The sequence below is a fragment of the Tachysurus vachellii genome, chromosome 18 (genome assembly GCF_030014155.1).
Source record: "Tachysurus vachellii isolate PV-2020 chromosome 18, HZAU_Pvac_v1, whole genome shotgun sequence".
In the NCBI taxonomy this organism is placed as follows: Eukaryota; Metazoa; Chordata; class Actinopteri; order Siluriformes; family Bagridae; genus Tachysurus; species Tachysurus vachellii.
This window is the reverse complement of record NC_083477.1, coordinates 10,591,653-10,697,883: the sequence shown is the minus strand read 5'-3', so window position 1 is coordinate 10,697,883 and position 106,231 is coordinate 10,591,653. Positions and strand designations below refer to the sequence as shown.

Sequence of the window (106,231 nt, the reverse complement as noted above, 5' to 3'; positions counted from 1 at the left end):
TTCTGCATTTCATTAACGGACAGCCGCTAACATTTATCCGTTTATTTACATCTGATGTTGTGAAACATTCATGACACATCGGTTCCCTTTATCATTTACGTTATAACAGCTATGAACTGTTGCCTCAACAGCTTTCTATTCCTTTTCTCAACATTAATAATAAAAACCTCCTCTGTCCTCAAGACTGTCAAACCTCAAAAAATCTCCAGTGTCAGTTTTTCATCTTAAACAATGTTTATCTTAAACATTTCCTTTCAGAAAATATCACTGTATCGATGAATAATAAATAATAATCGGTTTATTGTTAAGCTTAAATTATATGGAGTGTCCTCCTTAAAATTCCCTGTCAGTTCTATAAAAACAGTAATATACTAGAACGAGTCCTGGTTCACAGCTGGCTCTACTATCAGAGCTGCTGACCAATCAGATTTGAGACTTCGACAGTATAATTAACACTAGTTTAGCTTTTGATTCAGTGAATCGTGCTGTACATTACACATCATTTGATGTATACATCTGCACTTTGTACTTTAAAATAGAAATGAATTTCTCATGTTTCAAAAGACCACTCATTGCTTGGTGTGGTTCAAAGTATGCAGTGGAGATTGTAGTGGACAGGAAGTGTACAATTAGAATACATCTGCATGCTGTTAGTGCTACAGAACACTCTGAATGGCTCACCTCCTCTGCTGGATCTCCTGGTACTCAGTGCGTTTCTGAAGCCTCCAGGCCTCACGCTCCTCTGAGCTGGAGTCGTAGCTGTAGTAGTGCAGCAGGAAAGGCCACACCTCCCCGCGGATGGACGGGTCAAGTCCCCCGAAAAAGATCGCCTGTAAGAACAAAGACTTCTTGTGGTAATGTCATAGAGCCGTAAGGTACATGAGGAGTATATGATTTCAACTGTATGTAATATGTGTACAATCCAGAAATCACAAGATCATTAATCACTTTGTTATGAGATTTTATTTTCAAAGGGAACTCTAATCACTAGACTGCTGATGTCGAACGACATTTAACATGGTTAGGAAAAAGTAAATAAATATGTACTATATGAAAAGCTCTCAGCCTTAACTGATTTCTTAAAATGATGTAGGAATGGGAATTTTCACTAATGTAGCATTGTCCAATTCCCACACTAGTTGACAGTTCCACTTTCATACGATAGTATGAGACACTGCATTGTATTCAAACTACTGCTCTTACTGCAACACAGTAGTGTAACAGCGAAAGAGAAAGAGAGAGAGAGAGACAGAGAGAGAGAGAGAGACAGAGAGCGAGAGGAAGAAAGAGAGAGAGAGAGAGAGAGACAGAAAGAGAGAGACCAGAGAGAGACAGAGACAGCAAGAGAGAGAGAGAGAAAGACCAGAGAGAGACAGAGACAGCAAGAGAGAGAGAGAGAGAGAGAAAGACCAGAGAGAGACAGAGACAGCGAGAGAGCTATAACTATTGTTACAACTATTTCTGATTTCATTAAACTGTTCAGGAAAACATGTTCATTTATCATCACCCTTCCAATTACACTAAAGAAAAGAGCAATCTGCTATTCCTGCTTTATCAGGTTTCCTGCTGTTTTACTATATCATTGTCAGGCAATCTTATGACTAATAAAAAAAATACATCTGTTGATCAGACAGTCAACTTAGAATGAATCATATATGCGTGACTCATAACGTCCTTAACATTACAAAGTTATACAAAGTAAGCCATATAACCACTCACATATTCCTTAACCAGCGATGACTGGATCACAGGGTAAAAATATTACTACGAGGTGCCAACGAAGCGTACAGGAATAGTCACTGTTAAAGTGACTGGTTAAGTATAAGAGGAAAGAAGATTTAGTTAAAATATGTTCAAACTGTGCAAAATCTCAATAGAGTTAACCTTAACATGTAATCATATCAATGCTGCACTATGGATTGTTTATTCATTAAAACTTTCATGGGTGAAATCTCAGATTATATTTTTGTAACGTGACTAATTTGACCAACCTAAAACGGTTACAGACACGTTTCCTGTTCTGATAAATATGATGTAAAAATGTAATATTGTAGTTTTGCTATACACGTTATCATCAATCAGTAACATTGCAACACTTGCAATTTCAAAATTTGAATTTTAGCACAACTCAATTCTAACAAATCTAACTATAAAGCCATATATTCAGTTCTTCTTTGCAAAAAACATTCCAATTTAATAAGAATTTCCTGGCAAACGGAAAAAATTAAATACTTTAAGCAACCCTCTATCAAGAAAAGGCTCTAAATAGTTTAAGGAGTGTATGTGATTCTGTGTGAGGAGAAAATAAAAGCCAAAGCTTGTACTTCTCCAGAAGCTCAATAATATTTCCATGACATTTACTGACATGCTCATATTTCAGGTCTGCCCTAATCATCATATAAACGCCTAGATACTTATAGCAAAAGTGTCCATTCATATCGGCATTCTAGCAGGAGCCACACCTGATTTACCCGTTTTATCAGCTGATCTTGGGTTTCGGAGAAATCAGGTTTGGCTTCTGCTTGGTTGGAATGCACGTACACCGTTGGTAAGAGAAGATTGGAAACCTGTGGGGTGAAAACCTTCACCTGAAATGAACCCACGTCTCTAAATCAGAAATTCTAACAACAGTCAGTCAATCTTACCTTCCTGAGCTTGTACTCCTCCTCCACTTGACCGTTGTGGTTCAGGTGCCGCAGCCAGGAGCTGACGTCCAGTCTCCGGTAGAGACGCTCCTCCGGGTGAGTCTCCGTGGAGGGAAGAGTGGGTCTGCGAATGGAGAACTGCATGCATGACTTCTCATCCGCCACCTGAGCACATGATTGAGAAGAACAGAGGTTGGAGAGGGTTCGCTGGAAGGCTTTCAATCCAGATTGGAGTACATGTGTTCTCTTGCATCTTTCCTCACCTGGTCCTTGAGCTGTGTCTCCCTGCAGCATTTCCACTGCTGAAAGACTTCGGCCAGTTTGTCCAGACCAGCATGGTGGAAGTGCAGGATCTTGTATTGACTCTCTCTGCTGGCTATGACTAACTGACCGCTTGTGCAGGCCTCATCACTGCATCAGAGACATCAAAACATATATAACAGATAACCTAACACCGCAAAGATTATGATAAATAATTATATCAGACATTATTGTAAAGCAACCTTTTAATTGAACTGTTTTGAACAAATGCACCACGCATAAATGATTAACTGCATTTTGCACAGTCGCCACACTAAAAACGTGTGTTTGGACTACAACCAGTGCAAGACTGATTTACATGTATATCTTAGAAACCCAGTCAGGAAACGGCATCCTACCCTCCATCCTATTCTGTGATGGTTGCCATGGCAATACTCTGACACTTAAAGGAATTATCACACCAGATGTTGACTGAGGTGACAGAAGGTGTCACCAAAGAGTGTCTCTTATCACACTTTCTAAAAAGTAAAATATTTTGCTGTCATAATTGTTAATCCACAGGGACTCACATAAAAAAAAAAATCCTACACTCTGTGACAATGTGACAACTTTGGATTACACTGTGTACTAAATTCCCCAGAAGTATTAAGCAAACCTGGAGGAGGAATATAATGTGATTTAATGCGTCATGTCTTCACATGTAGCGAGTAAGGATTCTGACAGAGCAGAGGACCTTAAACTGCTATCAGATAAAATACTCCTGTGGCTTTAAACTATTATCACATATGTAGCCTTTTAGCACAAATGATAAATCTTGACTTCTGTACTGCTTATCCTAAGCAGGGTGCCTGGAGATTATTGGGCACAAGGCAGGATACACCCTGGAAGGTATGCCAACCGACCACAGGGTACTCAATCTCACACACACACTCATTCCCACACTACAGATAATGTAATGAACATGCAAACTCCATACACAGTGTGGAGGCAGAAATCTAACACCTAACCCCAGCAGTGTGTGTCAAAAGTGCCACAGTGCAGGAAACATTTACTCAAATAACTTGAAATGAAAATATAAGAGCAGGCCAGTCTTTAGTTTTGAGTCTTAAGTCTGTAGTGTCCAGGTTTAATAAGAGAATGTAAATATAACCGTGGTTTCATGCAAATCATTTACCAGTCCATAAAACTTTCAAAACCAAAACACAGTGAAAGGTGTTGAAATTATTGCTGGTTATTGTCTGATATTGCTTGCATGTAACCTATACTACACAAAGATAGAATTTAATTTAAAAAATATGAAGTATGCATTTAAATATAGATATTAATAATGTAAGATTAAACCCATAAATTGTACACAGCAATTAACTCTTTCAGATCCTGCATTCTTGTAATGGGTCACACGATTCACAGCTATTTCTTCATTACATTTCATAAATGAATTTTAACTGATGTTTTAGCAGAAAGATATGAGAAAATAAATATAAAAGTTCTAATCAACTGTTAAGAAATAAATAAAAAGTACACTGCTGTAGACAAAAAAAACAAAAAACAAACAAAAACCCAATATACTTTTTTTTAAAATAGTTTTTCCCCAGGGGTTTAAGTATAGGGCATCGTATGGAGACACTGCATTAGTGTCTCACCTGAAAAAAAGCCGCAGGGACCGCATGTGTCCCAGGTCCACCCGGAAAACTCCACACAGTTGTTCTACAGCCAGGACCTTTTGCTGCTCCTCCCATCTCAGGCCCTGAGACTGACTGCTCTCTGAAAGGGCATGGCTGTCCAAACTGGAGGTGGAGCTTGCAGAGTGAGTCATGGACTCATCACACATCTCCCTGAAAATAAGACCATAATTATATTCTACCCAACACAGTACATATATCTGCCAATATTAACAGTTAGCTGTTGAAAAACACGGCAGATATCTGCGGTTTCTGTTGCTATGTACTGTACAAGCATGATGCAGGATATCCTTAAACAATTACCTATAACTTTGTTTAAGAAACAAACAAAAATTTACCTCATAAAACATTAACTACTAACAGAAATCTACAATAAGCACTGTCAGGAAAGCAGTATGAGGAAATTGTTTCTATTTTTTATTATAATTAATTTTTCTCCAAAACTATTTTTTATATTTTTACACATTTTTAGATGTGTAATTTTTTTTCTGTCACTCCTCTTACTGCTGTCTTGAACATTACATTAAAATCATATAACGTAATTACATTAAAATCAACAAAACCACTCAAAACAGACCAAGAAAAATAAAAATTAAATAAAAAATAACAACAATAATAATAATATTAAAGAGACAAACTAATAATACCAAAATGTGTATATGTGTACAAGATAAGGTTATAAAGTTAGCATGACAGGCAAGCTAGCATGGTCTTAAACATCTTACCTTACAGAAAGTACATAAATGCCAAGCATACCAAACAAAGTCAACCAACAAATCAAACTAATTCTATCTACCTCTTACCAAATATTTAGAAGATTAACTAAGAAACTGTTTCAAACTAAAGATGAGGTATATATGCTAAACCTTAAATAGCAAATTAAGCTAGCTGGCAACTTTGCTAGTTCCCCTCGACCACTGCCCACTTGAATCTCCTCAGAAAATAGAAAAACAGTTTTCACCTGTCAGATGTGAGTTACTGTTATGTTTTATACTGAGTTTCTTACATCCCAACGTTATAGTTTGCTGTTATTTTTGGAGAACTAGAGAAAAACGAGAAAGAATTGACCAAGACGGCAGCAACAATTGCAAAGATTTGTGTGGCTAGTGTCCAGCTTAGATGCTAATCATCTGTAAGAGTAACAAACATTATAATGTATATTGTAAATACAGCCATAAATAATTATTAACGAAATGTCAATTCATAGCTGCATATTGTAATGGAGGAATGCTGAATCTATTCTACAGCTGGGTTCACCATCTCAAAGTCTTTTGTTTGTGTGGGTGTGTTTGTATATGTGAGGACGCATAGTTTTTTGAAGGAGACAGAGAATGAGAAGAATGTAAGGAAGTTACTGTGTTGGCAGCAGCTGAACGGAGACAAAAATCTGCCCGTCTGCCAGCTAATTCTCCCCCCATCTCCGTCTCTTTCGCCATCTCTTTCCTGAAGTCTGCTCATTTTTCCCAGAGCCGTAACCTGAGCCCTGAGACCTCTCGATCTCTCTAACTGAGCATGCCTAACAGGCCAAATGCACCTCCAGACACGTCCCTGACACAGTACCGAACTGACAGGCCTGTGTTTAATGGCGGCACAGTATTTGAGAGGACATTTAGAACGCAAACCAAAACAAGATCGCACACAAAGCCATATGGTGCACTGAGGCCTGGTTAAAACTGTGTAACATAAAACCTGTCACTGTACTTTCCTTTTGAACTGCCCTAGCATGATGCCGCTAACATTATACATGGTTACAGAAATGACAATAGGACACAGTCTGACAGTTATAACAAATGTTAGTAAATGGAAAAACAGTATGTTCCCAGACACACAAGGATCCACATTTCTTATTAGATTAAGATTCATTCTTGACGATCAAACTTCCATACAGAGTAAATGTTAAAAACGAAATGTACCAAAAAAGAAAGTTTAGATATAATTTTGTCCAAATATAATTCTGGTTATTAGAACAATCTGGTTATTTTTTCCTATTGCTTTTGCTGTAGTTTCTGAATAAATCATCAGTTACACTATACTGTATGAGCCTTGAGACAAATAACTGAATAAAAGGCTTTGACTTAAAGAAGTTAAGCATAATCATTAAAATGACAACTCTAGAAAAACCATCCATCATTACATTATGGTTCCACAAATCAAAATCAAATTCAAGTCATGCCCAGAAGTTCTCAGTCAGTAACACACTCAGCTTTAACCACATTTTAGTGCTAATGCAGTTAGAGATTTGAGCATAAATTCATCCACAGCTAACTAAAAATCAATCTTATATCTCTTCCTCTTTGTCTCTAAATGTCTTCAGAGATGACAGGAGGTAGGCTGTCCAGGAGTTTTAGCTCCCTGCTGATGTGAAGTCCCTCTCTCAGGAACGGGTTCTAACAATGTACACAGTCTCAAATCTCAAGATCATCAGCCACATGAGATTAGCTTATGATGGGTACCAGCTAGTCAACACATTTAAATAAACAACGCACATAGAAAAACATGCTCTTAATTGGGAACGGTCACCTAACAGCAGACATATTTAACCTCTGTGATCTCTCTTTTTCTCTCACACACACACGCACACAGTATCTCTCTCTCTCTCTCTCTTCTGGATGCACTCAGACACAGGGTAAATGATTCCAAGTGACATGCTTCCAGTTTCCGTCCCCTCCCTTAATGCCGTCAATTAAATATGGAGTTTCAGAGAGTGGAGACTTCAATGCATCTGGACATTCCTCATATTTTTTTAATCCTCAGAGCTGACACTGAGCCCAGTGATACAAACACAAGAACATCGAGTCAAATCAAAGGACAATGAGATAGGATTCAACTGTACAATCTGAGAGAGAGAGAGAGAGAGAGAGAGAGAGAGAGAGAGAGAGAGAGAGAGAGAGAGAGAGAGAGAGAGAGAGAGAGAGAGAGGAGAAAAACAAATTGCAAAAAGACAGAAGAGAGAAGTGAATGAGAAATGGAGACAAGGGAACAAAAGTGAAAAAGAAGAGCAAAGAGAGACAGAGGTGAAAAAGAAAATTCAAGAGGAGAAAAAGAGAAAAGTGGGAAGAAAATAAAGAGACGAGAGAAAACAAAGGAGAAATAGACAGAGGGGCACAGAAAAGACAAAGAAAAAAGAGAAAGTAAGAAGAGCGAGAGGACAGACAGGGTAAGATACACAAATAAAAAAAAACATCTTGAAAACAAGAAGATTTGTGGTGTCTGTAGTGGTGTTGAAGAATGTGAAATAAATCCAATAAAGGAATAAAAATAGAAATATATCTAAAAAACTATGAAGGATTCTCAGACAAACCGAGAAATCACTGGTGCTCCACTTATGCCAGACAAACCCTGCCCCGTGATCAAATACCTGCTCTTAACCTGTCTGTACCTTCAGACACTTCAGATTCAAAAGGGTGCAGCAACTGCATCACAAGTGGCCACTTGCAGCATGAGGGGAAGAGCGTACAACAGGGAGCAGACTTTACCAAGGCAATAACCTTGTCCTTGTAGATGAAGTGCTTTTCTTTGCAATGTTTCACAGCAGAGCTGAACTCGTATTGCTTTAAAGCTGCATTTGAATGCTAATCGCAGAAAAAGACAGAATTTGAATGCATTAGAATATTAACAAGCGTGTAATTTTCTACTGCACAAAAGACAGAACAAACATTAGCATCGGAATCTCATACAACACAGAAGATGAAATAAATCACAGACATGTACCGTCGTGGACATTTTGAAAAATAAGCTATGCTAAAAAAATAACGTTTCATATTTGTTTTAGTCATTTTATATACCTGTAATAATGTTTTGTTAACATCTAACTTTAAATCCGAGATCTTTTACATGCAAGAGTGATTTTTTTTTTTTCAACCGATTTGCAGCAGTACAATGCATAAACCTATGCAGATGCGTCCAGCAGTTATGTACAATATTGACTATCAACCATCAAAATGAGAGAAAAAAATATAAGATAAGTGATCTTGATTGTTGTATGATTGTTGGTATCAATGTGGCAGATGTGAGTATTTCTATAACTGCTGATCTCCTGGGATTTTTACACACAATAGTCTCTAGAGTTTACTCATAAAAGGTGCGATAAAGAAAATAAAATCCAGTGAGAGGCAGCTCTGCAGACAGAAATGCCTTGTTGATGTGAGAGGTTAATAGAGACTAATGGCCAGACTGGATTGAGCTGAGAGAAAGGATACAGTAACTCAGATAACTCTGTACAAGTGTGGTGAGCAGAAAAGCATCTAGAATGCACCACATGTTAAACTTCGAGGCAGATGAGCTACAACAGCAGAAGACCACATCCGGTTCCACTTCTTTCACCCAAGAACAGAAAGCTGAGGATGCAATGAGAGCAGACTCACCAAAACTGAACAACTGAAGGCTGAAAAACGTAGCCTGCTCTGATAAATATCGATTACTCTTGGTAGAGTCAGAATTTGGTGCCAACATCATGAATCCGGTCATGACCAGAGGTTTTGGCAAATTTATAGGTAAATGATCTTTGAGCAACTTCATTATCATTCTTGATTTCTGACATGGTGCTCCATCATGCTAGATAACATTCTTTATTCATGGTAGTGTTTTAGGGCAGAAATGTGAACAATCCCACTCCATTGGTTGAAAAGCATCCCCACGCATGGATGGTCTCAGGTTGCTTCACTGTTGGCATGACTGGACTCATGGTAGCGTTCACGTTTTCTTCTCCAGACAATCTATTTTCCAGATGTCCCAAACAGTTGGATGGGAGCTTCGTCAGAGAAAATAACTCTGCACCAGTCTTCTCCTGTCCAATCCTTGTATTTTCTGCAGAATTTTAGTCTATCCTTGATGTTTTTCTGGGAAAGAAGTGGCACTTCTCTTCTTCTCACCGTGCATGCCGGAGCGCTCAAACCCACCTGCTGCCATTCCCGAGCAAGCTCTGAATTGGTGGTGACCAAAAATACACAAAGTTTCCAGCGATACACGATGTTGTAGACAGAAGTACTTTATCAGCAGAGCAAACAAAAACCTTCTAAAGCTATATGACCTGAAATCTTTATTATTTTTAAAATGGTCGATTATTTCTCTTTTTGAAAATGTGTATATTATTACTTCTGAAACACATCAAGGTCGGTAATTCCTTAAGACTATGTACTGCTTGATCAACAACTTGACAGCACATGGAAACCTTAGTGAATTAGCTTGTTTGTCAGTTAGCATGATCAAGTAAAAAGTATTAGGCACCATAAAATTTGATAGTGCATATGGAATACGTCATTTTTTTTTACAGTGTAATCTAATAAAGTACTTGAACATTGTTTATGATAAAGGGGGGAATTTCCAAAAAGGGAAGTGTCAAAGAGAAGCCAACAAGACGGGTGTGTTAACACCAGCACATTTGTAGTCAGCAGCTTGATAAAGGAAGAGAAGCCAGTCTGACTGTCTCAGTGGCAGTCTGACTGACAGTGCCATCTTCTCCCATGTGGCTCCCTCACGTGGCCACTCAGAAACATTACAACACATGCACAGGGGTGTAAACCAATGAGGCAGTAAATCCATTTTTGTCCATCGCTCTTAAAAACGAAAATGGCAAAAAAAAAAAAAAAACAATTTTTTATTTTACTTGCGCAATTAATCAATATATACATTTACTAAAATGGTTGTCAAATCTTTTACAGACAGGAACAGAAATATTTAATCCGATGATTTATATATTGCTTTAGTTTTGCAAATATGTACAATAATATTCATCTTTACTGAAGCCAGAGAGATTTATTTTAGGTTTAATTGAGGTTTTCATTAAAATCATTCAATTCAAGTGAGCAATGAAACTACATTAGCTATAAGAACTTTATAAATATAATAAAATAAAACTATGAAACAGAAAATCTCAATAAATTGAAATATTCGATTATCGGTGGGTTGGAATTTCCATCACTGAATTTTCACACTGTCCTAAAGAATCTTTCAGTCCATTATTACCCAACTGCTGTTGTCTCAAAAGCCTTTAACATTTTCCTACACAGACATCCTTCTACATAATAGTAATATCTAGAATTTTTGCTCCTTGTACAAAAGGTTCTTTAATTTGAAGTCACTTTCAAAAGCACCTTTATATTTTAGTTTAAGGCAATCCTTAAAAGATCTACAGCTCTTTACAGAAAGCTTACAAATAGAAATTCTTAAGAAAGCAAGAACAATTAATCTCTGAAAAAACTCTTGGGAAACCCTTTTCTCTGAAAGTTAACATAAACCTATAAATTACCACCACGGCTTTAGATACAACAAAAAATCCAATCATATAAATTGAATTCTGAACTCAATTTACTGAACCGTTTCTAACAATAATAGTTCTTAAAACCTAAAAAACCCAAACCGGAAAAAGACAGGCGTTATAATTATGCCTAATAAATCAGACGACCAACTTTACAGGGTTTGAGTATCAGATTAAGCCGAGTCATGGACTCTGAATAGAGGTCTGTTCTGGATCTGCATTACAACGTGAAAAAGTTTTCAGTAGTCTTATGAAATCAATGTAAAACTGGCCCAGGTATATTTAACAGATTGTTCGATGCAACAACAGAGAGCAGCAAAGTCAATTAACAGCTGAAGTTTTCAACACATCAGTTTAACTATTTGCCAGCAGAGTCGAGGAAAATCTGACTCCAGATCAGCCGCCTCAACCTACAAGCGGGGTTTCCACTTGCAAACAAAAGACCACTTCTGGATTATAAAGGGGTTTTTAAAGGGAAATCCCATGCTCACAGCCCCATGCCCTGCCTACAGCAAAAGTGCTTGTGTTCAAAGCCACTCGACACTTTTATGTGGCAGCAGGAGTGACCTTAGGAAATCTCGGGCCTGACATTAATCACTTCAAAAGTTTCCTGTGACAGCCATGATGGGTTTTAACTTGCCAGCAGGCATGATGGTTATCTTTGTCTGCTTTTCGAGAAGGCAAATCTGAAAGTGCTTTAACTGACCTTGAAATGACCCTAAAACTCAAAAGGTCAACTTGAGTCTATATAAGCATTGACCGGTCAGACCCCACATCAGCCATCAGGATTACACAAAGAGCAAGAGAAAGCCGCTAAAGCCGCACATTATTAGAACGACTGACTAGGTACTGACGGATGACTTTAGTCATAGTTTCATCTAATAGCCGAATAGGAGTTTAAATCTTGTCCTCTTTGCCTTGTTCTCGTTACTTAGGAGGCGTGGATTATGGGCTTGGGCGATACGACAGCTTTTTCCAGCACAGAACTCACCTGTTTTGAACCACTAGTCTGTGCTATAGCGTGATAGATTTTTATTTGTTTTTTAAAGTTAAGCAATTTTAACCACTAAGCAAGTTCAAACAGCTTGAGTATAGTCAGAATTACCATTTCTGGGTTTTTTTTAACAAACCACATCTTATTAAAGATTATTAAACCTAGTCCCAGACTTAAACACTTAAAAAAGTGTTCTATTCTATTGTTCTTCTATAAAGCTTAAAATGGTAAATTACCTAGAAATAGGTTTAAAAATGCATTCAAGATATTACCATCTGCTAAAATTTCCTTTCCCAAAATATGAAAGCAGCAATGTGTGATGCTCAAAACATGGCAGCTGTTTGACCTGCAGATCTTTTCCCCTGAGGCACAGATCACACATTGCTTACACCGTTCAGATCCAGGTTTTAACAGTGATTTCAGATCCATTTTTGAAAGGAAAACTTTTCGATCTTTTTATGGTAGATGAGACTCTTCTCATTCAAGTACATAACAGTGTAAGAGTCTGGTCTAGTGTGACAGAAAGTAATGGTCCAGGAGCATCAGCAAGATGACCCCTGACTATCATCATACATCATTATAAAGCGCACGCACACACGCACGCACGCGCACACAAACACACACAAATAAACAAGCATATATACATTAATGCATAATAATAAAGTCTAAATGTGCCACATTGAGATATTTAAATTTAAGTATTTTTTATAGTCACGCTGAAGTGGTTCGGCAATCATACTGAAATGTTTTAAATGAACACTGACTGTGTTTACTCACAGAGAATTATAGGTGCAATGACTTCAAATTGTATCATTTGCACATTGTTTATGAAAAAAAGACGAAACCCTTTAGCTTATGCTAATTAAATGCAAATCCACTGCTTTTGTTAATAACCACCCGAGGGCAAAACAATAAATAGAGCCTGATCAGTATGCTTGACTGACCTCAAGAACCAGTTTCAGTTTACTGCAGCCCAAACTAGTGCAATTAAAGCATTAAATCAATTGTATAACAGTGTTGTTATGTAATATGCATCGGCAAGGGTGTAAGAGCTCAAGCCAAGCACTAGAAATGCTTTTCACTTTATAGACAACAAAAAGCTATTATATATCTCAGTGCTTATAACCCTTGAGGAATACATGTCACAATAATGGTGCATGCTCTATACACTTATCAGCACAGGAGCTGAGACAGGAGGTCAAGCGCACCATGTACAGTATGTGTGAGGGTGAGAGCATGACTGAGGGGTAATATACGAGCAACCTGCTGAGTAACATGAACCCTGCTAAGCCGCCATGAATTATGGATAAGTGCTGTGCGGCTTCTGTTACTACGTGCACTACTGACCTGACCTGCTTCAGAACACAGCTGGAAAAAGCAACAATTTTACCTCCAATGTTTGTTATTTCTCCTAAAATGTAAACTTTCAATACGTCAAAAATATATACTGTATAATATATATATATATATATATACACATATATACATACACACACACACACACACACACAATATATATATATATAGTGAAGGTTTTAAGTAGAATTACAGTTCATGTTGTATATTCTTATCATAAAATTCACCTCAGGTACAGAACGTAAGATTTTCTGCTCTTATCGGAAGCCTTAAACCTGACAAGCTGGTAAAGGGATCGTAACTTAACATCTGTCCTGTAGTGCTGCTTTTCTCTTTCATCAGCTCCAAATTTAAAAAAAAATATATATTTTCAAATTTATAAGATTAAGGTCAAGAGTACACAAGAAAAAATAAAGATAAATGAAATATGTACAATAAAAGGTACTTGAGAATAAAGCTATTACACATTATATGATATTAACGTGATATTAAAATTTTTCTTATTACTTTTAGACCAGGACACTCATTTTAGTTGGCCCTTGTGAGTCAGGGGAAAGAAAGTGAACACTTGGACATCCTAAAGATACAGGAGATTACTGCAGATGATAGAAACTGTGAGGATGGTTTTAAACTGATATTAAATACTTTAATTTAGTACAACTCTTTTACTACTGCAATAGGAGATCCTGATAGTGTCACTTAATATCAGAGAGCTTAGGGTTTGTGGCTTTTTTTTTTTTTTTTTACAATTTGTAACACTACGCCGTGAAGTACTGAAATCCTGCAATGGCCACAAGGTCCCCCTGCTCAAGAAAGCACATGTAAAGGCCCGTCTGAAGTTTGCCAATGAACATCTGAATGATTCAGAGGAGAACTGGGTGAAAGCGCTGTGGTCAGATGAGACCAAAATCTGAGCTCTTTGGCATGAACTCATCACGCAGTGTTTGGAGGAGGAGGAATGCTGCCTATGACCCCAAGAACACCATTTTGCTTTGGGGGTGTTTTTCTGCTAAAGGGACAGGACAACTTCAGCGCATCAAGAGAACCTCCTTCCCTCAGCCAGGGCATTGAAAATGGGTCGGCATTTAACACTGTTCTTTTATAACAAAATTAGAGGCTCTAGAAGAAGCACATTAAGGTCCTGGAGTGGCCTAAGCAGTCCCCTTAATCCCACAGAAAACCTGTGGTGGGACGTACGTCACAAGAGAGAGAGACAGAGACAGCGAGAGCGAGAGAGAGAGAGAGAGAGAGAGAGAGAGAGAGAGAGAGAGAGAGAGAGAGAGAGAGACAGCGAGAGAGAGAGAGGACCAGAGAGAGACAGAAAGAGAGAGAGAGAGACAGCGAGAGAGAGAGAGAGGACCAGAGAGAGACAGAAAGAGAGAGAGAGAGACAGCGAGAGAGAGAGAGGACCAGAGAGAGACAGAAAGAGAGAGAGAGAGACAGCGAGAGAGAGAGAGGACCAGAGAGAGACAGAAAGAGAGAGAGAGACAGTGAGAGAGAGAGACCAGAGAGAGACAGAAAGAGAGAGAGAGAGAGAGAGAGAGAGAGAGAGAGAGAGAGACCAGAGAGAGACAGAAAGAGAGAGAGAGAGAGAGAGAGAGAGAGAGAGAGAGAGAGAGAGAGACAGCGAGAGAGAGACAGCGAGAGAGAGACAGCGAGAGAGAGACAGCGAGAGAGAGAGAGAGACAGCGAGAGAGAGAGAGAGCAGAGAGAGACAGAAAGAGAGAGACCAGAGACAGTGGGAGAGAGAGAGAGAAAGAGAGAGAGAAAGAGAGAGAGAGAGAGAGAAAAAACTTTGTTAACTTTGTAATCTCTTGATTTCATGAGAGTTCCAGCAGCTGGTGAATGGTACTGGTAGCACTGACCCCAAATAAATGTACAAATGCTTTACACACGATTCAAATTTCCACTCAAAGAATAAGAAACAATTGACCTTTTCTCTCACAAAAGCTTCTGTTTTGGGGCACACAGCTGATATTCCTTCATGATTCATAAACACAAGCAAAACCAAAGCGCTTTCAATGTAAACCAAAGAGATGTAGATCCTGTATATTGCACAGCTAGTACATGTTAAAACTGTTGTAAAGTAACTTGGCAGTAAGCAGGACGGTGTGGTATTTAATATACAAGCATCTGCATGGCTTCCAGTGAAAACCATCTCCAGTTACCTGCTCTCACTGTCCAGAAAGACAGAGCTGGTGCTCTCGGCCAACGCCTCGCTAACAGGAGACAGGCAGAATGGTGACGAGAAGGTATCCGAGTCAGAGCCCAGCGTACTGTCGCGGCTCACCTCGTCGGCCGACAGCTCGCAAGAGCCTTCATCGCCTTCTTCCTGCTGCTGCAGACCTGATTCGGGAGCCTCCTCCTCTTCCTCATCTTCTTCATGTGCAGGCTGAGGGCGTGGCTGGGTTAGGCGGGCACGGCGGCGGCGGTGGTTGCGCCGCACAGGTGAGCTCTCAGGCGTGATGTAGCGCAAGGCCTCTTCATCCTGCCTCTGAATACGTGAGTTGGGCACCCAGGTGAGGATGAGAGTAGAGCCCAGAGTCTCGTCCTTCTCCAGGTGAACACACAGATAACCTGCACAAGTACAACAGAACTACACTGTACTGTAATCTGACGTGATTATCACTACACACCCTACAGTAACTCCTCCACCGAAATCCTCACCAACAGAGACACAGACACACACACCGACAGACACACACACCGACAGACACCGACAGACACACACACCGACAGACACCGACACACACAGACACACACACACCGACAGACACACACCGACAGACACCGACAGACACACACACACCGACAGACACCGACACACACAGACACACACAGACAGACAGACAGACAGACAGACACACACCGACAGACAGACAGACACACACCGACAGACAGACAGACACACAGACAGACAGACAGACACACACCGGCAGACACCGACAGACAGACAGACACACACCGGCAGACACCGACAGACAGACAGACACACACAGACCCCGACAGACACACATAGACCTCGACAGACACACATAGACCTCGACAGACACACAACCCAACAGACACACACACACCCCGACGGGCGGAGATAGACACACACAGAGAGACACACCGACAGAGACCCAGAGACACACACGCAGAGACAGACACATACACAGAGACCGACACACAAACAGAGACCGAGACCGACACACAAACAGAGACCGAGACTGACACACACAAACAGACACACACACAGACAGAGACACACACACGCACACAGAGACAGACACGCACACGCACACAGAGACAGACACGCACACAGAGACAGACACGCACACAGAGACAGACACGCACACAGAGACAGACACGCACACAGAGACAGACACGCACACAGAGACAGACACACACACAGAGACAGACACACACACACACAGAGACAGACACACACACACACACACACACAGAGACAGACACACACACACACAGAGACAGACAGACACACACACACACACAGAGACACACACACACAGAGACAGACACACACACACACACACAGAGACAGACACACACACACACAGAGACAGACACACACACACACAGAGACAGACACACACACACACACACACACAGAGACAGACACACACACACACACAGAGACAGACACACACACACACAGAGACAGACACACACACACACAGAGACAGACACACACACACACACACACACAGAGACAGACACACACACACACAGAGACAGACACACACACACAGAGACAGACACACACACACACAGAGACAGACACACACACACACACACAGAGACAGACACACACAGAGACAGACACACACACACACACACAGAGACAGACACACACACACACACACAGAGACAGACACACACAAACAGAGACCGAGACTGACACACACAAACAGACACACACACAGACAGAGACACACACACGCACACAGAGACAGACACGCACACGCACACAGAGACAGACACGCACACAGAGACAGACACGCACACAGAGACAGACACGCACACAGAGACAGACACGCACACAGAGACAGACACGCACACAGAGACAGACACGCACACAGAGACAGACACGCACACAGAGACAGACACGCACACAGAGACAGACACGCACACAGAGACAGACACGCACACAGAGACAGACACGCACACAGAGACAGACACACACACGCACACAGAGACAGACACACACACGCACACAGAGACAGACACACACACGCACACAGAGACAGACACACACACGCACACAGAGACAGACACACACACGCACACAGAGACACAGACACACACACGCACACAGAGACACAGACACACACACGCACACAGAGACACAGACACACACACGCACACAGAGACACAGACACACACGCACACAGAGACACAGACACACACACGCACACAGAGACACAGACACACGCACAGAGACACAGACACACGCACACAGAGACACAGACACACGCACACAGAGACACAGACACACACAGAGAGACACACACACAGAGAGACACACACGCAGACACACACACAGAGACACACACAGAGACACACACACAGAGACACACACACAGAGACACACACACAGAGACACACACACAGACACACACACACACAGAGACACACACACACAGAGACACACACACACAGAGACACACACACACAGAGACACACACACACAGAGACACACACACACAGAGACACACACAGAGACACACACACACAGAGACACACACACACAGAGACACACACACACAGAGACACACACACACAGAGACACACACACACACAGACAGACAGACAGACACACACACAGACAGACAGACACACACACAGACAGACACACACACAGACAGACAGACAGACACACACAGACAGACAGACAGACACACACAGACATACACACACACAGACATACACAGACAGACACACACCGACAGACACCAACAGACAGACAGACACACACACAGACAGACAGACAGACACACACAGACAGACACACACAGACAGACAGACACACACACAGACATACACAGACAGACAGACACACACAGACATAGACCCCGACAGACACACAACCCGACAGACACACACACACACACACACACACACCGATGGACGGAGACAGACACACACACAAACAAATACAGAGACACACACAGACACGCAGACACACACAGACACGCAGACACACACAGACACGCAGACACACACAGACACGCAGACACACACAGACACACACAGACAGACACACACGCACATGCGCACAGACGCCCTCCCGCACACAGACGCCCTCCCGCACGCTCACAGACGCCCGCACGCGCACGCTCACAGACGCCCTCACGCGCACGCTCACAGACGCCCGCACGCGCACGCTCACAGACGCCCGCACATGCACACTGACGCATTCACACACACGCACACTATAGATCTTTTGCATGCATTGTCAAGCGCAGTACCTGGGTGATGCTCAGGCAGACCAGGCACAGCCTCAGCTGGGTGCACACACACGTTGTTCTTGGAGAAGATGATCTCCCCATCCTGCACAGACCGTGAACCTGCCGAACCCGCATTGAAGGTCAAGAGGTCAGAGGCTTTGGATGAAGCGCGTCGCAGGAGCCGACCGAATGACATCTCCAGTGCCTGGCTACTGCTCCCATCCTCTGTAACACAGAAGCAGAAAGGTTACAGCGTCTTTTTAGAAAAACTGGACATTTAAAAAAAAAAAAAAAAAAGTCTTTCAAGCAAATTGTTTCAGAAGCTGCAGTAAATGAAATGGTTTCTGTCACTACCTGGATTTTATTACACAGTGATGTTCAAAAGTCTGAGAGCAATAGAGAAAATACTTCCAGTTTTCATTTATTTCTAATCACATAAACGTTATCCTTATTACCGAAAACAGTGAAAGCTTGAGTGAAAAGTAGAACCTCTGTTTGTATTTCAGTTTATTGTCATATCAGCTTCAACAGATATTCCATGGCAAATACACAAATTAATCAAACAATTCTGTATAACATGACAACTTTCTAAAAGTTTTTTTAAATTTACATGTGATAAAAACTGGAAATGTTGTTTATGTTTTATATTTTCCTAGTTGCATCTTACAATACGTGTCTGTCAAAAAACTAGCTGGAAAAATTTCCATAAAGAAAAACACAAACGGTAGTTAGAAGTCAGAGCCAAGTCTACATCCTGGACTAACAGCAGCTTATCTGAAATTCATATGGTGTCACACCCTGAACAAATACACCAAAGAGTGTATACACACACGCTCACACTCACACACACTCGCTCATACACACAGGTAAGATGATGTAGCCAATCAAATCTTGCAGTCAAATATCAACCTGCTTCCAAATTTCTATCCAAAAGGCAACACAGGGATTAAAAACACATTCGCTGCTTTCTTTTTTTTTTCCCCGTTACAACAAGAGCAGACTGCTATTAGCTGCACATGTGATAAACTTCTCCTTATCAGATATATATTGTAAGTGTCCCTAATTTGGCCACGATCAGTCTAAACATATGATGTTTTTAAACTCTTAAGTAATGCTTTCTTTCTCTCGGCTTTGTTTACTTTTCATGATTAACTCAGCTGCATGTTTCCTGCAGTGAGAAAATGAGATAAGCTCCTCTATACAAAAGAAGAAATATTGAGATGTTGAGAAACGTTGAGAAATCTCTTCACACAGTTAGAACAACTTCTCATTTACTCTTCGGCTTAGGGGAAAAAAGGTTAAATCTAAATCACCTGGTTATTGCTGTTAAAGGTTCTAAATAAAACTCAAACGCAGATTTTCCTTTCATAAAAGGCTCCTAATAGAACTTTTTAGAATGTTGAAAAAAATAACGTCTGAAAAATGATTTGATTTTCAGATTAGTTTGGAAATTATTTTTTTCTGGAAACTCCAAAATGCTTAAAGATTCTTTGGGTTGATCCTCTATAAGAAATGGTTCCAGTAAGGGCTGAGAAGACTGATTGGAACTGCAAATGATAAAAAAAAAAATCTCATTTTTTTCCCCCAGAGTGTATGTGCATGGCATTTCTAAACACAAAAAAATTATTCTAATTTTTTTATAGACATTTCCACATCAGTGCATTGTCATACTATTGCTCGCCTTATTCTACCGAGAACAATTTCTCCATAAAAGGGAAGAGAACCACTGCATTTAAAAAAAAAACATGAATGAGTAGACAGTAATAGAAATGCATTTAAACTTCTATTTCAAAACTGATTTGATGGATAAATATACACCTAACTAACCTTGTGACACCTAAATAACTGTGACACCAACTGCGAAACTTAACTGTTTTATTTTACATCCTGTGGGTTAGGACAATATGACAAATATTACATTAAAAAAAATAATAATAATAAAAAAAAAAACTAACACTTTATAATAAATATCAATTTGTAAATCTTTTTTTTTTTTAATAATAATAATAATAAATATTATAAAAAAGATATCCCATAAAAGTTTAGCTTAACATAATTTATCACAATACTGATGTTGTCATTTCACCAAGCCCTAATATAAATTGTCAAAATTACAAATTATGGGACTGCTTACTGTGAAGTACTCATGCGATGCAGCTTTGAAGGTATCTCAGTATATTGCAGTTATATTATCCCAGTAGAATGCAAAAGCTATTCAAAAACACGTACTACCTAGGCAGCCTACAGCAGACTGGAACACAGCAGGATTGACTGGATTCCAAAATGTGCACTAAAACAACAATTTTGAGCCTGACGAACACTTCCATTATATAACCGATAATTATCAGCACATGACAGCTGACATGTGACATCTGAAGCGTGTCTGCTGTTCCAGACGTGTGACTGACTCCGCATGACAAACGGTCTACTGACCTTTAATCTCAGAGAACAACTTTAATCAGAGGGTCATAACGCTGCATGTGTGTGTGCATGTGTGTGTGTGTTTGTTTGTTTTGGGGGATATTTGTAGTGAGAGTAGCAATAATGCTGCAGCCTTAAAATGTGACATATCTCTCAGGTCACAAGTCACGGAGTAAAGGGCAATTTCCAGCAATCAGACGAGGAAAAAGTGATGCAGTCAGCAGACAGAGCTGCGGTGTCTCAGAGAAAAACCAGAAGTTAGAGTCAGCTGTCTTAAAAAAATGTGAAAAATCCATTAGTTATAAAGTGCAGCCCTACTTCATTCTTTATAGGAAGTCGTGGGGGAAATTTTTTAATTGTAGTTTTTTAATCACTTAAAAGAATAAAACAATAATAAATAATGTTACAGACATATTTAACCATGGTGACTTATAAAGAATAGTCAGTGCAGGCTAAACTACAGACCTCTCAGGATTTTTTCTCCACACAAATAGCACTGCTTTGGCATTATTGAAATCATTTCTACTGCAAAATGCTTGTCCTGTTTGTCATCCTTGGAATATATTTTAATATCTAAGGTATTATTTAGACAGGATAAGACAAACAGATTTGCCCATCAAGGATGTAGAAGACAATAGAACTGCAAAAAAAATGGAAGAATCCTTGTGCAAGTACAAAATAGGTCAGAGTCACATAATACATTAAAACCAAAAAATTTAAATTTAAAAAAAGTATAAAAGTTTTGAAGCACATGGCAATGCTGAAGTCATGCATTACTTTCATCTTCTCTGGGACACTGGCACATTTCCCTCTCTCTCTCTTTCTCTCTGTCCCCCTCTCTCCCTTTCACTCTGTCGCTCTCCCTTTCTCTCTCTCTCTCCCTCTCTTTCTCCCTGTCCCTCTCTCACACACACACACACACACACACACACACACACACACACACACTCTCTCTCTCTCTCTCTCACACACACATGCACACCCTCTCTCTCACACACACACACATACTCTCTCTCTCTCTCTCTCTCTCTCTCACACACATATACACTATCTCTCTCTCTGTCACACACACACACACACACACACTCTCTCTCTCACACACACACACACACCCTCTCTATCTCACACACACATGCACACCCTCTCTCTCACACACACACATACTCTCTCTCTCTCACACACACACATACACTCTCTCTCTCACACACACACATACACTATCTCTCTCTCTCTCTCTCTCTCTCTCTCTCTCTGTCACACACACACACACCCCATATAGTTCCTTCTTATCAGACACTTAGATAGCTTTAATCCTACACACAGGTGAAGTGTATGGATATGGCATGACAAAGCTTTGCACAGAGTTTAGTGTATGTCCTGCAGGGCTATTTGAGTAAATTAGAGGTGAAAAACATATCTTGCTAATCTCAACAGATAAATATTTAATCTCCCCGAGTTCTGGGGTAATAAGTGGTGCAGTTATTAGTTTTACTCCATCTGCTGTAAAGGATGGAGGTCGTTAGGCCTGATTAGTAGATGATGCTCGGTATATTTTGGAATGATATTTTTTATATCGTGCAATTATGCAATGATTCTGTCTCATGTCAGAGTGCAAAAAAGCATCACATATGTCAGAAAAGCGCAGCATCATTAAGCTCAGATTTACTCCTAATAAAACAGGACACATCATCACACCGTATGGGACGCTGTCTGGTTGCCTTCAACGGCCAAAAATACAAACAATCAGTATCCAAACCTCACCTTCAGTCCGTAAGGAAATGTAGTGATTCACGGCTCGCCCATAGCTCTCCTAGTCTTCTTCAGTAAAATGTCATTCACAGGACTGAGTTAAACGTCCTACACACACCGTGTGTTTATTCACAGGACTTCAGCTGGCACATCGCTGCCTGCTGTCAGGGTTGCCAAAATTATCTGCTATTTCTTATCCATAAACTGGTCAAAACCCGCTCAGTTCAGTACACGAACCAGTTCAAAGTAAATATCTTACAGAAATTTATCCACCAGTGAGAAGCGAACGTTATCATTCCAACGTGCACAAATAGCCAAACCCGTAGAATAAGATCAAATCTGGCAACCACGTTATACTACGCTGAAGGCCAAACCCTTAAAATTCCTCCGCTTCCGGAAAGACAATCTGCTTCCTCTGAAAACTGCAGGGCTTTATTTAATAGCCTTAAACAACCGCGGCTTACTTGCTAGAATAAAAAAATAAAAAATAAAAGTACAGGTTAAAACAAATAAAAATTCAAATGAAAACGTATTGTAATATATTTTTTAAATAATTTCCGGCCGTGACGTCACAGTTTGCAGGTGTGTTTGATTGGTTGACTCCATGTGGACTGAACGCGTCACTCATCATCAGCACCAGGATGCAGCAGCTTCATCTTCATCTCTAAGCTCTCTAGATGTGTGCCATGTGGTGCATGGTGTTAATATCTCTAAATACTAATCATGCTATTGTTTAAGACAGAATAGAATATATTCTCCTTATAATTCATGAAACAGTGATCATGGTCATGATTCTTGGATCAGGGATAAACCTTTTGCAAGTACACTGTAAATAGACAGTATCTCTATTAGCCAGTATTTCTATTCCCTTCCTTTGCTGTTCTCAATGGGGTTTCTGTAATCAAATATTCACATTTATCTGATGTGTACAAGTGATTGTCCCAAATCAGTGCCCTTTAATTTCTTTACAGCAAGTGGTTTATGATTTTGGTCATGATATAATGGATCATATATAATAGGACACCTAACAACTAGGGAGGGTGAAGTCTCACATGCTCCCTTCAAGTCATATGATGCCAGCCAAATGCGTCTGTGTGACCTTCTGTGACGCTCTGTGTGACCATTTTTTGCATAGATATGTGCTCATAAACACTTTTGATTAGTAAGTGATTGATATATGAGAGAGAGAGAGAGAGAGAGAGAGAGAGAGAGAGAGAGAGAGAGAGAGAGTAATGTCAACCCTCTGACCCTGAACCACTGACAATTTTGACTTAGCTGAGTTCAGTATCCATCCATTTATTCATTCTTTCATTCTCAGTGATCACTTTATTGGGGAAAATTAGGCACAAGGCAGGAAAACATCCTGGATGGGATTCCAGTCTAACACAAGACACACACACACACACACACACACACACACACACACACACACACAGGAGAAGTCAGTAGAACCAGTCACCCACAATTCACTATGCAAATACTCTTGCAAATATCCAACTATGCATATAATAGAGTTATGACCATGTGACCAGATATTCATCCAGTGAGATGGAGAGGATGAGCTGAAGCAGAGATAAAACCAGCAGTATGCCAGTGACTCTGATTTGCTGACATCAAATATAGGAATAAAAAAAAAAATAATAATCTTAAAATCAAGTTTGAGAATCTCAGTGTGCTTTATTAGATCTGGTTTGTCTTGTGCAAGCTCACAGATACAATATAATTTAAACATGTCCGTTTATCAAATACTGTTGTGAGTCATTTGAACAGCACTACAGTTTTTCATGCTTTGGATGATTTGGAGCGTGCAAGCTGTTTAGCTCAGCAAATCACCAAATGACCAAATATTTTCAGCTTTTCAGGAAAGAACGAGAGAAATACAATGAATGTTGTAAAGTTGGATTCTGTTATATAGTTATATTTTTGAGCAGCCACTCACTCATGAGTACTCTACCACTGATGTTTCACTTTGTACACCTGCTTATTTATGTGTTTGTCTTAGCCAATCATTTGGCAATTGTACGGTACAAAATCATGCAGATGCCGATCTAGAACTCTCTACACAATCTTCGGCCACGGCTCGCAACCTTGGGGCTCTATTCTGTCCTGGCAACGAGGTGGTGGAATGAACTTCTAGATGTAGATCTTCAAACGACGGGTGAAGACCTACCTCTTCCTGAAATGCTTAAACTAGCACTTATTTTCCCTGTGTGTAGTCTATAACTTGTATTCACTGATTTAGACTTCCAAGCACTTTTGTACGTCACTCTGCATAAGCGCGTCTGCCAAATGCCAGAAATGTAAATGTAGAACTTCAAGTTAATGTTTGCATCAAACATCAGAATGGGAAAGAAAGTGAATGAATGTTTGGAACAGAAAGGATGGTTTGAGTATTTCAAAATGTTTCCTTAGATTTTAATCCACAGAACTGAGTTTATAGAGAGACCGAGAGGAGACTGGCTACATTGGGTTAAGGTGAAAGGCTGAGGCTTGAGGCTACTGCAACTTAAATAAGCATGCTTTAAAACCACAGTGACCTGAAAAGCATAATGTACATCAAGCCTTGAAGAGGTTGGGCTACAACAGCAGACTGGGTTCACACATTTCACTGAAAAGTGGGCACAGTATAACTCAAACACAGGACAGCTGAAGATTGGAAAAGACCAGGTGATGTTTCTCAGCCCTTGACTTTAGGTTCATTTGTAACCATTTGTACCCAGTTTAGTGAATGGTAGGAAAAGGACTGATAAACTTCCTGGCTTATGTGATAAAAAATTATACAATAAACAATAAGATATTGGTGCCTGAGATGGGCCAATATTTTTTTTCTCCTGCAAGTCAAAGAAGTCCTCAAACATGATGATCAATGATTCAAATGATCCATTCGGGATAATGAGCCACCGTATTGAGCCACAGTGAGTCCGTATTACAGCTTGACTTAAAATCCTAACAAAGTATTTTGTAGACAAATAGAATACACACTGTAGAAATATATGTAAACTTTATTTAGAATGCAAAACCACTACAGATCCAGTGCAGTTTTATGTGACGTGGCATTTTGCATCATTTAAAAAAATCTTACAGACACATTGACAGTTATTTCCTTATCCAGCTTAGAGAAGAGCAGGAATTTCCTTAAATCCACTGCACCATGAACTTCTCTGATATCAGCATGGCCAGATTCGACACTGTAAGGACCTACACACATATAAAATCCAGCATTAATATAGATGTGTATGTTTACCAGTGCACATTTGTAAACGACCACCAATAATCTTAAATGTTCTGATTTAGAAAATCAAGGAAAACACCTTGTATATTTAAAACAGACGTGCAAAAAAAACTTCAAATGACTGAATTAATATATACACAATAACGCCAAGATCTTAACAGATTTTAGACTTTTTCTGCACTGTCCATTACATTAATAATGTTGCTGTACTGTAGTAGCATTATAAATTACTCCACTGGAGCGTTCATGTAGATGCTTTACCTTGGTGTCTGTGGCATAAGAGAAATCCTTCACTTGCTTCCCATTAGCCCACACTCCTGTAGGAGGTGTTGAAACTCCAAACACACGCACTTCTCCCACAACTAAACCATCCAGAGCTCCATTCACTTTTAATGGCTCACCCACCAGCCGTGACTAGAGTGCAATTAAAGTCATAAAACCATAAAGTTTAGTGCTTCTTTCAACAACAACATGAATAACCACATGTATTTGTCATTAAGTAACAAAACGTTACGTTCCAGCAAACATAGTGACACAAGAACAAACCACATGCGGTTCACTTTCCATTCATTTGCTTGTTATCTGCTGCTCTAATTACTCTGATTGAACTTCCTTGCTGTTCAAACTAGTAACAAATCTTCAGTTTCTTTGCTTATATTCACTACACTTAAGCTTAAAAAAAAAGTATCCGAATTATTAAAATAATGACTTATGTTAATGCGTTAAACTTTACAGCCTTAATGTTTTGAAATGTTTTTGTAAGAACTTTGTAGAGGCTTTAATTCATCTCTAGCTGACTTGGTTAATATTTTTTGAACAGTTACTTCCTGGAAAACCACAACCGACTTCTGTTAATAATGTACAGGGTTTGTATGTTGTTATACAAGAGATTTTGTTCAAACATATTCTTTAGTTTTTCTTTAAAAAGAATATTTATGATACATTTTACAACAAGCAGCATGCACATTTGTTGTGTTTTCAAAAAGACTATTATTATATGGTGTCTTTTCCAGCCATGTTGGATTAAATGTACGTTTCCCAGGCGTTACTTCGTCTTCACTGCAACAAGAGTATACACAGGATGAGTTCCAGGAGCCGTCTTTGTCGATATGAGTGAGCGAATAGTCAAAAGAAGGGGAAAGGTATTTATCAGCAGATTTTTTTAAACGGTACAAGATTTAAAAAAAGCCTATTTTTCTAGGTTTTCCAGTGATTTAATCTAAAAAAAAAAGAATCTAATAATTCACACACTTCGAGCACCTTTGTACAACCCTGAATGCATCACTTTAATTTTTAAACACAGCCATACCTGTCCTGCCGTGAAGATAACATAAGAGTAATCTCCACGCTCAAATGTGCCTAGGCTTTCCCCATCATCCCAGAATAGCTCCCCTTCAGCCCTGCCCTGTGAGCAGAGCGCCACCGTCAGGACGAAGGGGTTACTGCGTGAGGCTGAGGTCGTCAATGCAGGCACCTGAGTAAATAACGATCACATATGAAGAAAATATATGTGATGCTAACAGAGCTCATGTTTAAACATGTTTTGTTGCACATGTATGGCGTGAAGTACCTGTTGTGGAATAATATGTCCTCCTCTGATGTGGATGTTGATGGTATCTAGTGGAGCTGGAAGGAGCAGGTACTGGCCCTTGCTGTTATAAGCCTGTCCCTGTAGTATAGCACAGGATGAGATGAGGACATGAGTGCTTTTACTACAGATTAGAGATGTGATATATATGCAAAAATGTATAAGCAGGCATAGTAGATTAGATTAGGGTTTACATTGTTTAAACTGTACCACATCGCAGGGGGGAGATAAGCTGCCAAATCTACAACTCCTGGTTCCAGGACTGGACTGACGAGCAGAGAGCTCCCCCACAGGAACTGTCTATCTATCGTCACACTGTTTGGATCAGATGGGAATCTGGGAAGAAGCAGAAGGTTTGTTGTCAGTAAAACTAACATGCTAGCAAATAAGTCATCTTGGGTAAATGAAAGTGCTGATTTGACTCCAAGTTGTTTATGTAGGAACTGAGCTCCATACTCCATAAAGAGGGGTCTTGCTACAGTGCTGGCTGAGGTGTGAGCATGGTGGAAGAGTGTGTACAGGAAGGGCAGAAGAGAGTATCTCAGCATCATCGCATTCCTCATGGCAGCTTGGGCCTCCTGTCCAAATACGTAAGGCTCCTGGGGCTGGGATACACACAAAACAAAACAATACAACTTTTCACACCGTATCAATCCTGGGTTATCGTCATTTTAAACCCCGCTTTTAATCCTGGGTAGAGAAACAGTTCACACTTGTAATTTATTACAGGGCTTAGCACTGCTTTTTACACAGGGTTATAAAATCCTGCTTCAAAGCATGGTTAGAATGAAATAGTGTGGTTTTAGGAGTTTACACTTAGATGCTTAGCAAAAGAAATTAAACAGCCTATATCTTAGAGCACATGAAAACCAGGATGTATCAACACTGGTAGACAGCGTCAGGTGGAAAAGCACTGAACATCACAGAAGTGTGCGCCCTAGAGACGAGGAAATACCCCATAAAATTAAAGGCCAAAAAAGATTAGAAAGCTGTAACACCTGCTCAGACGCAGAAAGGCAGACCTGTTTTTTTTCTCTCTCACTTATGGGAAAACAAGGAAATGCTGTTATTTAAATCAGGTTCAATATGCAACACGGAACATTATCCCAGGATTTAGGAATGTGTGGTGTGAAACGTCAGATTAATTATTAACCCCTGTGTAAAGTTTGAGCAGTGTGAAATGTGAAACTAGCGACTCAGGGTATATTATTTGTAATTAAAGTGTGAAAAGAACCAATGAATATACACGTACATGGTTTCTAATGAAATGAAAGGGTTTACGAATTCCATTAGTGGAGTCTTATAGCACAGCGTTTAAATATCGTTATACAACTATATCACATACACACAGGAAACTACTCAGGCAAAGACAGCTACAGGATTGCAGGGAGAGTGGTGTTTATCGCAGGGGACTCAGGACACATGACGGGTGCCAACCCAGTCACAAACATACTCACTTGCTCACTAGGAAAAAATTAGAGATGGCACTCAGCCTACAGCGCATGTCTTTGAACTGGGGTGGAAACCGGAGTACCACAGAGACAACATACAATCTCCACACACAAGACGGAGTCGGGGATCAAACCCCAACCCTGTAGGTGTGAGTCAAACCCTGCTTGGCTTCACTGAGTCAGACGTCACACAGCATGAGTTACAGTTTCCACATGTATAATACAACACAGTATATAATATGGATGGGATACTGTTACAAGGTGCTAACCTAAAAAGGTCAAAGTGGGATAATTTGTGTGGTGGTGTATGTTTTGGATCTCACAGCATTAGGTCTGTCATTGTGGTTCCTCATGAATGGATAGAAGGCACCCAGCTGAGTCCAGCGCACACACAGCTCCTCATTAGTGTCGCCTTCAAATCCACACACGTCTGCCCCGACCAGAGGAACTCCATATAGTCCAAACAGCAGCACAGCTACAACACACACACACACACACACATAATGACACAGACATGGTGAGGGATTCTGCAACTCAGATTAAAGGGGTTTTTAATGGGGAACATGTAAAAACATTCATCATTCTGGAATGACTGATAATTACTTACAGAGCAAAAGGAAGGCAAAAAACGGTACACTAGGGATTTTTTAAATATATATTTTAAATGTTTTATTTCTTAAACATGAATTGAGGACTAAAATGCTTTTATAGTAAAATTATCTCTGACTGGATGATGCAAAAAAAGTTGGTTATTTTCCTACATCAGTATTTCTCAATGTGTATTATTCCTTTTATACCACAAAATCTTCACAACAGTAATTTTTTAAATGTAATTTGGTGTCTTTATTATAACGTTAATAAAAAATAAAGTTTATGAACTTGTTACTAAGAACCAAAAACAAAGTCTTTCACCCTGAAGACTGTTATAAAGCTCTGACACTGAAAACTCCAAAAAAAACAAAGTCTCCCTGTAAAAGATTTCTCTATATGAGTAACTGTGTGCTATAGAAAATGAATCAATGCTACTCTGACCAATCAGAATCAAGCATTCGAATGCTATGTGGTATATGTAAATGTATTACTCAGCACTTTTGTTTAGCTGACACTGCTAGCTAACATGTATAGGCATTGTACGCATTATAAAAATGTCTTCTGATAATACATGATAGAGATGAGTGCAAAAGTTTGACTACGGGGAAATAAATACAACCCAATTTTACAATTTTATTCTTAAAATAAAATCTTTCATAGAAACTAATAATGAAATACGGTTGAGCCAAAAGTCCAAACCCTGCACTTAACAGTATTTCTGCCATATTACTGTATCTAGCAGTACAAAGCTTTTCATTGTGTCTCACCAGGGACAGAGTATCGCAGCTGCTCCCAGTCACTACGCACATCTCCTGTCCAGTGACCTGAGAAACGGCCCAGTCCAGGGAAAGAGGAGCGGGACAGTACGAACGGCCGAGAGGCTCTCACTTTCAGTAATGCACTGGAAAAAAAAAACAAGACAATCGATCAATAAACACACTTGAGTTAAAAATTCAAATTTATTTGCTTGACAAATGTGAAAAAAAAAACAAAAACAACAAAAACACAGACTTATATACCCTCAATTAGGGCCACCAGGAATTAGCTTTTTTTTTTTTACTGTTGCTGCAATAAATGTTTGATTTTATACTGGCTTTTTTTTGTGTTTTTTTTTTTTTTTTTACTTGCGATGCAAAAGATACATATAATTATTTTCTCTATTCATGTTTAAATCAAAGCTGGCTTTGGCTGAATGTGCATCGCAACCATGCAAGCTCCTCCACATATCACAGAGATTTTGCATAAATTTCTGTGATTGCAAAATCTCATATTACTGGAGGAACTGATTGTTGGTCATTTTTCACATCATTAAGCCGAGTAACACCATGTCTGACCTGTAGGTGGCAATAGCCTCAGTGAGTCCGTACAGATTGTGCAGGTTGTAATGAGAAGACAGCGCTTGTTGACCCGTCATACACACTGTGCCTGAGTTTAACTGACCTCCTAGAACATCTGTGAAGCACATATATGATCTTCTATACAAGTCATACACTGTTATCATTGAAATAAAGACTCAAAAAAAAAGTTGACCTGGAGTATAAGGTGGATTATCTAGGTCCGTGTCTGGGCATCCGAGCACCGAGCCGTGAACGAAGTTAGCAGGTTCATTCATATCCTGTTGATGTATTGAGACAGGAAGACAGATTACAAGCAACATGGACAGCTACCACATTATAGTGTAGCCTTTTTAACCCTTTTAGTCAAACCATATACACAAATAACTGCACAAAGAGAAAAGCAGACTATGCGTTATGAAATTGCGAATTCAGACTCACTATCCAAAGGCCATCAAATGACACATTGGCATAGAAGTCTCTGATGCACTCTTCCCACCAGGACACTGTATCGGGATTAGTAAAGTCTGGGAATGCTGTTGGACCAGGCCATACCTGACAAACACACACACACACACAAAATACACATAAATATACATAAATGCGTGTTAAGCCTCAAATATCACATACATTCTGGTGCAGTAAATCAGTAAGACTTTAAATGTAAATGTTTTTACAAATTCCAGCTAACTGTAAGCATTATTAAAATGTTCAGTAAGTATTCAACATATTTTAAAGAGATTAGTCTGCAATGTTAATGTTCCTGCAACGTGTAAGGAATAAAACACCACAGGATGTGCTGTATCGTAATATAATACGATTGACAATTAGGGAACGAGATGTTTTCACTGTTTATAGTTACTGTTTTAGATTTCATTTTATTTTTGTGTATTTAATATTGCAGAACATTTATTCATGATATAAGAGCTACTGTATACAATAAAAAAATGTCCTTCACTGTAGAAGGCATATGTATAACAAACTGTTACCATAGAAACCAGTACATTTAAATAAGCAAATTAATATGCATCAGTGATCTGAAAATTAACACCTTCTGACCGATATGAGGAAAAATATTAAGATTTCATTTAAGAAAGAAAGATGCTACGATATTGGTTTGCATCTCAAGACTATACAAAAACTAACATCATGGAAACATTAACAATGTTGTGACAATGTTGGTGTTAAATCTACAGGCATATATATGAAAATTCCAAACATTCCGAAAACCTATTATAAAAAAAAAAAAAAAACGTGTATTTTTTTGGTGTTTTTTTAAATAGGAGATTACAATAAAACAATTCTGGGATTATTCAAATTTCTCTTCTCTTTGGGTTTTATGTGATAAGCACCCACCTTTCCAATGAGCGTCTGTCCTGTCAGGTTTTTGATGAAAACACCCCGCTGCTCTCCATCATCAAATGGTTTGTATGAACCTGGAGGACCTGTACTACTGATGCCTGGATCCTAAAACAAAACCACACACTGCTGTTGTGTGTGTGTACATACATATATGTGTGTATATATATATATATATATATATATATATATATATATATATATATATATATATATATATATATATATATAGCGCCAGCCGTGCTGATATTTAGTATAATCACATGACTGTTCTAATTAATACAGAGTAAGTGACATTTCAGAAACGTCCTGTTTATTTTAGTCGGAACAGATCCTGAAAAAGCTACACTTCATCGAGCTGATTAGGAAGCTTGTGTTGGTTAGTACGTTCCTGCTAAAAGGTGCTTCCGGGCAAAAATGGGTATCCCTTCTTCCTTTTCATCATCAACTGACAAACTTTTGTACCTTATGCCAAAAGTTCTACTCCTAAAAAGCATTGTTTGCTGTGTCCACTGATAATATCGATAACCCAACTGAAGTGTTTTAGACCTGTGGAATTTTACATCAGAGTGATAAATACAGTGAAACATTCCAGTGTGGTTACAGGACATACAGACATTCTTGAAATGTGGCCAATCAACTGTATGTATAAAAAAATATACATTTAAAAACGTGTTAACCCTTGTTAAAAATGCACCTTACCTTGTAGCAAACCACCTTATAAAGACATATCTAATTTAATGTAATAGAAATCCCATTCAGATGCAACAATCCCACTTACCAAAATGAGCACATACTTCAGTCCCTGCTCATGGAACTCTTGCACCATCTCAGGCAAGTCTCCAAACCTCCGAGGGTCAAAGGTGAAGACTCGCTTCTTGTCGGCATAATCTAGATCATTCCACTGCACGTCCTAATGACACACATGTTTAAACTGTTATTCCATATACCAGCACTGTAACAATTCCTGAAACATTTGGAAATAGTAAGTTTTCCCTTAATAACCTTTTAACTCTTTTTACCCGAGGCCAAAAATAGAATTGCTGCCTGTTTTGGTGTGCACATGTCCAGCATTAAAGGTCTTTGAAATGTCACACTGCTCAGTGGAAGGTAATGACTCATGAAAGTAGAAACTCTGGGCTTTAATAATTTCCTGTTTTTCATAGGTATTTCTGTTTTTACCTATATTACCAACATTTTCATTAAAAGAAAAAAAAATCTTTTATCAAACCCGTTTCTGCTTGTTTAGAAGCATCTAAAAATTCTGTGTAAGGTTATTCGGATCAGTGTTAAAAATATCTCACACTGAAAGCCAATAGCGTTCCGACAAGATTTTATATCAGACTTGCAACGATGAAATAATTAATTTACTTAAACTGATTGAAAGTGTTCGATAAGTCTATAGGTTACATACGAGAGGAAACTGGGCTTGCTGCATCCGCTGCACTACAGCTCTAGTCATCTTGGTGGAGGTGTAGCCCCATCGGCAGAGGTGGAACCCCAGAGACCAATAAGGTGGCATCATGGGATAACCTTGGGATGAGATTATAAGAAAGTCATAAACCTTAGCTAGGATTCTGTGTTAAAAAGCAGTTCAAATGAAAGTTAAACGCTTCACACCAATAACCTCATGGTACTGCTGGACTACACTCTGTGGATCAGGGCCTACAAAGATGTAAATATCCAGAATTCCTCCAATAGTCACCCAGGTCAGGGCTGGCATGGGCTGCAGTGCTACTTCTACACAGACACATAGGAGAATAAATATAACTCATGGAATACATTACAGGGAAAAGAAAGTATTTAAACTTAATGGGGCCATTGCTTACCCATGGCATTGCTGTTAAGAAGGAAAATACCATGAGCCTGACCATCACCCTCCTGAACTAAGCAGAATGGATGGGAGCCATAAAGGTTGGCATCACTCTGCAAATAGACAAATATTGGATAAATATTGGAAGAACACTTTTAAATCAGAGCCATAATGGTAAAATACCTACATGTGGTGCCATATCTCTGTTCCACAGAGTGACAGAAGTCCAGTTGAGATCCAGCATCAGGTGTGTGTAGTGCTCCCCAAATCCAGAGATGAAAGTAGATGCCAGAGATGTGGAGAGCTGCAGGTACTGGTCTGCAAACAGGAGCGGTGCTACAGCAGTGTTCAGTCTAACGTGCACATATCACACAATAAGACCTGAACATTGTACACGTGGAACTTAATGTCAGAATCAGTGTTATTTATATCAGTACATGAGGTAGTCCTATTGTTTATTCATTTGTACTGAATGAAACAATAAAATTTGTATAAAGAATATCTAGCACACTCACAGAACTCGACCATTGGACCTGCGACGAACCACAAAGCTGAATGGGTCCGGATCAAATTCCACATCATAGAGGAAGTCTTGTGGGGATGTATGTCTACTAGATGACATTGCAACAAAGGGAACTTCATATCGAGTTGATGAGGGATCCTTCAGCTGTTATTTGAAAAATAATTTAGCATTTTAATAATGCACCTGTTCTACATTTCAGAGTACAGCTTTCAGGAACATGGAGTGGCCAGTGATGCACTCCAAGGTTGCAACCTCATAGCTCAAGTGTGTCTGGTTTGATTCTGAACTTGGGTTAACCTCTGTGTGGTGTTTTGACCTTCCTCCCTCTGGATTTCTCCCATGTTCTCGGGTTTCCTCCAAACTCCCAAAAAAACATACCAGGAGGTTTACCAGCTACTCGAAATGTGTGTGGGCATGGTGCCCTATGATAGACTACAAACCAACTTATTCCCAGTGTTGCTAGGATAGGCTCTACTAAGACCCTAATAAGAATCAATCAGGAAATAGATGTACAATATTTACTGTTAATTATTCATTCTTCTTTAGTAAATCTTTTATCCTGATCTGAGAGCAAATACAAGACCCTTGAAGCGTAATGCACCAATACTACTAACTGTATTACCTACAGTGCTGCTTTTCTTTTTACTCCACATTTACCGCTCATGTCTATTTGCTAATTATGTATGTACAGTTTATTTTGTGCTCTGTAAATAAGAAGATAAATAATTGGTTGTTTATGCATTGGCCAATCAATCTCAGCTACTTACAGTAAGGTGTAAGCGGCCTGCTTCCTCCTTCATCACTTCGAGCTGCAGAGTGGAGATGTCTTGAGGCAGGTAAGATGGTATGACTCGAGTAAGGGTGGCTGATTGACCTCTAGGTGTGGGAGAAAGCGGTCCCATTCTGTAGCCAGGATATGATGCAGGGTAGAAGCACCATGGTGGCCCACTATACTCAGAATGTAATAGGGGGAAATAGCAGCAGCCTCGTTCCTCACACTCTGCCCTAGTAACGGTTCTATCACGAGCACAATCAAAGCGCATTTCCACAAGAAGTTTGCAGTCTCTTTCAGCAGCAGTGGAGTGGTTTGGTAAGTCACTTGCATTTATATTATTTGAAATGTTCCTGATGTCGCTCTTGAAGAGATCTCTGGTCTTTGGCACTTTTGGTGGTATTAACTCTGGCGATGATAAAACTCTTACAGTTGATGCTTGGTGTAGATACAACTGGCTAATCAACATGCATGACACTGCCAGAGTTAAAAGAATATAAGTTGAATGTGAAAGCTCAAATGGATTCATGGTCATTCCAAGAGGTTCTTCAGGCTTCCTAGACTTTTGTGATCTTCCAGGAATCTAACATGAAGACAGTGAAGAAAGAGATTCTGTTAGAAAGAGAATTTAAGCTTTTTGAGTCTGATCTGCAGTATAGGCATGTATAGCATGTATATAGGCATGTATAGCATGTATATAGACATGTATAGCATATATATAGGCATGTATAGCATGTATATAGGCATGTATAGCATGTATATAGGCATGTATAGCATGTATATAGGCATGTATAGCATGGATATAGGCATGTATAGCATGTATATAGGCATGTATAGCATGTATATAGGCATGTATAGCATGTATATAGGCATGTATAGCATGTATATAGGCATGTATAGCATGTATATAGGCATGTATAGCATGGATATAGGCATGTATAGCATGTATATAGGCATGTATAACACGTATATAGGCATGTATAACACGTGTATAGACATGTATAACACGTGTATAGGCATGTATAACATGTATATAGGCATGTATAACGTGTATAGGCATGTATAACATGTGTATAGGCATGTATAACATGTGTATAGGCATGTATAACATGTATATAGGCATGTATAACATGTATATAGGCATGTATAGCATGTATATAGGCATGTATAACACGTATATAGGCATGTATAACACGTATATAGGCATGTATAACATGTATATAGGCATGTATAACACGTGTATAGGCATGTATAACATGTATATAGGCATGTATAACGTGTATAGGCATGTATAACATGTGTATAGGCATGTATAACATGTGTATAGGCATGTATAACATGTATATAGGCATGTATAACATGTATATAGGCATGTATAACATGTATATAGGCATGTATAACACGTATATAAGCATGTATAACTCAGAAGCCCCTCTGAGCCGCAGAGCGAAAACAGATGATTCTCGTTACTCATCTCTTCCCTAACGTTGAAAACGGAACTCAGAAATACCGGAATAGGGTCACATACACATTCAAATATTAATAATACAAACAGGACAGAGCGTGCAAAGCACACAGCACTGCTTTACAACGGGAAACTTATCCTAAATCCACGCACTTACCAAAGTGCGCATGAGAGAAATTAAGAGAAAAAGCGTGAAGCGCAACAGTTACTTTGACTTAACGACTTGAACATGGTGGCAAATCCCAGCAGAAGTGCATCAAGAGTTGCCAGATACGTAATAAATAAATCAACAGGTCGATGTTATTAAGAAATAACCCAGCACCCGATCGTCTGAATTTTATATACTGCTTTAAACACTATTCAATATTGTGAAATGTCTATAAGATTGCTATGTTATAGCTGCCATAAACGGTTTTTCTTTTACCAACTTATTTTACAAAGCCCTGACGTTAAATAAAAATTCCTCACATATTGCTTCTTTATATAAATGATAATACATATTCATTTTCTAAATTACAAGATATGTTTTGTGCTATTTTCATATATTATATATAGGGGCTTTGTATATATATATATATATATACACACACACACACACACACACTACAGCTTTTTATTTGTAAAACTTCAACTACTCGAAGACTTTAATCAAAACCCAATTCGGCGGGATAAACTTCAGATCTGGCAACACGGTCCAGGACCCACCCGTGGCGTTTTATAGCCTACCCGTTTGCGATCGAATCCAATTCACGAACTGTGATTGGTTTTAAATTTAGCTTACGCGCTCCCCGTAATGCTTCTCAATGTGATGTGTTAGCCAATCAGAGCGTATAAGGCGGGATTTGTCTGAATACGGGTTGGAAAATTAAACAACGCAACCATTAGAAGGTTAGAAGCGCTTCCGGCTTAGGGGCTTTGTGAGCGCGGCTTCATTCGCTCTCACACTGTTGCATGCGTCTGTTTCAGCTCAACAGGCCTCCGCACACGGTGTCTGTAAGTAAATGTAAATAACCCTACGTGAAAACAATAGACGCGTTTAATTCAACAGTCGATAAAGACGTAACAAATCAGCGGGCCGAAGCGTCGTCGTGTAAAGCCGAAATCCGTCCAGCGCTTTGTAACCGAAGACGGTTAGCACTGAAGCTAACAGCGCCGTAGGATTTACCGCGTCTCGTCTGGACTTGATTCTGTAACCCCACAGTGTTTGTTTGTGAAAATTAAATATCTATTCGACGCTTTCGGTTGTCCGAGTGAACCTAGCGACACGTTTTAAAGGCACTTGTGCAACATTCTGCCTTTAGTAAGTTGGCCTAGTGTTCCTAGCGCAGCCGAGCTCCTTCCACATGGTGCACTGCGAGGCCGCTGTGCGAGCTAACAAGCTAACCTGAGGTGCTACGCTACCAGGGTAACGGCTGCACTTATACACAGCGGTTAATATCGTGTAATAACGAGCTGAGTGTGTAATTAACGTGAAGTAATCAATCAACAGAAATGTGCAACACCGTTTAATCGGCCGGTCCTCAAGAAACTCTGTCTGACCTCAGAGGACCTGCTGGTTCTTCTTAGTTTCTAACTAGCTGCTCTTTAGGAGTTTAGTATTAAAGATTACTTGAAAAAGCATTATTTATGTCAATGATCAATAATCGGCCGTTAATTGGTCCGCTAACACTAGCTTTGGTGTTGAGTTCGGACATGAAACGATGCTAATGCTAACAACCGGCATTAGCTACATATACGGCACGCTGTTATTCAGGGATTAAAGTCATCCTGGGGCGTTGAGTTTATCCCCAAATCCTCCAGCGGTGAATAAATAAAGAGCATCCGGCTGTACACTGACCACATCAGCCGCTAAGAGCTGTGTGTTTATTCAGCCTCCATTACCGGCCGTCTCTAGGCCTTTATCCTGATTAACTTCGGTCATGTTAGCAACTTGTTAGCATACACAGTGAGATCACTGTTAATTTGTTTAGGTTCGCGGTGTAATTAATGTTATTTTTATTGCCGACGCCTGTGTGGATTGCATCTGCGACTTTAAGTCACAGGTCTTGTACATTTTATTTTTCTCTACTCTAAACATCACTTTATCAACTCAGGACCGACTGGTTGTTAGCTGATTAGTTGAATTATCAAGCAGTGGCTAAGTGGTTAAAGATGTAAACCACTGATCCGAAGGTTACTGGTTCGAATCGCAGCACAAGCTGCTTCTCCTGGGTGACTGAGCCAGACAAATCCTCACCTCTTCTGTCACTCGGGTGAACATATCATGTAAATGAACTGGGTGTGTTGTGAGCAGGGAATACACTGAACTCCTTTGGTTTACAGAATGCTCGACGGTTGAGAAACTGTGGTAAATTGTGTGTGTGTGTGTAGGATGGAGTGGCAGCCAGATGAACAAGGACTCCAGCAGGTCCTTCAGCTCCTGAAAGACTCTCAGTCCCCAAACACGGCCACACAGAGAGCTGTGCAGCAAGTATCCTACTCATTGGATTGTCTTTTCTTGTCTGAAGCTTGACCTTATTGAATGCTTGGGTGCATTTTTTTTTTTTCCACAAACTATGCAAATGACGTCCAGAGATTGAATAAATAAGCAGTCCAGGACGAGCAGGTGTCATGTCTGGGATGTTAACTTTAAATTGTGGTTGTCTGACAGGCATTTAGGTTCAATAACTAGAGGTAAGGAGCAAATCCTACTACCAGGTGAGTTTTACAAAATAAAAAGGTTTATAGGAGTATATGTTTAAATGCACCTTGATACTGTAACTGTATCACAAGCTACTCTTTTTCAAGCCTGTTACCTGCTGGCACAACATAGTTAAATGTACTGGGAGAAAATTAAGTCTCTACTGTACATAGACTTAGACTATCCATGTTAATGGATGAATAGAGGACACTCATGCTTTTACTTATTATAGAGATCATAGGTGGGATGTTCTTCATTGTGTGTATATAAGCCCCAGGTGAAAATGTCTTAATCATCCTCTCAGGGAGCGTGTATGGTGTGGTAATGGGCAGAAGACCTCCTCTTAACATAAACTGGATCTTTCCAGCGAGCGTTAGCAGGAACAAGATGCTTTTGCAATACAAGACAGTATTGGAGCAGGATTGTTGTTTTTTTCTAGTTTGCACCTGTCTCAAGGATTGCAGACATCCGTTGAAAATCATTCACTGTGCTAATATAAGATAATATAGCCAACAACCTTTCATGCCAAAGTCTTGATTTTGCAAGCTTTTCAGATGTGGTTTGGTGAGAGTTGGGTGATTCATAATTTTTTTAAATAAAAAGGTTTAAGGGAATTGCATCTTGACTACAACTTTTACACATTTAAACTGATTTAGTCCTGATATTTAATTGCACAGTAAAACCAGATGTGAATTTTGTGCTTATTTTGTCTTGGTGTGACACTTGTGTCTCTAAATTTTAACATCCTCCTCATATCTTATGCGTTTCTTTCATCCTGGCTGCAGACAGGGTCCGAGTTTACACCCTAATTCGGCATTTTAGTGTCATGGCTGTTTTAAAATGTAACACTTTTTTTAATAATGGCCTTTTGGGATCGGTTGTGCTGGTACAGCTGGTGCATTGGTGGAAGGGCAGATTTTACTGTGCTTGGTGAATTTCTTTAACCATGTCCTCAGAAACTAGAGCAGCTGAACCAGTTTCCAGATTTCAACAACTATCTCATCTTCGTCTTGACTCGACTAAAATCTGAGGGTAAGTTTTGATCTAATATTATTTGCGGTTCAACTCTCCACCTTCTGTTTTCAGCTTGTTTCTTGCTTCACCACTTTTTTTTACCCCTTCTTTTTAATTCCTCTCCTATTAAACATTAACCTGGTTACCCTTTTGTTCGTCTTGCATCTTCCCTCTTCCTAGTTGGAGCCACTTTATGGTTAACCTGTGTTTCTTACCCCTCACAGATGAGCCGACACGGTCACTCAGCGGTCTGATTCTGAAGAACAACGTAAAGGCCCACTACCAGAACTTTCCACCAGCAGTGGCAGACTTCATCAAGCAGGAATGTCTGAGCAACATTGGGGACCCTTCTCCCCTCATTCGCGCTACAATCGGTATGTCTTCTGTGGGAAAAAAAAAATGCAGTTCTGTATGTTGTTCTATATACTGGAGTCTCTAATTCTCAGTCCTACTAAAGTAACCTCTCCATGTCTGAACCAGTATATACCAAATAGGGTCTTGATATAGATTTGGTATTGAATTGCTTCCCAACTGCTAAAGGGATACACAATCTGCTACTTAATATTTTATGTGGCCAAAAGGTGTCTGATATTTGCTGAATAACCCATGCTCATAAAATGGTGCGATGCTGATAAAGGAATCTAATGGTGTCACCCACGCAGGTATCCTGATCACAACCATCGCCTCTAAAGGGGAGCTGCAGACGTGGCCCGAGCTGCTGCCTCAGCTCTGCAGCCTGCTCAACTCAGAAGATTACAACACATGCGAGGTTTTTGCTTGTCTTCTCATTTACAATACGTTAGATTTCACATTCAAGTGTTGTGGTATTTTTTTTTTCCCGTGTAGTATTCAGAAGATAGTGAGGGGAGATTTGAGAAGCTGTGGTGGCCATGTGCCCCTGACTGAGATTTAGCTTGTGTTAGGTGTCATTTTAATTGTGGCTTTTGTAATACCTGAGAAGGAGACACTTCATATATTTAATACCTCCGTCTCAGGCTGCCGGCAGCTAACCAGAGCAAGCAGGTGGGCAGGAACAATCAATTGGTGGCACATTACAATCCATGAAAATGGAGAAGGGTGGGAGCTAAATCCCATCGGTTAAATAAAGCAAGTCTGGATGAGTATTCCTTTGAAATAAAGTCACAATAGCTTGTTTCTGGTATTAAGAAATGGATTGCACTAAAGTGTTTACAATGTTTTTCTTTACCAAGTATTAAACAAAGAGTAAACCGTATAACAACAAATGTTAACTATAGTTGGTGTCACTGGTGATCAGTATTTAATTTCTGAAACATTTTATTATAAAACATGCTTTAACATGGGGTTACCTCTGTGTTCTCTTTCCTTTATGCTCAGGGATCATTTGGTGCCCTGCAGAAGATATGTGAAGACTCCTCTGAGCTGCTGGACAGTGATGCATTGAACCGGCCTCTAAACATCATGATCCCTAAATTCCTGCAGTTCTTCAAGCACTGTAGCCCTAAGATTAGGTATGTCAGGAGATGAACCACAACTTTTTTACCATGCATCTTGCTTGAGCTGCGGAGTGCCTATTACACAGATAAAGCTTTTGTAACGGATCGTTTTCTGTATCTTCAGATCTCATGCTATTGCTTGTGTGAACCAGTTTATCATTGGTCGAGCTCAAGCTCTGATGGACAATATCGACCCCTTTATCGAGGTAACTCATGATTTAGTATGTTTGCTATAAATGGTCGTTTGTCCCGCTGCCATTTTTAACATCTGACTTGTCTTTCTGTGGTTTGATAGAGTCTATTTGCGCTGGCTGCAGATGAAGACTCTGAGGTCAGAAAGAATGTTTGTCGAGCACTGGTCATGCTGCTTGAGGTCCGAATTGACCGCCTTATCCCACACATGCACAGTATTGTTCAGGTACGCCATCTCTTCTCAAAGCAGCTTTAAAATATATTTTGTTTGTTTATTTAATTGTAAGTATTAATATTTATTGATGTATATATTTTTTGCATTTTCAGTACATGCTACAGCGCACACAGGACCCGGATGAGAACGTGGCTCTGGAGGCTTGTGAGTTTTGGCTCACGCTAGCTGAACAACCCATCTGCAAAGAAGTTCTGTCTGGACATCTGGTTCAGTGAGTCATCAGTTAAATACATTATAAGCTCTAAATATGTTTTTAGAAATTAGCCAGCCTGGCTTTCAAGGAGCTTGTAAGACTAATTTCTTTCAGGTTATGCCTTTTTTTCCCCTCTTGGGGTCATGTAGCCTCTTTGTGGCTAAATGCTGCTGACACTGCATGTATAGTTTGGCTGTAATGTGCACTTCTTGACCTCTCGGTCACTAAACCTGACTAAAATTGACCCAGTAGAAATGACCCAGCTTGGCCCACATTTTGGTGGGAAAAAGTATTTACAAAGCATATTTATAAAAATGCATTTATTGACTTTGATCCATTATGATAGTCACAGGCAACAGTGTCAAGTAAAACTCCTCGAGATAATGTAGAAAACCTGTAGACGAACCACGGTCAGAAAGGAATCTCTGCTTTTTTTTTTTTTTTTTTTTATTGGCACCAGATTGTGTGATTGAGTCACCCGAACTTTTCCACAAATGTATGTTATGAAATGAAGAACGAATGAAATTTAATTTCAGCAGCTGTTAGCACAATACATCCATATGTCTTAAATCTGCTTCTCTTTAGACTGATTCCTATACTGGTAAATGGAATGAAGTACTCTGAAATCGACATAATCCTGCTGAAGGTGAGCACACGTTTGCTTTTATCCGCTTTTGTCTGGTGCGTGGTGTTGGGAATGACGACATCTACAATCTTGAGACTCGTCTATGATGTTTCATGTATTCATACTGTCTGACCCAAAGGTCTTATGTCTGCCGTTCACTGTGTTTGATGTACATACTGTACTTGTGGGAATGGAAGCGTTTCTGTAATGTTAAGCAGACTGTAGAGTATTACTGCTCATGTGAGCTTGCTGTGTGGGTGGAAGGTGTGATTTCTCTTAACTCATTTGTCATGCATCACAAGCAGTTGTGTGAAAAAATGGTCATGCTGTTCAAATTAGAACTTGGTTTTCTGTTACACATTGGAATAAATCATTTCAACCCATAGGCCCATTATATTCCCATGGCGATGTTTTGTCTCAGACTAATCAGAGCGTACTAAGATTAAAAACTGCACAGCCATTGTGTTTATTTGAGGAGATTCATCTACTGTTTATTTGACTGTAGGGTGACGTGGAGGAGGATGAGGCTATTCCGGACAGCGAACAAGACATTAAACCACGTTTCCACAAATCTCGAACAGTCACCCTACAGCACGAGGGAGGTGAGGGAGAGGAGGGGGAGGACATTGATGAAGACGATGATGACGACGATGACACGCTCTCTGACTGGAATCTACGTAAGTGCTTATGTCTGGTTATGTTTTGTTATTCCCTCTGCCCACCTTTTTTTTGTGGAAGATTAGAGTGTATCTAATCAAGTTATAGATGGTTACATACTGGTAGTAAGTGTGTAGTAACAAAAAGCAGCATTATGATTAAATATGTACGAGATGGCGAGGGCCTTGCTGGTTTCATTGGAGGTGATGACACTTTTTAAACCTTGACTGTCTGTGATGTTCAAGTATTCATACTGTCTGATCCACTGCTGCCAGAGATGCCAATCAATCCATAATAAATGCCTAAAGCTAAAATAAATTGTAAGGCATAACGATGACTGAATCTGGAATATCTCCCAATCATATACCAGCTTGATAATGTTTCTTATAGAAAGCTTTCTTTTGAAGAAATGCATAATGTTAACATGCATTTTAAATCTGTTTGGACTTCTTTAAAGAGCATCTTCCTTCCATTTTTAGGTAAATGCTCAGCTGCAGCACTGGACGTGTTGGCGAATGTGTTCCGGGATGAGTTGCTACCCCACCTGCTCCCTCTGCTGAAGGACTTGCTGTTTCATCCCGATTGGGTGATCAAGGAGTCTGGCATCCTGGTTCTGGGTGCCATTGCTGAGGGTATTTGAATCTTTCTTTCTTTCTCTCTTTCTCTCTTTTTCTTTCTTTCACTATGTGACCTTTCTAGCTGATCCTCAAACGTTAGCACATTTGTATGTTTGTGACTGAAGAAGTAAAACTGCTCACTCTCTTGTTCCTGTGTTCCTTCTCTTCTTCGTATAGGGTGTGTGCAGGGAATGGTTCCCTACCTGCCAGAGTTGATTCCTCACTTAATTCAGTGTCTCTGTGATAAGAAAGCTCTGGTGCGCTCCATCGCCTGCTGGACGCTGAGTCGCTACGCTCACTGGGTGGTGAGCCAGCCGCCTGACTCCTACCTCAAACCACTCATGACTGAGCTACTCAAACGCATTCTTGATGGCAATAAGAGGGTGCAGGAGGCTGCCTGCAGGTATGTGTGTGTAAAATGGCAACAATAACATTGTCAGCAAAGGTTTTATTTATGATTGAGCATCTGATGAAGGGCTTCTAGGATTGATAGGAAAGGTTATATCATGTACAGTGACATGTGGTCATGACTAAATGTTTAATCTATAACAGTCATAGAAACCATTTCTTTTTCTATGCTTATATACACATACGTAAGTTTTGATTCTTAGTTATTGAAAAATATCACTTTAGTATTACCTGACCAATCTCAAACAACTAGTGCTGTCTGAAAATCATTTGACCATCGACTGACCTAACTTCAAGTAGTGAGTCAAACGTACAGCTTTGTTGCAAGTATGCATTCACAGAGCAACCAGTTTTGGCTTAGTTACTTGTAGAATTAAATTTCTTAAGCACTATTTCTATATTGTATGTGCTTTTGAAATTCTTTCTGATTTTCTTTGTGTGCTTCCCAGTGGTTTACCTGGATGAATGTCAAATGTTCTGTTTATATGTAAACCTATAACTCAACAATGACCCTCTACCAGAAAGGTCAATCAGGAGCCTGCGACAAAGCTAGATTACAGAAGCCCAACTTCACACCCGTGGTTTCTTTTCTTGCAGTGCGTTTGCGACTCTGGAGGAGGAGGCATGCACAGAGCTTGTTCCCTATCTTGGCTTTATTCTGGACACACTGGTCTTTGCTTTTGGAAAATACCAGCACAAGAACCTGCTCATTCTCTATGATGCCATTGGGACACTGGCTGACTCTGTGGGCCATCATCTCAATCAGCCTGTGAGTTTTCCGTACTGAAATAAGGACTGATTTAAAAAAAAAAAAAAAAAAAAAATGCTTTGTATGTATATATCTAAATTAATAATAAGTTGAAATCCCCTTTTGCTTAGTCTTGCTATATTTACTCATTCTCACAGGAATATATCCAGAAGCTGATGCCTCCTCTCATCCAGAAATGGAATGAGCTGAAAGACGAGGACAAGGATCTGTTCCCTTTGCTGGAGGTGAGGAAGTAATGAAGTCATTATAGGATTAATTAAATGCTGTGTTAAATACAGTTTCCTGTATTGCCTAGTGGGTGTATTTTTGTTGATTTATCTCTCTTATTCTCTAGTGTCTATCATCAGTGGCCACAGCTCTGCAGAGTGGCTTCCTGCCCTACTGTGAACCAGTGTATCAGCGCTGTGTCACTCTGGTGCAGAAAACCCTCGCTCAGGCAATGGTGAATGCATATACATGGCAAAAACTCACACATGCATGCTGCCTGATTAGTGTTTGTTTACAATCACTCTGTATGGTGCAGTTATATTACTATCATGCAGGAGCAGCACAGTGCATTAAATCATGCAGTCCCTCTGCACACAGAATGGATTTATTTATTTATTTATTTTATTCTGTGTAAACACTGAAGACTGCTCCCAGGAGTTCGGTACTCTTCAGCCCATCTGGCACCAACAACCAGGAACAAGTCATAGAGATTACACATTTCCCCATTCTGATTATTGATTTAAACATTAACTATTATACCATCCAAGTACCTTTTGGGATAATTGTTTCAACATGCTACTATTTGGGATGCACTAATTCGGGTGTAGGACATTATTTTATGCGTAAACTCCTACCAGTCATCAAAGAACTAAAACAAATGTCTGTAGCAAATGTTTAATGATGAATCAGTTATTCTTTTTTTTTTTGGCATTCGGTTACTGCAATTAGCTTCTGTAAGGAGAATAAATAAAACTGTCTTTTCTGGGTATTTTCCCTGATCTTTCTCTTGTCCTTTATAGATGTATAACCAGCACCCAGAGCAGTATGAGGCTCCTGATAAGGACTTCATGATTGTGGCTCTGGATCTCCTGAGTGGCTTGGCCGAGGGCCTTGGAGGTCATGTTGAGAGACTGGTGGCTCGCAGCAACATTATGACTCTCCTCTTCCAGTGCATGCAGGTACAACAGAGAGGCAAAACCTTGTGCATGACTAAATAAATATATATACATGTATGTTTGGAAGGCTAAAATGTTTTCTGTGTAGGACACTATGCCAGAGGTAAGGCAGAGCTCATTTGCTCTTTTGGGAGATCTGACCAAGGCCTGCTTCCTTCATGTCAAACCCTGCATTTGTGAGTCCTGCTTTGGCATTTGTTCTCCTAATGTTATAAAGCATTGTAGCAGTGTTCATGCCAGATTCCTGTGCAGTGTGTAAGGGGTGTTGATAATGGAGTATGATCTATTTGTGTGTGTTCTGCAGCCGAGTTCATGCCTATTTTGGGGCTAAACCTGAACCCAGAGTTCATTTCTGTGTGTAATAATGCCACCTGGGCCATCGGTGAGATCTCCATACAGATGGGTGAGTTTCGATGTCTGGGAAAAGAAAACTCCCTCCATCCACTGCATGTCTGTAATATGTGTGGTTACAATCAAACAAAATTTTAAGTTCCCTTGGACAAGAATACAGATCTCGTCTACCTAAAGCTTGGTTATATCCACTGTAAATTTAAACCTGTTAAGTCTTGATAAAATGGGTATTGGAGAAAGCTGCATTCCTTCTACATTGAAATTCCTATTTAAAGCAATTTTAGATGCTTGTGCTTTCTTTAGGTTTATATCCACAAATGCAACGCAGCTAGTGAAAATGAGTTTCTGTATTAATCTTTCTGTATTTTTCTAATTATTTTCTCCACACCTTTGACTAAATCTCCTGAAGGCTCACACAAAAAAGTACGATTTTTGATTCTTTTCTACAGAATAGTTAGTTGTTGTCTATGGTAATCACACACATTACATATGTATTAGGTGGAGAGTAAGTTGAAAAAGTACAAATGTACACTAACCTGCCTCTTCAATAGGAACACCAGTAGCCTTGTGTTCAATTAATTATCCAGTCAATTCTAATCCTACACTTTCCTCCATTCTGATGCAACTCTATTTGATGCTCCTGACCTGTGTCTGTATGTTTCCATGCATTGCAAATCTGGCACATGATTGGTATGAACGACTTAAAATAGGTGTGCATGTGTTCCTATTAATGTGGCCAGTGAGTGTATTTCATATGAACGATAAAATTACCATTAGTTTGAGAAAGATGCTAAGACAGCTTGTTTGTGTGTACTCTTAGTCCTGTTTACTCTTGTTTTAGTCGTACTGCTGGGCATCTTTGTGTATGTGTGCATTCGTTTTTGCATGCTAGGCTGCAGGCAGGCTAGTGACAGTGTTTGGTGTCTCTACAGGCTCAGGTGACAGGAAGCAGGGAGGTGATTGTACAGGTGAGATAGGAAGGAAGCTGATCGTTTTATGTGAAAACGGACTGCTTTACTTTATCTGAAATAGTTTACCCCAGTGCTTAGTGATATTCAGTACTGGTTGGTTGCTCTTTTATTTCCCCTGTATGTTGTGTCTCAGAGCTGTTTTCTCTTGTGGTCTCAGGTGCAGAGATGGAGCCATATGTGGGGCTGGTGCTTAACAACCTGGTAGAGATTATAAATAGACCCAATACTCCCAAGACTCTTCTGGAAAACACGGGTATGACTGTTACAGTGGGAGTTTGATGATTAACTGCAAAACAGACACTGAAGAAAATCAGAGCTGTGGAATTTCACACTTGAATAACACTTTGCTTTCTGTCTTGAAACAGCCATTACGATTGGTCGACTGGGATACGTTTGCCCTCAGGAGGTGGCACCCATGCTGCCTCAGTTCATACGTCCTTGGTGAGACTTTTGAATAAATGTCCACCCACAAAATACATCAACCCTCACTCGTGATTATTATAGTGCAGTTTTTCCCCACTTGAATTCTTAAGTATTTTTCTGTAATTCAGGTGCCAGTCACTCAGAAACATCAGGGACAATGAAGAGAAAGATTCAGCTTTCAGAGGCATCTGTTTAATGATTGGGGTAAATCCTGGAGGTGTGGTACAGGTAATTAAACTGCTCATTTTCAATTCAGTTTAAGAAAAGAGAAATGTTTGGCTCTTGCTTGGATATTTCCTCTGTTTGTGAATCCTAAATGCTCCACATGCCTCAGCAGAACAGCCTGTTATTGTAACGCTTGCTCTGTCTGTGTGCCATAGACCATGTGGAAAAATTCAGTAACTTGAATGACAATCAATTTGTTAATCACAAATGAATAAATGATTTTTTTATCTAATGAATGTTAACCCGGTTTTTTATTTATTTATTTTTCTTCATACAGGACTTCATTTTCTTCTGTGATGCTGTGGCATCTTGGGTGAACCCCAAAGACGACCTGCGAGACATGTTCTACAAGGTAACCATTTAAAAAAAAAAAAAAAAAAAAAAAAAAAAAGTTTTATATATTTCTCTGCTTAGTAAAGCTAAGGAGTCACTGCATGTAAAATGTGACCTGTTGCAGATCTTGCATGGCTTTAAAGACCAGGTTGGCGAGGAGAACTGGCAGCAGTTCTGTGAGCAGTTCCCCCCACAGCTGAAGGAGCGGCTATCGGCCTGCTATGGCGTTTAGATGCCCCTCTTCACTGACACAGGACACGCCTGTTAGGTACCAGCTCTTTGTTGATCTTCACCTCAGCCATTTTTATATGTAGCTAAATAGCATTGTTCAATAATGCATAGCCCTAGTTTTAGAAAGAGATGGTGTTTAGGTGCCTAGCTATTGACTCATTTTCAGACATCTGTACCTGACACCGTTTGCGCTATTCAGTGGGTCGGGTTGAGTTTGAAATTTCTTTTGGACATTTGGACCAAAAGCAGGCATTCAGATAGATTTGAAATAAACAATAGCGGTGTATCTGTTTTTGGATTTGAGTAGTTCATGCAGTGATCATCGTAAATATCATGGATTAAGTGTGTATGTTTGGAGTTGACACTTTTTATACAGGTTTTATTTAAAATGATAGACTTACTGCTTAAGAGATCCTGAATATAAATTGCTGATGGAGCTTTATATTTCTCTCATCATGCTTTATTGGAAAATCCTGAGCCAGAAGTTGTAACCTTTACAATGCCAACACTTTTCTCCTTTCTCCAGGTTGATTCTCCGGGAGGGTCACTGGGGGAACTCATCCATGTGTGTGTATTGCCCTGCTGCTGGAGGGGGGAGGCTGGCACGACGATCATCCCTGCACCCTGTGTCTGTGTGAGGGAGGGTGGGAAGGGTGGGAGGGGGTTAGGGGAAGCCAACCTCTGCATCAAACGCTGCGGTTTAGCGTCCCGCGCTCTGAGTAGGAATTTTAAATAAAAATGGAAGCAAAAAGGGATCTAGGCTGGGATAGAGGGAGGGAGGGAACTCGTAGGCAGGGCTTGCCACCTGATAACTCCACTGCTCTCTTCTGCTGCAAGAGAGCACTATCGGGAGGGGGGAGGCTGGGTGGCACCAATGTACCCACCAAAAGTACAGTCTAGTCTAAGCCCTGGCACCTCGACTAGACGCCTATAGCACACAAGCGCATTCAGTAGACCGGCACACTTGTTAGACAAGCTTAAGGCAACCTGTTGCCCGGGTGGTATTTCTGTAATGCATTCATAAGAAAACTACAATACCCTAAAATGTATTGGTTGACCACATCAATACTAAAATGACTTTTAACCACAGGGATTGTTGGCTAGAGGTAAGGCACGAGATATTTATACCAATAGGGAGATAAGTACTAGCACCTTTTTAAAATACGTGATTATTACCAGTAAGTACAGTGCATATTGTCTCGCTTTCAGGCTGTTTTGCATATTTTCAAGCTGTTGTCATTGTAACCACTTTGCAGCTGGCAGTTAAGGTCCATTATTCTCCCCGGCAGAGTGTTTCGTGTTGACTCTTATTCTGCTGTAACCAGAACAACCTTCAGGAACTGTAACTCTAGTGCTCACTGTTTTTTCCTTTCTTATGCTTGCTTAGATAAGGGAATGATAAAGGTTTGCATGACTCTGGACCCTTGGAGAAATCAGTGCAATGTGCAGGTGTCAAGTTATTTTTATTTTTTTTTTTTGTTTTCTTTTTTTCTTTTTTTTTTTAATTTCTTTTTAACTCAGAGAATCTCACTGTACAGTGTTAGCAGGTGTAGCTTTATTGTGAATCTTCTGTTAGGTCAGTGCGGATCGATGTTCCATTTCCTTCTTCAGCAGTAGTTTGTGAGCCGCGTTCACATCTAGATTTACTCCACTAAGAAACCATACTGCAGCCTGACCTTCCTGTAAATTAAGAGAATGCGCTGCTAATGCTTTTAAAAGCATATGTTATGAATTAAATGTTAAGGTGTCCGAACCCATTAAGGAGTTTTAATGCACTTTCTCTTATATGGAATTTCACACAGCAATCCAGCTGGCTGCATTAATGTCCGACCTGGTTAAAGGCGGGCTCCACGTAATGACACATTCACAGTGCGATAAAGATTAAATGGTGGCACACAAGCAAGCGCGTAAAGCGTTTAACTGGTAGTCGACTGTACTGACAGCTTTTATGTAACCACATTAGACTGGTTAGAACATTTGATAAAGCCATGTGTAGGCATGTCAATGGCGTAGATGATATAAATGCCTAGTCTAATTAAGTGGCAAATTTCTTCCAAGCTTAAAAGACTAATTTGTTCATTTCACTATGTGCACTGTGATTCAACTTGTAGTTTAACGTAAAAGCAAACGAGTGTCTCAAACTTTTAATGAAGGAAAGTTTTTTGTGTAGCTATGGCTAGGCACTTAATGCCGAATTAAAATTTTCTTGTACATCTTGATAAGACAAACACAGGTTATGAGATGCATTGAAGAATTGCACTGTTTCCCAGACAAAGCCCATAAACACTTGCAGTTTGTTCAGTGTGTTTGCCATATTAAGCTGACTTGACCTGAGGCCTTATAGGATGCACACTTGACTCATCTCTGCACAATCCTACATATTTGGCATTAATACCAAAAACGTACAAAAAGCAGAGGCTGTTTATATAGCCATAAAAGCAATAGCCATGTCTCTGCTACATTGCAGACGCTCGTGTGTCTTTGAGGTCCTCCAGGTTTGTGTTGTCTTAATTAAACTCGATGTAAAGTAAGTTTAGCATGCATGAAATGAAGACTCAGTGTGGTGCTTGTATAACGTCTTTTCTTCTGGATTTAAGTTCCTGTGATGAAATCATTTGACCACCACTGAGCCAGTAATGTGTGATTTGAAGTACCGTTTCAAATTTATTTGCTTCTTCAATAATAGCATTGACAATCTACTGAGCATCCACTGTCTACTCTTTTGCAAGCTGCTCCTTCCTCAGGAAGTAAGGAAATGATGAGTCAAATTTTGTTTGATAGGAATTCAGAGGAGGGGGATAACACCAAGTAATCAAGAATTTTCTGCACGTTGTTTTCTATCTATAAACCGATCTATTGTTAAGTAATTAATGTTGAAGTAATTTGAAGTTCATCCTAATGTGTGCAGGCCAGCCAAACCAATTCTAATCAGACAAAAATATCTGCTGTGATCTCCGTTACAACAAATACATTTTCTTAAACAATGCACAGCAAATTTCTTCTGCAATATGATTTTGTCCACATGTGCTTTTTTATTTTATTTATTTTTTTTGTTTTTTTGTTTATTTTATTTTGATTATATTTTGTGTTTTATAAGCACAAAGATTTATTTGGACTTTAAAAGTTTTTTTAATTATTTTCTTTTGTTTAAAGAATTTTGTTTGTTGTTTATCAACCAGTTCTAATGAGCATTATTTTTTTTATCAACAGTTTCCAACAAGCAATTAATATGGAAGGAGGGGAATGCATTTGAGCCTGTACTGTGTACTTAGGGAAAAAAAATCTGCTGACTGTAGTGGTTTTGTTTTTGTTTTTTTTCCTCTTCCACACCGTGGTGCAAACTCGTTTATCTCTCATCACCTTTCTGTTTTAATTCTGTGAAACCTGGAAATAAATTCTTTTCTACCAATGGGGTAACAAGTGTACTGTCTCATTTCAGTTGGTACAACAAATGTTTAACATGTGCATGTTGAAATTAGACTGTTGTGATGTCTGACTTGGAAATTTAGGTTTAGGATGTTTGAAATGTTTCACTATGAGAACATAATCCATTTGATGAAAGTGCATATGGACTTTTTCTGAAACCTAAAAAAAAAGTGCATTAAAGTCCTACAAAATTTAACACAACCCCTTTTTTTTATTATTTATTTATATTTTTTTTTAATTCTGCCACATTACATCTGTAATTTTTAACGTTCATATCCTATTTGTCTTGAGATCATTTATAATCAATAAATGATCATTAAAGTACTTAATTATGACCCAATTTGGGGGCAGCAGTGATTTGTGTGCTATTTGTTGAATTCATGTCCAATTTTGTTGTTTTTTCTTTAGAAAATTCTATAATGTACTTGCTTGGTGTTTTATTAGGAACACCTGCTCAACTGCAGTAAACTAAATCAGCCAATCATTTGGCAGTAATTCAGTCCATAATATAATGCAGATACAGGTCAAGCACTTCAGTCTTTGTTCACACCAACCATCAGAATAGGGTAAACCGGTCTTCTCTGTGATTTGAACTGTTGCATGTTTGTTGGTGCCAATGTGCTGGTTGAGTATTTAACTGCAGATCAAAAGGGAATTTCACACACACACACAACAGTGTCTAGTGTAGAATAATGCAGAAAAAAATAAAACAAAACCACACTTCAGTTGCACTCCTCTAAGCTAAGTAGAGAGAGTCCATCATGGACACACTCAGCAAAACCGAACAGAATATCAAGGAGAACAAAAGTTTTGTTTTGATGAACAGAGCTGTTTCACACGTGGCTTCAAAAAATTTCATATGTGTTGCTGTCTAATTCCTGTGAAGACTATCGCATGTGCAGTGTTGTATAAAGTATTAGAAAGCAATACTTGAGTAAAAGTACAAGTATCGTACTAGAAAAAGACTTGGTAGAAGTGAAAGTTACCTTTTAGAATATTACTCAAGTAAAAGTCTTAAAGTATCTGATATATACTGTACTTAAGTATCAAAAGCAATTTTACGATATTTAATGTACTTAAGTATTTGAAGTAAAAGTAAAAAGTAAAATTTCAGTGATTTTCGGTAGGCATAAGAGCAGGGGCAGTTCTAGGATTTCATCTTTAGGGGTTTTAGCCTTCAATGAGAATTTACAACAAGAGTTTTATATTATATATTATATGACTACATAGTAATCCAAAAGTTATGGTATTATTTAAAATGACAAAAGTGGACACCAAAATTTTATGCATGATGTAATGATGCCAGTGTTGAATCAGATCAGTTCATGTATGTGTGCATTCTCTACAAACAGTGTGTCCAATCCAGTGTGAATGCCAGTGTCAATCCAGTGTGTCATTAATATAAAAATATTCACAAGACAAATACCAAATCAATAAATGTTATTTTTATTTAGTATTGAATGGATTGTTTGCATTAATATTTTTTGTGCTATCAACTCTGGTAATAAGAATAGTGAAATTTCACTGCTTTTGGTTGCCGTATTTGCGGCTTTCAGCCGATTAACGTTATAGATAAACGCCTCCAGCTCTGACTGCGCGTGCACGCTGCGCGTGCCTGTGCTTCTCCGTAGAGCGTGCGGAGCGTAATGCAATCTAGGAGCAGTGATTCGCCAAAACCTCCCTTATTACAGTCGCACACATTTCTTCTGATTTTATTTTGTAGTAAAGAGTAACGATGATGCTTAGTGGAAATATAGCGGAGTAAAAGTATACATTTTATCTAGGAAATGTAGTGGAAGTAAAAGTGAAAGTTGACATAAATTTAAATAGTGAAGTAAAGTACAGATACGTGAAATTTCTACTTAAGTACAGTAACGCAGTATTTTTACTCCGTTACATTACAACACTGCGCATGTGATGCACGTGTTTAAGCGCGCTCTAGTAACACGTGGATGGGGGCGTGGTTTCCCTGGAATAGACCACGCCCATCAGGATAACTGACATGGCACTCAAACCATGAGAGCAAAATGTCCTACAGATACAGAGATACAGAGCCACTATTTTTTATTTATTTATTTTTCCATTTAATTTGCGACCCGTCTGTATTGGAAATTCTACTGTATTTTTTTTATGTTGTAACATAATTACATTTATTATCATAGCGTGTTAACTCACTCGGCCTGTGTTTAGATTGTTTGCGCATGCGCAGTCACGGACAGCCTGAACGCTCTAAGCTTCTACTTAAACGTCTCCTGAGAGCTGCGTGAAACATGGCCGACTCTATACAGCTCTTTTTATTACGTCTTCGTCTATCATGGGGTTGTAAGGTTGTTAATTGATAGTGTGGACCCATCTCACGAAGGCTACTCAATATATTTTAGATATATTATTGTACCTTGTTAGCTACAATGCTAACCCATGACTAGCCAGTTGCTTTTAACCGAATTGTACACACAGCAGTCAGGAAGCACCGGGTAAGTGTTTGTGTTAAATTAAAGTTAAATGCTAATTGTATATAATATATAATATATAATGCTAGTATATCAAATCAAACGAATTGGAAGTTAACTAGACGGTCTTCAACAGGACGGTTAAAACGGTTTAATTTGTTTCGAAAGTGTTTTTGTTTAACGTACAGCTTAATTTACTTGATCGGTGTGGACAATGTTTACAAATTTGCTAGTTTACTAACTAATATTAATCTTCCTGCAGGAATCCTGTGTGAAGTGTTTTGTACTGTTTGACAACATGGCTGGTGGTATTACAGAGACTGGAGAGCTGTACTCCCCTTTTGTGAGTGTTTAAAATGGTGAAAAAGTGATATTGTTCATTTAAAAAAAGGTTTTCTGTTGATTGATTGTGTTGCCTGTAGTGCGTCATTAAGGCAAAACATGGAAATGGTGAAAATAATAATAAAAATAATAATAATACATTTATCACTTCTTTTTGGTCTAATCGAGGAAATAAATAATGCACTTTTATACAAATAATTTTATAATGTTTATTATATCTAACAATACATCAGTAATCAACATTTTTATGGATTTCCTCTGTATTAATCCTTTCATTAGGGATAGTAAAGAAAATAAAGATTTTCAGGGAAATATCAAATGTAAAAATTCTAGCATCTGGTCAGCAATAAAAATGAACACAGGAGAAAATGTCTAGCAGGTTGTAATTATGGGTGTTCTTGTCACTCAATTATATATTTACGCTTCACTTGCATCCTGACGGTCAATGAGGCACTGAAATAAGTAAGAGCAACAATTTGAAGTTTAGGTAATCTCAAAGTATCTGAGAAGCATTTGTTTATTTTATTTTTTATTTTCCTTAAATTAAACTGGGTGGCACTGGGCGCATCCAAAATTGAATACTTGCGCACTATTCTACACCATTATGTAAATAGTGTTTAAATAGTGTATTCGTGCTGGAAAGTCTGACAAGAAGTAAAGCATGGAATATAAAGCTTTTATAAAGCTTTATAAAAAATAAAGCATGGAATGTTGGACACTTCATGCACACAACACTCACAGAAAATCTGAAAAATCTCTGACAGCGGTGTTCACTGGAAATGATGCCACAGTACATTTTTCATTCTGTGTCTTATTTCTGTTTTGAACCCAAGAAGTCTGCATCAGCACTAAATGATCAGTTTGCTTGACCAGTTTTTATCTGAAGCCAATGTCATTTAACAAAACATCGTATGTAAATGGTCTTTTAAGTTAACTTCAAATTTTGAAGAGGAAGCTGTCATTTGTCACATTTGCTTTAAAGTGAAGAATTTTTATTTGCATGGGGTCAGAGCACAAGGTCAGACATGATATAGAGACCCATGATATGGGAACAGAAAGGCTTTTCTGAAGCCAGGGAACACTAAATGTTTCCTGAAGTCATTTGTTTAGACTTACTTCATCACACTTTTAAAGCCTGAGTTCAGTTGGATCTCGTGCCTGTCTGAGCAAAAGTATCAGGTGAAGCATGTGATTTCAACCACTTACTCAAGTTAGTTATTCATCAACTAGGAAAGCAGAAGTGCTAAGGGTTGCATGTTGTTGCACAAATGACAAAACAGTAGCTGCATACGTTGCAAAAAAAAAAAGAGGCTTTGCTATAGTAAAGGGACTGACATCAGCAGGATCTTAATGGTGGATTTGCCCTGTGCAAGAAATAATGGCGTAGATATCTTTAATCCTTTAATCCTTATTTCTAATGGTTACCGCATTGTGTGTGTGTGTGTATAAAAAACACAGATGTTTGTAAGATGTAGCTCACAGCATGTACACCACTTTGTCATTGAAAGACATTCATTTTAATCTGTTTTATATTTACTTACTTTCAGTTTGATACAGCAAAAAATGAAGCCTTGTCAGGAAATGGCTCATTACGGAGACTATTAAGACTCTACATTCTTTGTCAGCAAATTTGATACAGTAAAATACTATGGCATATGTCATAGAGGCTGTGTTTTGATCACTTTTATCGGGATGAACTGCATTTCAAGTCTTATGTCTGTGTGTATTTGCAGGTTGGCTTGGTGTACATGTTCAACATTATTGTGGGTACTGGTGCTCTGACTATGCCCAAAGCCTTTGCCACTGCTGGATGGGTTGTAAGCCTGGCGCTCATCTCCTTTTTGGCTTTCATGAGGTAGGTGGTGTAAGTGTATATAATTAGAGCACTAATATAGATGTTTTTGAACAGGGTTGCTATATTCTGACAGTTTATAATATTCAGTGGATAAATGCAAAATCTCGCATTGTGTAACTTTTATTAAGTCTCAGTTTGGAAACAAGTTTTGCTTTTGTTGTTGTTGTTTGTTTTTTGTCATCAGCAAAACTGCACTTAAGTATTTATGTCACTGGGAATCCAGTCTCAGACTTTGCTCTTTTCTTCCTGCCTGTTCTCAGTTACATGACCACTACATTTGTGATTGAGACCATGGCTGCAGCCAACGCTCAGCTACGCTGGAAGAGGAGAGAGCAGGAAGAGGTGTGTAAGAGATGCCTGATGCAGCAAATACAGCCTGGACCTTTTTCTGTCAGTCATAAACGCACTGATCTCATTCCTGTTTAGTCAGACACTGTTCCCAGTTTCTTTTTATGGTCTCTGCAGGTCTCTCTTGATGTGAAATGCTCTGGGCATGAATGCCGAAGTCAGTATACAATAATAGAGCTTGTGGAAACCTTCGTTGTTCCTTTGCCTTTAATTCTCTGTTAAAGCTGGTTTAACTCAGGTTCTGAGCATCTGCGAGTAAAGCGATGGCTCTTCTGTTCCACTTTTAACATTAGCTTGGTCCTCCTTGTCATGTGTGCTTAATCACCCCTTTATTTAATACTTATATTTAAGGTATAATTTGTTTGTGACTCTCCTAGAGAATTTGAGGTTGAGGAGTGGAAGACACTGAAAAAAAACAGTAGATTTGCCTACAACACATTGTCAGGTCTGTACATTTGTTGAGGACAGCCTTGAGGATATCCCAGTTACAGCGTTGTTAGCTCCCTAGATTATGTGGGTCTAATTCAGTCGAATACGTCATTTATACATCTCTACATATATGTCCTCTACAGATGTTACTACAGTTACTTAGCAGACAGCATAAGCAAAAAAAAAACTTATTTTTTGTATAGTTGAGGCTTCTTTGCTTCCTAAAAGGCTCCTAGTTTTGTTCTGTTTGTACACAGAAGTTGTAAGAACAACCCTTTTTATTTAAAAAAAAAATTAGATTGTATACAACAGTTTCTTAAGTGCAGGGGACAAATGAAAAGAGAACCAGTTATTCGGCAAAGGCATTTTTCTGCCCGTTTGTTTAGAAGAAAGATATATATATATAAGATGTTATCCCAGCTGGACTGATGTACTACACAGTAAGGTGTTTTGTTCTTGTCTCTTTTCTCACCAGATCCATAGCAGTGACTCTGGCTCTGACTATTCTGATGATGAGGTCACCTGCAGGGGGCGGTCAGATCCGGTGGAGACTCGACCCATTCTCTCAGTTCGTGAGTATTTGGCTTATTTGTAACCGTCCGTTCGTGGGATGTTTAGCTTCATTGGCATTGAATGTTATTTTTGTTTGTTTTAACATCGAGAGCGTGTAGGGACAGTGGATCACTTTGAAATTGTGGAGAGAGTTGAGATGGGACAAATGGCCTCCATGTTTTTCAATAAAGGTAAGAAGTTTTTATGCTTCACTACATTTTGCCTCTTGAGATAAAGGTAGCGAATAATGCTTGATATTTATCAGTGTTGTGTTGTTTAAAGTATCATGTATGAAGCAGAGGCTTTGATTTTTGATATGTATGTTCTGTTTATAACAAAAGCCTTGAGTTTTGTTGTTATGGGTTTGAGGTGTTAACAGAGAAGTCTTAAGAGTTTCTATTGTTCCAAAACTACAGATAATTTCCTCTTCAACACAATCGGATAGTAATATAAAAATTTTCAGCTTATTCATTTACGACCAAGTCACCAAAAAGGATAATAACCCATAAGTTATTATTGTAAGAAAATATTTATAATTAGTCACTTGGGGTATTTTTTTTTAATTCTGATAATCAAACTCAAAGTCCTGCTTCACCACATGCTGTAATACATTTTATTTTATGTTGGTTCGTTTAGCACATGCTTGTATGCACAGAATTAGGCTGAGCAGAAGATGATAAGATCCTTGTTTATTACCCCACCCCACAGTGGTAGTTTGGCTGTATTGGGATTTGTACTTAGATCGTTCTGATCAGTAGACCAGACCAGAGCCTTAAACATCAGCCCAACAGCTCAAAATGTGAGGGGATGTATTTGAGTTTCAGCTGTACTTCAGTGTTTCTAGAGTTCATGCTGTCTAACGGTAGGATCTATAGATAGATGATGTGTCTTACTTCAAATGTGGTGACACTTTTGTTTGTCAGTAAAATCCTTCCTTTGCTTTTCTTTCTGTATGCAGATCACCAGTGCTGTAATGTAAACAGTAATCTTTTTCTTAATGCAGCTCGACATACACCGGATTAGGGGAAAATAAATAACCATCTAGGTCTGCAGATTAAGCGATGCTGTGATTAGATCACACACACACACACACACACACACACACACACACACACACTTTAGCAGCTTTTGATTGCAAACAGGTTATTACTTATTAAAAAGCTGATCATAGCCGTCATTTTGTGGCAGGCTCAACTGAACATGAGCAGGAATGCAAGAGCTCTCTCCCTTTCTCTCTCCCTCTTTCACTCTCTTTCCCTCTGTCTCTCTCTTCCCTCTCTCTCTTTCCCCCTCTCTCTCTTTCTCCCTCTCTCTCTTTCTCCCTCTCTCTCTTTCTCTCTCTCTTTCTCTCTCTCTTTCCCCCTCTCTCTCTTTCCCCCTCTCTCTCTTTCCCCCTCTCTCTCTTTCCCCCTCTCTCTCTTTCCCCCTCTCTCTCTTTCCCCCTCCCTCACTCTTTCTCTTTCCCTCTCTCCCTCTCTTTCTCTCTTTCCCTCTCTCACTTGCTTCCCCCCCTCACTTCCTTCCGCTCTCTTTCTCTCTCTCTCTCTCCCTTTCCCTCTCTCTCTCCCTTTCCCTCTCTCTCTCCCTTTCCCTCTCTCTCATTCTTTCCCTCTCTCTCATTCTTTCCCTCTCTCTCATTCTTTCCCCCTCTCTCACTCTCTTTCCCCCTCTCTCACTCTCTTTCCCTCTCTCTCTCACATTTTCTTCCTCTCTCTTTCTCTTTCCCCCTTTCCCTCTCTCTCTCTTTCCCTCTCTCACTTGCTTCCCCCCCCTCACTTCCTTCCGCTCTCTTTCCCTCTCTCACTCTCTTTCCCTCTCTCTCACTCTCTCACTCTCTTTCCCTCTCTCTCTCTCTCTCTCTCTCTCTCACACACTTTCTTCCTCTCTCTTTCTCTTCCCCCTTTCCCTCTCTTTCTCTCTTTCCCTCTCTCACTTACTTCCCCTCCCCCCCTCTCTCACTTCCTTTCCCTCCCCCCCTCTCTCACTTCCTTTCGCTCTCTTTCCCTCTCTCACTTTCTCACTTAATTCCTCTCTCTCTCTCTCTCTCTCTCTCTGTCTCTCTTTTGCTGTCTGTCTTTCACTGTCTCTATTTTGCTCTCTCTTTCTTTGAATCATGGTGGCAATCAAATGTTTAATTAAAAATCAGTAGCTTAAGAGATTTTCATTGTTAAAAAGGTAAAAGCACAAGCTTTTAAACACAGCACAATAATATACACTCAGTAAAAATGAACGCAGCTGAAACGAATTGCTAGGTACATATCTATTTCATTCTAGGGGCTTAATATGTTTGTGAGGTTGTAATAAAAGGTTAAGGTTTATTTTATGTTTTTAGTCTGTTTCAGTATTTCATGTCTTAAGATGAATGATGTCTGAGACTTAAATAAAGCAGTAGAGAGTAAGTCCCATTTAAATACAAACATGTCTGGTTTAATGTGCTTATATCTAAAAGAATTTCTAATAATTCGAGATTAACAAGATGTTACTTTTCAGTCGTTTCTTACACTTTTGCTTTAAAAAACATTTAAATGGGGGGAAAAAGTCCAAAATCTAGTTGTTACAGCTCTTCACCTGTACAAGTCCTATTTAATACTGTTGTGATCAGCATGTTAAGATGTGGAGTAACTTGTCAAGCAATTAGTTTGAGTGTAAAACCTTTCATTTAAATCGCAGTAGGTACTGAAGGTCATTTGGAAGGTGTCTGTTTTCTCAGTACTATTACATTTAGGAGGAAGAACTCAGCTGCTAATGGGATGTAATTAAAGAGGGTTCAATTGCCTTGGGTTGTAATTCCATTGTAATGCCATTTGTGCAGAGTTGAATGTTTTATCTACACACTGCAGTGGTGTGGGAAAGATGCAGGTAGAGACTAAAAGCCAGGATAATGGAAATCTTAATTAGAGGCAGAATGACATTCACCTTGAGGTCCAGATTGATGCAGTCTATTTGCAGGCGTATTCTTGTTGCAGACTCCGGACTCTGGCTTCCTTTCTCTTTATTATGATAGTCCTGTTAGCCAAAAGCTGACTCGACACTTTTGCAAAACTATGTAATATCTCACCAGCATTGCTTTTGGCATCTTTGCAAAAAAGTGTCCAATATTTTTCTGTGCCCTTCCATCCAGGCCTTTCTGTATTCTCTTTATAGTAAATGTTATCCACCAGGTGGTGCAGTTGTTTCAGGCTTGAATACCCTGAGACAGAGAGACACACATTTGCACTTGCCCTTTCAGCAGGAGGGCTGAGGTTTCTCAGAGCGCCAGCCTCGTGCTCTGCCACTTGTCTGCATTATTTTATTAAAGCCTGAAGTGTTGAAATGGCTCCCTGCGCTCTAACCTTTCCCCACGCCGGATAGAGTGAACTGACCGCTTCATCCTCACCCAGGTGCCCAAGCATGACGGTATCGATCGGCCAAGGAGATAAAACCTTTCCCAGCAGAGCCGTGCTCAACTTCTTTAACCATAAATGACCTGGAAGTTCGTACCGCCTGCTGCAAAAACAAGATCAGAAAGGATGATTGAGGAAGATGGCACAGACTGTGTATTGTCTTCCATATGCTTTATGCAGTAGCTCCAGAACTCATGCCAGCACTCATTCGTCTCCCTAAAGATGCGTCCGAGACAGTCTCCATTATAGGTGCATCAAGATCTATCCCCTAGCTAGAGACTGTGGGTAAAATAAAACGGGCACTTTTACTGCACCATCGAGTGCAATTGTGCCAGATCCTTTATTTCAGAATGTAGTTTTTCACCTCATAGAAAAGTTGTGTGCTGTATGCATCATGTGGCGTGTGCAGCTTTATTGTGAGAGGAAAAGTACTTAGAGTCTCAGTGAATTAATGGACCTTTTATTTAAGCAAAGACTAAGACTGCTGGAGAGTGTTGGAGCCCCTGGTGATAAGGGCTCGAGTTGAGGCGCACAATCAGGTGGTCACTTGATCCTGAACGGCCTCAGACTGTAGGAGTTAATGATGTGACGCTATAGGCCCAAAGACTTGGGCTTCTCCCTGACTCTGATTCAACTGAGAAAATGACCTCAACACAGATATAAAGTTCACGCCTTATTTCTTTCTCTTTTCACTTAGGTTTCCTTATGTTTATTACTCTCAGGTTATGCTTCTGCTTCTGTTGCTCAATATGTATATGAAGAGCAAAAAAAAAAAAAAAGCCCTGTCCGGATGACATTAATTTTAGAGCAATGTCCATAATAAAATATTTTAAGTACTTACATGCATAATAAATATCATTCATTCAGTGCATTCAAATACAGTAGCTGTAATATGGTGTGGGGAACCTGGAGGTTTGTGTCACATGAAAATTCTGACAAATCACACTGTAGCACCATTAATTGATGGCATTATCCCATTTTGCCAGATAAACAAACAGGACTGTGAAGCTATGAATTTTAGTGATGTCTTTTATTCAGCCTGCATCTGAGAGAGAGAAAGCAGAGATATAGGATCTTTTTTTTTCTGTGCTTCTTTGCTGTGTGTATATAATTTTATAGTTGACAACGACTGAAGGTTTTAAAGTCTTTTTGGAAGCCTCTCTTTCTTCCTCTAAGAAAGATAAAGACCAGATTACCATCCGCCTTTCTTTTAGATGCTACGTTTTACTTTGAAAAAATCCTGTATGCCAGAATTGGCTCTCTGTTAATGGAAACTGTAAAAAAATTAACTGGATTTGATGAAATGCTCACAGAATGGATACTGTGAATTATAGCACTTCAAAATGTACTGATTTATCTATCTATTTCTTTCTTTTTTTTTTTTTAAATCAGTGATATCGAAGTTATTTGAAGACTTATTTTTCAGACAATCTCACTTTAGCACGTTGCATGTGCTATAAAGTAGATTGTTGTTGTTGTTTATTATTATTATTATTATTATAAATCATTTCTTGGTCCAATCATGTGATTGTGGTGTGTGTGTGTGTGTGCGGTACAAAGATGCAGATCTTGGGGAAGACTTGCTCGTTGATTGACACGTCTGTCTGGGGCTGGTAGTTTTAGAACGAAGATGATTTTATTAGAGATGATCACTTGATGGCAGTTGAATGTGTTTGAATGGATTTATTTTTCTTTTCTATTGCATTGTCATCATATGGAAATCTGAAATGAATAGCTGAATTTTTCTGCCTCGTGATTGGACTTTAAAAGTAGAAACTACATGACGCTGTAATTATAATAAAGACCTCTGCATGGCTTCAGTGTCCTTTCACACAGAAAGCTCATGTACATTTACAGTGTTGTACAGTGACGAATAAACAAATCTCTCCAATATAAGCATAGCGTACGCCTTGTAAACATTTCGAGTTCAAACCCCAAGCGCAGTTTCTTTAAACAAAGTCTTTCACTTATTGACTCCTTTTTAGTGTCTCAACTTTAAACTTAATGCAGGGCGACACTGAGAGAGCTGTAAAAGCTAACGAGCTTAATTGCCTTTAAACAACCGTTCACACTTTTTTCTTTCTTCCTTACATTAAGAGAGAAAACCCCCCAAAATTTTAGTACTAGTTTAGATATTTTCACATAGTGCACACTGGTTAGTGCACCTTCAACAGGTATGTAATGACTATGGATTACAGAATGGCGCGTGATTTGGCTCGTTAGAATAAATTTACACTCATCTTAAATGATTGGTGGGAAACAGGTGGCAGCGTTGCCCTTTTTTTCCTCCAGGCAAACGCTGCATCTATCAAACCTGTAAAAAGGCTACAATGTTAGCGGTTCCATTTAGCGTTAATGGACTGTAAGCTCTAATTTGCCTGACAGTAATGAATGAGCCAACGAGGCCAGCAGTGCTGCTGGAGATCCTCTTGAGCTCGAGAACTTGATGGATGTCGATAGAGAGTTTGTCTCCGTCTCAACAGCTTTCTGTGTTTTGGTTTGATGTGCACACTGAAGGAGGGAGTGAAGAGCAAAGGAGAGTTTATCACAAAGTCATTACTTTCTTAATTAGCATGATTAATATTCCTAATGCTGAGGCAAGAATGCACTATGGTGATGAAATTTCATGAGCGGGTTCATCATTTCTTGAATATATCGTATGTTTTGGCACCAGGTGCCTGTTGTGTCTCGGAATAAATTTCCCCAAGTCGGATAAGAAGGTCAGAGAGGGATGATGTATGCTGGCGCTGTATAAAGGTTATGGCTCGTTCAGGTTAGTGAGTGCTTACTGTCAGAGATGATGTTGGGTACAGATATCTAGGTACAGTCTTTTGTAAATTAAAAAACAATCTGCAGCTGAATTATATATCTACATAATGTTAAAATAACGTGCGCACACGTGGTGATCGTACCTCCGTCCATTTTTTGAAACACTTGTTCTACACAGGATCACAGAAAACCTGGTGCCTATCAAAGGTCAGGGTGTCAGGTCATTGCATAGTTCACACACTACAGACAATTTAGAGACGCTAGTTATCCGTGCCACATGTGTCTTTTAGACTGGGAGGGAAAGGCACTTAGTAGGGCAATAAAATTCTTGATGCTAACAAAAATGGAATATTTGCACCTCCAGACAATCACTTTCCACAAGGGGACTGATAGCAAGGAGAAAAAAAGAAAAAAAAGCAACCTGCCTTGCTGAGAATGTTGTCAACTTGTAGATTAACATTATTTGTGTTTGTTGTTACTCTACAGTTGGCGTCAATATGTTCTACATCTGCCTCATTGTGTACCTCTATGGAGACTTGGCCATCTATGCTGCCGCTGTGCCCGTGTCCTTGATGGAAGTGGCCTGGTGAGTCCAGCCATTTTCTTCCTCTCTCTGGGCTCATATGACTACCTCCTGTGGCTCTTCACATTTGACCTTTTTATTGTTTCTCTTCCAGTCTTCTTTTTCCTGCACAAAAACCAATAGCCTAAGATCCTATAAATAAAATTCTCTAACACATCTAGCCGTAGGTGGCACATCTCTGTCTTATTAAGATGTCACCATTACCCTTAGGTGAGCCTGACCTTCACCTTCATTGAGAAGAAAGGAATATAAAGGTGGTGGACTGCTGACAAGAGGGAGGGTAAACTGCGAGCAACAATGATTATTAGCAGATGAAATATGATGGTGAAATTTAGGGATGCGCTGGTTGTTGCCAATACTGATACTATACTGATATAGTATGAGCATGCAGAGCACAAGTGTGTTAGTTAAAACTGAGTATAAGGTGCCCTGAATTACAATATAGACCCTGAGCAACGAAGCGCATGTGGCTCAGTGCTCGCAGATCTGAAGTGCTCTGCTAATAAGCATGCAACAGTTTGCGCTTCAGTAATTCGTACACATTTTTAATGCGCATGCTTACTGATACTGCACTGCATGTTCAGGTTAATTGTCCTCACAGTCTTTGTTTAATATACTAAACCCCATAAAATGTATTAGAAGTATTGCATACTGTAGTAGTTCTTCTTAACGACTAGTTCTAGTCATAAAATACATCCAGGTTCATCCATGCAGGCAAGTAACACTAGGCTTACTCCACAAAATCCTAGGGCCACCAAGCTGTCTCTCCTGGGCCCCTGAGCCAGGCCCTTAACCTTCAATTTCTCAGCTGTATAAATGAGATAAATGTAAGTCTCTCTGGATAAAAGCGTCTGCCAGATGTCATAAATGTAAACGTATGAGAAGCCAGTCTCCTTTTTGTCTGTGCAGCAGTTTAGTAGACAGCAGTAGTCACTCACAGATTGCGAGAGCACTTTTTAATACATGCTGCTCACTATTACTGAACTTTATTTTAACAGCATTAACATTTTGAGTTTGTGTCTTATAGCGGCAATCACTCCTGCAGCGCTGGGAGCGTAAAATACAACGACACCGAGTCATGCTGGGGGCCAGTGAGTCGGAAAGACGCCTACAGAGTCTTTCTCGTGAGTTCTGAAGTACCATCTATCACTGTATCTCACTTTTTTTCTTTTTGTGTCGCCATTTCTGTGAGTCTTACATGCGCACACAGAACAAAGTCGAGCCAAGATGGTAAGATCGAGACTGAAGGAGAGAGACATAAAATCTCCTGAGATGTTTTTCTCTCTCCCATGTAAAGATGTGTGCGCCCTTGAATTGGGCATAAAAGTGCAGCAGGGAAAACTAGTGTCATTTCCTGCTCCGCTTTAAGTCTCTCAGCCGACAGTCACAAATGATGAATCGCTTTCACTCACGCTTTCCTTGGAAACGGACAAAGGAGGGTGCATGAGCTTGAAGTAAATGCATTGTTTTCATATCTCTTTCTCTGCATGATATCAAACAGGCGTTATGATAGTATTTGCAAGGTAAACAGATCTCCAGAAGATTATGTTCATTACCTTCATCTGTTTTAGCTGAAACACAGACCACAGTAAAATTGAGGTCACTCTATAAGCTGATGTTGTTTATCACTAAGAACTTTTTCCTCCGTTGATGCTCTGAGCTATCTCAGAAATGGCCATGAACCCTTGAACCTTATCTTTATTTTATTTTGGTCTTATTAAAGTTCTTTTCCTCTTGGACACTTAAATAAGTCATTATTATTTTGATGAACGATTAAGCATAGTCTGTTTGGAGCTGTTCAGTCTGTCTGTCCTTTTCTGATCTTGGCTGTGGCTTATTTTAAGCTTCTTTTAAGAGCTTTGCTATTGATTTGAGAGGCTCTTTCTGTGTGCCGTGCTCTAAATGTATACATGCTTTATCTTTCACCAGTTAGTCCTCATCCAGTCTACTTGGCTTGCAAAGTGCCATGTCCGTTGGACTTAATCCGTCATATTTTTACATTTACATTGACCTTTCTGCCATTTAGCAGACATCCTTATCCAGAGTGACTTACAATTTATTTTTAACTTTGCATTCATTCATTTAGCAGACACTTTTATCTAAAGTGAATTGCTAATGAGGAACTACAATCAAATATACCATATATCAAGCAGAGGACAACAGAAGCAGTGCGACCGTACAAGATTTTTAATTGAATGCCAGAGGAGCCAAGTGAAAGAGCTAGTGTCCGTGCGTGCGGCTGTTATTTATTATTTATAGATTTACTACAGATAGGTTAGGGGTTTTATAATGTTTCATATAATATGTTTCATAATCATATATTTAGCTAATGATTAAAAATGACCTAGCAGAGGGACTAATAAAAATGTCTGCAAAGTGATGTGGCAAATAAGTTCTAATATTAATCTTTTCTCATCATTTACGAAACACGGTCTTATCATTTTGGAAGAAATATTTATCTTTGAGAATTCAACAACAACATGGCATAAACAAGTATTAGAAACTCGGTAACAATGCCGATTTGTCCGACTGTGGTGTTTTAATGCATAAGAGCGGCGCTGTTTGGAGAGAAGTGCCACCTCTGGGGTTATATGAATGAGTCAGGTAAAACTGAAGGTGAATCCCCCCATAACCCCCCCGCCCCCCGACACAAGGGTTTAATGATGGAGGACATTGCAGTTCCTCTGTAACATGACACGCTGCTAGATTTGTCTTAACTTGTCATAAAGAAGCGATTATCTGAATTGTGGACGTTCAATATTAACTAACTGTATAATGGCTAAAATGCATTCAGCATGATATTGTTTAATTAATGGCATTAGCAGGTTGCTGTGGTGCTACAGCGCCTCACATCATGTCTCAAAGGGTTGATCTATGTCTTGTTCCTACTCTCAATCCTTGGTATGTTGTCTGGTCTATCAAAATGGTGACAATTGCTAACTTTTAACCAGCAAATCCTTCTGTTGTGCTGAGAAACATAACTCATAACTCCGTCTGAATCTGGAATAGGAACAAATAATGTGCATCGAGGGCTGTTTGACACCTCTGCTGTTTAAAATAAAGTCTTTAGATCCCTGTGCCACCTTGGACACTCTAGTGGACTATGTGGCCTTAAGCTGTTGTTCAGTCCTGGGTCATAGCTGTGTTCAGTGTCTATACCGTCTCCCTCCACTCACTATCTTTTTATTGAACAATCGATTAATTTGTAGTCAACGGACAGACCAGTGGCCTGAGCGAATATATGCCTTGTCTGCTTTGTTCACAGATTTTACAGGAAGATGCTTTCATCACTCATGTGAAAATGTCCTGCATGATGTCTTCCTCAATTATTCTGGGGTTTATATAATACAATCTCACTAGAACAGTCATGTCAGATGCTTGACAATAAAGCCAAGTAGAAAAGTGAAACTGAAAGAAATCTTTCTTGTATAGAGCTTTTTTTTTTTTTAAGGGATTATCGTATAGGTTTTGCAAAAATCCGCAGTTTTGCTTCCTGTTATTTCATTATTGCAATAAAATGATGATTGCAGAAAAGACATGAACAATACCATCAGATTTTCATCAGCCCGAGTAGATCTCACTCCTGGCAACTTATTTTTGTTCCTGAAATTAAAACCTGAGACTGAATGGGAAAAGATTTGCATCGCAAAGTTGGGGTCAGAACACAGTGTCGGCCATATAATAGCTATCAGCTATATCAGTTGTTGTTTCCCAAACTGGCTGAGCTTGTGTTAGATCTTTAATAGACTTTTTCTGCATTGGGCTAGAAATGGACTAGATGGACTTTTACTTTATTCTTTCATTGGACTGGCAAAGTTGCTTTTCTCCATCTCTTTGTTATTCAGGTTGTTTCAGCAGCACAGACTAGTGTTTGTTAAGCAGCACAACAGATGATGGGCTATTTTTACTGCCAGCCCATGCAGTTGTCTATTATCTACTATTAATTTTGACACTAAACACAGATAGTTGGGCAAAGAAAAAACGCCAAAGGAAAATGAAAGCATACACAGGAAGCTGAAGGCCATCGATTTACCCGAGCGAGACCATTTAAAAGCTCTATTGCTTTCTCAGAAGCAAGGGTTTGCTGTTATTGAGGCTTTCTGCTTCCTGTCAGCTTTGACCAGTCTGAGTGAGTTCACGTGTTGACTGCTGGGTTTTTTGCCCAGACACTTCATAGAGTCATTAACTGCAGAGCAGAATGGTCAATATATCTGTAGAGTGCTTTTGTGGAATATTAATTCTTTTTTTTTTCCTCTTTCTGAGATTCTCAGGGGAAAAAAGCGGCATAGGGTTTTATCACAGAAAAGAATAAAAACTCCAAACCGATCAGAAAGCATTCTGTCAATTTTGGTCTAACTGCTGTTTGATCAGTCCTGCTGTTTCCCACAGTGGAGCAGAGATGCTGTTTTATTCATCTTCAGTCCATAAAAGCTATTACAATCTCTGGTCTGAGATTTAATCTGTTGTTGATTGATTCTGGTTCTGAATTTCAAAGCTTTTTCCTCTCTCTTTGCTTCTCAAACGGCTTCGGAGTCTCTATGGCATTCGAATGCTGAAGGCTTGCTCATATCGATCATGCTTTAAGGGAAAAGCATTTGTGAACAGAGGTCACTTTTACTCAAGGGTAAATGCTGTTTATACCAGTGGCTAACACAGTGATTTAAGATATTAGAACGTTTTAACTGTGCACGGTTTGGTCAGCTTCATCTTAGACAGTAAAGAACTGTCTAAGCTGAGAGAAAACTGCATGGGCAGAGAGAGAGAGAGAGAGAGAGAGTTTAAATTGTTTTAAACTTCAATTTTTTCCCAATTTGGTCATGTGCCAATTGTCATGGGTTAGCAAGCTCACCCCGGTCACATGGCAGCCACCTCTTTTTAACTGCTGAAGCACAACACACTCTTGCCCCTTTTCCACCGAGGCAGTTTTGAATGCTGGTTCGGAGCCAGAGCCTAATTTAGAACCAGTTCTTTCTTTGTCGATACCCAAAGCACCAGCTCTGAACCAGGAAAAGTGGTTCTTAAGTAGCACCAAAACGTTGCTGGTCTAGACAATAACCGCTTACGTCAGGGGCTGGGGCCGAGGATACTTTAAGTATACTAATGTTTAATACACTTTTACTTTACCTCTGATCAATTATCAGCACACATGATCGTGGGTAGCTACATGCTAAGGCTACCTTTTTTCTGTGTTAATGATAAAATACTGTTATGTACTTTCTCGATTACAACCTCCGTTTATACAAATTACATGGAGCTGCACGTACACGTTGGATTCGCCACGTTTGTATGCCAATATAGGTTCACAAAGCCATGAGCATTAACAGTAAAGCAACATTCGCCATTGTTGAGTTTGTGTTTGCCGCTGCTGCGCTAACGTTGCTGTGTAACGTGACAAGTATACAGTGACATCAGACTCGGCTCTGTGATGGCTCTCTAACCGATGGAAAGGCAAACCGGTTCTTAGAAGGTTCGCCAGTGGAACCAACTTTGAACCAGCACTAGCTCTGAATCATTTTATTTATTTATTTATTTTTTTACCTGCGGTGCAACACATGCGGTGCACAGTTACACATGCACAGTTAGTATTGCTGTGATTGACAGGAGAGTGAGCAAGAGTATACTATACTCTCACAAGCCAATTTTGTTATCAAGGAGATACAGCGGAAGCTTGCATCACTCGACTCTTTCCCCATGGAGTGATAATGCAGTAAGATAGTCCACTGTGAAATATCAGTTTTAAAAGCAAGGAGTGTCAGAGTCTCTGTTTCCTGGACTTTACGTTGTCAGTTGCCTCTGAGTGACACAGGAATGATTTGGATACGTAAAGCTCTTTGGTCTGATACATTATTAATGGTTGATGAAATATTTCACAACAAGCATCATAATAGCAGCATAACAGTGCAGTGCAGCATTCAATTTTTTAAATTTATTATTTTTTACAGGAACAATGATGTCACAGAATACAGTGTGTTCAAATAAATGAGAGGAACGTGTCCAGTGAATTGAAAGACTCTCACTAGGTAGCTCATTAAAAAAGAGGCCACCCTTTCAGTAACCATCTGTTGCCACACGCGCACACACACACACACACACACACACACACACACACACAGATCCCAAAGTTCATTCTCTGCTCTGATGTGACAGCCTGGCCTAAAATCCCAGAGCACAGAGACTCCTTTTCATTTTCCTTTTTGAGTTTGGATTGTTTTGGGTCACAACTGAAAGCAGACATAGCTCTGTTTCTATTGCATTTGATGCAAGAAACACTGAATACACGTCTTTTCCTTTTGTCTGCTTTTTGGCGCTCGACTAGTTCAGCTCAGGCCACAGTAGGATTTAGCCGTGGTTTCTGTACACAGGATGCTCTGGGTCACAGGGTGATGGGGGTTGCAGTCTCAGCTGGAGGATGACTGTACAGATGGTTTAGTGGGGATTATCTCAGCAGGAGCAGTGGTTTGTGCAGCGGCCCACAGGACAAGAACACTCCAGGCCACAGCGAGACTCCCACCGACTCTCTCACTTAACTTCAGTCATGATGTTGTAAAGTGGTGCTGACACGTTTGACCTCTCACCTTTACCTTCAGCCAGGCTCGTGGTCCGTAATATCGTATGCAGGAAACCTGGAACGTTCAGTTCCTCTAAAAAGCTGCAAGAGAATTCCTAAGGCTTGTTGAAAATTGAAATAGGATTAAAGTGTCGTTTATCTACGTTTTATTTCCGCAACTCTATTCATTTTCCGTGTGGTTTTCAATTTCTGGCAAACGGGAATCCATGCAAATGATGTGAAATAAAGTCAAGACCTTGAATGTATATGTGTAAGGTGGGGAAGCGGAAGGATACCTGCTGGGTACAATATTGTTCTCCATTAAGCGAAGCAAGCTATCTAGACCAAGGACATTGTGGAGTGATGTAACGCTTTTGCTTGTTGGCTGACCAACTGTGGTGTATGTGATTTTGATGAAAAGATCCCTGCTGTCATACAATAAAGCCAAAATGTCATTTTTCATGGAGATACCCTGCAGTAATCTTCACCGAAATCTACATGACCTTCACGTCTGTGCTCTCGTGTCCGTCTATTGGCAAGAGGGTGTTTTGTATTACTATTATTTATTTATTTTAATCAGGCTTGAATATGAGACCTAGGAATATGCTTTAAAAATGGAAAAAAAGGGATGAGTCAGGATCCATTAAAGAGCTTGTCGTTTTCAATTACGCACTGATGTGGGGCATATTTCTAAAAGGTCCCCCTCAGCTGATTTATTCTTTCATATTTTATAAACTCAAGTCTTCATGCAGTGATGTCAGTGTGTCCTCTGGCTGGACATCAGCTGTAATGATGCTCGACAGCCTTCAAACATGAAGTTCAATTTGAATTTGAAGTTGGAGTTATTTTCTCTCAGCAATCGTTGGCAAGTGTGTTCTCGGCTCTGTCTGCGGTCTTTGCCGTGCATTTCATTTCATCAATCTGACCCGAAACGCTGAGCGCTTTGGCTAGTAGACCTGGGATTTCACATTTTGTCAGAACATCGTGGGTCTCTTTGGAGATATGAACTTGAAGATTATTGATATTACTGAGAATGTATCCAGTTACATTTTCTTCATGCCTGTGTGTGAAACTAAAACACAGTATTAATTGTGAATAGGTGTATTGAGAAGAGGGGAAGATGATGCAATGAATTGTCAAGTAAATTAATTGTGTGTATCATTACATTCATACTGCTATTAGGTTCCGATTTAAAAACTCCACAATGAGGAGCAATTATTGTCATTTGTTATCTTTAGAGATTTGAAAAAAATTTTGTTCTCTCACTCACTCTCTGCCCACCTCTCTCTCCCTCTCCCTCCTCCTCTCTCTCTCTCTCTCTCTCCACCTCCCTCCACCTCTCTCTCCCTCCACCTCTCTCTCCCTCTTCCTTTACCCCTCTCCCTCCACCTCTCTCCACCTCCCTCTCCCTCCACCTCTCTCTCCCTCTCCCTCCACCTCTCTCTCTCTCTCTCTCTCTCTCTCTCTCTCTCTCTCTCTCTCTCTCTCTCCCTCCACTTCTCTCTCCCTCTCCCTCCACTTCTCTCTCTCTCTCTCCCTCTCCCTCCACTTCTCTCTCTCTTTCCCTCCACCTCTCTCTCTCTGCCCACCTCTCTCTCTTGCTCTCTCTCTCCGCCCCCTTTTTTCCCCCATTCTCTGTCGTACGTTTAAAGCAATTGGCCGACACAACTTATAGAAAAGTGCTTTGTGGTCTCTGTTTTTATTATGGTGTTTTATTAGACGCTTTCTTGTCCCTGTTTGTTTTATTATAGTATTAGACTAGAGTCAATCTCTCACTCTCCTTAAATTAGTTGCCTTCTCTTGCCTGTCACCTTGTAATTGGACTTCTTTCATGCCTGAAATCGCGATGCGTCTGATGTGGTGTATGACGCATGTGTATGAAAATTCCCGCAGTCCCTGTGCTGCTGGCTCTGAATGTGAATTACTGTGAATAAGCATTACAGGCTGGACAGGGTGACTCAGTTATGCAGGAACATTGTTTTACAGATGCTTTTTTCCTCCCCTGGGTTTTATTCCCCAAATTCAAAGAATAGTACTGATCTCTGCAGCTTTAAGCAACCTTTAAACCAGGGATGTCCAGATGAGGTAAGATTATGGAGTTATCGATCACAGGCTGTCTAATATTTTATTACTCCTATCACAGTATCTTTTAACTGAATTGACTGGGTTAAACGCTGCTGTATTCACAAAGCACTGTTGAAAATATGGGATTGTTCAGTTAATAATGATTTTCTAAAATGTCTTTATAACCTCATTAATCACATCGTATCTGATTCCATTGGATTTCTCTGATGGTCTGATCATTCTGTGAGTCTGATTCTTCTACAGTTTTGTTTTTCATTTCTTTAGAAGATTAGGAATGTTGATGCATGCACACTCAAAGTTTGGATTTATCAGAAGAGCCTTCTCTGAAATCTAAATTCTCTTTGGTACGTAGTGTGTGTTTGGTTTAAACATACAACCTTTACAGGGACAAAGCTAAGAGCTATTCAGGTTGTTAGTGTGGAAAAAGTAATGGTCAGGAGTCCATTATTGACGCCAAGTGTTTAAACCAGGGGAACAAAAAAAACAAGAAACAACCTTTTAATGTTGGTACAATGTTCCTTTTCCTTTTAAAGTAGCTTGTGGGCTGTTTTTAACACTGACGGCAGTCAGTGGCTTACAACAAGGGTTGTAGGCTCCCTACAATTGTTCTTATAAGTCTAAAATAAACAATCTAGCCAGGTTGTTTTATTCGTGTATGACCCTTCAATGTGGTTGTTGATGAATTTGGAATCTCAAGACTTTTGCCTTTAGAATTGGTCCTTGTCCCTAAAATGTCCAATAAATAATGTGTAACATCACTAGAGCAGCTCAACTGTTAAGAAAATAAATGAAAAAGATAAAGATATAAGTAAATGATTAACTGCATGCTGGTGTCATGCCACTTGTTAGTGAAAGTTTTGATCGTTTGAAGCGAGACAGTGTATTCATTCATATGATTCATTCATGTATGGTATATGTTTATATAGGGATTTATTTTAGTGTTAAGATTTAGTACATTTATAATAAGCATTTGTTCAACACAGATTTTTCTTTGGCTTTTATAAGTGGGTATTTTGGGTCATTTTAATGTTCATTCCTCTTTAGTAGGTCACATGCTTCTGTGTCTACAGTCATTAGTCACAGCAAATAAGAAGCAATAGTGGCGTTGTGTTGCCTGCGTGCAAACGCTGCTGAATCAACACTAATTGTCTGTGACAGATTTTGAATATAATGTTCAAATTCAGTGTCTGGCTTTTCTTCTTCAGTGTAAAGGCATAGGAATCGTTCTTTATTTTTAAAAGGTTTTCTTTTTCAACCTACACAGTCATAAAAAGGTCTTGCTATCTAATTTCTAATTTAAACTGAATAAATATTGAAGCAGAATTTTTTTTTTTCTTAGGTTTTAGCAGATTAAGCAAGCCATCAAGCGTGAATTTAGACTGAGAGAATGTAGGCAAATATAATTGGGGCAAAATGCATATTGAACTCTTTGCCTGTTTGCAAAATCGCTCCAGTAAATTTTATTGCAAGATGTTTTTCCTCTCTGTCTTCGTTTCCACCCCTGTGGTTTTATTCAAGTTGATGAAGCATAAGGTGTTGCTGGTGCTTTTGCTGACAGGAAATTACGTGACTTTCAGGCGAGTGGCTCCGCGAACATGAGGTGAAACTACAAAGATAAAAGTCGCAGCTCTTTAACAGCCATTCCTGATTTAGAAAGTACAATAATACACCTGTGATTTCTAGCCTAGTTACTGATGCTTTCATCAGGTATTAAATTACTCCTAATAGAAGAATGTTTTTCTCATAAAAACCTGTTCTTTATAGGGGCCCTTTAATGGAGAGCTGCTGACCCATGAACAGGAGTCTAATGAAGTCCTCAGCTTTTGCACCTCAGAGAGCGTTTTCCACACAGATTTATCGGCCCTGCAGCAATTATAAATAGACACGCGTGTATACGAGGCATACGTCTGAGCTTCAGCTGACTCAAACGTCCAGCAACGCATAAGTCACTCCGTCCAAGCTGACCTGCTGGGTTTTACTGTCGGTGCTGCACTACACTTTTCTCATTTGCCTGTGCTACAGGATGATATTTGCACTAGGAAAACACTCCTGAGAGTCACACTTCTGTTTCGTGGAGTCATAAGAGGGCCTCTGTGAATGCTGTTGTAACAAGTTCAAACCATTCAGCTCATAGAAACTCAAACTTCTCATTCTTTGCAAGAACTTATTCACAACTTGCTATAATACTCCCATAGCATGCCTTGCTACGTTTTTTTCTTGCTACCTTTTGCTGAAAATGTTAGAACTGTTTATCGTCTAAAATAATGCAGTTAAACGTCACCCAGTGGCTTTTGGTAAATGAAACGGAATTCACATTTCTATACGTAACTGTATAGAATCTACATTTTACTATTCCAGTATTTCGATATATAGAAAATCTTGACTTAATGGTGAATTTCTGGATTTGTTTCTTGTTTGTTGGACTGACATGTATCGTTATTCATGTTTTAGCATGCTCTGCTTAAGCAGTGATTTCACGCCTCATAAGAGTCGTACTAAATATGAGGATGTTCTGTGGCAGGTGGGTAACGCAAACGACTCGTCCAATCTAATCAGTGACCCGGAACTAACTGCTGAATACATTTCTGATACAGCATTAGCCATAAACTACAGACGTCCAATTTCCTCAGAGAATATTACAGTAATTATACAGATGGAATAATCCTTTAGTTTTATGTACTCACCAGTTATAATGAAGTAAATGAGACTATTATTGCAGGAAAGCAGCCAAATATTTCCTCAGTGTATTTTAGTTAAATGGAGCTTAAATGTTGCTGTCTCCTTGCTGCTTTTGCTAATTAAGAGTGATTTCTATTTTTAAAAAGCAATAGAATTTTCACTTCGGGTCATTAATGGGTATTCAGGATATTTGACCGTTTTGATGAAATAGTTGGAAGTGTTCTGGTTTAACTTGACTCAGGATTTACAAGAATATAGTTTTAAAGCTGCTGAATGTCTGCTTTTGGAATTTCTTACACTGTTGTACTGTAGAAAACTGGCTTGGAAAGCTTCATAGCATGAGTTATACTGCTTGTCCTTATTGGCTATGCAGAATAATCTCACAGCTGCAAGTGCAGTTCATATACATTCAAGGCTACGTCCCAGTCTGCACAACACACAGGAGACATCCGTATAAATAGTGAAAACGCAGGCGGTGTTTGACGTTGTTTAGTAACCTTTACATTTATCTACATCAGAGAAGCTGCTGTGATTACAGTGTTTTCTTTTCTCTAATCTTGAGCTCCAGCAAGTAAAAAACAGATAGTTTTAGCCACGAGCCCAAACACACAACAATAAATATCTTCAGCTGTTCTCTATCATCCATCACAGTCAGTCATGTATCATTCACAAGCTTCCCTGACAGATTAGACAACAAATAAATACGTTATCAGTTCAGCAAGAAAAAGCTGAAATCCCATCACTCCTGAATACACTTTCCTCTAATACTATAATATTGGATTCTTTCACACTTTATTCAGTTTGTTTCCTTTCTCACGCGCTTCCTTCCTCTTGTTCTTCACCGGCTGGCTGCCGGGTTCTGTTTGACACACCGCATTCAGGCTACTTTTATGCCCAAAATAGGAGCGTGATGATGTTTGACACATTGTGCTGTCAAAGACGACACATGGAGAAATTTCCTACCGGTTCCAACCTGAGCCCGATTGTGAATTAATAATAAGACCTAGTTTAACAGAGTAAACAGGAGTTAAAACTTTTCAATTGGGTTTTGTGTACACAAATAGAGCTATCATACAAACAAATGCATCCTTAAATGATTATTTCTGATCCAGAGGACTTCCTCTCCGTTATTCTTTTTCAGTATTTTGTATTTTTGCGGTTTTTGTTGCATACTCATTTTAAAGCATTGAGGTATAATATGCGTGGAGCTCATCTTCACATTGGTGCTTTGGGTTAATACTGGCTCAAGAGTTCAAGCCCTTCTTCATCTCCATAATCTACTCCATCCTCTTCATCTTCTTCTCTTTTTTCTTCTGTTCTGGTAGTGATTTGATACTGATATGGTCTCATACACCGTCCTATCTTTTCATAAAAAGGATTGTGTTACAAAAGTAGCAGGTTGTCGTAGACTTGTAAAGTTCTGTGGTGCAGGCTGTGAGGCGTAAAAGGTCGAGAAGCTCGTAGAAATAGAATATTTAGTGTAGTTTATATTATACTGCTGCACATAAACTAAGAATATTTCTAGTCTAACTAGTGCTAAAAGAAGTTACTTGAATAACATCCTTTGTTCATACCACACGCAATAACTGCATTGAGCTTGTTCCGATTGTAGAGCATGAAAGGATGATTAAAAGAAGAGATCCACCAAAACGTGGTTAACTCCAGCTAATGAGATTCTGTTTAATATAGTTAAAAATGCATTTAAAATAAAATGACGAAGTTTATTATCTCAGTGTGTTTATTATATACCTCTGGGGAAAGTCTGCTGTAATTTTTAGAAAGAAATCAAAAGTGTGCCTTTTCTTTCTCAGTGATTTGTGTTGAACTACCAGCTAATGCCTCAGGGTCCAGAGAGAGTGCTCGGTCCGTACGAGACGAGCTCAGCATCCAGATGAACTTTCTGTCAGATTTAACTTACTGCCTATGCTGACAGGGCCAGTGAGCTGTCTGAAGTCTGGTCTTTCTCACGCCCCTGTCTGGTTTCGTCATGGTTTCCAGTCAGAAAGACATGTGTTTGATGTTTTACATTAACTCGTATCCACACTCCATAGATCAGATCTAGGACTGGGATTAAGGACCTTGGCTGGGAATTCTGCTAACTGAGCGCTTCCACCTTCCAGAACAGAAGCGTATATTTCCTTTTTTACTCATCCATGCATCTGCATGACTCACACTTGGACTTTGGCATGAACTGAGCCAAATTAGTGAAAATTAGTGGCTAATAATTCCTAACAATGCTCTGTGGCAGCTGTTTTTTCCTCATATATACATAGATTTTCTCTATTCCATCTTTTTTACATGGTTTGTATGACTGATTGGATGATTTTGTTTTGACTTAATAGCTTTTTTTTTTTGTCAGACCTGTTTGTAGTCGTTTGTAGATTTTTTTTTAAGTGATAACTCGTAGTAGTATAATATAGCAATTTCACTGCAGAGGCCTCAGTACAAATATTTAAAGACAGGCATATCTGGTGATATGTCATAATCAGTGTAAACATCTCTGAATATCATGCAGACATGATTAAAGTTGGGGTCTACATTGATTGAGAAATGCTTCAGAAAACTGAGTCGGGCCGACAAACAAAACAAAAACAAAACTAAAGTGTAGCCAATGAGCAGAAAGGGGCGTGTCTTGTCAATATGGGCAGAGAGTGTGTTTAGTGCACATGTCTGACATTAGCAGAAAGTGGTTTTAACATTGACATGGCGGATAAAAAGAAAGAAAGCGAAGAAAGGCTTATGATAAGGCAAGAATCAGGACCCGTGTTGATGTAGGATCAGCTTTCCAGCGCTGGAGAGAACTGAACATCTTCCGCGTTTAACGGAGATAAACCTTTCACGGTACAACACACAGTACTACAAAAACACATTTGTATTACCATAGTATTACTCATTGAGTTTATTAAGTTGAGTATATTGAGTATATTACTCCACCGTAATACTTGTCTGGGTTATACTTGGGTTATATTTGTCTGGTGTATGTGTAGGGCAGAGCTATCAAAACAGGGGTGGGACCCATTTGGGTTAGGGGCTTGTTTGTTTTGGTGATTTAAAATGTCAACATTGGCTTTCAAACAACGGAGACCCCACCTTTAAACTACTATATTGGAAACCACATTCTGGGTCAAAATCACCAGCAATTGCTCAGGCGATTATAACACACAGTTTATAAATGATAAGAAACCTGTGATGTGATGCTGATTCGTTTAATTACTGCTAATCACAGTTACAGAACATCTTTACTGGGTTCTACAGGCTTGTCCGATGCCCTCACACGATGATAGCTGTTATTAGCAAGGCCACATGCAGTATAACTTGCCCCGTACTGGGAGGGTTAAATATCTTTTTGGGCTGTGTGCCCATGTGCCATCATCAGCTGTTTGGCCAGAAAAATGAAACCATCAAGCACTTTGCTCTTGCTTTACTCTGCAGGTGGTTTAGACTTTTGGCAAATTTCACCTTTACATTTGGAAGTTGAGTTTTTTTTTGCCTTGTCTGTTGTAAAAGCTATAACCAAAGATATAGGATTGTGGGATTGAATAGATTGCACCCACTCATGTAACTCCCATTTTTTTTTTTTTTTGGATGGATTAAGGCCTTCCACCACATGCTCTATATAGAAAGAAACTTGGTGTCTCTTTAGGTTTCACATGTCTTTACACACACCTACACATTAATGCATAGTTCTGAATCCTAGAGATACTTTCACATTTTGAAAGATTTGCGATTGATTCCACACATATTTGAATTTCTTCTGTTCTAGAACACATCTCTCACTCCTCCCACAAGCTGTACTGATGTAATATCTGCTCCTATCAATATGGGGACACGGGCTGCATTTTAAAGTACCTGGCATAGCTTTACTCTTGATATAGACCAGCAGGCAAAGGTCAGACTCTCGGCAACAATTTCTTTTTAACTGGACCTGTTGGCAAAGTCCATACTGTTCTAAGCCTAGTGTGGAGGTGGCATCAAAACACCACTGACCGACCCTGTTAAAAACAGCATGCCTGCTCTGCTTCTGGTACAGACTCATTATTACCTCACAGGTTACCTCTCTAATGATAGATGGCATTTGTTATTAAATTAAATAAATTAAGAGTTCAGTTTTGTGTCATTTGTGCCAGAACTGTGATAACTTATTGATAGGCACTGAAAGCATTTACACACTTGATTTAGCGTATGTAAGCAGGCTAGTACGCAGGTTTGTCAGTACCAACATATCTAGGTTAGTATGCAGGATTTTGTAAGTTTGATGCTGTGCCCCTGAATACTTTGTCCTTTTTCTTCACAAAAAGGTTAGATGCTTTTAGTGCATACTTTTGTTCAGCTTTTCTTCATTGTTTCTTATATCATTTTCTACTGTATCAGTTCATTTAACTTTCTTTTCATATACTTTGTTTACTTGTTTTATTCACACCTCATTAAAATGTACTCTACAAACACTAGACACATGGACATCATTACCAACATCTGCAGGTTGAAATTGGCAAAGGAAACATTAACAAAACTCCTGTGTGGGCAATATTAGCTGATAAAGTGGCCACGGATCCACAAATTAAAAATCTACCTGAAATAGTAGACCATGCAGGTACCTTATGTGATACTCGCTTCATCATACTACACATTTAAAGCACATTTATTCTAACCTTGGGTACTATTTAGTACAGACTATTTTTATTACAGCCACATTGGAGGCACACTTGATGATTGATTGGACACTCAGATGAACTGATTAAACAAGCAGAATCAATTGTGGATAAGATGAAACCCCTAGGTATAATTATAAGTTTGTTAATTATTAATATACTTAAATACTAAGTATCCAAGATTGTATGGCTCTGTTAACCCATGTGATCACCTGAAACGGATCACACTGGAAATCTTGTCTCAGGTGCGTCTTCCACTTATTTTGTGAATAATGTAGTAACTGTGCACTTGAATCCAATTGTACTGGATCATTACAATCATTTAAAGCAGAATGACTGAATTTAATCAACACAGCAGTGCCAATCATTATAACCCAATTATTCTTATACTGTAGTATTATGCAGTCCAGGACTGGACCATATAAGATTGAGCCATTGTTAATAATTTTATTAAGCTGATGAACTAAAACCCAATTACAGGACACCGTTTTGCTGTTTTTAATTTACAATAGAACATTTTCTGTTTAAAGACTGTAACCAAACACAGCATAGAACACAACTGCTTTCTACAACACATGAAAATAATCGTGTCCTTAGTTACAGTTGCTATCTAACATCTGTTTATCGTTCAGCTTATTGCCTATAGATAGAGATATTAAACATGAAGTTGAAGAGCAATCCAGAGAGCATTGCGACACAGAATTTATATCATCCCATATGATATTTTTAGCGTTTTCTGCATGTCAAGATGGAAGTAGTCTGGTGCTTCAGTCCTTGCAGCGGTTTGGGATCTCATTAGGAACGGGCCGTCTGGTGGAGGAGGGTCACATGTAAATACTGAACTTTGGTGCTCATAAGACACACACACATCCTTGTGTAATGATGGCGCTGTGTGTGTGAGAGAGAGGTTGAAGTCGGTGAAACTAGGTCACACCACGCCGTGTGAGTAGAGGAGATCATGGACATGTCAGTCTGCTGAGGTTGTTCTCCTAGACTTGTGTAGCACTGATCTGATTAAGTCTGTTTCTTTTGAAAAGTAAATACACCACCTTTTTTTGTACTTTAAGGCTCAAGCATACTTTGATTTTAATTGAAACTTGTCTGTAGAAGTTCAATAAGGAGTCAATGTCAGGTTCCTTACTAGACTGGTGACCTTTGCAGTTTCTCTTCTCTCTCTTGCCTGTTAACGCATATCACTCTGCCGCACAACCGCAGCGGCTTCAGCCATATATGAACTGTTATCTGATATTGAGGCATAAAATGGCTGATGTTTAGCACGGTCATTATCATAAAAAGGGAAATGCTCAGATCCATCCAGAGCACATCTCTACAGGAGTGTAGCAATCTTCTGGTTCATTGGAGAGGAGGGGGATATGCAAGCCCTGCTTTTAACTATGGCTGTATTTTAAATATAGTCTGAAACATAAGCATTTTCACTAAAAGAAAACATTATACAAAGGGTGTGTGCAGCAGCACAGGATAGAGCGTGTAATGAAGAGTTTATTGGAATGGTCCAGAGGGATATTGAGGGGGAAAAAATGCATTTAAATCAGATCTGCAGGTTAAAAAGCTGAAGTCAGTCATTCTCAAGCTTTAATCCTCACATGGTTGGAATGTTGACAGAATTCTACTGGCTCACGAGATAAAAGATGGAAGACTTGCTGTTGTATAACTCTCCTCCCTCTCTCTTTGCTTCTCCCTCCCTCTTTCTTGACCCTTCTGTGTTGCTGTTCTGCAGTCCCTTTATGTTCTTCATGCCAGCCCTACTTCCTGTCGTACCCCAGCACAGGTGTTAATGTCATGAGAGTCGGTGGCATGCCTCACAAACAGTCTAGCTCATCTCTCTTTATCTCTCTCTCTCCCTCCATCCTCCCTCCCAGTAGATTTTGAAACGGCTCACGTTTCCGTAGTTTTCTGGCAGGCCCTTGAATTGGCAAATGCATGTGACAAGTCAGATGACATCACATCAACATCAAATTTGTGTGTTATAGAAGTGGCACATATATAGCGCTGAATTAGACTCTGCTCATTTAGAGATGAGTGACATTGAAATTACGATATTATTTTTGTATTTATTTTATAAATTGTACAAAGCTCCAAGTTTGCACCTCAGTCCTCACTTTGTGGGGACAAGCTGTGGGTACTGACTGAAAGAACGAAAGTGGTGGAAATGAATCCTCAGTGTTACTGGGCTTTCACTCCATGATGTGTTGAGTTATGTAATCTCAGCGAGCCTGTTGAGACGTGCCAGTTAAGATGGTTTGTGTACCTTGTGTAAAAGGATGTCTTCTGGTCGGCTCTTGGTAGAGCTGTATTAGACACATGTCACTGGACCCCGGCTCATGCCCAGGACTGATTATTTATATCTCACAGTTAGTGTCTGGCTGATGATGAGGTTTGGACTGACCTGTTCATCCTGTGCCACCACAATCCCAAAAAAAAGGAATTGCAAGAAATATAATTTTGTGAAAATTTCAGTAACGGATTATATTATCTTCACTATTTTGTTATTCAGAGTACTTTTGTTAAGCTGCTAAATAAAGGGCAGTAATTTGTAGAATTGTAGCCTATTTCAGTTTGAGATCACCAATATCTGATTCCATAGTCCTGTATAGTCCTGTTGTCCATCTCTTTTCCCATTTATTCAGTGACTGACCAGCTTTCTTTTGCATTTAACATCAAAAGACCTTCCCTGACATCTGAAATGTCTGAAGAAGAGAAGATATGATTAAATAATCATAATTATTAAAGTCTATCTTTTAGTGTGTTGTTGTATTTTGTCTGTCTGGCTTGTGGTCCTACGTGATGAGTATGTGAACACTGTACCTAAGCTGGGATAGCGTTTTAGTGGACAAACGATTGAATTTTATTTATTTTTTCCTCCCTTCCCCACCTTTCAGCTCAAATTTCTATGGAAATGCGTTTTCCGATAATTTCTAGTTTCAATTTGAGATATTAGATATTACATTATGTTTATTATATATAGATATTATTTATATGATTCAATAAGAATATGTTTATTAACTGAACAGTTTTATTATGTGTCTTGTATAAGAGCTTGAACAAAATAACAAGGAGGAAACCTGACTGTATCTTTGTGGTGTTCTTTGTCTCGTCACAGGCAGTCTTCGTTCTACTGTTGGGTCCTTTCACATTCTTCAATGCACAAAAGACCAAATACCTTCAGATCCTCACCTCACTAATGAGATGGATAGGTAAGTTCTCACAAAGAGACAGTGTTAATTTACTCATAAAGTGTACAATAAAAATGCATTACCTTGTAATGGTCTTCACAATACATTTTAAAATTGAAAAGGAACAGTTCATATATTCTCACCCTATTGCCCCACTTATGTAAGGACAACCTGTTAAACGAGATTTGTGAATGTATGGGTGATTATATATTTTTTTCCCTACCTGTTTTTCCCCCTTTGTGAGCGTTAAGAGTAAGAATAAGCTGTGACAATTCTATATATATTTTTTTTTTTTTTTAAGTTTATAGTTTTAAGGTTTGTTAACTAGTGTATATAAGCCATTGTTCTTTTAATTTATACACACACACTATTTGTGTTCCTGCTTTGTAAGTTGAGTTGTACATGTGAAAACCTGCCCATCACATCCATAAGTGTGTCTTCCCCAAAACTAGAAGCACGCAATTGTATACGATGTCCTTGTTTGCTATTGCGTTACAATTTCATTCCCTGTACACAATGTGAGGTCTATGAAGACATGGCTTGTGTGGAAGAACTCTAGTGACCTTACTGAACACCTGGGATGAATTCGAAAGCCTCCTTGCAAATCATCCTGTAATCTGACTAATGCTCTTGCGTGCGGTCTCCACATCGATACTTCAGTAGTTGAAAGCATTTCCAGAAAAGCGGAGGTTATTATAACAGTAAAGAAGCACTAAATCTTGAATGAGATGTTTAACAATCACATGGGTGTGACCGGTCTGGTGTCAAACTTTTTGTCCATATAGCATATTTTTAAGAAGTGAGCTGTCACTGACTTGGTGATTGCATGTAACTGTACATCATTAAAAGCTCAACAGCAGTGAATTACAGCTCCCCCACAAGCACATATACATCCGACCATTAAACACTGATTCAAATAATCAGAGGCGATGTTCGTTTGATACTCATTTTTGCATTATTCTTCCTCCACTTCTGGTTGTGCCTCCCTACTTGGCCTCTGCCTATGATTGATTCAGCATGTCACAACAGCAGCCCTCAGTGACACGATGGCTAATGATTCAAAATGGCTGCTGCAATAGTGCTTCATTTCTCAACCGCACCATTGACACGCGCTGTGCTGCTTCCCGGGATGGATCGCCAGGCTATAGACCTCTAGGGGAACGAGAACCAGGGAGGAATAAAGTAGCTGTCATAACTCTGAGGGTTCAGACAACACTTTAACCAGATCCTAGAGTCCAAGAGCAGACGTTCATGCAGCGTTGCCTAGTAACTAAATGTTTATGCATCTGTTCGGATGTACATAAAGATCAATTTGAGATGAGATGGCTAATTACCATGGGCTTTATTACATTTATGCATGCATAGCTGCTAATTAGGTGAATTGAAAAGTCCCACAGTGGGGTTGTTATACCCTTCTGGGGGAAAAATGGTCCTTGCCAAATAAATTCTTAATTATAGATCACAGTTTCATTAAAATAGCTTAATTGTTTCATTGCTATTTCTATAATTATTCAGAGAACATTTACAGTTTTAGAAAAGAAATGCAGGCTTCAGAGAACACAGAAATGAATGACCCCCACGTACAACACAGTTTAATTTCCTTCTCTATGTTTATGCTGTTGAACCAAGATTTTTTTCCTTTATATGAATATATGTGCTATCTCTACAAGCCCCTCTAGCAGTGATAATACATGTGAGCGGTTCCATGTTTTACAATTCCAGCTTTAACACAGACCTGGAGCTGTGTGCATTTTCTTACCGCTTAGATCACTTTTGAAAGAACTATTACTGCAGAGCAGTTGCCCAAAATCGAATTTTCTCATTCTCCAAGAACGTCTCATACGCCCTACAGCAAGAGGACAGATTCTGGATTGCTCAGGAGATTGCTAGCCAGCTTCAGTCTCCTTCACCTCTTTATTATTGGTTATGCAGCTAAACTTGGCTCATTAATGCTGATAAAATATTGATCTCCTCCAGGTATCAGCAAGTTACCTGGTAACATAGTGTGAGTGAAATTATTTTAAGTTACAGCGAGTAGATTTTTGCCCGAGAGGTACGGGGGAGCCTAAATATTTTTATGTGTCTCGAACATCATTCTTGTGTTTGGGGCCGGGTAATATTTATAAAAACGATAGCATTCTTTACATTAAGATCCACTGGGTGGCGTTGTGTGCTTTTTTACTAGCTAAACACTTGTATGTGCAAAATGGCATTTACAATATATTTGCTTGGTTGCCAGACTTGCTGTATTCCTTATTGAAAAGTAATCGACCTTGGCGTGGCAACAGTAATTCCACTTTACATGATTATTCACCTGTATCATCACATTCCATGTCATACAATATAAAATAAGTTTGACAGCGATGGTTTTATTTATTCAGATTTTTATTTATTTAATTAATTAATTTTGGAATCTACCTGCCTTTCTAAGCCCAAGCTTTGCTAGTACTTGTGTGCTCATATCCTGGATGGTATCTTTAGCCACCTTAGAGTCTGACTGAGTGAATCTTTTCTTCTATGATCCTCTGTGCGCTTAGTCATTATTCACAGCAGACAGCAGGACGGAGCCCAGACCCCCTTGTGTGTATCTCCAGTCACCCATAATGCTCTATGAAAAACACCATGGATGGTCATGTTTGTGTGTCAGATAAGACTCTGTAAGCTGTGTGAACATCAGGGGAGCTTTCTGCGTTTTAGCCTTTGTACCGCTTACTGTTGGCCCTGCCATAGTGTCATGACCTCATCTACAACTGAGTGGAGAAAACATCCTTCTACATGCTAGCAGTTACACTGCAGTTTGCTGTACTCCTTTTTTTTTTTTAATCCTCTGGGGGGTTGTAAAGCCTGGAACCTCTTACACAAACACAACCATTTCTGTCCACTCTGGAAGGAGCAATTCTTTAATCAGATTCTAAGTTTCAATGGTCATGGATTGTCCTTCCTTTCAGTGCTGTGTAAAGAGGATGATGACCAGCTCTCACCTGCAGCAGTGACACATTAGGGAACGAGGGAGGGGTCTTAATTGATATTACTGTATGTGATGCAACTGGAGAAAGGATCCGAATTACTAGATGAGGATTAATCAGGTCGTCCTGCTTCCTGAGGAGATTAGATGGTGTTTTTCTTCTGAAATTATTTTATTACTTTTACTGTTGCGTACATGCAGGAGGCTCAGTAAACTGATTGTAGTTAAATCGGTGAAATTCATATCACAAGTCTGTTATAGCAGCGTGTGGAGATTGTGGTGGAAATGTCGATTTCTTGCTTTCTGGATTGGCAATGTAAAATGTTCCAAAATAAATACACACAGTGATGATGGTCCTAATTAAACTTTTCTGTTCATAGAGCGCTCAGGTGACACGATTCTTGTGAAAGAAGTTACATATTTGTCTATAATTCTGCTGAGTCCAGCAGTGAGAGTCAATATAACTTATAGCTGTATTTTAATGGGCAACTCTGAATAAAATTATCCAATATGTTTTCCTTGAGGCCAGTTTTCTTCGAGTACTGCACTTGTCTGCCCCGAGTACTGAAGAGAAATGTTTTTGCTCTTCAGCATTGTTTCCTCCTTGGGCTAGTCCAGCTTTCAGAATAACAAACTACCCGGAAAGTAACTCCAGTGGATGGATTCTCTCTCAGAAGAACAGCTTTGTAACTAGCTGCAGTGTTGAAGCTGTGAAGTTTTTTCTTCTTCTTTCATTTAATACAGATGCCTAACTTTAATTTCAGTTTTGATTTCAACTTTGATTGCTCACTCAAGCAGATTATTCAATTTAGGTTAGAAATTGGACATTTATAAACGTCTACATTTATCCATAAAGAGCAAGCCAGAGGTGATGGAGGTGAGGAAAAACTCCCTGAGACGATATTAGGAGGAAACCTTGACAGGAAGCAGACTCTAGGAACCCATCCTCATCTGGGTGACCCCAGATAGTGTGACTTTTGACATCTTTTGGCGGTCAAAAAAGTGCAATTACCTAATCAGGAAATTCATTCCAGCTGTAACATGAAGTCTGTCTTGTTGAAGTTATCAAGTGCTCATGGATGGAGTGTAACACTGTTGGCAGTTCTAAAGCTATCATCGCAATTATATAACTAAGTCTCTATGTAGTGTATTGTTTTTAAAGACAAAGATTACCGGGGTTGTTGAGTGTGTATATATATTTTAACAGTCTCCTGAGCAAAGCAAAGCAATTCTTTCAAAGATAACATTATCTAAAAAGATAACTGCACATGAACTGAAAATACATTTCTGAATGAAAGTTTGAACAAAGCTCCACAGAACTGCTAAAATATTCACCAATCGCAAAACCCATTCTAGAAATGTGGCTGTTTTATGACCGTCAAATGGCATCGACTGGAAAAAGTCTTATACATTGGTAGTAAAAAAAACATCATTTGATGGAAATGGCTGGCCGATGGATGGATGGATGTCAACACCAACTCAGTTCCTATATGATTTTCAGCCTAAGTAATGGGGAATGACAAAATGCATCTTCTAACACTTCTCACGTCCCCCACTAGAGCTCAGTGGCACTGCTCATTAAGATGGAGGAATACTGAAGTGTGAAACAGCTGCCAAATCCCTTTGGGCAGAAAAGCTCACTTCTGCCTGCCTGCACATTTCCCAGGACCTCCTCAGCTACAGACTTTCTGTTTCTGTTGCAATTCAGCTGCATACAATCTATATACAGTAGAAAACCTAATACAAAACAATACTAGTTGCTTTCCATGACTGCATTAATTGTATTTTGCAATCATTTGCAGTGCATTTCAAACAATTAATTTTGCTCATTTTGCATTAAATAAAAATGCTTCTGGTTGTGTTCCTGAGGGCTACAGATTACATAGCACTCAGGGTTAGGGCTGGGACGATTCACTAATCTGGCGATTCAATACTATCCCGATACTTTTGTGCCAATTCAATACATATTGCGATTCTGTAGCTATTGCGATTCATTGTTTAAATTGTGATTTTTGTTTGCTTAATAAAGATTAGACAATGGCAAATACTTGATCATACCCTTAAAGAGACTATATATGAGTTAACAAAAACAATGCATCACATCTTTCTGAATTTTTATTTCAGAAGCATACACATACATAGTGCATAAAGAACCTTGAACCATAAAACTTTCAAGTACCAAAAACTTGAATATAATATTTAAATGTGTAACAAAATAACTAAAAACAATACTAAATAAAATAAAAGTGCTGTTAAACTGTTCCAATAAATAAAAAAGCTCCGGAACAATTTATTTAAAATTGATCTAGATTTATTTAAATTTTAAACCTAGACTGCAACTAAAATGTGCTAAAAACTTAACTAATGCTTGGGAATGTTAAGATTCTTCTGCAAAAACAAGAGCTGGTCAACATGCTCTGTGGTGAGGCTGCTTCTCTGTGCAGTCACAATGTCCCCAGCGGTAGAGAAAACCCGACTCTCATGAAAGGCTCTGGTTTGGAGCACGTGAGAAGACAAATACCAGTCATCTGTAATGTGATTGGCTGTCAGGGTTCCATAGGACTCTGTACCTCGCGATGTCCAGGCATCACAGCTAAGTGCGACTCGTTGAGCTTTGCTTAAACATTTTTTTACTTCTGATGCAACCTCGTCATAGATTTTAGGCACGACTGTGTCTGCGAAAAGTCTCCTCGATGGAATAACGTACCTCGGCTCCAAAGTATGGATCATATTTCGAAAACCTGCATTTTCCACAACGCTATAAGGTCGAATGTCTTTGCAGATAAAAAGAGCAATCGACTCTGTGATGCGTTTTGCCTTCTCCGAAGTGCATGGTAATTTACACAATGTCACATCCAGAGTTTGTTGAGATGCTGCAGGTTGTTTGGCGTTCAGCCCGAAATTCAGCTCGGGTTGGTGTCGAGCAAGGTGGGCACTCAAGTTGGTCGTATTGCCACAATATCCTATCACTGTATGGCAGAGTTTGCATACCGTTTTAGTCATGTCTCATGGCTCTTCCTGGCAGTGTGTAAAATCCAGTGTTTCCACACTTGTGATTTAAAACGTGAAGCTGCAGAAATAATTCTCAAAGAGGTTAGCTCCCCTGCCTCTGCCATGGTTTTGCTTTCTCACGCCAGCTTAAAACGGATACGACGTCGTCCAATACAGACAACAACAAAATACGTTTCGCCTTCTGTAGGAATAAAAGCGGTAACGTCTTCCCACCACCTCTCTGGAAAAGTAAAATAATTAAATATATATCGATTCTGAGCTAAACAAATCGATCTCAAATTCGTTTTAAAAAGAATCGCGGTAGTTTGGTGAATCGAAATTTTTTAGTTTTTTTTCCCCTCCCACCCCTACTCAGGGTTAACGGTTCAAACCTGGTCACCTGCGGTGTCAGATACAAACATATCAAGATGAATAAGACGTGAAAACATAAACACCAGTGGCATTTTCTTTGCTTGTCAACAAGCTGGCGAAGGAGGGGAATGCTGGCTGCGTGATGAATCGCTTGGCAGCATGTTCGTAGACAGAATCACATTTCAGTTAAAACCGATGAGGCCTTAGCGGTGAAGGTTGAGCATCTGTACAGTGGACTCTCATGGCGGAATGGCATGTCAGAAGTATTTGTATTAAACATGCCCTTGAGCCTGTGACTGAAGCTCTTTAGTCTGTCACTGGAAATATAGGAAGAATGGGTCTCAGTGGTGCCTGGGTTTTGTTACAGTATGTGCTGTTAGATGCTCGGACAACAAACCTATTAAAATAGAAAACAATGCCCTGCTTAGCCTTTTGTTAGTACATGGCTTTCTTCTGACAGCAGCCTCTAAAACTGAGCTCAGTGCTGAGCAACACATTCGTACTGTACACACCAGTGAATTTATTACTTGCATATTCTGAGCTTAGCTTTATTGGTCACTTGAGTGTCATCTTAAGGATGTTTTATATCCTGTGATAATAAATGTGAATGTAATGTACAAAAGTTTAGTTTTTACTAAAAGTACACTGCATGCACCACTCCAAGTTAATTATCTACTAAAGTCATGAAAGAAGAATCCCGTCCTAACAACCGTACCACCCAGCAGTTTCTTTCATGAGAGTGAACCATCAGAAGGACATTTTATGCATCTTTCTTCATGGTGTCACATGCCTTCACCAACTCGGACAGTGCATAATTACCTTCTGCCAATATGACAACACCTCCAGTGCCAGCTAGAAAACATTTCATCTCTGTATAGGTCGTTTAGAGGTTGGTCCCAATGCCCAGAACGTCACCATGTACACTGCACTCATGCCATTGTTTGCCTTTCACGCTGTGCAAATGTGATGCTTCTTTCTGCAAATTTGCAATGATAGGATAGGATATATGCCCTCTTTCATACTTATCAATTATTGTAGAACCTGTATGTCTGCTTCCTGATATAACTGCCAAACACGATAGCTAGTATTCAGCATCGGCCTCATTGAATTAAGTTCAAACGTTACTTCAGCAGCAGAAGGTTATTCATGTTGAACACTCCTGTCTTGCACCACACATTACCGAGATTGGTTCAGGAACAACTGCGACCCTGTGCAAGATAAATCGGCTACTCAAGATAAGGTGAACTATGTGCATTGTTTTCACTGTCCGAGTATGCAAAGATTTAAATTTTCATTGTTTGTTTTTTTTAAAATAATTTTTGAATGGCCTGCTTGTAGTTTCTGCCGCTGTGGGTCTAGTACACGGACTATAAAAACAAGTGCAATAAAAACCTGACATGGCATCTGTTTCCTTTTTTTCTGTGCACAAAAAAATAAATAACGTATAAATAGTTGAGATTTTAAGTATTGGAGTTAACATTTAAAAGGAGACTAGTGCCAATATATGACTACATGTACAATAATCATTGTAATTATTACATTAATCGTTTACATTTTAGTTTACTTTAATAATATTATTTCATCATTCATTAATTTTCTACCGCTTATCCGAACTACCTCGGGTCACGGGGAGCCTGTGCCTATCTCAGGCGTCATCGGGCATCAAGGCAGGATACACCCTGGACGGAGTGCCAACCCATCGCAGGGCACACACACTCTCATTCACTCACGCATTCACACACTAGGGACGATTTTCCAGAGATGCCAATCAACCTACCATGCATGTCTTTGGGCCGGGGGAGGAAACCGGAGTACCAGGAGGAAACCCCAAGGCACGGGGAGAACAGGCGGGAATCGAACCCCGACCCTGGAGGTATGAGGTGAACGTGCTAACCACTAAGCCACCGTGCCCCCCAATAATATTATTTCACTGATTTGTACACAACATGTTTGTCTTGTTTATATCTTAGATTTTATTGTGCTGTTAAATGTCATCTGTGAATAGATGAGGATATAATTGCTTTTTGGTGGTTAAAAAAAAAATTATGAAGTCCAGGATCTATAGAATATATATATATTTTTCTGTGCACATTGTTCTTACTGCTGCTGCATTTTTTTTTATTTTTATGCTCGTTATTAATTGTTAGTGTTTCTTGTAATTCGAATGAGGACACTGGCATTTGCCTGTTTCTTGGAAAAAGCTGGTTGACTGGCTCCCCATTTATTTCTACGCTTTCTTGCTCAGGAGGCTCACCATCATGCTGTAACACGGTTCACATTGCTCTCATTTTTTTGTCGGAGTACATTTTGTCCTCGTAATTGGAATGTTCATTTTATTCCCATGGCATGCATTAAACTGTCACAGCCCTAACGCACTGCTCCTGATTTATTTATTGACTAGTGGGAAGACTTCTCTTCTGACCGGTGAAACCTGGACCTTCGACTCTACACAGACTGTCCTTACACTAGCCTCCATTCCAATTAATTTTTCCTTAGAACAGTGACGCTTTGTTCTTGCTGATTGAGCCCAAATGCATTGCGAGAGATTTGGTCCAAGGGCAAGAGAATTTGTCCCCTTCCTGGCAAGGTGGGAGATGCATCATGCATCCTAAAGAAGCAAGGGTGCGATGGAGGAGGAGGGCTGTGTCTAATTCCCCCTGTAATGGTGTGATTGAGCAGTGAGAGGTGAAAAGCCTGCACTCAACACGCTGTAACACGAATGCCAAGCCTGCTTTAGTGTTCCTTAGAGATTCAAGGACCCTGGAAGTCACCGATGATGCATTAATTCCTATCGATTATACGTGGCCTTTCTGCTCACTGCTGGACACTAGGATTGGGTGGGCTTTAGTGCTTAATTTATGTGGTGGATGTCCACTGCTGAGCAACGCTGTGCTTTTGAGGAAAGGGATCAACAACTAGATTGTATCTTAGAAATAACAGTTGAGCTGTACAATCATTTATACAGTCGGTCAGTATCACATCAGCAACAAGTCAGAAATATGTCTTTTTTGTTTGAACTTGGCCATTTATTTATAACATTAACACCACGCAGGCAAGTGTAATCAATCAACAATGTAGTTAATGTAGAAGGGGGAAAAAAGTTTAATTCAGATTATTAAAATAACTCAAAGGAAACTTGTCTTTACTGAATCACAATACCTTACATGCTGGGCCCAGCTCAAGAGCAATATACTGTAGGCAACCCCAAACTAGAGTGGGGATTAAATATAACACCAGAAATAGCATCTGTAAATTCCAACTACCACTGAATTAGTCACATTAGGGATTTAATAGACTAATTTTCCCCTGGATGATTGTACAACAGACTCGCTTGCACCCAGATGACTCTTGAACTGATTCATTTGAACCCAATCACCTAATTTAGTGCAATACACCCTGCAAATATCAGTTACATAATCAAGAGAGCCAGATATCAAATATTATAGGTTAAAAAAACCAAAAACAAACGTAGTCTTTAGAAGAGTACATTTGAATGGCCACAACTCGTTGGTGCATGAATTGCTTTCAATCAGCTCGGTCAAACTGTACTCACAAATACTTCGAGCAGGGCTAGTAGGAGTGTTCAGATGGCGAGCCGTCCTGAGGAATTCTCTTCAAATTGAAGATCTTACGAAGCAAACAATCCTCTCTTTGTTTTACACTCACTTCGTCCCCTGATATGCCGTAGCCGATTCTGAGTACAGGCTCGTCTGGATCGCTTTGCTTCCACGTAAAAAATGCTGTCGCCTCGAACTGATGCAAACTGGTCCAGGGCAGATGATCCAGAAATCACTTATGTTTTTAATAGTGCTGGGCAAAGCAAAAAATGTTTAGCGTGATTATTCACATGATTTTTCTGGGATTTAATTCCGATTAATCGCATTATGCACAATATTCAGTAATGAACTTTTAAAAGTACTGTTATGTGAACAGAAGTGCAATAACATTTGGTAAAACAAATAAGGTGTTTTTTTTTCAGCATTATTCTCTCTACATAGCAGTTAAAATATTTTCTGATCAGCTGACTTAAAAAAAAAAAAATATATATATATACATATATATATAATTTTATTTATTTATTTATTTTAAAAAGAACTGTTAACGCACGATAAAATTTGTCAGTTTTAATTAATTCGGGCATTAACGTAACAACACGTTAACATGCCAAGCCCTAGTTTTTTTTAACTCCATCGTAACCAATTTAATATACACAATTGTAACAAACCTTACAGTGAATGACCTTCTAAACAAACATTACAGAGGAAAATAGGAACCTAAAATAATATTTTACACTCAAGATTGTATCAGTGTGTTTATTTATTAGTCCCAAATTGTACAGGGGCTTCACACAGACCATGTGATTAATTCTGGTTTAGACTGAAGCAGCAGGTTTTCACAAGCTTACAGCTTTACTTTCTTTAGTTCCTGGTTCTGAATGGAGCATCATCCCCTTTCAATGTTTCAACAGTTCAGCGTGTCCAACGTACCATCTGGAGAATGAACACATTCATTACAAAGCAGTGAACAGACAGCATTTGCATTGTTCTTCTAGTATAATTTTGAATTGAATTTCAATAAAGTTTACAGCATCAAAAAGTTTAAGAATGGGATCTAAATACATCTCTCTAAAGTTACACTTCACTTAGAAGCACAGCGTGATTCCTGGACTTGTGCTTTACAGGCGTCTAATGTAGTAGGTGTGGATAATAACGTATGATAACACAGGCGTGTATTCAGAGTAATCCCGTACTAATCTCTTGCTATATTTTAAAAAGCGATCCACTCACTGACCACCTGCAATCTTGTAGGTAGCTGCACAGAGTTGAAAACGATGCAGTCAGTCACGGGGAAACTGCTGATCTGGGATTTTTACACACAACAATCTTTACAGTATGGGGCTACAAACAAAAAACCTGTGAGCTGATGTCCTGATGTGGAGATGCCTTGTTGATTAGAGGACAGTGTCCACACTGGTTTGAGCTGACAGGATGGCTATAGTAACCACTCTATACATTCATGATGTGCAGAAAAGCATCTCGCGACATAGAACACTTTGGATTTTAAGGCAGATTGTGTTTATAACAAGTAGGTGACTTTGTTGGGTTCTACTCTCATCAGCTCAAAACAGGAATCTGATAGCTAGATTGGGAACAAACTCCTCGAGATCACTTTTTCTGATGTTTGATCATTAACTGAAGCTCCTAAGCTCTTGACCTGTATCTGCATGGCACAAGTGCTGCTGCTTGATTATCTGATTGCAAGAATGAGCAGAGTTACAGGTGTTCTTTTAACTAATAACCGCTTTTTGATCTGTTTATCTTTCAGCTTTCACCATGATGATAATCCTGGCGCTGATTCGCATCTCAAAGGGCCACAGAGAAGGCAATCCTAAGGTGGCGCAGCTTAGTGGAGTTCCCAACCTATTTGGCGTGTGTGTGTACTCCTTCATGTGCCAGCACTCGCTGCCCTCTCTGATCACGCCTATCTCAGACAAACGGAGGGTGACTGCGCTGCTAACCGTGGACTACGTACTCATCCTGGCATTCTACAGTCTGCTTTCTTTCACAGCCATCTTCTGCTTCGACAGCTCGCTGCTGCGAGACATGTACACACTAAACTTCACCGATAACTGTGACGTGCTGGGCGTGGCCGCCCTCCGCTACTTTTTAGGACTGTTCCCTGTCTTTACAATCAGCACGAACTTTCCTATAATCGCGGTCACGCTGCGCAACAACTGGAAGACGCTCTTCCACCGAGACGGAGGCACCTACCCATGGGTGGTGGACCGCGTTGTGTTTCCCTTGATTACTTTGGTGCCACCCATCATAGTGGCATTTTGTACTCATGATCTAGAAGCTCTCGTGGGCATCACTGGAGCCTACGCAGGCACAGGCATTCAATACATCATTCCTGCTGCCCTGGTCTTCTTTAGTCGGCGCCACCTGGAGCCTGTGTTTGGAAGAGAGGTGGAGAATAAACACAGGTCTCCATTCCGACACACGTTCTGGGTTGTGTTTGTGGTGATTTGGGCGACTTCCTGCCTGATGTTTGTCACAGCTAATATCATACTGACAGCAGAAAACAAGATCTAAGCATGCAGTTTACTGTATAAAACTTTCACTAGTTTCAACATACATTTTGTTTTATTCTGTAAGGTTTGATGGTTTCATTCACTCAGTTACACAGTTGACATGAGAACGATACTTTTGGTTAAAAAAAGAAATCTTTTTTGACTGTAGGTTAATTTTTAGCTTTAATTTGCTTAAGACATTCATTTAAGTGACAGTTTGTACTGTAACAATCAAATTAACAAACCTCAGTCAGTCAACACTATTTTTTTTGCCTGTTTATTTTTAACATTTTGTTCCTTTTGAGTTCATTTAGGTTAGTTTTTTTGCTAGCAATTACAAACAAGATGTTGTTTGTATAATGTTTTTCCCCCTTTTTAGAATGGTAATCCTTAGACCCGGAGCTCTCTCTCTCTCTCTCTCTCTCTCTCTCTCGCTCTCGCTCTCTCTCTCTCGCTCTCTCTCTCTCTCTCTCTCTCTCTCTCTCTCTTCCCTTCCTTCCTTTCTCTCTCTCTCTCTCTTCCCTTCCTTCCTTTCTCTCTCTCTCGCTTTTCCCTTCCTTCCTTTCTCTCTCTCTCGCTTTTCCCTTCCTTCCTTTCTCTCTCTCTCGCTTTTCCCTTCCTTCCTTTCTCTCTCTCTCGCTTTTCCCTTCATCCCTCGCTCCCTTCCTTTCTCTCTCTCTCTCTCTCTCTCTCTCTCTCTCTCCCTCCTTTTTTTTAAACCAAACAAAACAGCCACATGCACCTTAGTGTGGGCCGAGAGCTGTAGTAGGAGCAAAGCAAATCAGGGATAATTACTCTTTCATGGCTTCCATTTTCAGCATTTCAGAACCTGGGTGTCCTCAGTTGTCCTCACCGGTGAAGGGTTTACAGAGAGCTGCAGTTCAGTCTCAACTCCTCAAGCACACTCAAGCAGAGATGCTTGCACACTCACTCTGGTTTCACTTACCTATAACACAACCTGGGCTTTCTGATTTCCTGTGTTTGGGTTTAGTCATGCATAGAGCACTGGGACAGATGTTTATATAAAAGGAAACCTGCACTTTATGTCTCCATGTCCACTGTGTGAGTTACTTATCATACTGCTTGCTTAAATATATTTCAAATCCATATATATATGACTTTTTAATCTTGTCTCGCATCGTCATTAGCATCTCCTCCATGTTCACTAGTCCTCAAATGTTTGGGAGTATGTTTTATTTTTATTTATTTATTCATTTTTTATTATTAATGTTTTCCAGCTCTCCTCAAACCCAACTAAGAACTGCCTAAGAGACAGGGATAGATTAAAGCGGTATCAGTCTGAGAGCAGTTGGATTAAAAGTAATCAGTCAGCACTAAAGAAGCACAGCAGAGCGTTTCCTGAAATCAAATAGTTAGCCTTTAACTTTTTTTAACACATTCCAACCCCTAAAGGTTTGACCGACAGTGGAAGTGGTCCCTCAGGATTCCAGCAGTTACTGAACTTGTGTGTAATTGTGTCGTAGCTGTTAACACATCACTATCTTGCTACATCGCTGTCTTTCCTGCGTTTTCTTCATCAGCGCTCGATGCTCTGATCATCGGGAACATGTTTGTTACTGTATAATGACTGCTGCTCTCTGTGAGAGTGCTCGCCTGCTTAAAGACAAGCAGAAGAAGCCTGTTCAGCAGCCTCAAGTGCGAGACTGCTGTAACCTGCTCAGGATTTACACCTGTTGCGTTCAGCTCATATGAATTCAGTTGAAGATGATTCTTTTTATTCGTCCTTGCACAATTCAGCTCTTACAGTGAGGCAGAAGCAGGAGGCTGACCTGTGTTTTAATATCACCGTCCTGATCGTGGACTTTCAGGTGGAGATTTGGAGTGCAATAAAAAGTGATTGCAGCTTCTAACTCAAATGCTCAAATCTAAGTCAATATTTAATTAATAAATGAAGTTTATTTACAGACGTGTGGTGAATAAATGATTGAAGTGAATAAAAATGTGCCTTTTTCCCCAGGGTTTTGTACCCCTTCTGTTCTTTATGAGGAAGATGTGTCGTCGTGTCGTGTAAACCCTGTCACGTATCCTGCATGTAACCTGCTTCATGTAACTGACAATCAGTGTGTCTTCTAAATAAACATCTAAATTTCTTCTTTTGACCTGTGCTTCGTGTGCTGATTCTGTGCATCCTCGCTTTATTTAACAGACTTTTACAGAGATCAAAAAAGATCACTAAGGTTTTCATCTTGAATGTACTTCGCATTATGCTGCATCACTGAAATGTGCAGTGTCTCAAACACACCCATCCCCTGCTTTTATTTTATTGTTTTATACCTTTTTTTAAATATGTTTTCTATTTATTTTTAAACTTTTTTTTTCATTCCATGCAAGTACTTAAATAGTGAAGAATGTCTAATTATCTATCAATATCTGTCTAATCTATCAATGTTATATATCGCTCTCTCTATCTCTAGGAAATCTGTGTCTTAATTAATCTATCTAATCTATATCTGTCTAAAACATTGATCTAGTCAAGATATATATATTTATTCTGTCTAATCTAGATCTTAATCTAATAGATTAGCTGTTCCTCTTGCTAATATTGATCTAATCTCTAATACAGCTGCCTAATGTCTATCTATTGCTCTTTAATCTGTCACTATCTAATTAATATATATTTCATATCTCTGTTTTTCCCTCTGTTTATTTTACTGTGGTCTTGGTCCCAAAAACAGCTGTTTTTTTTTTTTTTTTGTTCGTTTGTTTGCTCCCCCCATTTTCCTTTTTTTTTTGCATTAAGACATTGGCAATTCACTTCAATCTGCTACAAATCTTCCATTTTTTCCACTTAGCACATTTTTTTTTATTGTCAACATAAAACTCCCAGCTAAATTTTATTTCCATTATGTCTGCAACACCGTAATTTAATTCCCCCTGTGTGTGTGTGTGTGTGTGTGTGTGTGTGTGTGTGTGTGTGTAAACTTGTAATTGGAAATTAAAACTTTGTGCTGCTTAATAAATTAAGCAGCACAAAGCATTGCATGAATTAAAGCATTGCATGAATCTGAAGGCCGAATGGGAAGCCGGCACGACCCACAGTAGTCTTACAGGATTGGACAATGCTACCTTAATTAGATAAAAGCTTTGTGCTTGTACAGATCCATGTCACACTAGTATTCGGTCATGTGATGTAGTGAAATACAGCCTCATCTGAGAAAGCAGCAGCCGTCTACTGGGCCACCGTCACTCCCTTTAGACTACTCAGTTGTGCATTTATCTCAGTTAAGATACAAATGCCACAAGGGCAAAACAGAGATATTTGACTTTACATGTTTTTTGTGCACCACTGAGAACAGAGTCATACGAAATGTGGGTAAAGGTCAGCAAGATCTGCCCCAAAATACTCAGCTCGGTTTTCTTTATCAAACTAATTGACCTCTTAAATGCACCATTTCTAAAAGGTCATTCTCTTAACACACACCTTCACTTGCTTTAATGTGTCTTTCGTTCGCCGAATGGACGAGAAAGGAGTATTGATTTACACAAACAAGATTTTAATACGGTACAGAATGAACCTGTAACACTGTGTGCTCAGTCAGGGCTTTGTGTATAGTGTTTGCAGCTCACGTGTCCTTATTGTAGGTTTTTTCAGTACAAAAGGTCTGTAGAATCCCATATTTGAGCTTAAAGTATTGCATGAATCTGAAATGCAGTCATTTCTAAGCCTTTCAGGCTATGTGTGGTTTTTATGTTGTGATTTGTGGGTGTGTTACGTGAAAAAAGTAGACGACTGTTGTAAAAAATATTTAAGAAGCTATTCATCTTCTACCGCTTATCCGAACTACCTCGGGTCACAGGGAGCCTGTGCCTATCTCAGGCGTCATCAGGCATCAAGGTAGGATTCACCCTGGACGGAGTGCCAACCCATCGCAGGACACACACACACTCTCATTCACTCACGCAATCACACTAGGGACAATTTTCCAGAGATGCCAATCAACCTACCCTGCATGTCTTTGGACCGGGGGAGGAAACTGGAGTACCCAGAGGAAACCCCCGAGGCACGGGGAGAACATGCAAACTCCACACACACAAGGTGGAGGCGGGAATCGAACCCCGACCCTGGAGGTGTGAGGCGAACGTGCTAACCACTAAGCCACCGTGCCCCCCTTAAGAAGCTATTGTTTCTGCTAAATGAAAAGGAATGTCTCCAAGTTTCATGTATGTGTTAGGTGTACATGAGTAGTGAAATGAGGTTTATTGGATTAACAGAAAATGTGCAATATGCATCAAAACGAAATTAGACAGGTGCATAAATTTGGGTACCCTTGCCATTTTGTTGATTTAAATACCTGTAACTACTTAGCAATGATTAATTGGAACACACAGTTGGTTTGAACTTCATAGACAGGTGCGTCCAATCATGAGAAAAGGTATTTAAGGTTAAAATTGCAAGTTGTTGTTCTCTTTGACTCTTCTCTGAAGAGTGGCAACATGGAGGCTGCAAAACAACTCTCAAATGACCTGAAAACAAAGATTGTTCAATATTATGGTTTAGGGGAAGGCTAAAAAAATGAATTGCAGAGATATAAGCTGTCAGTGTCAATTGTGAGGAACATAGTGAGGCTATGGAAGACCACAGGCACAGTTCATGTTAAAGCCAGAAGTGGCAGGCCACGTAAAATATTGGAAAGGCAAAGGTGAAGGATGGTGAGAACGGTCAAAAACAGCCCACAGACCACCTCCAAAGACCTACAACATCAACTTGCTGCAGATGGTGTCACTGTGCATCGCTCAACAATTCAGCGCACTTTGCACAAGGTGAAGCTGTATGGGAGAGTGTATGCTGATCCATACACCCAAATATTTATAAATGAATATAAAGCTGGGGCTTGAACCCCAAACCTCCAATCAACAATCCAGAGCCTTAACTGCTTGAGCCACCACTGCCTGACAGAATAAGCCTTTATTATTGCCACGCATACATGACAGCACAGTATAATTCTTTCCTTCACATATCCCAGATGAGGAAGTTGGGGTCAGAGTGCCGGGGTAGCTATGATACAGTGCCCTTGGAGTAGGGAGGGTTAAGGGCCTTGCTCAGTTGCCTGACAGTGGCATCTTGGTGGTGCTGGGGCTTGAACCCTGACCTTCTGTTCAGCAACCCAACCCAGACACTTTTCTGTAGCTTTATTTGATGAGTTTTGGCACATGCCTTTCAGACATAAGTTTTAAAATCAAATGTATTCAGTTCTCATTACCATAGACTAATATCAACAGAATGAGTTTGATGTTGTGGCTAAAACATGGATCTCATAGTTCTGATTGTCAAAGCTGGAGGTTTTACATGTTGGCTTCTGCTGCTTTATCCCTCTGGAGGACGGTAAGTCTGCACTGTCTGCACAGATAATGGCACTGCTGAGGTTGGTAATCTCTACCTGCTGAGGTGTGTGTGTATAAACGGCGATGCTTTAACTCTCGTCCCCGGCGGCCACCGATGGCACCATTAAGGATGATTTGCGCTGGAGTGAAGGATCAGGGTGGCTGGGGTTCATCCCACAGGGAGAGTGCTAATAGAGGCAGTGATTGCTCAGGGTCCATGTTGCCCTTTGTGCTAATACAGAGCCAGTGTTTCATAACTAAAGCCCAAGCATAGAGAGCGATTAACGTTCACTTTGTTTTCGACGTTATGTGGCTCTCCATGACGAGTTTGCGAGTGCACATCATAACCAGCTGCATTTATAAAAAAAAGTCTTTCTTTATCGTGAATATGATTGTCTGTCTGAGCAAAAGAGTTTGTTACTGACCTACATAATGTCATATTTCTTACTAAATAAATAATTTGACATAACATTTACTTTTACAGCATTTGGCATACGACCTTATCCAGAGAGACACATGAAAGTGCTCTATCAGTGAATGCATCAGGTATCAGGTCACAGATAGGAACAGAATCAGTCTTAAACTCTGTTAGGAGTCGATACAGTTTAAGCAGTTCAGGAAGAGGTAGGTCTTCACCCGTCGTTTGAAGACATCAAGGGGACGTTAATTCCACCAACCAAATGCTAGAATATAGAAGACTCTTGATGCCTTCCTTGTTCTCTGAGTGATGGTGGGACTGGGTGAGTAGTGCTAAAAGGTCTGAGAGAGTGTGGTGCAGTGTGGGGTGTGATAAGAGATTTATTTTTTTTTGCTTTGGTAGGCAAGCACCAGTGTTTAAAATCTGATGCATCCAGCCACCCGAAGCCAGTACTGGAAGTGGAATGCTACACAAACATCCAGGAGAACTTTTCGGATGTTTAGTGTCACAATATCGCAAAGAGACATTTTGAAACATTTTATTTATAGTCTCATTGGACTTAGAACCTTTTTGACACAATGAATTTTTTTGGCCCTCATTTATTCAGCCTGTGTATAAGGGTCTTTATCTTACCTCATACTTTCCTCTATGGTCTGACTTATTGCTCAGTGACTCCTGTTTGTAGGTCTTATGAGTGCTATCATTTACCCAATGCCTCATATTTAGTTGTGGCTCTTTCTGTTTCTTCTACAACTGTCTCATATTGGTTTCTTTCTTGCTGTCAGCATCTTTAACAAAATCTTTAACTCTCTTATGTCGTACTGAATCTCTCTGGCATACTAATGGAAGTTTAATTCTGATGCTACTAAAACACGATATTCATTCATCTTTATTAGCTTCTTTATCCAGGGTTCTAATGAATCATGAGCCTATTGTTGAAATGCTTTGTGGACAGGCAGGGACACACTCTGGATGGGACATGAGTCAACCACAAGTCACCATACACACACACACACACACACACACACACACACACACACACACCAGTTCACACCTATGGACAAATCCAGTTAATAGTGTGTTTGTGGAAGGTGTGATGAAACCTACGAGGACAACATGTGAAACCTTGCACAGATAGTGACCTGAGCTCAGGATCAAATCAGGGACTTTGGCTGGACTGTTAACGTCACCTGTTAAAGCAATAAGAGGTTGAATTTTATAACTGCACAAATACTGCTATTCTAAAAACCTATTCAAGTTGAATGTAAACATTATGATTAACTTATAAAATGTATAGAATGTTGCAAAATGCATGTGGGAGTAGCACTAAACTCTGAAACACACTTTTGCCAAATTTTGTTATGCTCTTGTTATTGTACACTGGTCCCAAATGCCCAGCTTGATCACAATGCAACATTCTATAACTTATACAAATTATTCATAATGTTTACAGTCAACTTAAGGAGGTTTTCTGAACAGCAGGGTTTGTGCCTTTACTGAATTATCTTTTCAATCTCATATTACTTTAACAGCCAATTCTCACAGTCCGGTCTCAGTGAACAGGGGACATTATGCACAGATGCATGCTCATGTTGAGCTGTTGGAATTTAATGTGTAAATAACGAGGGAGGTTGAGGCCAAATTGGTGCTACACTTTAAGAGAGTGCAGCAGAGCAGTTAATCACTCAGTGTTGCTTTGGCACTGGTGCTGCTGGCAGGCTGGAGATCCTGGCATGGTATCTCAGTCTGCTTTTTGCAAAGTGGCACACGTTAAGTTTGTATTACAGTTTATGAACATGTAAACCTTAATGGAAAATTCTATAAACCTGTCAGTTGCCGTTTAGAGACCAATCGTAAATAAATGGAAAGAGAGGTTAGGTTTGAGAATCCTTGAAAAATGTTGGTTAAACACAGTGAAACAGAGAGATTTGATACAACCCCAGTTTTTAAAGTTCAAGTTGCTTGTATTTCTTGAAACGGATACAAAAGAGTAGCTTCATCAGCCACCACAGAGTTGATGCCAGTTTTATACCCATGTTCAGTGGATAGATAGATACTGTAGATTTTACCTAGATACTGTAGATTTGCTGCTGTAATCATTAAGATGTCCTGCGCCATCCATTCTACACACGTACTGTTTTACTTTAGTGGTAGATATATAATGATTTATTATCTCAGTATCTGGTGACACCCAGTGAAGAGCTAGAATCTGGTTCCTGCTAGAATCTGAATCCTGTACAGTTTTATTCCCCATCCTTTTACTTCCTTAATATGAAATCGAAATCTGTATCTGGATTTCTTCTAGCAGATGTCGTAAAAATATATGATTACTCATTTTCAGACTATGATGTTATGGATATTAATACTCTACTGTATATAGACACCTGAACAATTATACCCTTATGTATGTGTCGATTTAGTTCCCCTTGTTATAATAGCATCCACTCGTCTGGGAAGGCTTGCCACTAGATGTTCAAGTGTGGCTGTGGGGATTTGCTCATTCAGCCACAAGAGCTTTAGTGAGATCAGGCTCTGATGTTTTGATGATGAGGCCTTGTATTCAAATTCATCCCAAAGATGTTCGCTGGACTTGAGGTTAGGGCTCCGTGCGGGACACTCGAGTTCTTCACTCCAACTTTGGCAAACCATGTCTTCATACAGTATATATCACATTTTCTACACGGGGCATTGTAATGCTGGAACAGGTTTGGACCTCTCAGATAATCTAGACACGTGTGTAATTTCAACTTTATGGCAACAGTCTGATTGTTCATTTTTGGCGCAGTTTTAAAGCACAGCTTTTGGAAATGTTTAGTGGTTATTATTTTGGGTTGTTTTCAAATTTAATATCATTATTTAATATCAATAATATTAATTTAAAATCTCCTTTGTCACCAAAAATTTCTCTAAAAGGCATTATTAAAATTTCCCCCTAATGAAAACAGTGACCAGATCTATACTTCTCTCATGAGTATGTCTAGCTCAGGTCTCTACAAGTGTGTCTCATCTCACCTTCGCAGTCAAATCATATTGTGAACATTTTGGCATATCTACAAGATTCTAAGCATCTCAGAAGAAATTAAGATAGACAATCCATTGCTTCTGACTGGACGTAAATGGTCATTTACTATTTAAACATCCGGTGAGAGAATGACATAAGGGTGGAGGAGTGCCACTCTGCTTTTAGTGTCCACTCACATTCGAATTTTGATCGACAGAAAAAACTGTTATTATGTTGGCTTTGTAGAAGCCAACATTCTGTTTTCCTATTTAA

At 39.5% G+C, this 106,231-nt stretch overlaps 4 protein-coding genes and 2 non-coding genes across 10 annotated transcripts in view; 4 read left to right on the top strand and 2 right to left on the bottom strand.

Moving 5' to 3' along the window:
- The window catches only part of tbc1d16 (TBC1 domain family, member 16), a 35,606-nt gene extending 12,426 nt beyond the window's left edge, over positions 1-23,180 (bottom strand). Inside the window, exons 1-7 of one of the 2 annotated variants that reach the window (XM_060892411.1) lie at positions 22,830-23,180; positions 18,669-18,872; positions 15,363-15,771; positions 4,550-4,741; positions 2,909-3,056; positions 2,646-2,810; positions 682-830 (exon numbers count right to left, since the gene is read on the bottom strand). In XM_060892411.1, the coding sequence (XP_060748394.1) occupies positions 682-830; positions 2,646-2,810; positions 2,909-3,056; positions 4,550-4,741; positions 15,363-15,771; positions 18,669-18,843 (1,238 nt within the window). In that variant the 5' untranslated portion in view covers positions 18,844-18,872; positions 22,830-23,180. Of the gene's footprint in view, positions 1-681; positions 831-2,645; positions 2,811-2,908; positions 3,057-4,549; positions 4,742-15,362; positions 15,772-18,668; positions 18,873-20,781; positions 20,924-22,829 lie in introns of those variants that run through there. The other variant, XM_060892412.1, reaches the window with a different exon arrangement.
- A 2,621-nt stretch (positions 23,181-25,801) lies between these two features.
- On the bottom strand, positions 25,802-37,192 carry gaa (alpha glucosidase). Its single transcript, XM_060892561.1, has 20 exons — positions 37,103-37,192; positions 35,476-36,063; positions 34,701-34,852; positions 34,373-34,538; positions 34,202-34,298; positions 33,993-34,112; positions 33,787-33,905; positions 33,154-33,285; positions 32,370-32,480; positions 31,455-31,568; positions 31,210-31,294; positions 31,014-31,131; positions 30,447-30,580; positions 29,412-29,563; positions 28,094-28,242; positions 27,832-27,973; positions 27,620-27,718; positions 27,359-27,523; positions 26,311-26,463; positions 25,802-26,015 (listed from the first exon to the last, which is right to left on the bottom strand). The coding sequence occupies exons 1-20, from the start codon at positions 37,112-37,114 to the stop codon at positions 25,953-25,955; spliced, it is 2,871 nt and encodes a 956-aa protein (XP_060748544.1). The 5' UTR covers positions 37,115-37,192; the 3' UTR covers positions 25,802-25,952.
- A 620-nt stretch (positions 37,193-37,812) lies between these two features.
- Positions 37,813-52,927, top strand: tnpo2a (transportin 2a). 3 transcript variants are annotated; one of them, XM_060892046.1, is made up of 26 exons: positions 37,813-37,938; positions 39,316-39,415; positions 40,582-40,657; positions 40,864-41,013; positions 41,302-41,408; positions 41,996-42,129; positions 42,239-42,320; positions 42,410-42,532; positions 42,634-42,752; positions 43,320-43,380; positions 43,865-44,036; positions 44,496-44,648; positions 44,811-45,036; positions 45,639-45,810; positions 45,948-46,034; positions 46,145-46,252; positions 46,818-46,976; positions 47,062-47,149; positions 47,278-47,376; positions 48,257-48,292; positions 48,453-48,548; positions 48,661-48,736; positions 48,847-48,946; positions 49,221-49,295; positions 49,401-49,544; positions 50,034-52,927. In XM_060892046.1, exons 2-25 carry the CDS (start codon positions 39,317-39,319, stop codon positions 49,506-49,508), a joined length of 2,706 nt encoding a protein of 901 aa, XP_060748029.1. In that variant the 5' UTR covers positions 37,813-37,938; position 39,316; the 3' UTR covers positions 49,509-49,544; positions 50,034-52,927. The 3 variants fall into 3 exon arrangements, 2 of the variants coding, with proteins under 2 accessions (XP_060748029.1, XP_060748030.1); XM_060892047.1 differs by lacking the exon at positions 48,257-48,292; XR_009649881.1 differs by lacking the exons at positions 48,847-48,946; positions 49,221-49,295; positions 49,401-49,544; positions 50,034-52,927 and having other exon boundaries at positions 48,217-48,292; positions 48,661-48,677.
- Positions 43,426-43,496, top strand: LOC132861756 (small nucleolar RNA SNORD41). Its single transcript, XR_009649964.1, has one exon. It is a non-coding gene; the product is annotated as a small nucleolar RNA SNORD41 (small nucleolar RNA).
- On the top strand, positions 44,214-44,282 carry LOC132861755 (small nucleolar RNA SNORD41). Its single transcript, XR_009649963.1, has one exon. It is a non-coding gene; the product is annotated as a small nucleolar RNA SNORD41 (small nucleolar RNA).
- Positions 52,928-55,042: 2,115 nt separating the features above from the next.
- tmem104 (transmembrane protein 104) lies at positions 55,043-99,316 on the top strand. 2 transcript variants are annotated; one of them, XM_060892546.1, is made up of 10 exons: positions 55,043-55,407; positions 55,646-55,726; positions 57,459-57,580; positions 57,841-57,922; positions 58,833-58,929; positions 59,029-59,100; positions 65,548-65,647; positions 66,672-66,768; positions 84,726-84,819; positions 96,452-99,316. In XM_060892546.1, the coding sequence occupies exons 2-10, from the start codon at positions 55,682-55,684 to the stop codon at positions 97,216-97,218; spliced, it is 1,476 nt and encodes a 491-aa protein (XP_060748529.1). In that variant the 5' UTR covers positions 55,043-55,407; positions 55,646-55,681; the 3' UTR covers positions 97,219-99,316. The 2 variants fall into 2 exon arrangements, with proteins under 2 accessions (XP_060748529.1, XP_060748528.1); XM_060892545.1 differs by having other exon boundaries at positions 55,046-55,407; positions 59,020-59,100.
- Positions 99,317-106,231: the final 6,915 nt, after the last annotated feature.

What these genes read in the sequence shown, in the direction of transcription:
- gaa (XM_060892561.1), bottom strand. An exon ending in AGCAAGCCCAGTTTCCTCTC is followed by an intron (nt 33,286 to 33,786) that starts GTATGTAACCTA and finishes GTGTGTCATTAG; the next exon opens with GACGTGCAGTGGAATGATCT. An exon ending in GCTGCGATACTCTGTCCCTG is followed by an intron (nt 29,564 to 30,446) that starts GTGAGACACAAT and finishes TGTGTGTTGTAG; the next exon opens with CTGTGCTGCTGTTTGGACTA.
- tnpo2a (XM_060892046.1), top strand. Translation starts at nt 39,317, where the DNA reads ATGGAGTGGCAGCCAGATGAACAAGGACTCCAGCAGGTCCTTCAGCTC. An exon ending in AAACCCTCGCTCAGGCAATG is followed by an intron (nt 46,253 to 46,817) that starts GTGAATGCATAT and finishes TGTCCTTTATAG; the next exon opens with ATGTATAACCAGCACCCAGA. An exon ending in TCATGTCAAACCCTGCATTT is followed by an intron (nt 47,150 to 47,277) that starts GTGAGTCCTGCT and finishes TGTGTTCTGCAG; the next exon opens with CCGAGTTCATGCCTATTTTG.
- tmem104 (XM_060892545.1), top strand. Translation starts at nt 55,682, where the DNA reads ATGGCTGGTGGTATTACAGAGACTGGAGAGCTGTACTCCCCTTTT. An exon ending in AGAGGAGAGAGCAGGAAGAG is followed by an intron (nt 57,923 to 58,832) that starts GTGTGTAAGAGA and finishes TTTTCTCACCAG; the next exon opens with ATCCATAGCAGTGACTCTGG. An exon ending in CTCCATGTTTTTCAATAAAG is followed by an intron (nt 59,101 to 65,547) that starts GTAAGAAGTTTT and finishes GTTACTCTACAG; the next exon opens with TTGGCGTCAATATGTTCTAC.